Genomic DNA, 112,834 nt, shown 5'->3' on the forward strand with positions numbered 1-112,834 from the left:
TTAAGTGAATTGCCCAGAGTCACAAGGAGCTGCAGTGGGAATGGAACCCAGTTCCCCAGGGTCAAAGTCTGCTGTACTAACCACTAGGCTACTCCTCCACTAGCAATATTCCATCTAGAATCTCCAATAGTAGCAACAGAATCTCAACATTCCATGTAGAATCTCCAATAGGGAAAGGGCAATGGGACTTGATATACTGTCTTTCTGTGGTTTTGCAACTACATTCAAGACAGTTTACATGGTATATATAGGTACTTATTTGTACCTGGGGCAATAGAGGGTTAAGAGACTTACCTAGAGCCACAAAGAACTATAAGAAATGTTCCATTCAATGTGGAAACTCAAACGCGTGAAACCATTCTTCCCGAGGGAAACATTTCGCAACCTGATACAATCAATGGTACTAAGCCACGTAGACTACTGTAATGGAATTTATGCAGGATGCAAAGAACAAATTTTAAAGAAACTTCAGACAGCCCAAAACACAGCAGCCAGACTTATATTTGGAAAAACACGATTTGAAAGCGCAAAACTCCTCTGCCAAAAATTACATTGGCTCCCAATCAAAGAACATATTGCCTTCAAACTCTGTACTTTGGTCCATGAAATTATTTACAGCGAAGCTCCGGGATACATGACAGACCTTATTGACTTACCAACCAGAAAGACATCTAAATCAACACAAACATATCTAAATCTGCACTACCCAAGCTGCAAAGGACTCAAATACAAATCAACTTACGCATCCAGTTTTTCCTACATAAGCACACAACTGTGGAACGCATTACCAAAAGCCTTGAAAAACAATGTACGACCACCTAAACTTCCAGAAATTACTAAAGACTAACCTGTTTGAAAAGGCATACCCTACCGATCCAACCTAAATGTCTGATCTCTGCAACACAATAAAAGTAAAGTACGTTATGGACATAACACAACTCTTCCGATGACTGCTCCACATGAACTTTATATTACAGCAACATCACTTTGTATTTGTTCACACCGGAGTCTGCAAACGCTCCTCCGGTACTATGTAAGCCACATCGAGCCTGCAAATAGGTGGGGAAACGGATACAAATGCAACAAATAAATAAATAACAACTAATTAACAGCACTAATTGGAATTTACATGCGCATCTTTTTAGGCGTATTCTAAAAGAGGTGCATGTAAATTCTATCGTGCTTAGCAGAAAAGGGGTGTGGCCATGGGAGGAGTGTGGGCGTGTTGGGGCATTCCTCAAATTTGCACGTGTGGTTATAGAATTCGGGAGTTTAGAAAAAAGCACAAAGAGGTCCCAAGAATGGAACAAGTGTGCTTTATTCAAGACCCGACACGGGCCGTGTTTCAGCGTAACTAGCGCCTGCGTCAGGGTCAATTCTAAAAATAAAAATAACATAAGACATTAAAATAAATGAAAACTTTGCGTAGTGTACAATAAAATGTTTCTGTTCGAGTTATTATTACACACAATCTTATAATCTATTGGTGATCAATGATTTTCTTTATCTGGCTGTCAAAGAACAGCATTCTGCACATTTTATTGTACTATGCAAAGTTTTTATTTATTTTACTGTCTTACGTTATTGACCCCTGAGGCAGTTATACCCGTGTCAGGTCTTGAATAAGGCAAACCTGTTCCATTCACATCTAAATCAACACGAACGTACCTAAATCTGCACTACCCAAGCTGCAAAGGACTTAAATGCAAATCAACTTACGCATCCAGTTTTTCCTACATAAGCACACAACTGTGGAACGCATTACCGAAAGCCTTGAAAAACAACGTACGACCACGTAAACTTCCGGAAAACACTAAAAACCAACCTGTTTAAAAAGGCATACCCTACGGATCCAACTTAAATGCCTGATCTCTGCAACACAATAAAAGTAAAGTACGTTATGGACATAACACAACTCTTCCACTGACTGCTCCACATGAACTTGATCTTACCACAACATCACTTTGTATTTGTTCACACTGGAGTCTGCAAACGCACCTCCGGTACTATGTAAGCCACATTGAGCCTGCAAATAGGTGGGAAAATGTGGGATACAAATGTAACAAAGAAATAGATAAATAGTGGGAATTGAGCCCATGTTCCCCAGGATCAAAGTCCACTGCAGTAACCACTAGGCTACTCCTCCACTCCACTTTTAAGGCTAGATTCAGTAAATGAACTACAGGTGGGAAAATGTGGGATACAAATGCAACAAATAAATAAATAAATAACTAAATGCTGAGCACTATTCTATAAAAGAAACTGTGAGTTGGGTACCATTTATAACATAGCACGTAGCGCTGAGATCCGTGCCCAACTTTAGGTGCAAGGATTTACACTAACTGAAAGCTGGTGCAAATCCTCATGCATAAATGAGGTGCTGAATTCTATAATATTGCACGCATTCTCAGTGAATGCCCCGACCCACCCATGCCCCCTTTTCAGTTGCATGCTAAGGGGTCTTTTACTAAAGTGCGCTAGTGTTTTTAGCCCACGTGAAAAATCAACTGGTGCTAAACATTGAGACACATTCCTTTGGACATTTCAGCGTGTTGCGCCAGCTGATTTTTAGCGTGAGCTACAAACGCTAGCGCACCTTAGTAAAAAAAACCTTAAAAGATTTGCGCGTGCATTTTTATAGCATAGCGCTTAGCAAGATGCGCACACAAATCTTGCCACTTAGTGCCAATAATTGGTTGTCAGTACCCAATTATTGGCGCTAATTGGCTTGTTACTCAATCACATTGCACATGCAAATTGGGCGTGAGACCAAATTTGTGTGTACAATTTTGAGTGCCATGTATAGAACTCGTGGGATAATGTATATCGTGCTTTATTATGTGTGTTTATTTTCTAACTTGCTTAGAAGTGTCCTGATATATGAATAATTTGTTATTAATAACAAATATAATTGTAGAGGCCTCTAAAGTTCTGCTTTAGTGGTTAGCAGAGACATCTAGTGGCTGTACTAAAATACTGGGCCTTGACTTGTGAATACTCTCAAAGTTTATTTATTTAATACATTTATAACTTGCCTATCTAAACATGTAGGCAAGGTACAATAAAACACTCATAAACCACTCCCTACAAACAATACACAATCTTAAAAATTGCAAACTGTAAAAACTCAGAAACCACCTATTAGCCAAATGCCCTAGAAAACAGCCAGTTTTTAGCAATTTCTTGAACTGGGGAGCAGATGCCAACTGATGCATACCGTAGCTAATGGTAATGAATTCCCGAAACAAGGACCAGCAATAAAACAAATTCCACTACGAATTTCCTCCAAGTGTATCAGATGAAACCAGGGTCGTCAAGTCGCAGGAGGAGTGTGAAAGATTACAGGAGGACCTCGTGAGACTGGGGGATTGGGCGTCCAAGTGGCAGATGAAGTTCAGTGTTGACAAGTGCAAAGTGATGCATGTGGGTAAGAGGAACCCGAATTACAGCTATGTCATGCAAGGTTCCGCGTTAGGAGTTACGGACCTAGAAAGGGATCTGGGAGTCATCGTGGATAACACGTTAAAAACTTCTGCTCAATGTGCTGCGGCGGCTAAGAAAGCGCACAGAATGTTGAGTATTATTAGGAAAGGGATGGAAAACAAACACAAGGATGTTATAATGCTGTTGAATCGCTCCATGGTGCGACCGCACCTCGAATATTGTGTCCAATTCTGGTCGCTGCATCTCAAAAAAGATATAAAGGAATTGGAGAAGGTACAGAGAAGGGCGACGAAAATGATAAAAGGGATGGAACGACTTCCCTATGAGGAAAGGCTGAGAAGGTTAGGGCTCTTCAGCTTGGAGAAAAGGCGGCTGAGGGGTGATATGATAGAAGTCTATAAGATAATGAGCGGAGTAGAGCGGACTGATGTGAAGCATTTGTTTACACTTTCAAACAACAATAGAACCAGAGGACACAAGATGAAGCTAGACTATGGTAGATTTAAAACAAACAGGAGAAAGATTTTCTTTACTCAGCGTGTAGTTGGACTCTGGAACTCGTTGCCGGAGAATGTAGTGACAGCAGCTGGCCTTACGGAGTTTAAAGGGGGTTTGCACACATTCCTGAAGGAAAATACTCCTTATATGGTGCTTAGCCCCACCCAGTGCATCTCAGAATGCACTGGGCAGGGGCGGGGTGCTGCCATTTTGTTTTGGGTGGGCCCAGAGGCAGGAGGGAGAACCAGACAATTAGCATCGAGAGATTGTAGTGATCGTGACAATGTGCAAAGAACAGTATAGCTAGCTAGATAGGGAGGTAGGCCTAAGTGATAGGCCTTATGAGTTAGACAGGCAATTTTGAATCGAATGCCGAACTTTCGAAGCAAATGTAGGTGGAGAAGCAGTGGGGCAAGATGGTCATACTTTTGAGCCTGGCATAGAAGTCAAATTCCAGTATTTTGGAGAGTTTGCAGACATCTAAAAGTGAAATCACAAAAGCATGCATGAGAGTATGAAATAAGGGAAAATGTAAGTAACTACAAAGGTAGTGGAGCCATCGTAAAGCAAGAAAGCCAGACTGAATAACATTTGATAATTTGATTTTGAAAAGAGAGGTTGGAATCAATAATAATAAGCCCCTGCTTATGCCGGTCCCAATCTCAAAATAGTTGCCGGAACTTCCTGCAGCAGTCTTGCAAAACTGCCGTGGGAAGTCTCGGCAGCCATATTGACTGAGCAGTGGCACTGGGTAGGAACGAGTGGGTTCATTCCTGCCCTCAAAGAGGCCATTAGACTGCCAGGGTTTTTTAAAGTATGCCTGGGCCCGAGAGACCTGCCTTCTGCAGGGAGGGGGGCATGGGTGTGTCTTCTGCAAGGAGGGGAGGGCGGGGTGGGCATAACGGTTTTAGTTTCGGCTTTGCTGAAATCGAGTGGTGAGTTTTGGCTGCGGATTCAGTCTCTGTCGAAACCAAAACCACCAGTTTCTGTCTTTACAACATCCGTAAAATCCGCCCCTTTCTTTCCGAGCACTCTACCAAAACCCTCATCCACACTCTTGTCACCTCTCGTTTAGACTACTGCAATCTGCTTCTTGCAGGCCTCCCACTTAGTCACCTCTCCCCTCTCCAATCGGTTCAAAATTCTGCTGCCCGTCTCATCTTCCGCCAGGGTCGCTTTACTCATACTACCCCTCTCCTCAAGTCGCTTCACTGGCTCCCTATCCGTTTTTGCATCCTGTTCAAACTTCTTCTACTAACCTATAAATGTACTCACTCTGCTGCTCCCCAGTATCTCTCCACACTCTTCCTTCCCTACACCCTTTCCCGTGCACTCCGCTCCATGGATAAATCCTTCTTATCTGTTCCTTTCTCCACTACTGCCAACTCCAGACTTCGCGCCTTCTGTCTCGCTGCACCCTATGCCTGGAATAAACTTCCTGAGCCCCTACGTCTTGCCCCATCCTTGGCCACCTTTAAATCTAGACTGAAAGCCCACCTCTTTAACATTGCTTTTGACTCGTAACCACTCGCCTCCACCTACCCTCCTCTCCTCTTTCCTGTACACATTAATTGATTTGATTACTTTATTTTTTGTCTATTAGATTTTAAGCTCTTTGAGCAGGGACTGTCTTTCTTCTATGTTTGTGCAGAGCTGCGTACGCCTTGTAGCGCTATAGAAATGCTAAATAGTAGTAGTAGTAGTTCTGTCAGTCTCTAGAAAAAGTATTATTTGAAAAGTGTACCCGGAAAGTACAGCTATGAAAGAATGATTTGAACCAATTAAATATGATAACAACGCCAAGGCTAGACAAACAACATTGTAAGTGACGGCAGATAAAGACCTGAACAGTCCATCCAGTCTGCCCAACAGCCACATTCATTATCAATTCAAGATTAAATCAACAATTTATTTATTGCATTTGTATCCTCATTTTCCCACCTATTTGCAGGCTCAATGTGGCTTACAGAGTTTTGTTATGACATAATCATTCCAGGATATCAGATACAATTAGTAATATACAGAGATTAAGAAAGGGAAGAGAGAAGGAAGGTGTTGGGCAGGATAGTATAGATGGTGGATTTTAATAACTGGGTGGGTTGGTGAGGTAGTTTAGTAAGGCTATGGGTTCTCTTTGTAGGCCTTATTGAAGAGATGTGTCTTCAAAGATTTGCGAAAGTTAGTTATTTCGTCAATGGTTCTCAGGGCGGTAGGTAATGCATTCCACAACTGCGTGCTCATGTAAGAGAAGGTGGTGGCGTGTATCAGCTTGTATTTTAGTCCTTTACAGCTGGGGAAGTGCAGATTGAGAAATTTGCGGGATGATCTTATGGCGTTTCTGGGAGGTAGGTCCACGAGGTTTAGCATGTAGATTGTGGCGTCTGCGTGAATGATTTTGTGTACAATCGTGCAGATGTTGAACGCAACGCGTTCCTTGAGTGGGAGCCAGTGAAGCTTCTCTCTTAGAGGTTTTGCACTCTCATATTATTTCATATTATATACTTGATCATGGTCTTTCTTTGGTGTTTCTGGGACATAGACCGTAGAAGTCCTAATGTTCCAACTACTAGAGTTACTGTCAAAGTCCAGTCCAGCCTATCCGAATCCATCTTGTCACTTGTGGGACACAGACCGTAAAGTTCTGCCCAGCACTGTCCTCACGTTGAATGGACTATATAAGTAGCTATGGGTGGTGAGTGGGGTATGTGAAAGGATTGGCAGTGTTGTGTCAGGCAGGAAGTGCCCAGTCAATTCATAGATGAGTTAACGCCAAGTCAGTGATAAACGATTAAAAAAAAGATGAAGATACTGTTATTAAACACTGTGGAGGAAGCGGAGTGATACCTCCTTTTGAACACAAGATGGAGCTTTTCACCTCACAGAAATGGTTCTGAACAATGAATTAATTTAGTAGAGAAAGCAGTAACAATAGCATTATATTAGTCGTTAGATTTCACAGTGGCACAGTCCAAGGACAGATACAAAATATATATTACCAAATTTGTTTTATCATGCGTTAATAAATAGGCCTATACTAAAACAGAAAATGCACTTGACTATATTGTTGATAAAAAAAAACCATAGTATGGGATGATCATGGATTTTTTTAATCTAAATAAAATCAATTGTATAGGAAAAAATGGCATTATCACGGAAAATAAAGGGAAAATTCCTTTCAACCTTGGAACTGAAGGTCTGAGCTATGCTGCATAGCTAAGCCATGACAATGGATGTTTCAAACATCTTTTTTTTTTGTTACATTTGTACCCCGCACTTTCCCACTCATGGCAGGCTCAATGCGGCTTCCATGGGGCAATGGAGGGTTAAGTGACTTCCCCAGAGTCACAAGGAGCTGCCTGTGCCTGAAGTGGGAATTGAACTCAGTTCCTCAGTTCCCCAGGACCAAAGTCCACCACCCTAACCACTAGGCCACTCCTCCACTGTTGCTACTATTTGAGATTCTACATGGAATGTTGCTATTCCACTAGCAACATTCCATGTAGAAGTCGGCCCTTGCAGATCACCAATGTGGCCGCGCAGGCTTCTGCTTCTGTGAGTCTGACGTCCTGCACGTATGTGCAGGACGTCAGACTCACAGAAACAGAAGCCTGCGCAGCCTTCTACATGGAATGTTGCTAGTGGAATAGCAACATTCCATGTGGAATCTCAAATAGTAGCAACATTCCATGTAGAAGTCGGCCCTTGCAGATCATACGTGCAGGACGTCAGACTCACAGAAACAGAAGCCTGCGCAGCCTTCTACATGGAATGTTGCTTGTGGAACATTCCGTGTAAAATCTCCAATAGTAGCAACATTCCATGTAGAATCTCCAATAGTATCTATTTTATTTTTGTTACATTTGTACCCTGCACTTTCTCACTCATGGCAGGCTCAATGTGGCTTACATGGGGCAATAGAGGGTTAAGTGACTTGCCCAGAGTCACAAGGAGCTGCCTGTGCCTGAAGTGGGAATCGAACTCAGTTCCTCAGTTCCCCAGGACCAAAGTCCACCACCCTAACCACTAGGCCACTCCTCCACTGTTGGTGCTATTTGAGATTCTACATGGAATGTTGCTATTCCACTAGCAACATTCCATGTAGAAGTCAGCCCTTGCAGATCATACGTGCAGGACGTCAGACTCACAGAAACAGAACCCTGCGCAGCCTTCTACATGGAATGTTGCTTGTGGAACATTCCGTGTAAAATCTCCAATAGTAGCAACATTCCATGTAGAATCTCCAATAGTAGCAACAGAATCTCCAATAGTAGCAACATTCCATGTAGAATCTCCAATAGTATCTATTTTATTTTTGTTACATTTGTACCCTGCGCTTTCTCACTCATGGCAGGCTCAATGTGGCTTACATGGGGCAATAGAGGGTTAAGTGACTTGCCCAGAGTCACAAGGAGCTGCCTGTGCCTGAAGTGGGAATCGAACTCAGTTCCTCAGTTCCCCAGGACCAAAGTCCACCACCCTAACCACTAGGTCACTCCTCCACTTATGATAGCTTCTTCAGCAGACACTCACTGCACCTCAGTGAAGATGTGCAAAAATGTCATCCCAAAAGCAAATGTCAAAATCTACACTGAGCACTCATATCATATTGTAAGCCACACTGGGCCCGCAAAAAGGTGGGAAAATGTGGGATACAAATGCAATAAAATAAATAAATAAATAAGAACATAAGCATCGCCATGCTGGGACAGACCAAGGGTCCATGGAGCCCAGCACCCTGTCACCGACAGCGGCCAAAAGAACAAGCAATTTGTCCCGCCCATCCTAGAAATACTGTATTATTCCCTCGTCCATTCAATAACATTCTATGGCTTTTTCCTCCAGGAAGCCGTCCAACCCTTTTTTGAAGTCCGCTAAGTTAACCGCCTTAACCATCTTTTCCGGCAGCGAATTCCAGAGTTTAACTATGCATTGAGTGAAGAAAAATTTCCTTTGATTTGTTTTAAATTTACCACACTGCAGCTTCATCGCATGCCCCCTTGTCCTAGTATTTTTGGAAAGCGTAAACAGACGCTCTACATCGACCCGTTCCGTTCCACTCATTATCTTATAGACCTCTATCGTATCTCCCCACAGCTGCCTTTTCTCCAAGCTGAAGAGCCCCAGCCTCTTTAGCCTATCCTGATAGGAAAGCCGTCCCATCCCCCGTAACATCTTTGTCGCCCTTCTCTGCACTCAAGTCTGGATCCTGGAATTGCTTCTAATGAGTTTGACTTCTCCCACTGTTTGTGCTCTGCAGGATTCAGGAATGAATTTATCTGTCTGTTGCCAAAAAAAAAAAAGAAATCCATGAGTTTGGGGCAAGGGTGGGGGGTTTGCCATTTGCTCAATCCCACCCAGCTGTCAGGGCTGGTGCAAGGGTATTGGGCACTCTAGGCAAATCAACCTCATGCCTGCCTGTCTGACCCTTGCCATCCTCAGCTTTCTTGCTGATCTTTCTCAGGGCCTGTACTGCGACCATGTTCAAAACGCTCGGTCATGGGGTCACATGATGGCTGCAGCATAAGCGGACGCCCAAAAGCTCGGCTCGGCTCCCTCGTCCGATAAAACCCCTTTTTATGACACCCCCGCGGTGAATTTTTCAGCTTAAACCCCAGTCACTTGCGTTGGAAATCAGGGAGAATTGAATCGAGGTGAAGTGGTGGAGGAAGAGACCGAGAGAAGTCTGTTATGCCGATTAAAGTGGCCCGCATTGGTAAGGAGCAGGCCATGGGGAGTACACGCAAGATGGCAGCTCAACAGCAGGAACCCTTGACACCGCGAGCGGCTGACGACACTATCCAGCTATCCATGCAGCATATGTCGCAACTCTTAGATAACAAGCTTGCTAAACTGCATGCAGCCAATCATGAATTGAAGGATTCAGTGGCTGGTCAAGCAGCGCGCATACAACAAGTGGAGGAGCGTATCTCCGCCCAGGAGGACCGAGCGCAGGTGCTGGAGGAAAAGCTGGAAGTATTGGAAACGCCGCATGCACGACTGTTGGAGCGGGTGGAGGACCAGGAGAATCGAGGTAGACGAAACAACCTGCGTATTGTGGGACTACCGAAAGCTATAAAAGAATCTGACTTGTTGGAACCTCACGACAAAATGGCTACCAGAAGCGGTCGAGCTCCCCCAAGAAGCGGGCTCGGTTCACGTGGAGAGAGTGCACCAAGTGGGGGCCAGGAGAGTAGGGGTGTAGCTACAGGTGGGCCTGGGTGGGCCCAGGCCCACCCAATCTCAGCTCAGGCCCACCCAGTCTGTTTGACCCAACAATCGGTACCTGTCTCTCTGATCCGTGAATCGGTACCTGTCTTCTTGAGCACCAGTTAGGCTGCACAGCAGCATGCAGCCACGTGGAAGCCTCCAGCGCTGTGACAACAAGCAAAGAGAAGCCTTCCTGCCTGCTTTTTATATTGTTGCTGCAGTGTTCTGGAAATCGGTTACCAGGACCTGCTCTGCTATGCAGCTGTGTCTGCTGCTGCATGCTGCTAGCTGGAGCCTGCTGCCAGACCCGCGGCCCGTGCACAAAATGCCTGACCCCCCTCTCCCGGCCCACGCACACAGGGCCTGTCTCCCTCCTGTAGCCTGCGCACACAGCGCCTGGTCCTCCCGGCTCATGCACACAGCGCCTGTGTCCCCCTGCAGCCCAAGAAATCACACACCGCTTGTCTCGGTCCGCACGTACTCTGTATGTCCCCCTCCCCCCCCTGCAGCCCGTACACACTGGTCTGCCACAGCTCGGGTCTCCCCCATACCAGGCAGACACACAGAGCACCGAGTAGTGTGCTTCTAGAACCTGGACTCCCAAGTGCACAATCATCGGGGCAGTAGAATTCTATATGAAGCTCAAGACCAGGTAACAGAAATTTTTTTTTAGTATGTGTATTGCTGTTGGGTTGCTGGGTGGGGGTGAGCTCTGCACTGCACAGGTAAAACAAAAAAAATAAGTTTTATATTTAAATATTTTTTAAACCTGGGTAGTGCAAAGCCCACCCCCACCCAGCAACCCAACAGCAACCCAACAGCAATACACATGCTAAAAATTTTACACATACTAAAAATGCTGGTGGGTTTCTGGATGGGGGTGGGTTCTGTAGTACCCAGGATGTGTTTATAAAATAAAAAGGTTTTATATTTAATGCTGGTGTACATCAGGATGGGGGGAGAGAGAGATTGGGAAGGGCAGATGCCAGACTAGGGGGTATGGGTAGAGGGCAGGGCTGACGCCACTGGGAGGAGTGGGGGGGGGGGGGGTGTAGGGAAATGTAGGGCAGATTCCTGACTGGGGAGATAGAAAGGGAAGGGTATGGCTGATGCCAGGCTACAGGACAATTTCAAATTCTTGGTCTTTTATTCTGCAATTAATGATGGTTGATCTGTATGTGACTGAGGAGATTCTGCTGGCATGTGGTGTGCATGGGGATCTATATAAGTCTGACTCATCTGGCTTTTCAATGAGACATGTATTGCTATTGTGTATATTCACTGCTGTCTTTTTAAAGGTGCAGTTATTGGTGGTAAGATTTGAAACATAGGTTTTGAATATGTATGTGGTTTATGTTTTTTTTTTTTTTTTTTTTTTTTATTTTACTCACACCTTTTTCAGTAGTAGCTCAAGGTGAGTTACATTCAGGTACACTGGATATTTCTCTGTCCCAGGAGGGCTCTCAATCTAAGTTTGTACCTGAGGCAATGGAGGGTTAAGTGACTTGCCCAAGATCACAAGGAGCAGCAGCGGGATTTGAACCGGCCACCTCTGGATTTCAAGACCGGTGCTCTAACCACTAGGCCACTCCTCATGTTGATGTAGGACAGCTGTTGGCCAGACTGTATATTAAAAATCCATCATCAAGTGCATTATAAGACATTATTTAGGAGTATCCCAAGAAACAATACTCACACCTATACATACATAGTGCGCACCCACATTAGCTCTGGGCCCACCGAAAATGTCAGGTCTGGCTACGAAGGAAACCCGCCTATGTGCAATGCTTTCAGCATGCACTTTACAACTTGATCTGAACGTTTCCATGATTATCGGTCAATACTTACATTCCAAATTAATTGCTGGCAGAAGAACTGTCTTCTTACACAGTTAAACAGCATTTTATAGCTGCGTGTGCGTGAGTGGATGATTCTTCCGCGGTATCCAAAGAGCTTGTAATATAACTTTGAATTAGTATGCATGAGACAGTTTTACAGATATTAGAGATCCCATATATGCAAATCTATCTCATGAATATTCATTGTAGTTATCCTGAAAACTACTTAGGCATACCTCCGGTTCTTCGTTGAGAAAACACTGGCCTGACAGTTAGTTTCTGCAAATCAGTTGCTATTGTACATATGTGACAGGAATGAACCCCATGCCTGACTGTGCTGGATGCAGCTCGGTCCCTCAGATTTACTGCCAGGGCTCTTAACATGCTGGAAAGAGCTTCCTGCTGGAGCTCAAAGGGTGTAATATGAACAGGAAACATCTCAAGGTGCGCTTGGAAGTTCTTTTTAATCTAACATGAGATTACTCAAGAAAACAATTAACCTTCAGGACAAATGCTTCCATTAATCAGCAGACAGCAATCATATGCTTTTCTGATCTCTCTTGGCTTTTCGACTCACTGCTATCGTTATTGGCCACATTTAGATGAATGAGTTGGATGGCAGAGAGCCAGTCTATCTTTTCGTTTTATTAGGAGAGGTTATTCGGTGTTAATTAAAGGAAGCAGAAACTGTTGCATTAAGACAATCACTAAAACAGGCTCTACACGTAAAACAGGACGATCGACCTATTAACTTGGACAAACCCATCGGCATCTATCAACTGGTTTGTTCTTCCATTTGAACTTGTGGCCAAGTCTCACACCCATTACGTATGATATTGAGCCTTACATATTTTTGGGCCCAGCAGTTTCCTCCTGCTCTTTTGAGCTTCCAGCCCAGTCGGATACAGGGCCGGGATGCTGACACTGTATTATATCTATGTTATTTGAATGTTCCAATGCGTGCTTATTAGGTGTTTCATTGGTGTCATCTTGACATCATATTGTATCTGTGTTATTTGAATGTTCCAATGCGTGCTTATTAGGTGTTTCATTGGTGTCATCTTGACATCATATTGTATCTGTGTTATTTGAATGTTCCAATGCGTGCTTATTAGGTGTTTCATTGGTGTCATCTTGACATCATATTGTATCTGTGTTATTTGAATGTTCCAATGCGTGCTTATTAGGTGTTTCATTGGTGTCATCTTGACATCATATTGTATCTGTGTTATTTGAATGTTCTTCTGTGCTATTATGATATCATTTGGATGGTACTGACACTTATCATATTTCTGCTATATGATTGTTCTACATCGTTGTTAAATGTTTATATTTCTGATACTGTTTCATGCTAGTCGTATTACTAGGTTTCAATTTGCCTTCTCTATTTACCCCATTGATTGTATTTATGCTGATCATTTTACTATTGTTAAACTGTTAACAAAATTGTAAGTTTTATGTTAACCCATTAGTGCCCAACGTTCCCATATGGGATTTTATTACGGGAACATTGAGCACTAATGGGTTAAACTCTACCTGCTGCACACCGACTTGGGTGAATCGCTTCATAAAGCAGGGACTGTCTCTATGTTGGATGTTCAGCGTTGCGTGTGTCTGGTAGCGCTATACAAATGTTAATAATAATAATAATAATAATAAAGGTGTATAATAAATCCAAATAAATAAATAGTAAACTACCAAGGATTTAATGCCTCCTCTCAGTTTACCTAGAGCAGTCATTGCCCTGACAGTCCTTGGCACAGGCCCTTCTAGGATCTTAAAAACATGGCCACTAAATCTACTCACAAGGGATTAATTCTATAAAGGGGCCCCAGCTACGCATATAGACAACCAGAATATTTACCAAAAGCTAAGACTCCTCAGCAGGCAACTCGCTTCACATGAGCCTCAACTCATGGCTCACCTAGCCTCCTCACTGGGTCAAAATAACACTTTTGGGTTAACTTTTTATAACATACTATTTTTAATTAACATTTTAATGAAAAGTCTAAAATTGCAGACCGACCGACGTTGGCCATGTTTCGCTACTGCATTAGGGATGGTCCTGCAACGAACCAAAATTCAATAAAAACAGTGTACAGAATCATTTAATATCAAATTATACAAACGTTCCTCCATGCTACTCACCACGAAACGTGCTCACACCAGCTAGAATCTTCATAAAGCATGAACACATAGCGTGTGACGTAACATTTAAAAAAAACATTTTGACTTGGCGAGGAGGCTAGGTGAGCCATGAGTTGAAGCTCATGTGAAATGAGTTGCCTGCTGAGGAATCATTGCTTTTGGTTAAATGTTTTGGGCGTTCTTTGTAGATGTGTTGTTACCCCCGCCTGAAGATTTTGTTCCTAACTAATAATTGGAATGCTGCAAGGGACTGAATTATAAGCTAATGCATGCAACTACCTTCTCTTACTTGAGCACGCAGCTATGGAACGTACTGCCAACCGACCTGAAAACAATCAAAGAAACAATTAACTTTCTTAAAAATTTGAAAATGTATCTCTTCAACAGGGCCTACAAAGAAAACCCATAGCTTAACTACACCACAACGCCAGCCCACACCAGATCTGAAAGCCATCTTTCTATAACTATCGGCCCGGACCTTTTTTCTCACCCTTAATCTTTTTGCTCCACCAACTGTATCTGTTAACTTGGAATGGGCCATGCCATAACAAGTCTCTGTAAGCCACATTGAGCCTGCAAATAGGTGGGATAATGTGGGATACAAATGCAGTAAATAAATAAATAAAAAGCAACATTGGACCTTCAGGATGGATATAATTGACGTCCTTTTTTTTCTGAAAATGTTTATATTTGTATGCTGTTTGGGTCATTTTCACAATAAAAAGGACGTCAATTATATATCCACTAGTAAAAAAAGGCCCGTTTCTGACACAAATGAAACGGGCGCTAGCAAGGTTTTCCTCGGAGTGTGTATGTTTGGGAGAGTGTATGTGAGAGTGACTGTGTGAGAGACAGAGTGAAAGTGTGAGTGTGTGTGTGTGAGAGAGAGAGTGAGTCTGGGTGTGAGTGTGTTTGTGAGAGTGTGTGTGTGTGAGAATGAGAGTGTGTGCAAGTGTGTATGTGAGACACAGTGTGAGAGAGAGTGTGTGTGTGTGCGCGAGAGAGAGAGTGTGTGTGAGACACAGATTCTCTGTGAGAGTGAGTGTATGAGACCAAGCGAGTGTGTGAGTGACTGTGTGGCACATAGAGAGTGAATGTGATACAGTGTGAGACAGAGTGTGTGAGTGTGAGTCAGAAAGACATTGTATATGAGAGAGAGTGTGAGCCCTGCCCTCCCAATCCATGCCCATCTGTCCCCTGCCCCCTCCATTCATCCTTTTCCAGCAATTCCCCTCTCTCCCTGAGCCCTGCCCTCCCAATCCATGCCCATCCATGCTACTCTGTCACCTGCCTCCTCCATTCATCCCTATCCAGCAATTCCCCTCTCTCCCTGAGCCCTGCCCTGCAATCCATATCCATCCATGCCCATCTGTCCCCTCCATTCATCCCTATCCAGCAATTCCCCTCTCTCCCTGAGCTCTGCCCTCCCAATCCATGCCCATCCATGCTCCTCTGTCCCCTGCCCCCTCCATTCTTCCCTTTCCAGCAATTCCCCTCTCTCCCTGAGCCCTGCCCTCTCAATCCATGCCCATCCATGCTCCTATGTCCCCTGCCCCCTCCATTCATCCCTTTCCAGCAATTCCCCTCTCTCCCTGAGCCCTGCCCTCCCAATCCATGCCCATCCATGCTCCTCTGTCCCCTGCCCCCTCCATTCATCCTTTTCCAGCAATTCCTCTCTCTCCCTTCCATGTCCCCCCCCCCTCGCATCCATGCTCCTCTCTCTCCCATGTCCCAGCCTGGCCCGGCCTGTTCTCCCCCCCACTTCGCATCCATGCTGTCGTTTCTCCCCTGCCCTCCCGCTCCCATTGTTCAACTTTACTGCCCACCCTCTTCTCTCCCCCCAACATCTCTTTTTTTTTTTTCTTTTTAAATTTACCTCCGTGGCGGTTCCGGCAGCGCAGCGTCAGGGAAGGAGGCGGCGCTCCCGACGTCTAGCCTTCCCTTCGCTGTGTTCCGCCTTCTTCTGACGTCATCCTTTTTTCTGTTTCTCTTTATATTTGTGTGCTGTTTGACCCTCTCTGTTGTGACTTAATAATTGGAATGGCCAGAATTTTGTCATAAATTCATGTATGTGTGCTCCTATGCTTGTAAATGTCAATGATCTGGCTGCAGACTGTCCTATAACATGGCTCTTAAATCCAATGGCATGCGGTATGAACGGGGGCATGCACAAGGGTTGAGTCTAGGTGGCGGGTGGGCAGGGTGCACAGGTACAAAAACTTAGATTGTCAGCCCACTAGGACAGAGAAAATATTTGCACATAATAAATGTAAACGCTTTGGTTGCACCACAGGAAGGCGGTATATGAGTAAAGAGATAAAGGATCATGGATTTGATATACCGCCTTTCTGTGGTTTAACCAACGTGGTTTACATTTATTATATGCAGGTACATTTCTCTGTCACTAGTGGGTGCACAAGCTTGTACCTGGGGCAGTGGAGGGTTATCAATTCCATGATCCTTTACCTGGGTAAAGAGGAAAAGGAGAACCGAAAGAAATCTCACATAGAACGTAATCAGTAGATGAAAGTGGGGAGTTGGAGAAGTCTTGAGAAAGACCACGGGCACGAGATGTTCATCAATAATGCATAATTTTTACACCGCACTTTTGCCACAAGCACCTCGCAGTTTACAAAGGTCTTTCTAAAGACCAGTTCTACATTCATAAAAGCAATTTCTTGAGTTTACGATTCCAACAGTATCTATGACGCAACAATTTATGACCCCTGAGGCAGGCGCTTAGTGCCGAAACACGGTGCCATGTCGGGCCTTGCATGTATTTGCATGCATCAGCAATAAGGTGCTCTGATTATTGATGAACATCTCGTGTCCTTGGTCTTTCTCAAGCCTTCTCCAACTTCCCACTTTCGTCTACCTTTTACTTGTATAAATCATGGAATACTATAATTTACGTGCATTTTATAGCTTTTTAGGTGTGAGAAGTTCTATATATGGAATATGTGGTTGAGCCAAAAAATATAGGTGCATATTTGCTCTGCTATGTGCCCACTTTCCTTTGTACAATAGGTTCCAAATAGGCACCTATTTCTGGAATTGTCCTCTAGGGGTTGAATTCAGTAAATGGTGCCCAACATTACGTGACAGGCCTGCTTATTTTCGAAGGCGAAGGGTGCCCATCTTCTGACACAAATCGGGAGATGGGCGTCCTTCTCCTAAGGTCGCCAAAATCGGCATAATCGAAAGCCGATTTTGGCCGTCCTCAACTGCTTTCCGTCGCGGGGATGATCAAAGTTCAAGGGGGCGTGTCGGCAGTGTACCGAAGGCGGTACGGGAGCGTGGTTAACAGACGGGCATCCTCGGCCGATAATGGAAAAAAGGAGGGCGTCTCTGACGAGCACTTGGCTGACTTTACTTGGTCCATTTTTTTTTCAGGACCAAGCATCAAAAAGGTGCTCGAACTGACTAGATGACCACCGGAGGGAATTAGGGATGACCTTCCCTGACTTCCCCAGTGGTCACTAACCACCTCCCACCCTGAAAAAACAACTTCAAAATTTTTTTTCTTTTACAGTATGTCCTTTGCTGTGTCTCCATCCTTGGAATGGATGTTTCTGTGAGAAGGACAGCCATGCCTTTGACACCCTCTTTATTTATTTATTTTGGATCACATGTAGCAGCAGTGGGATTTGAACTGGTCACCTCTGGGTTGCAAGACCAGTGCTCTATCCACTTGGCCACTCCTCCAGTCCACTCTCTTGAAATTTGACCATCCCTGTGGTGGGGGGGGGGGGGGGGGGAGGAGGTATGTGGTTGCCAGCTAACTATAAGTGATAAACTTTTAAGAGTACAATAATCCTATCTGTACCCTTCAGTGGGAGAAAGGACAAGAACTGTATTTGAACCCTGCCACCCTCAGTAGCAGGACGTAGGAGTCTAAAGGAGTAAAGCCAAGCCCCCTCCCTGCCCATCTTCAAGTCTTTGCTTAAAGCCCATCTCTTCAAGGCTGCGTTCGGCACCTAACTCTTTCAGGAAATCCAGACTGTCCCAATTTGTCCGCCCCCATCAGACTCACTGTTCACGTGTCCTTTAGATTGTAAGCTCTTTGAGCAGGGACTGTCCTTCTGTGTTAAATTGTACAGCGCTGCGTAACCCTTGTAGCGCTTTAGAAATGTCAAGTAGTAGTAGTAGTAAAGCACTGCTGATATACAGACGTGAAGTACAGGGAAGACTTTGCTACATTTGAAGTTTATTTTTAATTATTTTTTAAAAAACATTTATAGCCCGCCAAAATCCTAAGCGGCTCACAAAATCAACATACCTAAGTAAAATAAAAATGTAGCACAACGCAGACCTTACAACAGTTCCCAAACACCCTCTGCAAAAACATGCTCCATATCCATTTCTGATCAACAGCCTCAACCACCTCCACTTCCACTTCCAAAAGCCTGTTCGAACAAGTAGGTTTTCAGTAATTTTGTAAAAAAAAAATCACTTTTATAATGTTTTCCTGTAGTGTCCTTATAATCAGCTTAAAATCCGCAGATGCACTGGGTATTCTCTTGTTACTTATTTTGCAAGTCTTTGAATCTGTGTTGGAGATTTTTTTTTTCCCCAGCAAATCGTAATCATCATATTTCTTCTTCAGGGCCTCAAGCTGGATTAGGTTCTCTTGCAGACATTCACGTGAGGACTTCTGCAAATGATTTTCAAACAAGGATTCCTCCAAAAGAAATTCAAGCCAAGACATTTGAGGTGGTGCGCAAGGCTGGCTACACGTTGCTGCCTCACGGTCAGCAGCTTCAACGCTCATTTTCCTTTTCTGTTCTTATGCTGATAGGAAACCCTTCGTTCACTTGCCTTCTGTATTCGAATGGATCCTCAGGAGCTTAGTCAAGATCGGGAGGCGGGGCTGGTGGTTGGGAGGCGGGGATAGGGCTGGGCAGACTTATACGGTCTGTGCCAGAGCCGGTGGTGGGAAGCGGGACTGGTGGTTGGGAGGCGGGGATAGTGCTGGACAGACTTGTACGGTCTGTGCCAGAGCCGGTGGTTGGGAGGCGGGGCTGGTGGTTGGGAGGCGGGGATAGTGCTGGGCAGACTTATACGGTCTGTGCCAGAGCCGGTGGTGGGAAGCCCACCCACCTCTTTAACATTGCTTTTGACTCGTAACCACTTGTAACCACTCGTCTCCACCTACCCTCCTCTCTTCCTTTCCGTTCACATTAATTGATTTGATTTGCTTACTTTATTTATTTTTTGTCTATTAGATTGTAAGCTCTTTGAGCAGGGACTGTCTTTCTTCTATGTTTGTGCAGCGCTGCGTACGCCTTGTAGCGCTATAGAAATGCTAAATAGTAGTAGTAGTAGTAGAAGCGGGACTGGTGGTTGGGAGGCAGGGATAGTGCTGGGCAGACTTGTACGGTCTGTGCCAGAGCCGGTGGTTGGGAGGCAGGGCTGGTGGTTGGGAGGTGAGGATAGTGCTGGGCAGACTTATACGGTCTGTGCCTGTGCCAGAGCCGGTGGTTGGGAGGCGGGGCTGGTGATTGGGAGGCGGGGATAGTGCTGGGCAGACTTATACGGTCTGTGCCAGAGCCGGTGGTGGGAAGCGGGACTGGTGGTTGGGAGGCGGGGCTGGTGGTTGGGAGGTGGGGATAGTGCTGGGCAGACTTATACGGTCTGTGCCCTGAAGAGCACAGGTACAAATCAAAGTAGGGTATACACAAAAAGTAGCACATATGAGTTATCTTGTTGGGCAGACTGGATGGACCGTGCAGGTCTTTTTCTGCCGTCATCTACTATGTTACTATGTTTAAGACTAACTTGCAACCCCTCTCTCAGCCATAGAGCTCTCGTACTGGGATGTTTAAATATAAGTATTTTCCAGCTCGGTAGAGGCTTCATTTCATTGCGCCAACAACAGTAGCATTTTCTTACAGTCTGCAGGGAAAACAAGACCTTCTACTACTTATCATTTCTGTAGCGCTACTAGACGTACGCAGGCTCATGCACTGCATGCTAGGCCTCCAACATCTCCGCACCCTGGTTTCGAAGACCAGAAACTGCCCAGTCCCTGTTCATCCAGCAACAAAACAGCTAAAATCATCCAGGCTTTCGAACCCAACAATTCCGGAGTATCATGTTTGCTACCTATGAAATACTTCTGGCACTGTTGAAATTATAAATGACTTTAAAAGACAAAAAGTAAATCTTAGTTCAGAACACCATCTTTGGAGTCGGCTGAGTTATTTCAGAGGAGAATTATTAAAAGTCTGAACTGCTTATTTGACCTTCTGGCACAAGACAGCCCCAGCCTTGGTCCCCAAATCAATATATTTGTTTATGTACCTGGTTCCCCCCTCCATGGGACAAGCATTAGACAGCCATCTATGCAGGGCACTTGAATATGAGGTTGTACAAACACAAAAGACAAAGTTTAACATTTAAAGTATAAACAACTTTTTACATTTTTATTTCTTAGGATTTATTTACCACCTTTTTGAAAGAATTCACTCAAGGCGGTGTACAGTAATTTATATCCCGCTTTAACCAAAGCAGGTTACAATCAAACATATATAATTTACACCATTACATACAAGACCACATCAGTCCACATTTCGAACCCTCATCTATACTTCCAGCAAGTCGAAGGAAATTTTTTGAATCCAGTGCGAAATAATCTCTCCAGAAAAGCCTTTACAAAGCAGTGAGTTTTCAAATATTTTTAAAACTGTTGGGACATTCCCACAAAGTCTCAAATGCCCTGTAAGCATATTCCACATAGCAGGTCCTGCAACTGAAAAAGTACATGTACAAGTCTCAACTAGGCGATATTTTGAAATTACCGAACGGCACAATTGTTTTGCTGTTTCAGATCGCAACGATCACTTTGGGTAATATATTTTCAGACTATTAAGAAAATTACACTGGTTCATTAGCAGCTGCCAGGCTGATATTTGGTAAATCACGCTTCGAAAGTGCTAAAGCCCTCCGAGAAAAGCTGCACTGGCTCCCAATCAAAGGACGGATCATCTTCAAAATCTGCACCTTTGTCCACAAAATTATCTACGGCACGGTCCCAGGATACATGACAGACCTCAGATCTACCAACCAGAAACAGAATCAGATCGTCACGATCATACCTAAACGTACATTACCCAAATTGCAAAGGACTTAAATACAAAACAACTTACGCATCCAGCTTCTCCTACGTAAGCGCACAACTATGGAATGGACTCCCAAAAGCTGTAAAAATAATCCACGACCACCTAAACTTCAGAAAACCAACCTCTTCAAAAAGGCTTACCCCACAGATCCAACGTAAATCCCCACACCCAGCAACACAGCACAACCAATGATCGTACTGGGCAATATACAATCTTCATTCCCTTCGACCTTCACGGTGCCTGACACACACCTACCTCACAACCTTCTATTTGTTATCAACTGACTGGCGAACGCCTTTATGGAATTATGTAAGCCATATTGAGCCTGCAAATAGGTGGGAAAATGTGGGGTACAAATTTAAGAAATTAAAAAAAAAACTAGGATCTACATAGCATTGTACTTTCTGTTTTCAGATGAGCTCTGCAGTCATTAAGGGAAACAAAGGGAGATTTAATGCTGAGAGTTGTCTGGAGTTCAGGGGCAGACTGACAGGGCAGTAAGGTCATTGGGATCTCCATCCACACACCACCACACCCCTGCACACTAGTGTGCCCTCCCCGCTCTTACCTTGAAGGACCCTGGTGATCTGAGGCCGAAAAGATTCCCACTTTGTCCTGCCTGCTGCCGCTGTGTTTTCACAATGGCTGCCGAGAGTTCCTGCAGTAGCCTAGCAGGTCTCAGCAGTCTTGCAAGACTACCACAAGGAAGTCTCAGCAGCCATTTTGAAAATGCAATAGCTACAGCCAGCTTAGCGGCAGCGGACAAGACAAAGCGGGAATATTTCCTGCCCTGGAAGAGACCATTAGACAACCAGGGTCCTTTAAGGTGGGAGGGGGGAGGGGAGCCTCTGGGCCCTCAGGTTGCCTGTATGGTCAGCCTGCCCCTGCTGGAGTTTATAGCTCCCCTTGAAACATGGCAAGATGTTATCATGTACCCGTACAGCAAATGAACACTGTTTGCTGTAGAGGGATTTACACAAGCAGAGAATGAAATAAGCGTAGCTGAAAATAAGAATTTAATAGAGAAAAATGACAAAAGGTGTGCAATTATCCAGTGTAAGCCCACAGGGGGTGCGCTCTCCAGTGTGCAATGGCCCTCTAGTGCCTCCTGTCCAGCCTCACCAGCCCTTTGCCTCAGGTAACCACCTTGAAACCAAACTTCTCTGTGACTGCGTTGACTCGGGCCTCTATGTTTGGGCCTCCCCTTTCCCTCAGGGTGACCTCTTCATTAACCTTCAGTCTGGGCCCGGCCTCCCCGTTGTATCTCCTGGTAACCGACCCACCTTACCAGTTCTTCTGGTGGGGGCCCCCTGGTCACCCTTCTCTGGAAGAGAGCACAGCTTCCTCTGCTTGCAAAAATATGCAAATTAGCTGGTTGCATGTAAATTCAGTTTATTAGAGCTTGGTTACAAATCTTTTGGGAACTTGGCTTTCCAACTCTTATTCTTGGATGGCGATTCACCCCCCTGAGCCCATTTACTGGGGGGACATCTGGGTCTCAGGGTATAACAGCCACCTCCCCTGGATAGGCCACACTTTATTCACCTTAACCTTACGGTCCTATCCTCCACCCCACGGCTGTTTGTTCTTTTTAAACTCTTCACAGTTCCAACCACAATATTTTGGGGACTTCTAACCCCAGGCTTTGCAGCCTGCTTTACCTCCTCGGACACACAGACCTTCCTCCTCAGCCCCAGGATACACAGTTCCGATCTCCAGGCTCCCATCTTCTCTCCTTCGGGCAAAACTCCTTCCTCTGCTGAGAGGAAGCTATTTATGAGGTGTCCAATAAACCTCCCCCACCTCTTGAGACCTCGCCCCTCTGGTTCCAGAAAGATCTGGCCTAGAAGTCTCTTCTCACTCCCCCAGCTATCTCTCTGGAGCTCCCCCTACTGGTCCATACATGCCAATACTCAGCTAGATCCCTGGAGCTCCCAGTTTCCCATGGGAGAGCGCCCTCTGGCGGCCTCCTCAAGTAAGGGCAGACACTGTGGTTTATCACACCAGCTACTCCATTCCCCACCCTCACCCACTGCAGCTTTCACCTATTATCTCCTGTTCGCTTTCCATGCTTCTCCCTTGCTTTCTTGAATTCTCACACAGTTTTCTTCCACTACGTAAGGTCGTTACCTCACTGGTTATGCTAAGGCTAAATTTTCCAAAACTTGCGTGGGCTACTATTTGATTTTTTTATGTGTGATATAAAAGTTAGAGGGTGCACTGCTGCTTTAACTGAATAACGACTAACAGCTAATTGTTGCACTAAAACCACAAGGTGAAATATTGCTTTGTCAAGTATTGGAACCAGCTGTTGTATCTTTGCAGTCTTCAGGAGCTGAAAACCACGTCTTTAAATATTAAAAACCCATTCCCATTGGGCTCCTCTGCTGGAGGTTGCAGCTATGAGCCTTATGCCAGAGCGTGTGCTTGCAAGGCCTTGCTGAGAAAATGCTCCAGATCTTAAAAAATAATCTTCCCAGTCCTGTGCCATCACTTCTCCTAACCTCCTTTGCACCTTCGCTGCCGCCTTGTTTCTTCCAATGATTTCATTAGCACAAACAGAATAGTAACTTATCTGGATTACAAGTCTTATGCAAACCCTCTTCATAGCCTTACTAGCTCACTTCCTCTGATTTTTTTTTTTTTTTGTACAGAGCTGATTTCATCTAATGTTGTTATTGGCACGATATTAAAAATCTACTCCTTTCTGCTTTGGGCTCAAAATTGACCAGCCACTATCTAAAAAAGTGGAGAAAAAAAAACCTCAGAGAGCACAGAGCTAGAAATACACAGCTGCAATCAGTAAATAGCTCATAATAATCATCGGTCAGGGGGAAAAAACTCCACTTCTCATTTTTAAGGCAATAAGGCAATCTCAAACTTGAAACAGGCAAAAACGTTCTTCCAGTCAACAATAAATACTACACAGCAGTCTTTGAATGAGTGTAAGAACCTACAGTACTCAGGTTTTTTTTTTACTAAGGCGCGCTCATGTTTTTAGCGCATGCTAAACGTTAGAGACACCAATGTATTCCTATGGGCGTCTCTAACGTTTAGCGCACACCTATTTTTAGCACACGCTCAAAACGTGAGCACACCTTAGTAAAGGACCCCCTTAGCTTCTTAAAGTAGATCATAGCTATAATAAAAGTGAATTTTAAAGATTGTTTTTCAACTCTGTCTTGACCGACCAGTGCACTCGGGGTCAGTATTGTTGATTAGAAGTAATTCTGTTTAAAAATGATTGTTTAACTTTGATTGTGTGAAAATAAGTTGGAATGCAGAAGATAAGACACACCTCTAATTAATTTGGTATGTGAAGAGGAGGATGGTGCTTGTTTTTGGAGCTCAGCCCGGCTACCTGGACTTGGAAAACATGTGACCACGTTCCCACAGTATGGCTTATTTACCTAATCAGAGAAGCATTCTGTAATTTTCCTTAGCTCTGAACATGAGCTCTAAGCCTTATAAAAAGGGGGCTTGTTGCAGCAGAGTTTTTGAGGCTCATCTGTGGGTAGATGTATCGCGCAGAGGACTTGTTCCTGGTCATAAGGACACCGGGATTTTGCTGCAATGGGCCTCCTAGCTGATGAGATAAGGGCTGAAATTCCTGACTAGTGATGTTGTATGTATAATATGTATATATCTGTCTTATAGCTTTCTTTTAGTTAGATGATTTAATCATTGTATATGTATATCTTAATCATTGTAGATTTTAGCACCTCTAATAAAGGTCTCATTTACTTAATATGAATCCAAAAGAATCCACAGTAATTATTGAGTAGTCTGTGTTAGTGAGACAGGGTGTAAATCCATAGCAGTACAATAGCCAGCTGTGAAAATCACTAAATCCCAACAGGAGATCCTGTTTCACCCGTAGGCATCATCAGGGGAAAAGACGCGCCGACTAGGAAGCTTGACAATCCACACTCAGAATGCAAGCGGAGGGGTGCGTGTCCAAGTCTCCCAATCAAAGGAAAGTCTTCCACTCAAGCGCAAAATTCAAACCTCTTGGGGAGCTTGTTTGCAGGAGAAATATCCACTGCTGCTCTCTTTGTCGCAGTCGATGGCGTATATCAGTGCGGCAATCTCCCATCTCAATCTGTTCTAAGACAATACAACGAAATGAAGAAAAATCATGGCCTTTATCCACAAAATGAGCTACTAAAGGTTCCATCAATTTACCGGCTGTTCTACATCATCGTAGGGCAGGCAGCTGTTTTTTTTATATAGCGGTTGGTCAATCTTGAGCCCAAAGCAGAAGGGATTAGATTTTATTTAATATTTGTTTTTTTCTGCTCTACCCTTGGAATTGTCTTCAAATTAAGTTATTAGCACGATCCCATTTCATTTTGTCAGGCTAGCTGATCCAGTGGCCAATGCAGAAAGCTACCTCAGGCCTAACCGCACGATTAGGCTAGCTGATCCAGTGGCCAATGCAGAAAGCTACCTCAGGCCTAACCGCACGATTACCATTGGTTGAACGTGAGCTGTACACACCAAGTAATGCAGAGAGGGATTGAGCAAGGGAGTTGACTCACGTGGCTACACTTTGCATTAAAATGAATGCTAATGACGTCTTGCAGAGAGGTAAACAGGGGCTCTTGATGCATGGATGCCACAAAAATTATTTCACCAGGTCCGGGGCAGTGTACAAGGGTTTGCAGAAAGGCTTTCACAATAGTTTTCGATATTTAACTGCCAGTTTGGTCTCTTTTTGCAAGTTTCAAAGGCAGACATAGTAACATAGTAGCATAGTAGATGACAGCAGAAAAAGACCTGCACAGTCCATCCAGTCTGCCCAACAAGATAAACTCATATGTGCTACTTTTTGGGTATACCTTACCTTGATTTGTATCTGCCATTTTCAGGGCACAGACAGTAGAAGTCTGACCAGCACTAGCCCCATCTCCCAACCACCAGCCCCGCCTCCCACCACCGGCTCCGCCACCCAATCTCGGCTAAGCTTCTGAGGATCCCTTCCTTCTGAACAGGATTCCTTTATGTTTATTCCACGCATGTTTGAATTCTGTTACCGTTTTAATCTCCACCACCTCCTGGAAAAGGTGCAGTGGAATTGGAAAAGGTGCAGCGAAGGGCGACTAAAATGATAGCGGGGATGGGACGACTTCCCTATGAAGAAAGACTAAGGAGGCTAGGGCTATACAGCTTGGAGAAGAGATGGCTGAGGGGAGACATGATAGAGGTATATAAAATAATGAGTGGAGTGGAACAGGTGGATGTGAAGCGTCTGTTCACGCTTTCCAAAAATACTAGGACTAGGGGACATGCGATGAAACTACAGTGTAGTAAATTTAAAACAAATCGGAGAAAATTTTTCTTCACCCAACGTGTAATTAAACTCTGGAATTCGTTGCCGGAGAAAGTGGTGAAGGCGGTTAGCTTAGCAGAGTTTAAAAAGGGGTTGGACGGTTTCCTAAAGGACAAGTCCATAAACCGCTACTAAACGGACTTGAAAAACTCCAAAATTCCAGGAATAACATGTATAGAATGTTTGTACATTTGGGAAGCTTGCCAGGTGCCCTTGGCCTGGATTGGCTGCTGTCGTGGACAGGATGCTGGGCTCGATGGACCCTTGGTCTTTTCCCAGTATGGCATTACTTATGTACTTACGTATGTACTTATCCACCACTCTGTCCGTGAAAAAATACTTCCTGACATTTTTCCTGAGTCTGCCCCCCTTCAATCTCATTTCATGTCCTCTCTTTCTACTGCCTTCCCATCAGGCATGCCACATGTGAGGCTCATATTTAGGTGTTAGAAGAACAGTTGCCAATGTGTGCTGACACTTTCAATTTTTGTTTGGACATGCGCACAAGAAGCCATATTTACCACAAATCATTTGTGTGCATGTTTCCACCATGCTCTCCCCCCATTAGCCATACGTTTTCCATGCATAAGATTTTTGTGCCATCAGCTCTTTGCCACGTGCTTCGATGTCTGTGCATGGCTCTACCACTAACACAGTAAATGATGGCAGGTAAAGACCTGCATGGTCTATCCAGTCTGCCCAACAAGGTGGCCAGAGTCATGCCTGCCACCCATGCTTAATCACTGGTTGTTAAGTCTCCACCCTATCAACCATATAGGCAGCCAAACCTGAGTCTTGGGTATAACCATGTATCATCCCCAAGTATTTCTGACAGTATTCAACTTTCCAGTCACGATGTCTTCCTCTCCCCCCCCCTACCCGAGCTGCTCAGCACCCTCACTTGCAGCACGTGACAATAAAGTGATCTACAACACTGGAGTTGCCGAAGATTTACCTGTCTTTTGCCATTTGTGGGACACAGACTGTAGAAGGTCTGTCCGGCATTGGTCTTGGTTTCCCCTATGCTGGATGTGGCGAATCTTCTTCAGTCTTTTGCCATTTGCGAGACACAGACCTTAAACGTTTGTCCAGCTTTGGCTTTAATTCCCATTACTCTTGCTCAACATAACAGCAAAATAGCTATGTTGTGGAGGAGGAGGAGGGAGGAGGAAGAAGAAGAGAGGAAGATGAAGGGAAAAGGATTAAAAAAGGGAGGGAATTTTTTTTGACGCTATCTCAGAACATGCCGCATCCATTTCAGGAATACATAAGGCACTATGGGCTTTGGAGGGGCCTAGGGATTTGGAAGTGGTTCGTCATCGCTAGGAACAAGACATGGGTTTGACTTTGGAATCTTGGGACGTGCTTTCATTAATCAAAGGTATACCGAGACTCACGAGCAATGCAAATTATAGAGAGTGTTACTTTCGAGTCTTGCATAGAGCCTACAGGTACAGATGGTTCGAGCGGGAGGATTGTCTTCTGCGCTGTGTCCCAAATGTAAACTATTAGATAATGACTCATAATAGGAAGTGTAATGCACCATCACTTACTTAATATTCGGAATATTTACTCCCTATACCAGGTTGTTTACTTTTATTATGTCATCCATGTTCTATATGTGATACCAGTTGAATGTTTTTCTCTTTTTACCTGATTGTTTATTATGTCATCCATGTTTTCTATATAATACCAATTGTATCTGTACTCTGGAATGGCGTAAGCCATGATGGAAAATTGTAAGCCACATTGAGCCTGCAACAAATAAATAAATAAAATCCTCTTTCTATTTAGACATCCCCTGTGTCTGTCTCACTATTTTGACTCTACCACCTCACTTGAACGGGTGTCCACTACACTCTCTGTGAAAAAGTATTTCCTGACGTTACTCTTAAGCCTTCCTTACTGCAAACCTCCGTTCATATCCTCTAGTTCTTCTGCTCCTATGTCTCTGGAAGAGGTTTGTTTGCATCTTAATACTGCAAACCTTTCTGCATCGGTTTCCCTGTTCTGATCTTATTCTTCATGCCACCCCCACCCCTTTGCATACAGGTGTTTGCAGTCCTGAAAGAAGAGGGATAAAACTAGAACTCGGTCAGCTTGTTCTGAAAAATGAAAACGGCTGCAGTAAGTAACCCCATGTGCTGGTGATGTGCTAATACAGTAGAGCAGTGCTTCCTATGTCATAAGTACGTAAGTAGCGCCATACTGGGAAAGACCAAAGGTCCATCAAGCCCAGCATCCTGTTTCCAACAGTGGCCAATCCAGGTCACAAGTGACTGGCAGAAACCCAAAGAGTAGCAAGATTTCATGTAGAACTGCAAAGAATAGCAAGATTCCGGAATCCTAAAGAGTAGCAAGATTCCATGTAGAACCCCAAAGAGTAGCAACGTTCCATTCAGAATCCCAAGTACATAACTACATAAGTATTGCCACACTGGGACAGACCAAAGGTCCATCAAGCCCAGCATCCTGTTTCCAACAGTGGCCAATCCAGGTCACAAGTGACTGGCAGAAACCCAAAGAGTAGCAAGATTTCATGTAGAACTGCAAAGAATAGCAAGATTCCGGAATCCTAAAGAGTAGCAAGATTCTATGTAGAACTGCAAAGAACAGCAAGATTCCAGAATCCTAAAGACTAACAAGATTCCATGTAGAACCCCAAAGAGTAGCAACGTTCCATTCAGAATCCCAAGTACATAACTACATAAGTATTGCCACACTGGGACAGACCAAAGGTCCATCAAGCCCAGCATCCTGTTTCCAACAGTGGCCAATCCAGGTCACAAGTGACTGGCAGAAACCCAAAGAGTAGCAAGATTTCATGTAGAACTGCAAAGAATAGCAAGATTCCGGAATCCTAAAGAGTAGCAAGATTCTATGTAGAACTGCAAAGAACAGCAAGATTCCGGAATCCTAAAGACTAACAAGATTCCATGTAGAACCCCAAAGAGTAGCAACGTTCCATTCAGAATCCCAAGTACATAACTACATAAGTATTGCCACACTGGGACAGACCAAAGGTCCATCAAGCCCAGCATCCTGTTTCCAACAGTGGCCAATCCAGGTCACAAGTGACTGGCAGAAACCCAAAGAGTAGCAAGATTTCATGTAGAACTGCAAAGAATAGCAAGATTCCGGAATCCTAAAGAGTAGCAAGATTCTATGTAGAACTGCAAAGAACAGCAAGATTCCGGAATCCTAAAGAGTAGCAAGATTCCATGTAGAACCCCAAAGAGTAGCAACGTTCCATTCAGAATCCCAAGTACATAACTACATAAGTATTGCCACACTGGGACAGACCAAAGGTCCATCAAGCCCAGCATCCTGTTTCCAACAGTGGCCAATCCAGGTCACAAGTGACTGGCAGAAACCCAAAGAGTAGCAAGATTTCATGTAGAACTGCAAAGAATAGCAAGATTCCGGAATCCTAAAGAGTAGCAAGATTCTATGTAGAACTGCAAAGAACAGCAAGATTCCGGAATCCTAAAGACTAACAAGATTCCATGTAGAACCCCAAAGAGTAGCAACGTTCCATTCAGAATCCCAAGTACATAACTACATAAGTATTGCCACACTGGGACAGACCAAAGGTCCATCAAGCCCAGCATCCTGTTTCCAACAGTGGCCAATCCAGGTCACAAGTGACTGGCAGAAACCCAAAGAGTAGCAAGATTTCATGTAGAACTGCAAAGAATAGCAAGATTCCGGAATCCTAAAGAGTAGCAAGATTCTATGTAGAACTGCAAAGAACAGCAAGATTCCGGAATCCTAAAGACTAACAAGATTCCATGTAGAACCCCAAAGAGTAGCAACGTTCCATTCAGAATCCCAAGTACATAACTACATAAGTATTGCCACACTGGGACAGACCAAAGGTCCATCAAGCCCAGCATCCTGTTTCCAACAGTGGCCAATCCAGGTCACAAGTGACTGGCAGAAACCCAAAGAGTAGCAACATTCCATGTAGAACTGCAAAGAATAGCAAGATTCCGGAATCCTAAAGAGTAGCAAGATTCTATGTAGAACTGCAAAGAACAACAAGATTCCGGAATCCTAAAGACTAACAAGATTCCATGTAGAACCCCAAAGAGTAGCAACGTTCCATTCAGAATCCCAAGTACATAACTACATAAGTATTGCCACACTGGGACAGACCAAAGGTCCATCAAGCCCAGCACCCTGTTTCCAACAGTGGCCAATCCAGATCACAAATACCTGGCAAGATCCCAAAAAAGTACAAAACGTGTCGGTCCTGAAGTACCCTTTGTCAGTCAGGTTTTCAGGATATCCACAATTAGTATGCACGAAAGAGATTTGCATATGATAGAGGCAGTATACGCATATCAATCTCATACATATTCATTGTGGATATCCTAAAAACCTGGCTGGCAAGGGGGTACTCCAGGACCGACTTGGGAAACACTGCAGTAGAGTCTTGCTTATCCAACCATTGCTTATCTGACATTCTGGCTTATTCGACATACCTAGGTGATGTCACAGTGTCATTAATGAGACGTGTGAGCATTTCTTTCTCTTTCTTGGCATCAAATTTGGTTAAAAGGCAGCAGTTCTAGGTAAGAATTTTGGGCAAATTAAGCTTGTAAACTGTTTTTACTGCGTCCTGTTGTGAAATATGCATTCAGTATGCCTCTCTTTTATCCCTCATCCACTTTTTCTGTATCGTCCAACTTTTTGATTGTCCAAACCAGTGTTTCCCAATTTGGTCCTGGAGTACCCCCTTGCCAGTCAGGTTTTCAGGATATCCACAATGAATACGCATGAGGTTGATTTGCATTTACTGCTTCCACTGTGTGCAGACCTCTACCATGCATATTCATTGTGGATATCCTGAAAACCTGCCTGGCAAGGGGGTACTCCAGAACCGACTTGGGAAACACTGATCCGTACCACCTGTTGTTCCTGTTTACTTTGCATAATCAAGACCCATTCTAAGAAACAAAAAATTAATAAAACCATGTTGGACAGGGGAATTGTGGGCAGGGCTAATCCAAGGAGTTGACAAGCAGGGCATCACCTGGAGCAGCAAGCCAGGTGGACACTAACGTTGCCATTCTATGTCGGTCTATGAGTCACGGTGTGAATGAGTCCAAAAAGGAATGGAGGTGTTAATGATAGAGGTCTATAAAATAATGAGTGGAGTGGAATGGGTAGACGTGAATCACTTGTTTACTCTTTCCAAAAATACTAGGACTAGGGGACATGCAATGAAGCTAGAAAGTAGTAAATTTAAAATGAATTGGAGAAAATTATTTCTTCACTCAACGTGCAATTAAACTCTGGAATTCTTTGCCAGAGAATGTAGTAAAATCGGTTAGCTTAGCGGGCTTTAAAAAAGGTTTGGATGGCTTCCTAAAGGAAAAGTCCATAGACCATTATTGAAATGGACTTGAGGAAAACCCACTGTTTGTTTCTAGGATAAGCAGCATAAAATGTATTGTACCTTTTTGGGATCTTGCCGGGTACTTGTGACCTGGATTGGCCACTGTTGGAGACAGGATGCTGGGCTTGATGGACCTTCGGTCTGTCCCAGTGTGGCAATACTTATGTACTTATGTGTTGAACGCAACCCTTGTCTAGGGCACCGTTATGTCCAACGTCTGTGCTGATTGGTGAAGGAATTCAGGGAAAGATGTTCTCAATATTCTTTCCAAAACACAGGGCAAAAGGAAGGAAAAGCAGTGGAGAAAATGTGTTTTTTTTTTCTCTCCATGCTGTCAATAGGACAGGAGGTGCTGTGATAAATGATAGCTTTGGTTATCAGCTGCTGTGCAAGGACATATTTAGAGAAGACTTATGGGTGTCTGGCAACATGAAGAGTAAGAATACACCAGTGGCGTAGGAAGGGGGGGGGGCGGTCCGCCCCGGGTGCACGCCGCTGGGGGGGTGTCGGCTCCGCGCTGGTGCACTGCCCTTTCTGCCCCGGAACAGGTTACTTCCTGTTCCGGGACAGAGAGAGCAGTGAACCAGCGCGGAGCCGACACACCCCAGCAACGTGCAGTAGTCGGGGCGGATCGGCCCTCCCGCCCGTCCCTCGCCGCAGGTATGCGCTCCGGGGGGGGGGGGGGGGGTGTGCGCTCCAGCGGGAGGAGGGTGCGCCGTGCTGCACCCAGGGGGGGGGGGGTGCGCAGCGGCGACCCGCCCCGGGTGTCAGCTCCCCTCGCTACGGCTCTGGAATACACTGTATTGCTTTCAGAAGAATTTTTGATTTATCCACAGAGAGGATGAGATTTGCTGACCTGAACTCTTTATTCCTGCAGATGTTTATTCACTTAAGAAAAAGATTTGCTACATGCACACGTGCTAGCCTCCGCCTTCTAGAATCGTCTTTTATTTCTCAGGACTTTTTAGTTACATGCTTCCTGGTTTACTAAGTGGTGCTAAGCAGTTAGTGCAGGATTTAGAGTGTGAAAATGACTCCTGCATGCTGGAAATAGCCAGAGCAATAAAAATTCCATGTTATAAGGCAGGGTCGTAGCCAGACTTCGGCGGGAGAGGGGGTCCAGAGCCCGAGGTGAGGGGGCACATTTTAGCCCATCCCAGCGCCACCGACCCCCCCCCCTTGCCATTTGTGATCCCCACCGCCACCACCACCACCACCACCACCACCACCAACTTTGACCCCCCTCCCGCCGCCAACCCTCCCCTGCCGGCGCCTACCTTTGCTGGCGGGGGACCCCAACCCCCACCAGCCGAGGTCCTCTTCTTCCGGCGCAAGGCTTCGTTCTGTTTCTGTGAGTCTGACGTCCTGCACGTTTCAAAAAACTATTACAGAATACATCCGATCTGCACCTAACTTAGGCGTGGTTAAGAGATGGGCGTCCTCGGCCGATAATGGAAAAAAAGAAGGGCGTCCCTGACGAGCATTTGGCCGACTTTACTTGGTCCAATTTTTTTCACGACCAAGCCTCAAAAAGGTGCCCGAACTGACCAGATGACCACCGGAGGGAATCGAAGATGACTTCCCCGTACTCCCCCAGTGGCCACCAACCCCCTCCCACCCGAAAAAAAAATTAAAAAACATTTTTTTCCAGCCTCAAATGTCATACCCAGCTCCATCACAGCAGTATGCAGGTCCATGGAGCAGTTTTTAATGGGTGCAGTGCACTTCAGGCAGGCAGACCCAGGCCCACCCCCCTTACCTATTGCACTTGTGGTGGTAAATGTGAGCCCTCCAAAACCCACCCGAAACCCACTGTACCCACATGTAGGTGCCCCCCCTTCACCCCTTAGGGCTATGGTAGTGGTGTACAGTTGGGGGGAGTGGGTTTTGGGGGGGGGGTTGGGGGGCTCAGGACCAAAGGTAAGGGAGCTATGCACCTGGGAGCAATTTGTGAAGTCCACTGCAGTGCCCCATAGGGTGCCTGGTTGGTATCCTGGCATGTGAGGGGGACCAGTGCACTACGAATGCTGGCTCCTCCCACGACCAAAGGGCTTGCATTTGGTCGTTTTTGAGATGGGCGTCCTCGGGTTCCATTATCGGCGAAAACTGAGGTTGTCCATCTCTAAGGTCGACCATCTCTAAGGTCGACTTAAATGTTGAGATTTGGGCGTCCCCGACCGTATTATTGGAACGAAAGACGGACGCCCATCTTGTTTCGATAATACGGGATGCCCCGCCCCTTTGCCTGGACATCCTCAGAGATGGGCGTCCCCGTTCAAAAATGCCCCTCTTAGTGTACTCTTACACGGGTCTTACCCGTGCGCTTAGGGCATTTTTACTGCAGCCATGAAAAACCTATTTTCTATTTTTTCAGTATATGGCTGTGCAGTAATCTTAGCATTAGCGTACAGCAATTTAAAAAAAATTACCGCAGGAGCACTTACTGACACCTGTTTCGGAGGCAGTAAGGGCTTCCGCATTAACCGTGCGCAAACCAATTGTTAAATGGTAAAGTAGATGCTCTAACTGGTTAGCACAGGAATGCTGACTGTGTCACATCCCCTCAAAAAATTAAGAAAACCTAAACGACGGTTCGCTTAGTGTGCGTAGATGACAGAATTCACCTGGAACTCTTTAGCATGTTCAATGTTAGGTCATTTTTGCTGCGTTAGGCAGGCAGTGGCGCCAAACACAGCTTAGTAAAAGGATGCCTTAGATTGCAAGCCCTCTGGGCAGGGGCGTAGCCAGACAACAGATTTTGGGTGGGCCTAGGCAAGAAGTGGGTGGGCACCAAGTGTTCTCTCCCCCTCCCCTCAACCACCACCATCTCAGCTGGTGAGAAAACGCTTCTTTCCATCTTGGCAGTTGCAGCAGGCATGTGCTGAAAACTGAGAATGCGCAGGTGCCAGTATCATGGAGATAAGTGTTTTCGTCACCATCAGGGGGAAGTCTTCAGCTGGTGGAGCTTGGGATCCCCACCATCTAACACTAAACGTGTGCTACTGTTGGGTGGGCCTGAGCCCTAAGTGGGTGGGCCTGAGCCCTAAGTGGGTGGGCCCCGCCCACCCAGGCCCACCTGTGGCTACGCCACTGCCTCTGGGGACAGGGAAAAATGCCTTATGTACCTGAATTTAACTTGTCTTGCGGTACAACTGAAATCTCCTCTCCTCTTTCCTTCCCTTAGGCCAGTGTTTCCCAAGTCCGTTCCTGGAGTAGCCCTTGCCAGTCAGGTTTTCAGGATATCCACAATGAATAGGCATGAACTTACTGAAGTCCGTACGGTTTTAAAAAAGCTTATTCTCCAGTTTCAACATAACTCTGTTCAACTTTTAGTCTTTTACACATTGTTGTTTTAAATGATATTTACTATCTTAATATCAACTGTATAATTGGACTTCATGCACTGTAGCCTGCCTACAGATTAGTGTATGCCACATTGAGCCTGCAATTAGTGGGAAAATGTGGGCTATAAATGTATTAAATAAATAAATGAACTTGATTTGCATTCACTGCCTCCATTATATGCAAATCTCTTTTATGCCTATTCATTGCGGATATCCTGAAAACCTGACTGGCAAGGGCTACTCCAGAACTGGACTTGGGGGAACGCTCCCCCTAGGCGGCCCGCTACAAAATTACCCTCCACACGGCTTTGGCTGTATGGGTGGCGCTGGCAGGTATCCGTAGGAAAACCCCGGCTCTGAGATCAGCCTTGGCAGGGAGCAGTCAGCGCATCTGGAGTTAATTCCAATTAGGCAGATAGTCTGCCAAACTCCTCCTCCTCCTCCTCCTCCTCCTCCTGCTCTTTCCCAAGGTAACTGGCTCATGCCCAGGCAGCCAGTCTTACAGAAAGAAAGGCATGCCAGCCAGCTGGAGAAGCTCTCGAATTCATATTCTGACAAGAGGCAGCCTTTGGGGTAAGAAGGATTTTTTTGTAGCTTGTTGCAAGCATGTCTGGCAGCCGGTTTATCAGCACTGCAAGTCACAGTGGGAGCGTGTTTCCTGCTGTGTGTCACACAGTCCCGTCCTGGTAACCTTAGGGACAATTTTGGATGTGCATTTTATGCTTAGTCTGACAGTTTCTGTGACTAGTAATAAAGTGTATGAATGAGATCACAGCTGGAGTTCTTGAAAGCTGAAACCACTGAGGTTTACTGTTGAGAATTGGATTATACAACACAGACTTTTCTGTGTAACAACATTAAATACGTTTTTTTTTTTCATTTTTAAAGATATCTGTGTAACGCATTTATTATAGGTAATAAATAAAGTAGCACATTCTTCAATGAAACAATCTTAATTCAGATGGTTTTCATGCAGCACATTTGAGGATCAGGCATGAATGTCATAGATTTTCTTACCAACTTCTGTCTGATGTATCTTAATAATTACAGGTGGACTGGCCTGTCCAAAATGACAGCACAGAAAGGAATGCATGCATGAAGGCTTACTGTCCCAGTCCCCTGCCACCAGTACACACGACATCTCAGCTACTGATCAAATACATCTGCTACATTGCACATATTTTTACTTACATAGAACTAGATTGTAAAAATGGAGCCCAAAAAATCAGTGCCAAAAAAATAGCTCAGCACTGTTTTATAAGCTGCTCTTAAAGTTAGGCGCGGTTTATAGAATAGCGATTAGCGCTGGGAACCACGACCACATTAAGGTGCAACCATTTATGCCAATGAAAACCTGGTGGTAATCCCCACATGTAAATTAGGCATGAATCCCCCAAATTCTATAACAACACGCATAAATTTTAGGATCGTCCAGACCCATCCATGCTCCTCCCATGGCCATGCCCCCTTTTCAGATCCATGCATTAGAATTTACGCACACCTCTTTATACTATACACCTAAAAGATTTATTTATTTATAGCATTTATATCCCACATTTTCCCACCCATGGGCAGGCTCAATGTGGCTTACAGTAATCTACAGAAATCATACATCAATTCTACAACAGTCAACGACACTGAAGTGAAAGAGACTAGAGAGTAATAGCAAAGGTGGGGAAATGCGGAAAGAGAAATTGAATTCAATAGGAAGAGATGGGGGGGCGGGTCTTGAGCATAAGCGTTTCCAAATAAGAAGGTCTTAAGATATTTTTTGAAGGTCGGATGATCAGGGGTAATTTTAACAAATTTAGGTAGACCATTCCACAGTTGTGCGCTAATATAGGAAAAGGTGGAGGCGTAGGTGGTTTTATACTTGAGGCCACTATAGATTGGGTAACGCAGATTTAAGTACAAGCGAGCTGATGCGCACGTAAATTCTAATTATTGCTAATTCATGCTGATAATTGCTTGTTATTGCCCAATTATCAGCACTGATTGGCTCTTTATTCAATTAAAATGTGTGTGCACATTGGACGTGCATCCGAATTTGCATGCACAACTCAAAGCGCCATATGTAGAATCCAGGGGATAGAGTCCACGTGATATTCCAAAGTGTGTTTTCCACAAGCACCTACACCAGATGAGTTGCGATGTACAAAGGTAGAAACTGTACCAGTTTCGTGCTCAGACCACTTCTTCCTTCATTTGAAATTATTACTCTCAAGACCAGCACAGAGATCTACTCCATCTTATATTCAGACTAGGGGTCTGCGAAAGATAGATCCTTCTACCCTGCCCCCTTTGTCAGAAAATTTTCCATTAAACTTTTTCGATTCATCGTTAGAGGAGCAGATTACTATTTGGAATCAGGTCCTTTCAACAGCTCTTGACAACATCGCTCCTATAAAAACACTTAAACTAAGGACGAAACATTCTCAGCCGTGGTACCACTCAGGCCTAAAATGATGTAAACAGCAGGTATGTAGAGCTGAACGATTATGGCGTAAGGGAAAGACAACCGAACTGAAAAATAAACGTAAGCAGTGTCAACGATATTTTATAGCGCAGGTAAGGATAGCAAAACCCACCTATTTTTCCAAACAAATACAGGCTGCTGCAAACTCGTCTAAACAGTTGTTTCTTGTTATGAAACATCCAACAACAAAACCAGGAATAAGTACAGGGATATTTATTTATTTATTTATCGCATTTATATCCCACATTATTCCCACCAATGGACAGGCTCAATGTGGCGTACAATAGTCTATTAAACAACATTAATACAAAATACAGGAATTAGCGTGAGAGAAGGGAAAGAGCTTCTCATTTCCCCCCCAAACCCACCTCCCCGCTCCCCCCATTTTCTATTTCTGTTGATGGCTCTCTCATTCTCCCTGTCTCCTCAGCTCGAAACCTTGGGGTCATCTTTGACTCTTCTCTCTCCTTCTCTGCTCATATCCAGCAGATCGCCAAGACCTGTCGTTTCTTTCTTTACAAAATCCATAAAATCCGCCCCTTTCTTTCCGAGCACTCTACCAAAACCCTCATCCACACCCTTGTCACCTCTTGTTTAGATTACTGCAATCTGCTTCTTGCTGGCCTCCCACTTAGTCACCTCTCCCCTCTCCAGTCGGTTCAAAACTCTGCTGCCCGTCTCGTCTTCCGCCAGGGTCGCTTTACTCATACTACCCCTCTCCTCAAGACCCTTCACTGGCTCCCTATCCGTTTTCGCATCCTGTTCAAACTTCTTCTACTAACCTATAAATGTACTCACTCCGCTGCTCCCCAGTATCTCTCCACACTCGTCCTTCCCTACACCCCTTCCCGTGCACTCCTCTCCATGGATAAATCCTTCTTATCTGTTCCCTTCTCCACTACTGCCAACTCCAGACTTTGCGCCTTCTGTCTCGCTGCACCCTACGCCTGGAATAAACTTCCTGAGCCCCTACGTCTTGCCCCATCCTTGGCCACCTTTAAATCTAGACTGAAAGCCCACCTCTTTAACATTGCTTTTGACTCGTAACCACTTGTAACCACTCGCCTCCACCTACCCTCCTCTTTTCCTTCCCATTCACATTAATTGATTTGATTTGCTTACTTTATTTATTTTTTGTCAATTAGATTGTAAGCTCTTTGAGCAGGGACTGTCTTTCTTCTATGTTTGTGCAGCGCTGCGTATGCCTTGTAGCGCTATAGAAATGCTAAATAGTAGTAGTAGTAGTAGTAGGGAGAGAGGGGAAGGTGACAGTTTGTCAATGTGGCTGCCGTGGCTCAGAGGGATGTAACACCAGGAGGGCCCACAGCATATGCTCTACCGAAAAGGAAGGTCTTGAGCCGCTTCTTAAAGGTCGGGTGATCTGGGGTGAATTTGACCACTTGGGGCAGTCCGTTCCAGGATTGAGTGCTAAGATAAAAAGAGGAAGCACAGACAGTCTTATATTTGAGGCCACTGAGAGCTGGATAGTGGAGATTGAGATACGTGCGAGCTGACTTGCGGGAGTTCCTGGGCGGCAAGTTAATGAGAGTGGATATATATGGAGATCATATATAGAGTCTGAAACTCTAGCAAAATTCTTTATTTCCAAAATTAATAAGTTAAGAGCTCATTTTCTTAAGATAACAGATGCAGAAGAGGTGTCCACTCCAACTTTGTCAGGATTATGGCACCTACTTGAGATTCCATCCCTAACATCATTCCAAAAAACGATATCACATCTTTCACCCACTTACCGTTTGCTAGATCCGATACCATCAAATTGGCTAAAGTTTCCCTCTTTAGAACTACTGACCCATCTATACTCAATTAAAACAAAAAGCCTTACAGATGGAGTAGGTCCCAAAAGCTCTTAAAGAGACCCTGGTAAAGCCAAATCTTAAGAAACCTTCATTGGATCCATACTCCCCAAGTAACTATCGTCCGGTTTCAAATCTTCCATTCTTATTCAAAATATTGGAAGCGGTTGTGCTTACACAGTTACAATCTTACGTAGAATCGAAAAACGTATTACACCCGAGACAATCAAGTTTTAGGAAAGGTCATAGTACAGAGACAGTTTTGACTTCCCTTTTAAGTGAAGTACATTCTAGACTGGAACAAGGTTACATCGCATTGATTATCTCACTTGATCTGTCCGCGGCGTTTAATGTAATAGATCATGGTTGGGAGGCGGGGATAGTGCTGGGCAGTCTTATACGGTCTGTGCCCTGAAGAGTACAGGTACAAATCAAGGTAGGATATACACAAAAAGTAGCACATATGAGTTTATCTTGTTGGGCAGACTGGATGGACCGTGCAGGTCTTTTTCTGCCGTCATCTACTATGTTACTATGATCTACTACTCAATCGTTTGAAGGAGACTGGTATCTCTGGCACAATCTAAAATTGGTTCTCATCTTTTCTCAGTAACTGTTCATTCAAAGTGGCACCTGTATTTAGGCATGGTATATAGAATACGCTTAGTTGATATCACAGCGCTTAAAACTACGCACATCCATTTACACCAAGAAAAACGTGGCGTAAATGCTGGCGCATAGACTTAGGCACTCAGGGCCATATTCTATAACAGTGCATGTAAGTTTTGGAATGCCCTCGAAATGCCCATTTCTCCACCCTTAACCATGACCCTTTTTGGCTGCGCACCTTAGAATTTAGGTGCAGTGCATTACAGAATACGCTTAATGAGTTGTGCACGTAAATTCTAATTATTGCCAATTAGTGCTCATTATTGCTCGTTAAGACCTGTGCTGATTAGCTTGTTAAGCCAGCTAAATTACACGCGTTGTTATGGGATACACTTGGATTACGGCACAGAATCCCTTATAGAATAGCACGGTGCGGATCCCATGCCTAACTTTTGGGCACTGCACTTACGCCCTGCTATAAGCAAATGTAAGTGCTGGCACCCAATTTAGGTGCGCTTTGGCAAATTCTATAAATCTCTGCGCAATTTTTGGAATGCCCCTGGCCACACCCCTTTTCAGATACATACAATTGAAGCTAGGCACACAATGCTTTGCCTAACAGAAGACTACGTCTACGAAAAAGGTGGAAACCTGGCTCTCTTTAACCAGGCCTTTAATGGAAGAAGTAAATGACACATGTTAATCCACTCGTGCCTTAGCTAAGATAATGTTCAAGCACCTTTCTGACCTCATTTACATATTTCTGTAAATTAGTCCGTTATTTTTTTACTCCTGTTACGCTATCTATATAGTCCTTCTTTGCTTACATGCTATGCTCAATATTAAAATGCTTCATTGTGTTTGCATTGTAATGGAGCATACTATGCCATACTTTATATTGTTGTTTGAATTTATGTATTTACTAGTGAAACAGGCCCGTTTCTGCCACAAATGAAATGGGCGCTAGCAAGGTTTTCCTTGGAGTGAGTATGTTTGAGAGAGAGAGAGAGAGAGAGAGAGAGTGTGTGTGAGAAAGTGTGTGTGAGAGATGGAGTGTGTGTGTGAGTGAGAGAGAGAATGAATAAGAGAGAGACAGAGTGTGTGTGTGTTTGTGTCAGAGAGAGAGTGCGTGAGAGACTGAGCGTATGTGTGTGTGAGAGTGAGTGTGTGAGAGAGAGAGAGAGTGTGAGCGAGAGTGTATGTGAGAGACAGAGAGTGAGTGTGTGTGTGTGGGGCTCCGAGTTCCATGACTCCCTCCTTTCCTCCCTCCCTCTCCTCCCATCCGAGTTCCAGGCCCCCCTTCCGTCTGAGATGCAGGCCCCCTCCCTCTCCTCCCTCTCTCCTCTGAGTTCTTGGCCCCCCCTTCCCTCCGAGTTCCATGCCCCCTCCGTCTCCTCCCCAGCGTGTTCCATGCCCCCCTTTCCTCGGAGTGTGTATGTTTGAGAGAGAGTATGTGGGTGAGAGATGGAGTGTGTATGTGAGAGAATGAGTGAGAGAGAGACAGAGTGTGTGTGTGTGTGTTTGAGTCAGAGAGAGAAAGTGTGTGAGAGACAGAGTGTGTGTGTGAGTCTGTGTGAGAGAGAGTGTATGTGAGAGACAGAGAGTGAGTGTGTGTGTGCGAGTGTGAGAAAGTGAAGCCTTCAAGCCTTGAAGCATTCGTGTGCTCTGTAAGGCTCCATCTCCTCAATTGACGACACGTAGTTCCGGAATGTTGCAGGAATGCTTCAAGGCTTGAAGGCTTCACTTTCTTGGCTTCAGAATGTTGGAGGTGCATTTTATTATATAGGATTTGTTGCATTTGTATCCCACATTTTCCCACCTATTTGCAGGCTCAATGTGGCTTACATAGTACCGTGATGGCGAGTGCCAATTCCGGTGTCAGAAATACAGAGTAGTAAATTGCGTTAAAGTTAATGAGGAGGGAGAATTAAGTTCTCTGTTCTGGTACAGGTTTCGTTGTGTTGCAGGGTTCAGGTGTTTAGGTTGGTATTTTTACTGCTGTAATTGTCTAGTGCTTCTGTTAGACTTATTCTTGTTCTACACTGCATTGAGTGAATTCCTTCAAAAAGGCGGTAAATAAATCCTAATCAATTTATAGAATAGCGTGCAGCGAGATGCATGCGCAAAGTTTAAAGACTGCCAATTAACATCAATAATTTGTTGTTCACACCCAATTATCGATAGTTCAGAGCTCATTAGCCAATTTATTTAAATGCGCATATCCAGTGTACTCACAAAGTTGGATGTGGAAATTTGGGCGCAATACCTATAATCCAGGGATTAATCACTAACACACAGCAAATTACATGTATTGGAGCAGAGGTAGAAATGTTAGACTAGCCTCTCTGGAGAGGTGGTAGAAGTTACCAATACAATGACGGAATTCAAGGGATGCAATAAACACAAGGAAGGGAGAGGACAAGAGACTGAGTAAGGTCTACAATGACATATTACAAGGGGTCCTAGGTAGCTTATGTGCCGGGTAAAATAGTGGAAACTATTATAAAGAATAAAATTACAGAACACATAAATAAACAGGGTTTAGTGGGACAGAGTCAGCATGGGTTCAGCTAAGGGAAGTCTTGCCTCACCAATTTGCTTAATTTCTTTGAAGGTGTGAATAAACATGTCGATAAAGGTGAGCCGGTTGATGTAGTGTATCTAGATTTTCAGAACGCTTTCGACAAAGTTCCTCATTACTCCTGAGAAAACTAAAGAGTCATTGGATAGGAGGCAATGTTCTGGTGTAGATTAGGAACTGATAATTATTGGACAGAAATCATTTCCCTCAATGGAGGAGGGTGACTAGTGGAGTGCCACAGGGATCAATACTGGGACCAGTGCTATTGAACATATTTTTAAATGATATGGAAATGAGAACGACGAGTGAGGTGACTAAATTTGCAGATGACACAAAACTATTCAAGGTTCTTAAAACACATGTGAATAGTGAATTGTGACCTTAGGAAACTGGAAGACTGGGCATCCAAATGGCAGATGAAATTTAATGTGGACAAATGCAAAGTGATGCACATTGGGAAGAATAATCCAAATCATAGTTACCTGATGCTAGGGTCTACCTTGGGGGTCAGCACCCAAGAAAAAGATCTAGGTGTTGTAGCTAATACACTAGGGAAATGGAACTTGATATACTGCCTTTCTGAGGTTTTTGCAACTACATTCAAAGCAGTTTACATATATTCACATACTTATTTTGTACCAGGGGCAATGGAGGGTTAAGTGACTTGCCCAGAGTCACAAGGAGCTGCAGTGGGAATTGAACTCAGTTCCCCTGGATCAAATTCCACTGCACTAACCACTAGGCTACTCCTCCACTCATTCCACCAATAAGAGCCAACCTCATCAGTGATGTCACAATGGCTTGATTGCCCAATACTTGGCTCACTTCTGATATTGTGATGTCATAAGGGAAATGGGCCTTGCTATACCGCCTTTCTGAGGTTTTTGCAGCTACATTCAAAGCAGTTTACATATATTCACGTACTTATTTTGTACCAGGGGCAATGGAGGGTTAAGTGACTTGCCCAGAGTCACAAGGAGCTGCAGTGGGAATTGAACTCAGTTCCTCAGGATCAAAGTCCACTGCACTAACCACTAGGCTACTCCTCCACTAGCTAATACACTGAAATCTTCTGCCCAGTGTGCACCAGTGGCCAAAAAAAAACCCAAAGAGGATGCTGGGAATTATTAGGAAAGGGATGGTAAATAAGACCGAGAATACTATAATGCCTCTGTATTGCTCAAGGTGCAATCTCACCTTGACTATTGTATTCATTTCTGGTCACTGTACCTCAAAAAAGATATAGCGGAATTAGAAAAAGTTCAAAGAAGAGCGACCAAAATGAAAAAGGGGGCTGGAACTCCGGACAACAGTTTCACTCCACTGTATACAAGCATGCAGTGCAGAAAAACCAGGGCTGGATGAGACTGACCAGTAGAAATGGAGCCAACTGGCACTCCTGGAATAGCATTAAGGCTGTTTCATCTCACCACACCTAAGGCAATTATGGCAAAAGGCAAAACACGCTAGGTGTGGTTAAAACACCGCACCCGCCTTTTGACAAGCTTTTGTCACAGCTTTCAGATCACCTTTACAATGTCTTTAGAGAGAATCAAAAGTGCAATGAAGGAAGCACAGCAGAAAAAAGCACAGCCCTAAGCATTGGTGTGAAGCAGGGGAGTAGCCAGACCTCGACAGGAGGGGGGTGGTGGTCAGATCCCAAGGTGGGAGGGGGCACATTTTGGCCCGCCTCCCTGCTGCCGCCCACCTGCCGCTACTTCTGCTCCCCCACTGCCTCCGCCGCCTCTCCCCCCACACTGCCACTGGAAGGTACCTTGGTTGGTGAGGGTACCAACTCCCGCCAGCTAAAGCATTTGTCCCACACTGGTCTCACGTTGCCTGGTGCCCTGTCCTGTTTTCAGTGCCATGATTTTAACCTAGTGCATCTATGGACATATACACAAAACTACTGAGATCATACTCCGCACGCCCTGGCTTAGGAGTGGGGTTTATTCCTGTCATGGTATGCGCAAAACTAACCCACTTAGAAAAATAGCCCCTGAAGACAAAACTACATCTCCCTGAATGCAATGGGGTAAAAACTGGAGTGTGTCTTAGCCTGCCTCTTATGACATGGAATTATCTGATCATCTACTACTACTACTTAACATTTCTAGAGCGCTACTAGGGTTACGCAGCGCTGTACAGTTTAACAAAGAAGGCCAGTCCCTGCTCAAAGGAGCTTACAATCTAAAGGACAAAATGTCAAGTTGGGGCAGTCAAGATTTCCTGAATAGAGGTGTAGTGGTTAGGTGCCAAAGGCGACACTGAAGAGGTGGGCTTTGAGCAAGGATTTGAAGATGGGCAGGGAGGGGGCCTGGCATATGGGCTCAGGGAGTTTGTTCCAAGCATGGGGTGAGGTGAAGCAGAAAGGGCGGAGCCTGGAGTTGGTGGAGGTGGAGAAGGGTACCGCAAGGAGGGATTTGTCTTGAGAGCGGAGGTTACGGGTAGGAACGTAAGGGGAGATGAGGGTAGAGAGGTAAGGAGGGGCTGCAGATCATCTCATGTGTACTGGCTGATTTTAGGTCTAGAGCTCTTAGTTCCGATCACAAGAGGCTGCAGATTTATCTGGGGAATGTCAAACTTGCAGCCTTCAGCGATCTGGGAGCAGCATCTCCTCCAGCTAAGGTAGGAGAAGAGGAGCCTGTTAACTTTTCTTGGCCTGTTGAAATCAAACGCTATCTGTAGACTGCACACGGCAGCCTTAGATAAGGAGAACTCAGCTTGAGATTCAGCAGTAATTTTCTATGAACAGGAATAAAGGTCATCAGATAAAAGCAAAAAAACAACAAAAATGACATTTTTGTGGACTAACTCAATACGTCTTTAATCAGTTTACCAGAGCTATCACTTTCTTCTGAGGTCAGGACGGAATTGGCAAAAAAGGACCTAAGGAAGGGGGTGTTACTTTTTGCAAGCTGTATTAAGTTAGTCCAATAAAAGGTATCACCTTATATTTTTATTTTTATTTGTTTGCCTTTATTTCTGTGCATTCAAGTGAACTAATAGAGCAACCATACTACTTTACAGGAATGGGGAATGTCTCATGTTAACCAAGTAGCTTGTATAATAAACACACTGTTCTTACATTACACCTTTAATGCACTCTACAACCAGAGAACACAATTACATCCATCCAGTAGCAATTACCGCTCATTTTGTCCACCTTGAAAGGATGAGTCAGCTATGCCCAGGTCTGAGCCTTGCACTGCCACAGAAAACAGCTCTCTCTCTCTCTTTCTCTGTACTTCCATCAACATATGTGGCTTTTTTATTGCACCGTCTCACCAGGCCCAATTCTCATCCTGCTTTTCAAGGCCAGATTACTGATGCACATAAATCAAAAAGAAGCAGCTGCTGACTCCCAGATAGAATGGAATATCTCTGCTTTTCTTCTATGGGCTATGGTTCAGATGTGAAACTGTGCGGTCACTGTGTCACGCTAGTCTCATGTGCCATGGTGTTCTAGCTCTGTATGTCTTTCCTTGCTAAGTAGTTAGAAACTGGTTTCCAGAATGCTGATCAGTGACAAAATAGCTGACTAGATTTAGGAACAATTTCAGCTGCCACCTACCTGGCTAGGTTGATAAATGTCTAGTGGTGAGCCAGCAATAAAACCAGCTGGAAGTTCCTTTAATTTGGGTGCTCTACATGGAATGAGCCTGTCATGAAATGCCCAGCCACCCACCTGGGGCTACCCCGCAGCCACTTAGAGGGTCTATGCCTAGCACAGCTCAGGTCTGCCTACACCTGCCTCTTGTGCTCTACACAAGCACCCTCCTCCCACCGACTGAGTCCCAACCGCCTCTGGGCTAGTCTCCCGCTCTCAAATTATCCCCAGTGATTCCTAGGTTACTGGGGCCACATTCCCAATGGTCCCACAGTTTCTAGAAAGCACCCACAGACCCAACATACAAACCACCAGGATTCTTAGTCAGTCCAGACAAGCAGAGGCAATAAACTAAAAATGTTTATTGTCATAAAAAATTAGAACAATGAAAAGAAAAAGGTGCAATCAGCAAACAGTAACTAGTAAATCAATATGGATCAATTATAAAACTATCTAAACATTTGTTTACTATCTAAATAGTACCTGGGGAGGGTACATATAGCTGCTTATGGGTTATCAAATTTAACTGTTCACAGGATCTCAGTGAAGAGATCCTTCTCTCTTCCCTTCCAATCTGAAACTGGAGAAAAAGTCAGTACATCCAAGCACCCTGCCTCCATGAATATGGGGGTAGAATATTCCTTGCCTGGTATCGGTAGATACCACTATATAATTTCTCACTTATAAATAGCACAAAGTCAATTCAAAGTTCATAAATAAAGCTGGATCTTGAAGCTTGGCAATTTCTTGCTTGTATCTGGTTTCTTTACTGTTCTGGCAACCTCTCTCTTGCAGTCTCGCAGGAGCTGAAATGAGAGACAGACAACACAAACAGCAAACAACATAAAAGAGAGAGAAAGAAAAGTCTTTGAATCTCCGGAGTGGACAACGGTCCATGGTGTCCTCATCTTATTGTGGTGTGGATCACTGGCTCAGTGATGGCTCTGCTGAAGAAATTCCTTGTCTTCCAGCGAAGTCTTGTGTTGAAGCTCCCAGGTGGTGCCAAGTTGTCATTGATGATCCATAGTTCTGTATCTCTGATGGCACTTTGGCGGTAGGTGCTCTTTCATTAGCTGGTTGATGAGATGAAGATGCAATGTTGGTGGAAGGAATGGCCATCTCTGGATGTATCTCTGCACCAGAGTCAGGATCTATAAGTTCAAAGGAGTTCCCTTTCACTGGAGATGTGTAGTCAGGTTTTAGAAGCAAGTCTGGTCCTGACAACCACATGGTTTCCATTACACGAGATGCTGGCAGAGCTCTGGTGGCACAGTCTGCTGGATTTTGGTCAGTTGGCACATCATGCCACTGTTCTGGTTATGTTGACTTTCGTATACACTCAACTCTGTTGCTGACATACACGTAAAATCACCTAGTTTGGTTATAAATGTAGCCCAAGATGAATTTATTGTCAGTATAGAATTTGACATTGTCTACTTGAATGCCCATTTCATTGAGTATCATTTCTTCTTTCTCTACTGATAACATTGCTCCACACAATTCTAAGCGTGGAATAGTATAATTGGTTTGTGGTGCTAACTTGGCTTTGCCAAAGATGGATCTCACATGAGATAGCCCACCTGTGTTTGTAGCTTTCAAGTAGGCCACTGCAGCTATGACCTTTTTAGAAGCGTCTGAGAAGATGCAGATTTCTTTGTGAGAGGCAGTACTGAGTGCTTCAGAGACATAAGCAGAGGTGTGCTGGTAAATGTTTAACAACAGACTCTCTCCCTGGTCCCCCTCTGCACCCCTGCCGGTCCCCCTCTGCGCCCCCCCCAAATTGCAGAGCTGGCTATAGCCGGGGAGAGAGCCTGTGGGGGGTGGCAATGCATTCCTCCAGGAAAAAAAAATTAAATGATCCCAGGTTCCAATCTAAGTCATGTTTAATGTGCGATAAAATGCCATAAATAAGTAAATAAATAAATATAAACTTTTAATGTTGAGCACCTGATTCTCAAAGTGAACATATTCCAAACACTATAATGAAAATAAAATGATTTTTTTTCTACCTTTGTTGTCTGGTGACTGTTTTTCTGATCATGCTGGCCCAGTGTCCGATTCTGCTGCTATCTGTCCTCTTAGCTCCGTTTCCAGGGCTTCCTTTCCATTTATTTCTTTACTTTCCTCCTTTCTTCTTCATTTCTGGCCCTCAGCTTCTGCCTATTTTCTTCATCCATGTGCAGTTTTTCTCCTCTCTTCCCTTTCCCCTCATCTCATCTCCTTCCTCACTCTTCCCTCCCCTCCATCCATGTCCAGCATTTCTTCTCTCTCCCCTCCTCTCCCCTGCCCTCCATCCACCCATGTCCAGCAGTGACCCTCCTCTCCCCTGCCCTGCATGCACCCATACCCAGTGACCCTCTCTCCCCTGCCCTCCATCCACCCATGTCCAGCAGTGACCCTCCTCTCCTCTGCTCTCCATCCACCCATGTCCAGCAGTGACCCTCCTCTCCCCTGCCCTACATGCACCCATACCCAGTGACCTTCCTCTCCTCTCCCCTGCCCTCCATCCACCCATGTCCAGCAGTGACCCTCCTCTCTTCTGCCCTCCATCCACCCATGTCCAGCAATGACCCTCCTCTCCTCTCCCCTGCCCTCCATCCACCCATGTCCAGCAGTGACCCTCCTCTCTTCTGCCCTCCATCCACCCATGTCCAGCAATGACCCTCCTCTCCTCTCCCCTGCCTGCCCTCCATCCACCCATGTCCAGCAGTGACCCTCCTCTCCTCTCCCTGCCCTGCATGCACCCATACCCAGTGACCCTCCTTTCCCCTGCCCTCCATCCACCCATGTCCAGCAATGACCCTCCTCTCCCCTGCCCTCCATCCACCCATGCCCAGCAGTGACCCTCCTCTCCTCTCCCCTGCCCTGCATGCATCCATACCCAGCGCGACCCTTAGTTCTCTCCCCTCCATCCACCCATGCCCAGTGACTCCCTTCTCTCCCCTGCCACCCCCTCCCAAGTTGTTCAGCGAATTCTCCTCCCTCCCTCCCTCCCTCCCTCTGGATCCGGTCCCTCACCGACTCCTTGTCCTTCTAATTCTTCGGGGCAGGCAGTCATGTCTGCCCGCTGCCAGTGCTGACTCTCCCCCGCTGCCGGTTCGCGCTTCAAAATGGCCACCGAGACTTCAGCAGAAGTCTTGCGAGGCCGCCTCTGGAAGTCTTGGCGGTCATTTTTAAAGCACGAATCGGCAGCGGGGGAGAGTCAGCACTGGCAGCGGGCAGACATGACTGCCTGCCCCGAAGAATTAGAAGGACAAGGAGTCGGTGAGGGACCGGATCCAGAGGGAGGGAGGGAGGGAGGTGAGCAACAGCCGGCTTGCGATTTTTAACAACCGGCTCGCAAGTCGGTAGAAAGTTTAACAACCGGCTCTTGCGAGCCGGTGCGAGCCGGCTCCAGCACACCACTGGATGTAAGTATGTGGGATGTGTAGTTGTTCAAGAGTCTTTAAAGAATCTTTCTATTTCTCCCATTCTTGTTGCATTTTTGGTGACAATGGAACATCCCACTCTTCAGTATTTTGGGAAAGTTCTCTCAGTAGGGATCTTCCTTGAATTGTGACTGGAGCCACAAACACCAGTGGATCGTACAAACTATTGACTGTGGACAAGATGCCTCTGCGTGTATATGGTTTCTCTTGGGTGGAGACTTGAAAGGTAAAAATGGCTCTCTTTAGATCCCAATGTAATCCAAGGCTTCTCTGAAGCGGAGAGGGAAAGTGCAGGGTACAAATGTAATTAAAAAATATTCATATTATATGGCTCATAGGGTGAGTCATATAATATTGTTATTGAGAATTTTATTTTAATAAAGGCTCTATATGGTTAGGATTTTTATGTTCAAAAAAGATAAAATGGGTAGTAATAATGATATTTATGAGATTTTTAAATATCTCGACAGGGTTTTGCACTAAATGTATTGAATCTGTGAATGTATTGTGCCAACCTATGTGGTTAAGTTCGCATCATTACTATTATTTTTATTTTTATATAATCTATTTTAATGATGATCTTTCTTATTAATTTATTGATTTTATGATATTTATTGTTTATAGACCCCTAATGAAGGTTTTTCTGAAAACTAGCCAGGTTGAGACCTGTTTCCTTTAAAGTTGACATTTGGATAAACTTGCTGTGTTTGTCCCGTTGCTGCTGGTTGTCTGTTCTGCTTCTGCATTAGACTGTCTCTTGTTTGTTTCTGCTATCCTCCATCCACGACAGTCAGGATTTAGAGCGATCCACAGCAGTGAGGGGCCCTTTTACTAAGTCGCGTAAGCATCTAGGTGCGCCCAACACATGCCAAAATGGACTTTCTGCCCGGTTACCATGTGACTCATAAGTACATAAGTAATGCCACACTGGGAAAAGACCAAGGGTCCATCGAGCCCAGCATCCTGTCCACGACAGCGGCCAATCCAGGCCAAGTGCACCTGGCGAGATTCCCAAACGTACAAACATTCTATACATGTTATTCCTGGAATTGTGGATTTTTCCCAAGTCCATTTAGTAGTGGTTTATGGACTTGTCCTTTAGGAAACCGTCTAACCCCTTTTAAAACTCTGCCAAGCTAACCGCCTTCACCATGTTCTCCGGCAACGAATTCCAGAGTTTAATTATGCGTTGGGTGAAGAAAACATTTCTCCGATTTGTTTTAAATTTACTAAACTGTAGTTTCATCGCATGCCCCCTAGTCCTAGTATTTTTGGGAAGCGTGAACAGACGCTTCACATCCACCTGTTCCACTCCACTCATTATTTTATATCCCTCTATCATGTCTCCCCTCAGCCGTCTCTTCTCCAAGTTGAATAGCCCTAGCCTCCTTAGTCTTTCTTCATAGGGAAGTCGTCCCATCCCCGCTATCATTTTAGTCGCCCTTCGCTACACCTTTTCCAATTCTTCTATATCTTTCTTGAGATGCGGCGACCAGAATTGAACACAATACTCAAGGTGCGGTCGCACCACGGAGCGATACAACGGCATTATAACATCCTCACACCTGTTTTCCATACCTTTCCTAATAATACCCAACATTCTATTCGCTTTCCTAGCCGCAGCAGCACACTGAGCAGAAGGTTTCAGTGTATTATCGATGACGACACCCAGATCCCTTTCTTGGTCCGTAACTCCTAACGTGGAACCTTGCATGACGTAGCTATAATTCGAGTTGCAGTAATTTCATTTTTGGCGCCTGTCCGATATGCGTGTCCGAAAATTATTTTCTGATGCGCTTATCCATCATGCACCAAGTGGCATTTGACGAATGTAGGTCATTACCGCCCGGTTACCGTGTGAGACTTTACCGCTAGGTCAATGGCTGTGGGTAAGACTCAAAATGGACGCGTCCATTTTCAGCAAAAAAAAAAAAAAAGGATTTTTTTACAGGCGAACTGAAAAATGGATTGGCACATGCCCAAAACCCGTGCCTACACTACCACAATCCATTTTTCAGCGCACCTTAGTAAAAGGAGTCCTGAAACAACAGTTGTAGCATTAACTAGGGAGTTACATTCCCTCCTTGATTTTGGCTCTGTCGTGTTACTGGTTTCTCTGGATCTATCCGCTGCCTTTGATTTCATCGATCATTCACTGCTCCTTTCACGGTTGCAATCTTTGGGTATTTCTGGTACTGTCCTGGCTTGGTTCTCCTCATACTTATACGACTGTACACAAAATCATTCACGCAGATGCCCCACTCTAAATGTTAAACCTAGTGGACTTACCGCCCAGAAATGCCAAAAGATCGGCCCGCAAATTCCTCAATCTGAACTTCCTCAGCTGTAAAGGAATGAAATACAAACAGGCTTATGCTACCACCTTTGCGTACAACAGCACACAGTCTTGGAACGCACTACCCATGGCCCTGAAAACCATGACCAATCTAACCAGCTTTCGCAAAGCTTTGAAAACACATCTCTTCAACAAAGCCTACAAAAGTCACCCTCAATGAAACAAATCATTCCTTAAACCACCCAAGTACACCAAAAAACACCTCTTGAGCTTGTTTGGAGGTTCTAGCAGGGGAGCGCAGCTACTGGTATACCCTTGACCGAAGAACGGTACTTCTTCTATCGGGAGGTCATCCTCTTCTACCGAGCACACAGCTTCGGGAGGGACGAACATGGAGTGGTGAGGGAGGAAGGGGACACCCGCCTAGCCAGCCAGATCAGCCGAATCAACCCTAGCGATCAATGGGGTGACAGATGTCGCAGCCAGATCACCCTCTCACACAACCTTACCTAACACCTTTCCATCTAAATCCTCTTTCACCTCTGCTTACGATCGATCGACTGCTTTTAAAGCATGTAACGACGTTATCATATCTACACTCTGTAAGCCACACTGAGCCTGCAAAAAGGTGGGAAAATGTGGGGTACAAATACAATAAATAAATAAATAAATAAATAAATATTCTCCTTGTGATTGATCTTTTTCTGTTAAAACTCATGAAGCTCCTTCTTCCTCTTACTCGCTTCCATTTGACGTTTCTCAGGTTTCCACCATTCACTGCTGGTCTTCTCACCTCTGGGCTCCCCCCCTCCCCACCTGTATTTGCAATTTAAAGGGAAAACATAGTTTCAGAGGCCGGTGTGTATTTTCACTGCCACCAGTAAATTAAAATTCATCTTAGTTAGCAGAGAAACACCAATTAATTAAACGTTCTTAAGCCTTTGACTTGCACATGAAAGAATTTGGCAAATTAAAACAGTTCCACATTAGGAGTCACTGCCTGGGGGAAAAAGATCTAGGTGTCATCGTTGATGATATGCTGAAACCCTCTGCTCAGTGTGTAGAAGCGGCTATGAAAGCAAATAGAATATTAAGAATTATTAGGAAACAAAAATGAGAATGTTATAATGCCTTTGTATTGCTCCATGGTGCAACCACACCTTGAATACTATATGTAATTCTGCTCACAGTAGCTCAGAAAAGATATCGCAGAGTTAGAAAAAGTATAGAGAAGGGTGATGAAAATATTAAAGGGGGTGGGGCGACTTCCCTATGAGGAAAGGCTAAAGTGGCTAGGGCTCTTCAACTTGGAGAAGAGACAGCTGAGGGGAGATATGATAGAGGTCTATAAAATAATGAGTGGAGTGGAAATGTGAATCGTTTGTTTACTCTTTCCAAAAATACTAAAACTAGGGGGCACGCCATGAAGCTACTGAGTAGCACATTTTAAACAAACCGGAGAAAATTTGTTTTTCACTCAGCGTGTAGTTAAACTCTGGAATTCGTTGCCAGAGAATGTGGTAAAAGCAGTTCGTTTAGCAGGGTTTAAAAAAGGGTTGGATAATTTCCTAAAAGAAAAGTCCATGAGCCATTATTGAGATGGACTTAGAAAAATCCACTGTTTGTGTCTAGGATAAGCAGCATAAAATATGTTTTACTGTTCTGGCCCCTGCTCTAGGAACTGTGGGCTAGGAAAAAGGTCAGAATTCTTTTACTCCGTTAGAGCAACTAATTGTTCCTGTATTGTATTGCTCAACAGGCAGAACCTTAGCTAGCTTTACAATGTTTTTAAAGATTGATCCCCTGGGAACAGTGAGTTTGGAGGGATGCCTAAACCAGCTTCCTTCACCTGGTGGCTGGCCATTATGCGTGTGACTTTAGCACAGTTTGAAGGTCTGCCAACTAGAAATAGACTCAGATCAGCACGATCATACCTAAACCTACACTACCCAAACTGCAAAGGGCTAAAATACAAAACAACTTGTGCATCTAGCTTCTCCTACATAAGCGCACAACTATGGAATGGACTCCCACATGCAGTGAAAACAATACATGACCACCTAAACTTCAGGAAATCATTGAAAACCCACCTCTTCAAAAAAGCTTATCCCACTGATTCAACATAAATCCCCACACCCTGCAACACAACATAATCAAAGATCGAACTTGACAATTTACAATCCTCTTTCCCCTCAACCCGTGATGCCTGATTCACCTCTATCTCATTTGACCACAACACAATCTTGTATTTGTTATCAACCGAAATGGCAAACGCCTTTACGGTACTTTGTAAGCCACATTGAGCCTGCAAATAGGTGGGAAAATGTGGGGTATAAATGTAACAAATAAATAAGGTGTGGGATCTACCTACAAATCAAGGGGCTGGTGGTTGGGAGGCGGGGCTAGTGCTGGGCAGACTTATACGGTCTGTGCCCTGAAAAAAACAGGTACAAATCAAGGTAAGGTATACACAAAAAGTAGCACATACTGTATGAGTTATCTTGTTGGGCAGACTGGATGGACCGTGCAGGTCTTTTTCTGCCGTCATCTACTATGTTACTATCCAGCTTATAATTGAAAAAGAAAAACGTCTATATTGCGACCCAAATCGGGAGATAGACATTTATCTCACAAAAACGAATAACGCGGTATAATCGAAAGCCGAATTTGGACGTTTTCAACTGCACTCCGTTGCGGATGCGGACAAAGTTGATGGGGGCGTGTCAGAGGTGTGGTAAAGGCGGAACTGGGGCGTGGTTATCGGGCGATCAGAGATGGGCGCCTTTCGCCGATAATGGAAGAAAAATATGCGTTTTTAGCGAGAATTTAGGGCACTTTTCCTGGACCCTGTTTTTCCATGAATAAGACCCCAAAAAGTGCCCTAAATGACCAGATGACCACTGGAAGGAATCGGGGATGACCTCCCCTGACTCCCCCAGTGGTCACAAACCCCCTCCCACCACAAAATATGCCGTTTCACAACTTTTTATTTTCACCCTCAAATGTCATACCCACCTCCCTGGCAGCAGTATGCAGGTCCCTGGAGCAGTTGTTAGGGGGGGGGTGTAGTGGACTTCAGGCAGGTGGACCCAGGCCCACCCCCCCCCCCCACATGTTACACTTGTGCTGGTAACTGGGAGCCCTCCAAACCGCCCCCCAAACCCACTGTACCCACATGTAGGTGCCCCCCTTCACCCCTTAGGGCTATAGTAATGGTGTAGACTTGTGGGCGGTGGGTTTTGAGGGGGATTTGGGGGGCTCAACACCCAAGGGAAGGGTGCTATGCACCTGGGAGCTCTTTTACCTTTTTTTTTGTTTTTGTAAAAGTGCCCCCTAGGGTGCCCGGTTGGTGTCCTGGCATGTGAGGGGGACCAGTGCACTACGACTCCTGGCCCCTCCCACGAACAAATGCCTTGGATTTGTTTGTTTTTGAGCTGGGCGCTTTCATTTTCCATTATCACTGAAAAACAAAAACGCCCAGCTCACAAATTGTCGAATAAAACATGGACGTCTATTTTTTTCGAAAATACGGTTCGGTCCGCCCCTTCACGGACCCGTTCTCGGAGATAAACGCCCATGGAGATAGACGTTTTCGTTCGATTATGCCCCTCTATGTTACCTCTAAAATGGTATCTTTCTTGTAGACTAGCCCTTTGTAGCCATACCTTCACAGAAATATATGTGGTCAGAATCCGAGCAAGTCTCTGCGAGCTGAGCATGAGCAGAAAGGATGACAACTGCTGCTAAAGGGACTGGTAATGGAAAAAAAATGTTAAGAGCCTCATAAATCAAATGCATATGACGTCTATTGGAGAGTTTTATCATTTTTTATTAAGCCCTGGAATTCCACTCAGACTGTCAGTCCAGTGGCGTCTGTCTTCAAATGCTCTCAAAGGGCCTTCATTGTCTTAATTAAAAAAAAAAGAGCAACTTTAGAGAAATTGAGACAGAGAGCACTGGGGAATGAATTTAATTAATGGGAGACCAGCACTGGAATTTCTCTGTTGCATGTGCTCGAATCGTTCTGACATCCCTGAAACAAAAAGTTTGCATTGCACAGAGCAAATATGAGAAGCACAGCGGTACAGAAAATTGATCCCGTAAAGGCGTAGCTTGAAGCAGAACGCCTTCATTCTAAGCAATCTGCTTGTCAAACAGCTCAGAAGGGAAAAGCTGATGTGAATGTATTTCAAAGTGGTTAGGGTGGTGGACTTTGGTCCTGGGGAACTGAGGAACTGAGTTTGATTCCCACTTCAGGCACAGGCAGCTCCTTGTGACTCTGGGCAAGTCACTTAACCCTCCATTGCCCCATGTAAGCTGCATTGAGCCTGCCATGAGTAGGAAAGCGCAGGGTACAAATGTAACAAAAATAAAATAGATACTATTGGAGATTCTACATGGAATGTTGCTACTATTGCAGATTCTACATGGAATGTTGCTATTCCACTAGCAACATTCCATGTAGAAGGCTGCGCAGGCTTCTGTTTCTGTGAGCCTGACGTCCTGGACGTCAGACTCGCAGAAGCCTGCACGACCACATTGGTGATCTGCAAGGGCCAACTTCTACATGGAATGTTGCTAGTGGAATAGCAACATTCCATGTAGAATCTCAAATAGTAGCAACAGTGGAAGAGTGGCCTAGTGGTTAGGGTGGTGGATTCTGGTCCTGAGGAACTGAGTTCGATTCCCACTTCAGGCACAGGCAGCTCCTTGTGACTCTGGGCAAGTCACTTAACCCTCCACTGCCCTATGTAAGCCGCATCGAGCCTGCCATGAGTGGGAATGCACGGTGTACAAATGTAATAATAATAAAAAAAAAACTCAGAGGTTCCCATTCGGTCTTTGTGCAAAGCACCAAAACAAAGGTTTACATATAGAAATATATGTGTACACTCTTTCCCCTTACACCATATCTTTATTGGAAGTTAAGGGAATGATTTTATAAGGCGCCACCTAGCTTCAGATGCTAAGATTGCATGCAAATGACGGTATTTTAATCATTTATGTACACTCTGTCTTTATTGCTACCAGTGCTGGTAACCCACTGCAAGTTTGAAGGACTGGGGGGGGGGGGGGGGGGGGGGGGGGAGGGTGCATGAAGAGATGATAGACCCATGGGAGGTGGGGAGATGGAAGAGGGGGCGAGAGTCGAGAGACTGGAATCAGGGAGGGGGGAAAGAGAAGGGGGAACATTGTGGATCTGGAAGGGGGAATGGAGTGAATAGAGAGAGAGAGAGAGACCCAGGAAGGTGGGAGAGGGGGAGAGATGTTAGACCAATAGAGGGAGGGAGTGACAAATGCTGTACTGTTGAGGGGCAGTGGAAAGAGAGGAAGAGATGTTGGCCTTGGAGTGGGCAATGTGGGAGGAAGGAAAGGAAGAGGAGAGAAGCTGGGCATGTGGGCAGGGACACAAAGGTGCAGTGCATGGAGGAAGCATAGGGACAGGGACACAGAGAGACAATGTTGGACACGTGGAAGGATCAAAATACTGAGGGGAGATACTGGACAGAGCAAGATAGGGACACAGAATGGAAATGCTGTATATGAGGGATGGATAGGGATATTAAAAGGGCAGATGATGAAATGGGGGGGATGATAGGGAAACAGATGGAAGATTCTGGACAGGATAGATAGGGATGTAGAGGGAAGATAGATGGTGGACATAGAGAGAGAAGAAATGTTAAATGGACAAGAGATCTTGGAAAGAGAGTGAAGACACAACAGAGAAAAGCAGAAAAGAGACACGGCGGCCAAAGCAAATGGAAAATTAAAATGTTCGGACAACAAAGGTAGAAAAAGTATTTTATTTTGAATTTTGTTGGAATATGTCAGCAGCTTTCAAAGCTCAAGGCTTCAGTAGGTAAGGAAACTCTATGTGTGAGATCCTCTTTGGAGATAATACCATATTTTGCTATTCTGCTAACAAAGCAGTTAGCTTAGCAGGGTTTAAAAAAGATTGGGATAATTTCCTAAAAGAAAAGTCCATAAGTCATTATTAAGATGGACTTGGGAAAATTTACTGCTTATTTCTAGGATAAGCAGCATAAAATCTGTTTTACTGTTCTGGGATCGTTCCAAGTACTTGTGACCTGAATTGGCCACTGTTGGAAGCAGGATGCTGGTCCTGAAGGACCTTTGGTCTCTCCCAGTATGGCAACGCTTATGTTCTTAATAACACAGCATCTTCTCCTGCTGGAAACCAGTTCATTTCCATAAGAAGCATGATCTAAGTCCCAGGATAATTTCAAAGCCAGAATTCCTAGACTTCGGATATTAGACCATTGCTATTCATTTATACAATCAGGAAAGTTAGAGACAAGGCTTAAAGCTAGAGTAAGTAGTAATTCAGTTTAATGATTTGGCTTTTTTTTTTTTTTTTTTAGAACTGACTGGTAACTTTTCAAGTGACATCTACCCTGTGAACAGGATTCCAGCTGGTATCTTTAGGAAGAGCCCCGTGCTCGAATGGAAGCTTTGAAAAATCCATGATCACATAGCAAAGCACTTTTTACAGCGGAGAAACCAGAGAACATTCTTTTCCTGCATGAAGGAAGAGACAGTTTTGGCAGAAATGTATCAGATCAGGGCCTGGAATGCGCCTGTCTCATGGATGAGGATACAGCCTAAATAAATAACAGAGGGGCTGCTTGTCTGATTGCGCAAAAAAAGAGCAGGAATTAGCCAGAACGGCTGTTTGTTTCATCAACATTCTTGGTCACTGTGAAGAAAACCCTTTTGGAGATTTCAGCACAGAAAAAAAATCATTTTCACTGGTAAAGAGAGAAAAGAAGGCCGGAGTGGAAAAGACAGAGAACTGGCAGCGATGCAAAGCAGTTTGACACCCATCGGAACCCTGTGGGCCATCCTGTCCCTGCTCATAGCAGCTGTGACCTGCACCAGTTACTTCATGCCCTGCTGGCTCTTCGGCACCCAGCTGGGCAAACCGGTCTCCTTCAGTACTTTCCGGAGGTGTACATATCCGGCCCAGACCGAAGAGAGGAGCGTTGTGATGGTGGAAGAGTGTGGCAGATATGCCAGCTTCAGCGCCATCCCCAGTCTGTCCTGGCAGATCTGTACTGTGGTGACCGGGACGGGATGTGCTCTGCTCCTGCTGGTGGCGCTGGCGGCAACCTTGGGATGTTGTATGAAGGATCTTATTTCCAGGATGACGGGGCGTTTCGTGGGGGCAGCACAGTTTGTTGGAGGTAAAGCACATTTGAGCAGGTTGCGAATTAGGAAAACCAGAGCCTGGTGCCATCCGCACTCAGGGAGCGCGCTGAAATCCTTCAACATACACCTTGCGGTACGCTACGGCATTTGCAAATTGCTCTGGGCTAAGAAAGGTTCCAGGGCCTTTGCTTTTGATAAAACTTGATTTTTTTATGCTATGTCTCAGAGTTTTAATATGGTTAGAGCATGCTGTGATGCCCGTAGGCACTGTGAAGCAGCTGGGCCTCTGGTAGGTCCTTGATGGTGAGCCTCTTTTACTAAACCATGCTAGCGATTCCTGGCGTGGCAAATGCTTCACAGCCCAGTGGCGTAGCTAGGTGGGGCCACGGGGGGCTGGGACTTCCCAAATTTCATCTGGACCCCTGGTTTTGCTGGCGGGGGTCCCCAACCCCCTCCAGCTGAAGCCTTGTCCAGTGCCGGTCTGGGTTGCCGCCTCATTCCCTGACCTGCTCTCTGTTTCTCCTGGAAGTAAAGGAGCGTGCAGGACGTCAGGAGGAAGAGAGAGGAGGGTAGGGAGCGCAGCGGTGCCCCAGACTGGTGCTGGACAAGGCTTCAGCTGGCGGGGGTTGGGGACTCCCGCCAGCCAAGGTATTTGTTGCTGTGGGGTGCGGCAGGGCAGCGGGGGAAGCGATGAGGTGGTGGTGGGGGGCAGCGGCGGGGTGGCAGACTAAAATGTACCCCCTCACCTTGGGCTCTGGCCCCCTCCCACCACGAGGTCTGGCTACGCACCTGCCACAACTCAGTGGGGTGGCAGACTAAAATGTACCCCCTCACCTTGGGCTCTGGCCCCTCCCACCACGAGGTCTGGCTACGCACCTGCCACAACCCATTCATTTTGAATGGGCTGCCTCGCATTTGCTGTGCAGGCATCAGTAGCAGGTCTAAGTGTCAAGTGTACAGCGCTGCGTACGTCTAGTAGCGCTATAGAAATGATAAGTAGTATTAGTAGTAATGAAAATCATTTGACTGCACGTTCAAGGGCTGAAGCAAAATAAATATTCTGAAAACGACTTTTGCAATCAGATTGCCCTCACAAGACCTTAGGATGTGAGTTCACTGTATTTTTGTGCAATTTTAAATGATGTGCTGTATTTTACAAATTGTGTGTTTGTTGTAAGCTGCTTTGGGCAAGTCTTTGGGACTGATACAATAGAAGATGTAACACTGAGGGGCAGTGGCATTCCTGGGGGGGCTGGCACCCGGGGCGGATCGCCAATACGCCCCGCCCCCTGGGTGCAGCGCCCCCCCCCGATGCAGCGTGGACCCCCCCCGGCGAAAGGACACCCCCACGAAGGAACCCCTCCCCTGCCGGGTGCACGCCGCTGGGGGGTGCCGCGCGCGCCTGTTCTCCGTTGTTTCATGCTTCTACTCTGCCCCGGAACAGGAAGTAACCTGTTCCGGAGCAGAGAAGAAGCATGGAACAACGGAGGACAGGTGTGCACCTGGGGCGGACCGCACCCACCGCCCCCCCCTAGGAACGCCACTGCTGAGGGGTCCTTTTACTAAGTTGCGGGAAAAAGAGCCCTGTGGTAGCGACAGGGGCAGTTTTTCTCGTACGTCAGGCCCTTTTTACTGCAGCAGTTAAAAAGCCCCCCCCCCCACCCCCAAAAAATGGCCATGTGGCAAGATAACTCTTACTGTGTGGCCGTGCAGCGGGGACCACTTAACCACTACCCATTGAGGTGGCGGTAAAGGCTCCCACGGTAACCTAGCAGTAACTGGGCAGTGTGTGGCGATGCTTGATTACCATGGGGTTAGTGCTACGCTAGAAAATGGCGCGCTGGAACCGCAACTACCGCCAGTGGCCACATTGGGCTGGCAGTAGTTCTGATTTAGCATGCGGTAAGCCCTCTTTGGGGCCAGTGGCTAAAGGAGCGGTCTCCCCGTCCAGTGGCAGTAGGAAGCACCTTCATAAAACGCCATCTCCTGCTGCCGTGGGGCATGGGATCAGCAGTAGCAGGAGATGGTGCTTTACGAAGACGCTTCCTGTTGTTGCTAGATCGGAGGCCACTCATCGGGTAGATCAAGATTTCTTGGTGGGAAATGACCCGTGAAAGTGGGAGACTTGGCAGGTCTGCCACCAGGGATTGCTTTTGTAGGGTTGGGGGCAGGGGCGTAGCCAGACCTCGGCGGGAGGGGGGCCAGAGCCTGAGGTGGGGGGCACTGTTTAGCCGCACCCCTGCCACTTTGGAAACCCCCCTGCCGCCGCAACCGCAAACCCCCCCGCCGCTTGCCCGCCCCCCCCGCCACCAGATCAGGTACCTTGTATGCTGGCGGGGGTCCCCAATCCCCACCAGCCGAAGAGTCTTCTTCAGCGCCGGTTGACTCCGGCACCTTCGTTGTATGATCATCTGTTTCTGACGCCTTACGTCCTGCACAGGGCTACATGCACGGTGCAGGATGTAAGGCGCCAGAAACAGATGATCAGACAACAAAGGTGCCGGAGTCGACCGGCGCTGAAGAAGTCTCTTCGGCTGGCGGGGTTTGGTGACCCCCGCCAGCAAACAAGGTACCTGATGCGGGGGGGGGGGGGGGTTTGGGGGGGGGGGGGGGGGGGGGGGGTCAAATGTAGAGGTGGCCAGGGCGTAATCTGTGGGGGCCCATGCCTCCGTGGCCCCACGTAGCTATGCCCCTGGTTGGGGTGTCTGGGGGACCACTTGGGTGACCTAAGAAAAAAATGCAGCACTTCACCTCAGATAATTCTCTGATCCTGTGCTGCATTTCCACACCAGCCTGAGCTGATGTAAATTCAGTGCTGGAAGGAGAGTAAAAAAAAAAAAACTGCACCAGATTCTAGTGCAATTTTTAAAATCAGAAGCAATTTTTTATTCAGTGATTTGCATGTATTTTGGATGCCCTGACTGTATTACCCTTTATCATAGTGGATTTATGCTAATTTTCCTGCGCTAATATGTCTTCCCGCATCAGATAATATTATTGCAGGAAACTCAGGAGTAAATCACTGTGCTAAAGGATAGGCACAGGCTACGGCATCAGCCCCTATGCCCCAGGGCTGCCGAGAGGGGGGGACAGGGGGAACAAAATTCCCACCCGCCACCGCCACCGGGCCCCCTCCACCCAAACCCCCGCCAGCAGAAGTGCTGTCTTCTGATTCGTCTCCGGCATGCGCGGCCCACACAGACGCGCTCCTCTCAGCTGATCTTCGCTGTACGCTGCAGGGCTTCTGTGCGTCTGACATCCTGCACGTGCAGAGTACAGCGAAGATCAGCTGAGAGGAGCGCGTCTGTGTGGGCCGCACACGCCGGAGTCAGAAGACAGCACTTCTGCTGGCGGAGGTTCGGGTGGAAGGGGTCTGGCCCGGTGGCGGAGGCGGGTAGGACTGTGGCGCCGGGCCCCCCTCAGGGGGGGGGCGGCGACAACCTGGGGGTGGAGGTGGCAGTGGAGGCGGGGCCAGGGCCCCAGGGGCGGCCTTGTCCCGGGCCCGACCCAGTCTCTCGGTGGCCCTGCTCTGGCCTTGATGTAGCAGGACCACACAGCAGATCACAATAGCCGTGAGCAAGGTAGGTATATGTGAGGCTTTATTGCATCAAAAGGCGATACTCTGCCCAATGTGGCCACGTTTTGCCTGGACAAAGCTGTGTCTGGGGCAGAAACTGTTAACCAGATACATTAATAAGTATCAAATAACCAAAGAAAAGTTAAAATAACAATGGTAGAACATAATGAACATATAAAATATAAAAAATGCATCATAAAACATCAACAATCCTATAGAATAATTTGCACCTCCAACGTTTTACGTCTGGATGCCTGGGTTCGTAACATCAATTCCCATTGGTCCGCCCTCGCGTCAAAACGTAATGACGTCAGAGGGCGGAACAATGAGAGGGAAGGGAACACTGGAGGCGAGCTGACGTCAGGAGGGATGTTATGAATGGAAGCCAGTGCCAGCCAGCCAGCCTGCGCTGCTCGCCCTCTTCTCCCAGCCCTTTGCCTGCTCCTCACTTTCCTGCGTGCCGCCCAGAATTTAAAAGTTCTTACCTTGGGGTCCGGTGGCAGCAGTGAAAGGCAAGCAGGCTCGGCACTTCAGCCTGCCTTCCCTTCTCTCTCAGCTCTGCCTCTGGTCCTGCCCTTGTGGAAACAGGAAATGAGGGCGGGACCAGAGGCAGAGCTAAGAGAGAAGGGAAGGCAGGCTGAAGCGCCATGCCTGCTCATCTTTCACTGCTGCCACCGGACCCTGAGGTAAGAACTTTTGAATTTTGGGCGGCACGCAGGAAGGTGAGGAGCAGGCAAAGGACTGGGAGAAGAGGGCGGGCAGCGCAGGTCGGGCTAGCACTTGGAGGAGAGGGAAGGAGGGAGGGAGGAGGGCCTTGAACTCGGAGGAGAGGGAGGCCTGGAACTCGGAGGACAGAGAGGGAGGGAGGGAGGGGGGCCTGAAACTTTGAGGAGAGCGAGGGAGGGGGGGCCTGGAACTTGGAGGAGAGGGAGGGGGACCTGGAACAGATGAGAGGGGGGAGGGAGGAGGCCAGGCTGGAACTCGGAGGGAGGGGGAGGGAGGGAGGGGGCCTGGGAGGAGAAGAAGGGAGGGAGGGGAGCCTGGAACTTGGAGGAGAGAGAGGGGGGCCTGGAACTTGGAGGAGAAAGAGGGAGGGAGGGGGCCTGGAACTCGGAGGAGAGAGAGAGAGGGAGGGAGGGGGACCTGGAACTCAGAGGAGAGGGAAGGTGACCTGGAACTTGGATGAGAGGAAGAGAGGGGGGAGGGAGGGGGCCAGGCTGGAACTCAGGGGGAGGGAGAGGGGGAGGGAGGGAGGGGGCCTGGAACTCAGAGGAGAGGGGGGTCTGGAACTCTGAGAAAAGGGAGGGAGGGGGGGCCTGGAACTTGGAGGAGGAAGAGGGAGGGGGCCTGGAACTCGGAGGACAGGGGGACCTGGAACTCGGAGGAGAAGGAGGGAGGGAGGGGGGCCTGGAACTTGGAGGAGGGAGAGGGAGGGAGGCCTGGAACTCGGAGGACAGGGGGGCCTGGAATTCGGAGGACAGGGGGGAGGGAGGGGGCCAGGCTGGAACTCGGAGGATAACCTTGCTAGCGCCCGTTTCATTTGTATGAGAAACGGGCCTTTTTTTTACTAGTGTGTAATAAAACGTAAATAATGTGACATAAAATATCAACTCATAAAATCCTATTAACAAAAAGTCATAATACAATGATCATAAGGATGCATTTATGCAGTTCAGAATCAATGTACGTTTCCCATCTTAGGCAAGAGTCCCTTTCATGCATATCATTTTTTTCGCTCTGCATAATTTTAAACTTCTGTATTGTTCACCTTTTTATTCCTTTAGAATTGCCTTTATTTGTTGTTTCTAGGGGGAAGCGCTTCTTTGGTTTCCCTTCTAGGAAGTCATTAATCCACCACTGCTTGGATTTCGCTGCATGGAGTGGCAAAACGCTGTTGTATTTGCTCAGTTCATGAGTATATCTGGTTTTTGACAGATCATTCATGTGCCTGGTAAACAGTCCTCAGTTTTTGCCCCTGACACAGCCTTGGCCAGGCAAAACGTGGCCATGTGGGGCACAGTACTCTCTTTTGATGCAATAAAGTCTCTCATATATCTACCTTGTTCACCATTACTGTGATGTGCTGCGTTTTTCTGCTGGTTCATATACTGTATATCACTGCCACTCATTGTTCCTGTTTGATGCAGCAGGGGCAGCAGACTGTCATTTTGTTTGGGGGGAGGATGCTCTACTTTCAAATCCGTATGTGGTTAAGTCATCCGTGGCTACCCTAGAATAGCCACGGATGACTTAACCACACATTGAACAAACCTTTGTGAAAATAATTACTTCTATTTTTGTTGTTTTTTACCAATTATTTAAACTTTTGTTTATTTAAACTTTTTCTCAAAGGTACCCTCAGCAAAAAACACTATTTTCTTTAATTTTATAAACGTTCTATTCAAGTAGTGCTACAACTCACAATACAAACAAATCAAAAAAACGTAACTTATCTTGCAACGTTTTATCAGCATTCTCATTAAGTCCTTGCTTCGCTCGTTCAAGGTACCATGACCACTACTGGGTCTCCGACTGCCTTCCCCTGAAAACGCCCGACTCCGCGGGTTAAAACAACCTTTCCTCAGGGACTTGGGTTAAAGCCGTCTCCTCTTGACCGAACAATGTGTACGACATTCATAGTGTTCACTATTGCAGCTTATAAAGGCGCCCTTCGTGAGGCAGGAACCGGAAATCATTCTCATGACGTCACTACGTAATGACAAGAATGTTTTTATGTGTTTAAATGTTATACAACACTGTTTATATACTAATGGTACACATACAAACTCGTATTCATGGTATTGTTGAAAAATATACTTTTGCCCAAACAACACACAGGACTTGAAAAACAGGACTTGAAAATCCGGTAAATAATGCCCCACCAGGCTACAGTGTCAAATACTGTTCCACCTAAAGTAGCCTAATTATTGCATAAACATTGGCAAGTTCTCACATTTCACCCCACCTTTACGCAACATCTGTGTATTGCATATACATGAGGACGCAATTTGAAAGATAATTTGGTTCATACTTCTTTTATTCAGTATAACCAACGGAGCAAGGAAGGTCAACATAAACCTTGTGGGGAGTGTCAGTTCTGCTCCCAAACCTAGTGTCATACAACAGTGGACGCTCTTTGGGACACAGCGTATTTACACACTGAGTCATTTTACTACATGTCAATCATCATTTAGTGGAGGAGTGGCCTAGTGGTTAGGGTGGTGGACTTTGGTCCTGGGGAACTGAAGAACTGAGTTCGATTCCCACTTCAGGCACAGGCAGCTCCTTGTGACTCTGGGCAAGTCACTTAACCCTCCATTGCCCCATGTAAGCCATATTGAGCCTGCCATGAGTGGGAAAGCGCAGGGTGGAAATGTAACAAAAATAAAATAGATACTATTGGAGATTCTACATGGAATGTTGCTACTATTGGAGATTCTACATGGAATGTTGCTATTCCACTAGCAACATTCCATGTAGAAGGCTGCGCAGGCTTCTGTTTCTGTGAGTCTGACGTCCTGCACGTATGTGCAGGACGTCAGACTCATAGAAGCAGAGGCCTGGGCGGCCACATTGGTGATCTGCAAGGGCCGACTTCTACATGGAATTGCTAGTGGAATAGCAACATTCCATGTAGAATCTCCAATCGTAGCAACATTCCATGTAGAATCTCCAATAGAGATTCTACCGCAGGGGTGTTCCCGGCGGTAATTGGCATGCGCTGACTGATCACCACATGTAGAATCTCAAATAGTAGCAACAGTGGAGGAGTGGCCCAGTGGTTAGGGTGGTGGACTTTGGTCCTGAGGAACTGAGTTCGATTCCTGGCACAGGCAGGTCCTTGTGACTCTGGGTAAGTCACTTAACCCTCCATTGCCCCATGTAAGCCGCATTGAGCCTGCCATGAGTGGGAAAGCGTGGGGTACAAATGTAATAAAAATAAAATCATTTGTGGTACATATAATTCAATGTCCGTGCCACATGTACTATGTAGGGCGTGCTATAAGAAAGAACAAGATTATTTGAGACTGTAGCCTGATAGTAGCATCGCTGCCCTGGTGGAAGGGAAGTAAGAAGCCAAATAACGGTGGAGGGAAGGAAAATTATGGTTCCCCCGTTCCAATTCCTATGTGCAGTAAGCGCTCTGATAGAACATTTTGCTAAGCTTCAGTGCATAGTGTTCTTTTTTCATTTATAAAGGTTTTACAGAATCAAACAAAGAGTGACAATCTTTGCTCAGTAATATGAAGCGGCTATCATGAGCACAGTCAAAACAATAATTTTATTTATTTATTTATTTTATTGCATTTGTATCCCACATTTTCCCACCTCTTTGCAGGCTCAATGTGGCTTACAATACATCATGAATAGTGAGAATACATGAGAAAGTATACATTTAGTATTAACGAAAGGATTTTGGGTAACATGATAATGATAAAACATGGTAGTATTTTAACAAGCAAACAAAGTAAGAGATATTTAAGAAATACATATGAATTTTAAAGAAAATGTACATTTAATAATAGTAGAAGATCTTGGGTAACATAATAATGAAAAAACATGAAAGTAGCTTGGCAAGCAAATATTGTAGGGGCGATTCTGGCTGTGTGTACAGGAATTCATAGTTGTTGATCATTGTTGTACGCTTTGTTGAAGAGGTGGGTCTTCAGTAGACGTCGGAAGTTGGTTTGTTCACAGGTCGTTTTTAGGTTTCGCGGTAGCGCATTCCAGAATTGTGTGCTCAGGTAGGAAAAGGTTGACGCATGGGTGAGCGGATCGCAGAACTCCTAAAGAAGATGATAACTCTAATTTGATCAGGAAATAAAGAAACAAGAAGTGTACAGTGTCCTAATTCACACGCACCAATGTGATAATATGTAGGCATTTGCTGCGTCATGAGCAGATATAACTCCCTTCCTGTCAGTGCATTAATGAAGACTGGCTCACACACTCCAGTGCTGTCGTTCCTTTTCAACCCAAAGAGCTCACAACAAGCTGAAAATGTGACACAACAATGCTATGTTTCCCTAAAAGTGAACTCAAGCACCTGTTTATGGGAGTCTGAGTGGGAGGAGAAGTGATAAAGTCTGTCTCAGTAGGGCGACAGGAATCTGGGCGTCCAGATGACGTTGTAGAAAAGGATCACTCCACAATGTCATCGGCAAAGCATTGGGGTACCCAGATGGAAGCAGCATTGTCCCCAAATATGAAAAGCTAGAAGAATGATTTAACATGCGGCAATTAAAATTGAATACAAAAAAAGCGCAAAGTGAGTTGGGGAGTAGAAACCCAAGGGAGCTGTAAGTCCTAGGAGGTGAGAGGCTGATATGCACAGATGGGAAGAGGGACCTTGAGGTGATGGTGTCCGATGACCTTAAAGTGAAAAACCAGTGTGACAAAGTGGTGGCCGTAGCCAGAAGGATGCTAGGTTGCATCGAGAGAGGAGCAACCAGCAGAAGAAAGGAGGGGTTGATGTTCCTGTACAAATCTGGAGTATCGTGTTCAGATTTGGAGGCTCTATCTTGCTAAGGATGTGAGAAGACTAGAAGCGGTCCAGAGGAAGGCGTCAAAAATGATATAGGGCCTGCACCATAAGACATATCAGAAGAGACTGGAAGACCTGAATATGTATAGCCTAGAGGAAAGGGACAGGGGAGATATGATACAGACATTTAAATACTTGAAAGGTATTAATATAGGAACAAATCTCTTCCAGAGAAGGGGAAATGGTAAAACTAGAGGACATGAGCTGAGGTTGCGGGGTGGTAGACTTAGGAGTAATGTCAGGAAATTCTTTTTCACGGAGAGGGTGGTCGATGGCTGGAACGCCCTCCCGAGGGAGGTGGTAGACACAAAAACAATGACGGAATTAAAAAAGTCGTGGGATGAACACAAAGGAACTCTATTTAGAAAATAGATGGTAACATAGTAGATGACGGCAGAAAAAGACCTGCACGGTCCATCCAGTCTGCCCAACAAGATAAATTCATATGTGCTATTTTTTATTTGTACCTGTCCTCTTCAGGTAAATAGATGGTAGAAAACAAAAAAATGGCTGCAGGGGGTGGATGTGTGAGTGACACTTGGACGGCTACTCCAGATGTGAAGAACTAAGGCCGGTGCCAGGCAGACTTTGTAGGTCTGTGTCCATATAGGGCAATCCAGTTTAGGATAAGCTGGAAAGGGCTTCAATGGCAACTTCAGTAGCTGGAACCGAGGACAGTGCTGGGCAGACTTTTACGATCTGGGTCCCCGCAAATGACAAAATGGATTTGGATAGGCTGGAGCGCCGTTCACAGCCGCTGCATTGATTTTCTCTCCTCTCATGCCATCCTCGATCCGCTTCAATCCGGCTTTCGCCCCCTACACTCAACAGAAACGGCACTATCTAAAGTCTGCAATGACCTATTCCTCGCCAAATCCAAAGGTCACTACTCCATCCTCATCCTCCTCGACCTCTCCGCCGCTTTTGACACTGTCAATCACAACCTACTTCTTGACACTCTGTCCTCCCTTGGGTTCCAGGGCTCTGTCCTCTCCTGGTTCTCCTCTTATCTCTCCCATCGTACCTTCAGAGTACACTCTCATGGTTCGTCCTCCTCCCCTATCCCGCTCTCTGTTGGAGTTCCTCAGGGATCTGTCCTTGGGCCCCTTCTTTTTTCAATCTACACCTCTTCCTTAGGCTCCCTGATCTCTTCTCATGGTTTCCACTATCATCTTTATGCTGACGACACCCAGCTTTATCTCTCCACACCAGAAATCACTGCGGATACCCAGGCCAAAGTCTCGGCCTGCTTATCCGACATTGCTGCCTGGATGTCCAACCGCCACCTGAAACTGAATATGTCTAAGACTGAACTTATTGTTTTCCCACCCAAACCCACTTCCCCTCTCCCTTCACTCTCTATCTCAGTTGATAACACCCTCATCGTCCCCGTCTCATCTGCCCGCAACTTCGGTGTCATCTTCGACTCCTCCCTCTCCTTTTCTGCGCATATCCAGCAGATAGCCAAGACCTGTCGCTTCTTCCTCTATAACATTAGCAAAATTCGCCCCTTCCTCTCCAAGCACACCACCCGAACTCTCATCCACTCTCTCATTAACTCTCGCCTTGACTACTGCAACCTACTCCTGACCGGCCTCCCACGTAGCCATCTATCCCCCCTTCAGTCCATCCAGAACTCTGCCGCACGTCTTATCTTCTGCCTTAACCGATATACTCATATCACCCCTCTCCTCAAGTCACTCCACTGGCTCCCAATCAGATACCGCATACAGTTCAAGCTTCTCTTACTCACCTACAAATGCACTCGATCTGCGGCCCCTCCTTACCTCTCTACCCTCATCTCCCCTTATGTCCCTACCCGTAACCTCCGCTCTCAAGACAAATCCCTCCTTTCAGTACCCTTCTCCACCACCTCCAACTCCAGGCTCCGCCCCTTCTGTCTCGCCTCACCCCATGCCTGGAACAAACTCCCTGAGCCCATACGCCGTGCCCCCTCCCTACCCATCTTCAAATCAATGCTCAAAGCCCACCTCTTCAATGTCACCTTTGGCACCTAATCACTACACCTCTTCTCAGGAAATCTTAACTACCCCAACTTGACATTTTGTCCTTTAGATTGTAAGCTCTTCCGAGCAGGGACCGTCCTTAATTGTTAATTTGTACAGCGCTGCTTAACCCTAGTAGCGCTCTAGAAATGTTAAGTAGTAGTAGTAGTAGAGTGAGCTTTGACGGCAACTCCAGTAGGTGGAACATAAGGACACAGCCGGGCGGACTTCTACCGCCAAAGAAAGGCTCATGATAAAGTATATAATATCACAGTCACTGTTGATTTAATCATGAATTGATAATGAGTGTGACTGTTGGGCAGACTGGATGGACTGTTCAGGTCTTTATATGTCGTCATTTACTGTGCTACTATGTAATTTATATGTGTATCTATCCAAGGTGAATAGATCTAAACTGGACAGATGAAACTGACCATTTTGGCTTTTATCTGCCATCATTTGCCATATTACGATGTGGCTCAGAGGTCTCCTTTAAGGGAAGGGAAGGAACCAGAACCAATCTTCAGCATTTTACTGCCAGGATGTCTTTCAGAGCTAGAATTTATTAGGGACTGGATTATAATTATGCAGTCAACTTGTCACTTCAAATATATGGGCGAGATGTAATCTCCTTCCCTCCAGCTGTCAGATTTTCTCTTCCTGTTCAAACCCACCTCTAAAAGCTCATTGTCTCTTCTGCACCTTTGAACATCACTCTCAAAGCTCTCGAATCTATCCATTATGCCACCGTAGCTGTGAGCAGAATTTGGAATTTTCTTTTCCTTTTTGTCTTCTGTGCCCCCTCTAATTTGTATCCGCTATTGACATTATCAGAGCTATTCCTCGGATTCTATAGAGTGTGGCTTAAGTTGCGCATATTCTGGATTTACGCGTGCAACTTAATTAGTTAACAAGCCAATCAGCGCTGACAATTGCCAATTAACAAGCAATTATTGGCACTAATTGGCATTAATTAGACTTTTATGCACACAACAGTCTAAGCGTATTCTATAATGGGATGCATGTCAATTCTAAGTTGCATGGTTGAAAGGGGGCATGTCCATTGGCGTGTTGTGGGCGTTTCTAAAATCTATGCGTGTTGTTATAAGATGCACGCCTAATTTAGGCATCAGTATTTACACCAGCTTTACTTCACGTAACTGTATGCAATTAAATTTAGTCATGCGGACGGGCACCCAGCCTATTCTATAAACAGCACGGAAATTTAGGCTTATTTTATAAAGTATTCCTAAATTTAATCGTGCCTAGGTGTATTTAGATTCAGCACCGATTTTTTAGGCGTGACACATGGAGGTGTGGCCTAGTGGTTAGGGTGGTGGACTTTGGTCTTGGGGAACTGAGGAACTGAGTTCAATTCCCACTTCAGGCACAGGCAGCTCCTTGTGACTCTGGGCAAGTCACTTAACCCTCCACTGCCCCATGTAAGCCACATTGAGCCTGCCATGAGTGGGAAAGCGCAGGGTACAAATGTAACAAAAATAAAATAGATACTATTGCATTCTACATGGAATGTTGCTATTCCACTAGCAACATTCCATGTAGAAGGCAGCGCAGGCTTCTGTTTCTGTGAGTCTGACGTCCTGCACGTACAGACTCACAGAAGCAGAAGCCTGCGCGGCCACATTGGTGATCTGCAAGGGCCGACTTCTACATGGAATGTTGCTAGTGGAATAGCAACATTCCATGTAGAATCTCAAATAGTAGCAACAGTGGAGGAGTGGCCTAGGGTGGTGGACTTTGGTCATGGGGAACTGAGTTCAATTCCCACTTCAGGCACAGGCAGCTCGTTGTGACTCTGGGCAAGTAACTTAACCCTCCATTGCCCCATGTAAGCCACATTGAGCCTGCCATGAGTGGGAAAGCACAGGATACAAATGTAACTAAAAAAAAAATCTAGTCCTGTTTTTATTCCCATTCCTTTCCTAATAATTCCTAACATTCTATTTGCTTTCTTAGCCGCCGCCGCCGCACACTGAGCAAAGGGTTTCAACGTATCATCAACAATGACACCTAGATCCCTTTTCTGGTCGGTGACTCCTAACGTGGAACCTTGCATCACGTAGCTATAGTCCAAGTTCTTCTCCCACATGCATCACTTTGCACTTGCTCATATTAAAAGTCATGTTCCATTTGGATGCCCAGTCTCCCAGTCTCCTAAGGTCCTCTTGTAATTTTTCACAAATCCACAGTAGAAATGAATAAGGTCTCAACACTGTATGCCTGTCTAAAACCAAACTGATAAGAATCCAGCACGTCATTACCCTCCACAAAGTCTTCAAGCTGTTTCAAAACCACTTTTTCAATAATTTTACCCCCAAAAAAAGAATAACAGAAACGGAATGACAGTTACCTAACTCCTTTCTTTCCAGCCCTACCTTTTTCAACAGAGGCTTCATAGTAGCTTGCTTACACAATTTAGGGAACATTCCCTTTCTCAAAGATACATTAACCAGCCATCGTACTGCTGGTACAATCTCTTGTGACAAGAAACCCCAAATTCCTGAAGGACAGGGGTCAGACAAAGATTGCATCGGTGTGACAGAACAAATTATTGCTTCAACTTCCTTATCTCCCACAAAAACAAACTTTGGAAGATCATTCAGTTTAAACAAAGCTTGAGAGATGATGAATGCCAAATAGCCAAACTGAAATGACCGCTGAAATATTGTCAACGTTTAGGTACCCCAATGGAATTGTCTTGCAGACTCTCTACTGCAGAAAGCCCTGTGAGAAAGACTCTTTTTCTCTCTCTCTCTCTCTCTGCATCTGGCAGTAATTGACCCCCATCCATCCAGATTTATAAGTCCCAAAGCTCAAAACATCCACTGCAAATCACTTCATGCAAAAGAATTTCTGTCATCCAATGCTCATGGTAACTTTATTGTAACTAGGTCTTGCCTTTTAAAAATGGGCAATCTGTGTTGGACTGCTGGATGAGGGACCACTGATAATCATTTACCAAAAGCTTTCTCTACCCCTGTACGGATACACAAGACAGCAATGATACAGCTTCCTGTTTGTCCCTTGATCACTGCTGGACAATCTTTGCACTGACTCCACTAAGCAGCCACAACAATACCTCCGAGCCATGATCTTGACTCGGTTCCTTCTCTCTAACCCACTTGCACTTAACAAAGATCTGACAGAGCAATTCAGCTAAGTGGGCGAGTGTCAGTTGCCAGCACAGTTAATCAATTCCAGACTACAGGACCTGGGATGTTTAACTCAGTTGTAAAATTTCCAGAAGCTTAATTTAATGTCACTATACTGACAGAGATTGTCTATGCATCTCTATCTTTCCTGTTGCTCATTCTACCTCGGCAATAAATACACGACTGAACATCTGTGGAAATAAATCCAAGGCAGGACCTGCCTCCATAAGATTCAGTAGTTTGTGTGAGCTCATTTTTATGGTCAGATAAATATTTTTCTTTTTACCCAGAAATTTTCTGATGATCCTTTGGGTCTCTAGCTCAGTTGGAACCAGTTCTCCATCCTCTGCTACCCAGGAGTTCTTCCACTTTTTATATCCTCTCCATAAAATACACAGGGCTCCTTTTTCAAAGCTGTGCTACCAGGGGCGTAGCCAGACCTCGGCGGGAGGGGGGGGCCAGAGCTCGAAGTGGGGGGCACTGTTTAGCCACCTCCCCCTACTGCCGACCCCCCTGCCACTTTGGACCACCGCTGCAACTGCAACACCCCGCCCCACCCCACTGCTGCATCAGGTACCTTGCTTGCTGGCAGGGGTCCCCAATCCCCGCCAGCCGAAGAGTCTTCTTCAGCGCCGGTCGACTCCGGCGCCTTCGTTGTGGGATCATGTTTCTGATGCCTTACATCCTGCATGGGGCTACATGCATGGTGCAGGACGTAAGGCGTAAGAAAAAGATGATCCCACAACGAAGGCGCCAGAGTCAACTGGCGCTGAAGAAAACTCTTTGGCTGGCGGGGATTGGGGACCCCTGCCAGCAAACAAGGTACCTGATGTGGCGGCGGGGTGGGGTCAAATGTAGAGGGGGCCAGGGCGTAATCTGTGGGGGCCCATGCCTCCGTGGCCCCATGTAGTTACGCCCCTGTGTGCTACCGATTAGGGCGCTCTGAATGCGAAGAAGCCCATGAGAATAGAATGGCCTTCTTTGCATTCAGCACGCCACTAATCGATAGCACAGCTTTGTAAAAGGATCATATAGTCTAGTCCCTGCTGTGACCATCAGGGGTCAAACCTTCTTCCAGAACTCTATAATCATGAATTGTAAATTTGGCCATTAGGTGTCACCCTTGAGCAATGACCAGAGCTCCCTCCCCCACCCCACTTGTGATTGATAGGTACCCTAGACTCAAATCATGTTTTAAAGTCTACAATACACCTATATTATCATTTCAGACTAATGCACAAAGAGAACCTCACAAAAGGATGTCCTGCATGCAGGACTTCTGGAAACACATGCTTTTACTTTTCACCCAATGCCTTTAGTGCAAGACTACTGTAATGATAGATGCCAAACAGCAATAATCTGTCACATGATAGGGCAACTATACTTTGGACTAGTCCAGGGGTTCCCAAACCAGCCCTCGAGACACACCTAGCAATTCAGGTTTTCATGATATCCACAATGAATATACATACTAACAAACCAGGTTTTAAATTTTCTTAATTATCGGTTAATTTTAATGAATCACTGTATTATAACCTAAACTTACACATACAAATTAAAACATTACCATTATACCACAAAGCATAACTTTATTCAATTTAAATACCTACTTAATTAATGGAGATTAAACACACCACTGGAGTAAAGTATTTAACAACTCTGGCACTCTAAAGATTTTTTTACATATCCTATAAATTTATACAACATACTCATGGTCAATTGACTTATCTTTTTGTTGTCCTTCCAAATAAAGAGATGTTTGTATATTCACACGTATAATCCAAAAACGAGTGTCAGTAATATGTCCGTTGATAAATAAAGGAAATTTTCCAATATCCTCTTGAAAAGTCAGTGTCCTTAGAAACCAATGATTCCACACCGAACCAGATCTTCTATCAAGTTCTTCTTACTCCAGTGTTAGAATCTCACACTCATCCACAATTATCCACAGATCTCAACACAGGCCGTGTTTCATTACACCTTCTTCAGGAGATCCTACATATAAATATACAACATCACTACACTTAACCTAAATACCCAAACATATTATAAAACATGTATTCTTAAATTTCTTACCAGCCACATTTCGACACCAAGCACAAAAACAGGAACTTCCGTCCTGATGATATCCAACAGCATGTCAGATTGAATGATCTAACTTTATGTGGAACTCCTATTCTTATACGGACATTAGTAATGCCCAATCAACTTCCTTATTAAGACCATATGGGTGAACCGTCCTCCAATTAAAGATATATCGCTGTTCCCTACGGATAAGTTCTCTTTCTACGTTGCCATACCCTTCTTGCAGACAATTAATGACCACAAACCTCAAATCGTTAACTGAATGATTACATGCAAGCCAATGGCTAACTAAAGGAGTATCTCTTTTCTGTAATTGAATATTACTCAAATGTTGAGCAATACGTAATTTAATCTTCCTAGTGGTTTCCCCTATATACCATAGCTGACAAGGGCAGCATATGGCATAAACCACATTATAGGAACTGCAATCTGTATAAGATCGCAACTCAAAATACCTATTCAATGAATGCACCCATATTCGAGTTGTACATAATGCAAATTTACAATATACACAAGATTTACAGTTAGTATGTCCCCCCACAACTTGATGATTATTTATTTGATAAAACTTTTTCTTCGATAGAATTTCACCTATATTTTTATCTCTACCACAAGCAAACCTAGGTTTAATCTGCAAACTTTGATGAAGAGATAACACCGACCAGTGTTTAAGAATAATATTTTGTATATCTCGTGTTTGCTTGTAATACGGGAGAATACAGTTAACCTGAGGGGTAGGTTCATTCACAGAGGATGCCCCACTGTTCAACCAGCATCTTTGTGCATATTTAGCTCTTTTATGAGCTGTCTTAATCGCATACTGCGGGTAACCCCGTTTTTGAAATCTATCTGCCATGGAAATTGCTTGTCGATTAAATTCCACGGGGCTAGAGCAAAGCCGTTTAATTCTAAAAAACTGACCTATCGGGATACTTTCTTTCAATTTCCTCGGATGATGACTATTGAAATGAAGAATAGCATTTTTATCTGTATTTTTCCTAAATACACCTGTGGTGAATTGACCATCCACAATCTGTATGTCTATATCCAAAAACTGCACTTTTAACCCTTTAGATTGTACCACAAATCGAATATTAGTATCACATTCATTTAAATATTTCACAAAATATGCTATTCTTCATTTCAATAGTCATCATCCGAGGAAATTGAAAGAAAGTATCCCGATAGGTCAGTTTTTTAGAATTAAACGGCTTTGCTCTAGCCCCGTGGAATTTAATCGACAAGCAATTTCCATGGCAGATAGATTTCAAAAACGGGGTTACCCGCAGTATGCGATTAAGACAGCTCATAAAAGAGCTAAATATGCACAAAGATGCTGGTTGAACAGTGGGGCATCCTCTGTGAATGAACCTACCCCTCAGGTTAACTGTATTCTCCCGTATTACAAGCAAACACGAGATATACAAAATATTATTCTTAAACACTGGTCGGTGTTATCTCTTCATCAAAGTTTGCAGATTAAACCTAGGTTTGCTTGTGGTAGAGATAAAAATATAGGTGAAATTCTATCGAAGAAAAAGTTTTATCAAATAAATAATCATCAAGTTGTGGGGGGACATACTAACTGTAAATCTTGTGTATATTGTAAATTTGCATTATGTACAACTCGAATATGGGTGCATTCATTGAATAGGTATTTTGAGTTGCGATCTTATACAGATTGCAGTTCCTATAATGTGGTTTATGCCATATGCTGCCCTTGTCAGCTATGGTATATAGGGGAAACCACTAGGAAGATTAAATTACGTATTGCTCAACATTTGAGTAATATTCGATTACAGAAAAGAGATACTCCTTTAGTTAGCCATTGGCTTGCATGTAATCATTCAGTTAACGATTTGAGGTTTGTGGTCATTAATTGTCTGCAAGAAGGGTATGGCAACGTAGAAAGAGAACTTATCCGTAGGGAACAGCGATATATCTTTAATTGGAGGACGGTTCACCCATATGGTCTTAATAAGGAAGTTGATTGGGCATTACTAATGTCCGTATAAGAATAGGAGTTCCACATAAAGTTAGATCATTCAATCTGACATGCTGTTGGATATCATCAGGACGGAAGTTCCTGTTTTTGTGCTTGGTGTCGAAATGTGGCTGGTAAGAAATTTAAGAATACATGTTTTATAATATGTTTGGGTATTTAGGTTAAGTGTAGTGATGTTGTATATTTATATGTAGGATCTCCTGAAGAAGGTGTAATGAAACACGGCCTGTGTTGAGATCTGTGGATAATTGTGGATGAGTGTGAGATTCTAACACTGGAGTAAGAAGAACTTGATAGAAGATCTGGTTCGGTGTGGAATCATTGGTTTCTAAGGACACTGACTTTTCAAGAGGATATTGGGAAATTTCCTTTATTTATCAACGGACATATTACTGACACTCGTTTTTGGATTATACGTGTGAATATACAAACATCTCTTTATTTGGAAGGACAACAAAAAGATAAGTCAATTGACCATGAGTATGTTGTATAAATTTATAGGATATGTAAAAAAATCTTTAGAGTGCCAGAGTTGTTAAATACTTTACTCCAGTGGTGTGTTTAATCTCCATTAATTAAGTAGGTATTTAAATTGAATAAAGTTATGCTTTGTGGTATAATGGTAATGTTTTAATTTGGATGTGTAAGTTTAGGTTATAATACAGTGATTCAATGAATATACGTGAGATAAATTTGCATACAATGGAGGTAGGGCATGCAAATTTTTATCTCTTGCATATTCATTGTGGATATCATGAAAACCTGACTGGCCTGGTGTGTCCCAAGGACTGAGCTGAGAACTCCTGGACTAGGACTTAGCATACTGCCTAATCTGAGATTGTTAGCACTGTGTGCGTAGATTAATTTATTTATTTAGATGTAGATTTAGCTCACACCTTTTTCAGTAGTAGCTCAAGGTGAGTTACATTCAGGTACTCTGGATACTTCTCTGTCCCAGGAGGGATCACAATCTAAGTTTGTACCTGAGGCAATGGAGGGTTAAGAGACTTGCCCAAGATCACAAGGAGCAGCAGCGGGATTTCAAGACCGGTGCTCTAACCACTAGGTCACTCCTCCACTCCACTCCACTACTCTTGAAAGTTCCCTACCACAGACAGATTCACCCAGGGGCCCTTTTACTAAGCCGCATGAGGCGTCTATGCACGCTGAACGAATGCTAAATTGGAGTTACCGCCCGGTTATCGTGTTGCCCTTGTAGTAATTTCAATTTTGGTGTGTGTCTACTACGTGCGTCTGAAAAATAATATTTTTATTTTCTGGCGCGCGGAACGGATGTGCGCCAAGTAGCATTTGACACATGTATGTCATTACTGCCCAGATTCTTTACCGCTAGGTCAATGGCTGGTGGTAAGGTCTCAGACCCAAAATGGACACGCAGCAATTTTGATTTTGCCACACGTCCATTTTTGGCAAAAAAAAAGAGGCCTTTTTTTACAGGCGTGCTAAAAAATGGATCGGAGCGCGCCCAAAACCCATGCCTACGCTACCGCAAGCCATTTTCAGCGCCCCTTTGTAAAAGGACCCCCCAAAATACCTGTGCCCTTTTATTTACCTCCGGCAGTTCTCAAACACAAATATGTGGCTGGAGTAATCTGAGTCTTGGTGCTGCCAAAATCGATGAGTACATTTTGGCAGAAATGCTTCTAAGCCCTGAATTTGGACAAGCTGAGCCATTAGTTCTTATGTTGGCTCTTTCACAAGTCAAAAGCTCATAAATGGTTTCTCAAAATCTCCCGACTCTATGAGATGTTACTTACTTACAGGGCTCAGTATTCCCAAAGCCCACTTGATTTTGGTCCTTATAGAAAACAGCATTCCAGTTCGGAAGAGCTTCACATCCCTGATTTATGTACATTCTAGTCAAGATTACTTTCCGAAACAGTTGTCGGGTGCATCTTAATAAGAGAAAGCCAGTGCCAGCTGAATACCAATTTCCAGCGGGAGCCCTCTGTCCTAATACTGGGATGTTGCTATCCATACATAACAGGCTTCAGATCTTTCACAACTATTATATTCAAATAGCTTTATCATAAATTATATACCAAAATTCTCAATAAATTGTGTTACATAATAAAACTCATCACTCATACCACTTATACTCACCCAACCACACATCATTCCACATCATACCATAATATAAAATGTGCATTAAGATCTTAATCATACAAACAGTACAATCAAATGGTACGGATTCCAATGGAGGTAAGGAGAAAGCAGTCTAAATACTTACCACAATGTTCTTCTTATATTCAAAATAGAGATCTCAGTTGATCAAATGATCCTCAAGGTGTAACAGAAACTGTTCTCTCAGGCTGAGAAATTCTTCATCCTGGAATAAGAGCTGGCTCCTCATACAGATGTTTGCCGTTTCAATTGCAGAATATCAGCTTTTTTTATTGTGTCGTGGTGATTTTCAGGCAATGGTCTTCATAGAAGGGCCCTTTTACTAAGCTGTGTAGTTGTTTACACTCGCCCAACGCGCATCAATTCAGGGTTACTGCCTGTCTATCGCTTGGCCCGGGTGGTAATTTTGATTTTCACGTGTGTCCTCTACGTGTGTCGGTAGATAACAAATACAGGTTGTATAGTGGTCGAATGAGGTAGGTGTGTGTCAGACACCTTGAAGGTCAAAAGGGGATGAAGATTGTACATTGTCCATTACGATCATTGGTTGTGCTGCGTTGCTGGGTGTTGGGAGTTAAGTTGGATCGGGTGGGTAAGCCTTTTTGAAGAGATTGGTTTTCAGTGATTTTCTGAAGTTTAGATGGTCATAGATTGTTTTTACAGCTTTTGGGAGTCTACAGCTTTTGATTTAACTGTCTGGAAATGGCTCCTAGCTGATTAAATCACTTGTTCAGGGCTAACTACTAATTTTCAGCAGCACTTAACAAGTTAATACCCCTGAAAATGTCTGGTTAGTGCTGAACTGAAAACCAACTATTTTGGGGGAGTTCTGGGGGCAAAGTCAGCAAAAGTTAAGTGCCAAGATTCAGCATTTAACCGACCAGCGTACCACATAAAAGTCAGTCTTATCTTTATGCAGTAACCCATAGTCAGTTAAGTGCTGAATATTGCATTTAACTGGCTATGTGTTAGCCGGCTCCATAAACCTGGAAATTTAATACCAGGTACCAGCGTTGAATTTCTGGGTTTAATGTCGGTGGCTAAATATCGGGCCCAACCAAGAAACAAAAAGCAGGGAGGAAAGTCCTCACGCAAAACAACAGCAATGAAAACAAAAAAGTGAGGACAAGTTGAGGAGGAAATCCAAAAAAATATAACTTTATTGGTGATCAAATAACGACCCGACACGGCCGTGTTTCGGCATCAAAGCCTGCATCAGGGGTCAAATAATCTTCTTGGGTTGTCGCTTGATAAAAAACCAAAGAAAATATAGCATAGGAACTTCCTTGAAATGCGAGAATTGTGAAGTCAATTATGGGTTGCCTATACGGCAATACACAGAAATGACGTCAATAGTACAATTGACATCATTTCAAGGAAGTTCCTATGCTATATTTTCTTTGGTTTTTTTATCAAGCGACAACCAAAGAAGATTTATTTGACCCCTGATGCAGGCTTTGATGCCAAAACACGGCCATGTCAGGTCGTTATTTGATCACCAATAAAGTTATATTTTTTGGGATTTCCTCCTCAACTTGTCCTCACTTTTTTGTTTTCATAAATATCGGGCCCTACATGTATACTTTTTTAGATCGATGAAACCTTGCCCCTTTGAAGTCTCTGCATCCTGGGGAGCCACGCGTGTAAACAGCGGCTTTCTGAAATCACCATTTCTGTGTACGTGCAATCTCTATGGGCAGATCCCCCTGTTTCCGTATGTAGATGAGCTCCTTTGTTTGAGTGGACTGAAAGTAAAATCTTTCTGAGTTGAGAACCACAGGAGCTGCACCTGTCCTCCTAAAGCAGCTTCCGACACTTCTACACATGCTCAGTTCAGTGCATAAACTGAGCGTGCACGAGAGTGCCACCGGCAGCTGGACCATCTTGCCGGCTTCCTTACTGCTTCAGAAGTACTGGCGCAGCTCTGGCTGGTAGGCGTGGGCATCCCTGCCAGCCATGTATCCAATGCCATAATTTTGAAGGGGGCCTGAGTTCAAGTGGGAGGGGCTGCCCTTAAAATACCTCCTTTCAGTTTTGCCCACAGGCCTTCTGCGTCTCCTATTCAACTACCCTCCCATCATAACAGCATTCATTTAGTCTACGATCCTCACCTTTGAATGAACCATCTCTACCTGTGATCTAATACTGAACCATGCAATCTGATGATCACTGGATACGATACTATACTACATTAAGGCTTATATTCCGCTTATTTCGAACACAATTCTAAGTGGATTACAATAAGATGACCTCTTCATGCAAGGGAAGAACAACAGTTTATAAATTGTACACAATAAAAATTACATTAAATTACCACAATCAAGGCCTAGTAAACAAGTTAAAGTTTTATGTAAATGATAATAAGACGGTAATGGCAGATTGTTCCAAATTCTTGTCCCATAAAACGGAAAGGATGATGCCAATAGAATCTTATATTTATCACCCTTCACTGATGGGTAATTAAGCTTCAGTTTTTGAGAATTCCTAGATGGTAACCAATTATTTGGCAAGATTAGGAGCTCGGTCAAGCCTTCAGAATTCAAACCAAAAATGGCCTTACAGATCAAACAAGCAATCTTAAACTCAACTCCCGATGATCACCCCATTACAATATCAGAAACACTCTTCCCATTTAGAAGCACCAGGTACAGTATCGTCCCTCCCAAATGGATTCTGTTGTCAGTTGCTGGAACAGTTCTCACTATAGAGAATACAGGATCTTCCTGTTTCTAGATGACAAGACACCATAGCTGGGACGTCCAAATCAGCATCTACAGAGTGAGAACTTCAGGTTATGAGCAAAGTCAAGCTTCACACAGTTAGAGCTTTATCAGCTACAGATTTCAAGAGATGTCATCACATATTTAAAAATAACAAACACTTGATTAACAAGGAAGGAACCCTATGGAGAATATACTGTCCAACGAAGTATGGAAGGGATCTAGGTCAACCAAACACACGTGGGACTCTCAATATATTTTTATACCTCTTACATCATCTATTCATTATGATTTAATTTATAATGTTATTCCTTTTTTATTATGTACTTTTTTAATTATGTTTTTATTTATCTTTTATATATGTAGATACTTTGACTCCTGAGGCAGGCATATTATTGCCGAAACACGGGACCATGTCGAGTCCATTGTATCTGGTTTTTGACCATAAAGACATTCACTTATTCTACCTCTGGAGTCCCACATGTGTTTGGTTGACCTACGTCCCTTCCTTTTTTCATTGGACAGTAAAAAATAACAAAACCATCTAGCGATAGCACCTCCTCTTTAGTTAAATCTCAATTTTTTTCTGTCTGTTCTGGAGGCCTGTAGATCACATCAGGATAAACAGATGTTCTATTCTTTCTTTCCAAATTAACCCATAGTGCCTCTTCCTTTCCTCATGTGCCTTCAGTTCAATTTCTTTAATACTTTTTTTTTATATATAGTGCCACTCTTTCTCCCTTTCTTCCTACTCAGTTTTTCTTGAATAGATTGCAGCCCAGTGTAACCTTATCATGATCATGGTTCTCCCAGTAAACTAAACAAAATCCAAAGAACAATTCCACTAATCAAGCAACGCTTGAAAACCAAACAAGTGGAACTAAAGTCACCTATGAAAAAATTGCAAAAGCAATCACCAAAATTACTTTCTCAATGTTCTTAACTATAAGTATGTTTTCTTCTTATTTTACTTCTTTGTGATAGTTTTTATTTAATTTTTGATACAACAATATAAATGCTATAAGGAGGAAAAAAGCCTCAGCAGTCACAAGCTTATGCTGTGGAAACAATATCACATAAGCACATAAGCACCGCCACGCTGGAAAAAGACCAAAGGTCCATCAAGCCCAGCACTCTGTCTCTGACAGCGGCCAATCCAGGCCCCAAGAACCTGGAAAAACCCCCAAATTTAATAATGATCAATGGACTTTTCCTTCAAGAATCTGTCCAGACCCCCTTTAAACTCAGCAAGGCCAGTTGCCGTCACTACCTTCTCCGGCAATGAGTTCCAGAGTCTAACTACGCGCTGAGTAAAGAAAAACTTTCTCCGATTTGTTTTAAACCTACCACATTCTAATTTCATCTTGTGTCCCCTGGTTCTATTATTGTTAGAAAGCATAAGCAAATGCTTCACATCTGTCTGCTCTACCCCATTATTTTGTAGACCTCTATCGTATCACCCACCAGCTGCCTTTTCTCCAGGTTAAGGAGTCCTAGCAGTCTTAACCTCTCCTCATAGGGTAGTCGTCCCATCCCTTTTATCATTTTTGTTGCCCTTCTCTGCACCTTCTCCAATTCCTTTATCAAGTCACTATGACAGAAATACCACAGCAGCCCGTTGACTAAGACCAATCATTGGCAAAAACCTCCCAAGAACATTCCATTACTGTCATGATGGTGATGTTTCCTTGTCTGTGCTCACCTCGCCCTCTGGTGGCCAGAACCAGTGGCTGCTATGGACTGTCACACATTCCAGACTTCAGCCCAGTCCAGTCCGGATCTTCTGGGCTGCCAGACTTCCTTTTCTTGTTTGTGCCTGAACAGCACCCGTAGCTGCCTTGTGATTCCTGCAGCTTGAACTTCAGCTGCTGGCGGGCTTTATTAACGACCTGGAAACTTCTGTGTTGGCCTTTGCATCGTCTAAGGTCCCTGGTATGTTGGTGTGCTCTGTGCACTTCTGCCTAGTCCTGTTTCTTGTCTGAGCTCCTTGTCTGGTTCTAGTTAGTCTGTGTGTAGTTTAGCTTTGGTTTCATTGCTTATTCCTAGTCTTGTTTCTGGTCTGTATTCCTTGTCTAGTTCTTGGTTGTCTGTGTTTCTTAGTGGCTGCTTGGCAGCTTTCAGTCCTGACTCTCACCTGTCTGTGTTTCATTCTTAGTGGCTGCTTGGCAGCTTTCAGTCCTGACTCTTACCTGTCTGAGTTTCTTCCTAGTGGCTGCTTGGCAGCTTTTAGTCCTGACTCTGTTGTGTGTATCCTGTTGGCATCCAGTTCCTGCCCAGTCCAGTAAGTCCGGCCTGCTGGCCACCTGCACTCAGGGGCTCAACTCCTGAGGAATGGCAGTCAAGTGCTGGTGAAGTCTAGCTGTTCCTGCTCTGCCTGTTCCAGCTTGTTTGCCTCAGCTGCAACTCCAGTCCAGGGTTCCAGTCCTGTTCTGCCTTGTCTCTGGTTTGGGGTGGTTTTGCCTGCCACTGCCACTGCCGCTCCTCGGCAGTGGTCCAAGGGCTCACAAACCCAGTGATTCCGTGAGAAGCCTAACAATTACAAAAACGTTGTGGGGGTATTTGCAAATTTCTCTCATATATTTTGAAAACTTGCTTATAACTTTCTGCTCATTCTTGACAATATGCTGGCAGCAAACTCTGAAAATCCTGTGCAACACAAATACAGCAGCTTTCAGCCTTAGGCTTGCTTAAATGTTCCATATGTGAAGGCTGATATAGCAGCACTTAGCTTTTAAGCTTGCTCCATCTCGGACCCGATCCCAGTAAACTGCAAGACGAGCAACGTAACAAATATAACTTTTTCCAAAATAACAGGCAAAGCACTTGAACACCTCAGCTTATACTGAGCTCCTTCAAATCTATGGCATTGTGTCTTGACTTATATTTCTTAAATATGTGCTGACATCTCTTGAAAGCTAAATCTAATCAAGCGTAAAATGATAAAGCTCTAACTGTGTGAAGCTTGTGTTTGCTCCTGACCTCAAGGTCTCACTTTGTAGATTTCACTTTTATGCATCAGTTCAAACTCACATCAATGTGAAGTGTGAAGGTGACTGTATGACTTGATTTAAACTCAGTTTGCTTGGGCAGAGGCAGTGACATGACTGGCAAACGAGGACACCCAAGCCCTAAGCTCTTTTCTGGCACAACGCTGTTTAAAAGAAGAACTGGGTTAGGGTGGGGCTTTTCACTTGTCTCCCATGACCCAGCTGGGACTTAGGAATTGTGTTTTCCATTCAATCTCCATTTCAGTAAAAATGAGAAGAGTTAAACTCGAGCTCCTAAGTCCAAGTGAAGGGAGCGAAGGTAGTATGATGGAGGGCAGGTAACTGGCCTCTTTCCCCCTCCCCCACAGCTAATTTACCCAGCTTTGACATCTGAAAACTGCCTTTGCAACTAAGGTTCGGTCTGGTAGCTTAAAGGCCTTTGACATGCATTGCAGACCATCCTCGGTTTGAGTTCTGGGTCAAAGCCTCTGCACTCTGGCTCAGTCGGGTCACTGTGATTGTTAACAGTGACACCTTGTGGCCAAATTTAGGCCCATCTTACAGGAGTCTGGAAGGAGCAATGGTGGATAGCTCCCAGGGTTTAGGACCACTGTTGCATTGAACAGACTAGGAATGGTGGGCGAGTGGTTGGACCCATTAAAAATAGGGAGATAATTCCAACATTGAGAGGGGCTTATGGTACCAGCATCTGGCTCTAACTAAGCTGAATACAAATGAGAAAAGGGAAATGGGACTTGATATACCGCCTTTCTGAGGTTTTTGAAACTACATTCAAAGCGGTTTATATATAGTCAGGTACTTATTTTGTACCAGGGGCAATGGAGGGTTGAGTGACTTGCCCAGAGTCACAAGGAGCTGCAGTGGGAATTGAACTCAGTTCCCCAGGATCAAAGTCCACTGCACTAACCACTAGGCTACTCCTCCAAGTGTAACTACGATGCTAAAAAGTTAATTTCCATTATATTTACTAGAAATGTGCATTCATTTGTAATGACATGGGAGGACCCAAAATTCTGGGTTTCTCCCCTTTCAAGAATAGTGCCTGCTATTTTTATGAGGTGATTCTTAGTGCTTAGTAATGAAGATGCCCTGTTGCTTCACTTGGTATTTTATTTTTTGTTACATTTGTACCCTGTGCTTTCCCACTCATGGCAGGCTTAATGCGGCTTACATGGGGCAATGGAGGGTTAAGTGATTTGCCCAGAGTCACAAGGAGCTGCCTGTGCTGGGAATTGAACTCAGTTCCTCAGGACCAAAGTCCACCACCCTAACCACTAGGCCACTCCTCCACCTACTGACGTGCTTAAGGGGCACCTCTTGAAGGACAGTGTGTCTATAATACACTGTGGGGCTCTTTTAAACGCCGCACGCTGCTCGGTTACCACCGGGTTAGCGAGAAAGCCCTTTCTGCCACCCGGTAAGTGCGCCCTCCCCTGAAATGTCTATGCAGCAAGTGGTTCACTTACCGCACAGCCATTTCTTTTCCAGCAAAAGGGCAGCCTTTTACCCGCTGCAGTAAAACGGGGCCTCAACGCATGTGAAAAACACGAGCTGACACTAGCACAATTGCCCTGAAACAAAAATGAAAAACAAAGCAACGCATCCCATCCTGAAAACAACAAAGGAAACAAAACTAAAACAAACCCGATGCTCACAAGTCATCGTTAAATACCACGTGCGTCTATATCGCATGTACAACGTGCGGCGACGTCAGACTCCGAACTGGATTCAATCAACAGCGTTACTTACAGCATGGCCATGGAGGAGTCGGACGAAGAAGAAATATGAAGACTTTGGGTCGGCTGGCGGGGGCTGGGGTCCCCCGCCAGTGGAAGAAATATTTTTAAAGGCAGGAGTAAGTGGACCTCGGCTGGCGGGGGTTGGGATCCCCTGCCAGCAAAGGTAAGCAGCGGGGGAGGGTTGACGGCGGGAGGGGGGCCAGGGCGACATCTGCAGGGGCCCAGGCCCCTGTGGCCCCATGCAGATACGCCCCTGCTTAGTACAAGAACAGTACTGGGCAGACTTCTACGGTCTGTGCCCTGACAAAGGCAAGGACAAATCAAACTCGGGTATAAAGTATCACATACCATGTAAAATGAGTTTATCTTGGGCAGACTGGATGGACCATACAGGTCTTTATCTGCCATCGTTTACTATGTTACTATGTAAAGCGTCAATGTTATATGCATGCCCAGGGAAAAAAGGTGACAATTGCGTCATAGAGTTCCATGACTGTAGCAGTGATGTTAAGTGCAGGACACACATAGAAATATAATACACGCTCATAGCACATATACATGTGGGACACCCCCACCCCACACATATAGTACATGCACATGGAACATTTCACACACACTTGCAGATTCTATTAACAGATGTTCCATGACAACTTTTTCACACTACTATGACATGCAGAACAGACACATTTAAGAGAACCACATGGCACATTTAACACACATGTGCAATTGTATTAAAAAATGCAAGCAGACTGCTCCACCAAGAAGTCACCAGCATGCAACGACACCTCCAGACCTGCCAGAACATCTTGAACGTTAAAGGTAGGTGCTCCTTTCTGTGCATTGCACGGAAACGTCTGTGCATTGCACAAAATGCTCATTTTAATACTAAATGAGCTCGTTATAATACATTTGCATAGGATTACTGGTAGCTGCTACTGTGAACGATAAAAATGATGCAGAACCTCTTTGTGCTTTAGATGCTGAATAACATGTGCGCTATACTGGCTACAAGTGGTTAAATCAAACGTTGCAAGCAATCCTACCTTTATGCAGTGACACTTAAGTGGTTAAGTGCTCACTATCGCACTTAAGTGCAAAAGAGATAGCTGGTCGCATAAACCTGGATATTCAAGGCCCGATGCCCAGAGATGATCCGGCATTGAATATTTGGGGCATAAAGCTGGCAGTGGCTACAGAAACGCTGACTGCCGGTCGTTGAAGATCTATCCCAACATTTCTTTGCCTGCAGACTGCTTATAAATGCTGAACTTTTTGCCTCCCTGCAAATGCAGCCCACGGTACTTAGGAATGCAACTGTATGTTAATTTTCTTTTGGTTCAACTCTGCCCTTTTCATTCTTCCTGTTCTCTTTGTAGGATTGTTGGTGAGTTCAGGTTGTGCACTGTATCCTTTAGGCTGGAACAGCCCGGAAATACAGCAGACATGTGGGAATACATCTAAACAATTCCAGTTAGGTAAGTGGGTCTTTGAGATTCTGCATGGAATGTTGCTACTCTTTGTGATTCTATGCACGGAATCTTGTCACTCTTTAGGATTCCAGAATCTTGCTATTCCTTGGGGTTCTACATGGAATGTTGCTACTCTTTGAGATTCTGCATGGAATCTTGTCACTCTTTAGGATTCCGGAATCTTGCTATTCTTTGAGATTCTACATGGAATGTTGCTACTCTTTGAGATTCTGTCAGGTACTTGTGACCTGGAGTGGCCTCTGGTGGAAGCATGATACTGACTATTCCTATGTTCTTATCTTCTTAAGGGCCCATTTTTCTATCTGTACCACTAGTTCAGTTAGAGCATGGTCCTCTCTGCTTCCTAAGCTGACCATTTTATGAGAGTTCTACCACTGTAGTGGGTATCTAGGGGAGGTAAAGAAACCATACAAAGCGCATTTCCTGTAAGTGCTTTATAAACCAGAGTGCAGATTTTGAAAGCAATGCGTTCTTTGATTGGGAGCCGGTGTAGTTTTTCACGGAGGGGTTTTGCGCTTCCAAATCGTGTTTTTCCGAATTGTGGCTGCAGGCCCTGAATATTGACCCTAATTCAGCATTTTAAAAAAATGCTAAGCAATTTCTCCAGATATGGATGCCTTATCTTCAGATTCTAAGCCCAAGGGGTCAGAGTTTACTTATTAATGCTTGTTGATTTTGGATGTGGAGTGGGGGGGGGGGGGGGGGTTCCACCTCCTCTCTGCCCCGTAGTAAGCTGCTTTTCCTAGTGTACAAAGGTAATCGCGTAATCTGTGGGCTGCCAAACAGTTCTGGATTACTGGTACTGTTGTATTTCCTTGAATTAACACGGATAGTAACAGGAAGGTTCCTGAGACTTTGGAAATTGAGTGGTACAGGGGTTAGGATGGAGGGGATGAGAAGGGGCGGGGTGGGATGGGGGGGGGAAAGGGCGGTTTACAAGCTGAATGGTTCATGCATAGTATCTTATTGTTTGTAAATTGGCAATATTGAGTATGTTGTGTGTTGTGTTGCTTAACTTTGAGTTATCAATAAAATTACTTTAAACTTAAAAAAAAAAATGCTAAGCACCATCACCTGAATATTGACTGGTGAGTCACTAAGCTTTCTTTTCCCCATGCAAACAGAATGGGAAAACAGTAACAGTCAATCGGGGTGTAATGGAGCTGTGGCAGATCTCTGTGCCCCTCTCTTGAACCTTGATGGGTAGAAAAGGTGCAAGAGGTCTTGGCTGATGGCTTCTGAGTTTTGGGGCTGGTTCCTAGATTGAAAGGAAACTTTTTTTCAAGACAAGCCGCACGCCATTCATGGGATTGTGGAACCATCAGTGGTGGAAAGAGGATAAGACAGCGTTTTTCAACCAGTGTACCATGATGCATTGGTGTGCCGCGGTTGGTCTGTAGGTGTAACGCGGGAGTTGAGGATCATTTATTAGTAGGGCCAGCTTAATTTGTGCTGAAATGGAGCGTACCTTTTAAAAGTTTCCTGGTCTCTAGCAGTCGGTGTCAGCGAGCAGCGCTTGCGCCAACCCTGGAGCCTTCTCTCTGTCGTAACTTCCTGCTTCCACATAAATAAGAAGTTACGTCAGAGAGAAGGCTCTGGGGTTGGCATGAACAGCCTGTATGAATCACTGCTCACTGCCCCTGGAGACAAGAAAACTTTTAAAAGGTAGATGTGTGTGGGAGGGGGTCAGAGACGAGGGAAAATGCCTGATCGTTGGCTGGAGAGGGAAGAGGAGGGAGAGATACTGGACTATTTGTGAGGACGGGGAGGGGAGGGGAGGGGAGGGGAGGGGAGGAGAAGGTAAATGCTGGACTATTTGGTGGGAGGAGAAGGTTAAATGCTGGACCACATGTGGGGCTGTGCCTTAACAATTCTAGCACCATGTAAGTTTGCCATGAGACTAAAAAGATTGAAAATCTCGGAGATGATGGATAGAGATGGGAATTTAGCTCTAACCAGTCCTTATGTAGAGCTATAAAAACAAACCAGAAAAAGACCAAATAAACTCATTCACTGATAACCTTAAGGCAGAATTTTCCAAGCTGTGGGTTGGGACCTCAAATGGGATCACAACCTGCTTTAGGGGTTATAACTTGGGTGGGCTGTTCATAATTGCATCATTATGCTATACCTTTCGGGGGGGGGGGGCAGCATTACACAATTTTATTTGTGTACGATTGACAAGCACTGCTTTACAGGCTTAAATGTAACAAAATTAGCAGGGTAGTGGGTACGGTATGCAAGATGCTTTGAAATGTAGAAGAGAATGGGTGGTGGACTTTGGTCCTGGGGAACTGAGGAACTGAGTTCTATTCCCACTTCAGGCACGGGCAGCTCCTTGTGACTCTGGGCAAGTCACTTAACCCTCCATTGCCCCATGTAAGTCGCATTGAGCCTGCCATGAGTGGGAAAGCGCAGGGTACAAATGTAACAAAAATAAAATAGATACTATTGGAGATTCTACATGGAATGTTGCTACTATTGGACATTCTACATGGAATGTTGCTATTCCACTAGCAACATTCCATGTAAAAGCCTGCGCGGCCACATTGGTGATCTGCAAGGGGTGACTTCTACATGGAATGTTGCTAGTGGAATAGCAACATTCCATGTAGAATCTCAAATAGTAGCAACAGTGGAGGAGTGGACTTTGGTCCTGAGGAACTGAGTTCAATTCCCACTTCAGGCACAGGCAGCTCCTTGTGACTCTGGGCAAGTCACTTAACCCTCTATTGACCCATGTAAGCCGCATTGAGCCTGCCATGAGTGGGAAAGCGCAGGGTACAAATGTAACAAAAAAAAAAAGAATGTGATTTTTATCACTTTGATGCTTAATGGGTGCTTTGGTTTAGCAAGGTCAGGGGCAGATTTTGTTCACATCTTTCAAGGGCTACAGGCTTTTTGTGATAAATCAGCAGTGCAGTAACTACAGTTTCACACTGAGATGTTGAAACCAGCTGATTGTCAAGTGAATGAATCTCTTTAATGTCTCATTGCATTATGCATCTGGCGTTGGGTTATTAAGTATTACGATCTGTTCAGGACACCACTTTGGTGAAGAGCATAATTTCCTTTTGTGTATTCACATCTATCCTGGCCTGTATTCACTTTAGAGATGTTTCATAGCAGCACATGTAGAAAATCAAATCAGGGACCATTTGTTTATAAAGTCCTACAATCTTTATTCAAGGGAGGGGGCTGGTGTTTGGGGACAGGGTTGAGGACTGGAGGTGGGGTTTCAACATGGAGGGTGTTGAAAGAATGGGCCACTGGGGAGTGTCGGGAGGGGGATTAGAGAATGGGCCACTGGGGGATGTTGGGGGGATTGAACAATGGGTGTGGGGAGGTGTGGAGAGTGCTGCTGTGGTACTTTTTATGACAGAAGTTGTACTAGACTGCTGATAGCACAGCTTCACCTCAGGGCCGCCGAGAGACTGAACCAGGCCAGGAATAGGGCTGCAGCTGCTGGGCTGCCCCCCCCCCCCCTCAGATCACTGCTACAATTGAAATACCTTGTTGGCTGGTGGGGATCCCGAGGCCCCGTCAGCAGAAGACGTCTTCCTCCAGCTCTGCTCTTCTGCCCATTGCCTGCCCCTGCTTTTTCTATCAGGGCATGCTCGGTTTCAAAACTGAGCATGTGGGCCTGAGAGGAAAAGCAGTCGCTCAGCTGGGCAGAAGAGCAGCACTGGACTTGCTCCTCTGGGTCCTCCCCAGCTGCCAAGGGGAGCCTGGTCGCACCAGAGTTTTCTGTCTCCTGCTCCTGTTGGGACGCGATCACTCAGGTCCCGTCAGGAGCAGGAGAGAGAGAGAGAGACCCCGGTGGGCCTGGGGAATTTTGCCCTCCCCCCCCCCTGTTCAGCGACCCTGAATCACTTACCATTTCATCTTCAGGTAGTGGTAACTGCAGCCACGTTATCAGCAGGTGTGACAACTAGCCAGGGGTAGACTGACCATTTGGGCAACTGGGCAGTGCTCGAGGCCCCAGAGGCTCTGTCTGGTTGTCCACCACCGCCGCAGCACATTGCAACCCTTCCAGGTCCTACTTTGAAGGGCCTGGTGGTCTAGTGGCTTCTGCAGGGCCAGGATAAAATTCCACTCTTTCCTGCCCACTGCTGCTACTCTGCATGGCGGTGCTGGCACTGCCATGTTTTAAAAATGGCTGCCGAGACTTCCGTGGTACTTCTTGGCAGCAATTTAGAAAAACATGGCAGCGCGCCAGACTTCGGCGGGAGGGGGGTCCAGAGCCAAATCTACGGTGGCCCAGGCCACTGTGTCGTGCACAGTAGCGATAGCAGGCAGGAAAGAGTGGGGTTCTTTCCTGCCACTGAAGAAGCCACTAGACCACCAGGCTATTGAAGGTAGGACCGGGGAGAGTGGTGGGGTGCAGGAGGGGGCAGCGCCACAGCAATGGAATGACAGGCAGTGGCCTGGGGGGGGGGAGCCCAATCACCTTCATTGCCCGGGGGACCCCTACCAATGTCAGTCTGCCCCTGCAGCTAACATGTGAAAATGATCCTCATGTGTCAGCTGTCAGAATAGGCCATTCCTCTGTATTATCCCAGTCATGTCCACTCACTGCCCATTTCCACACTGAGCAGCTAGTGGGAGTTTTCCCCCTTGGTGGCTGTTTTAACGCACATTAGATGTTAATATGGATCCACACTAATGGTTAACGTGTGGCAAAACCTGCACTAACTGCTTATCAAAGCTTAGAAAAATGTATAGCCTTCTATTTTCGTGTCTCTAAAGCACTCAAAAAGCTTGTTGAAAAGAACGGGGCTCTTAGCCCCTCTGGAGCTGTCCCCATTGCAGCTCATATGAAATACATTTGTGTCTCTGCATGTCCTTTGGGGGAAACATGATAGTTAGCATCATACGACTGAACTGAGTGCCCTCCATTAGACTGACCTAAGAAAAGGTTTCCCAAAACCACATGGGACTTCTTAAAAAATGCAAACATTAGTTCCGCTCTCTGCCCAGAATTTGTTGAAAGTCAGAAAGTCATTTTTATAGGTCAAAGAATTTCTAACGGCTAGAAGCTCTTGGACTCATGCAAAAATTACTACTACTACTACTACTATTTAGCATTTCTATAGCGCTGCAAGGCGTACGCAGCGCTGCACAAACATAGAAGAAAGACAGTCCCTGCTCAAAGAGCTTACAATCTAATAGACAAAAAAATAAAATAAGCAAATCAAATCAATTAATGTGTACAGGAAGGAGGAGAGGAGGGTAGGTGGAGGCGAGTGGTTACGAGTCAAAAGCAATGTTAAAGAGGTGGGCTTTCAGTCTAGATTTAAAGGTGGCCAAGGATGGGGCAAGATGTAGGGGCTCAGGAAGTTTATTCCAGGTGTAGGGTGCAGCGAGACAGAAGGCGTGAAGTCTGGAGTTGGCAGTAGTGGAGAAGGGAACAGATAAGAAGGATTTATCCATGGAGCGGAGTGCACGGGAAGGGGTGTAGGGAAGGACGAGTGTGGAGAGATACTGGGGAGCAGCAGAGTGAGTACATTTATAGGTTAGTAGAAGAAGTTTGAACAGGATGCGAAAACGGATAGGGAGCCAGTGAAGCGACTTGAGGAGAGGGGTAGTATGAGTAAAGCGACCCTGGCGGAAGACGAGACAGGCAGCAGAGTTTTGAACCGATTGGAGAGGAGAGAGGTGACTAAGTGGGAGGCCAGCAAGAAGCAGATTGCAGTAGTCTAAACGAGAGGTGACAAGGGTGTAGATGAGGGTTTTGGTAGAGTGCTCAGAAAGAAAGGGGCGGATTTTACAGATGTTGTAAAGAAAGAAACGACAGGTCTTGGCGGTCTGCTGGATATGAGCAGAGAAGGAGAGAGAAGAGTCAAAGATAACCCCAAGGTTTCGAGCTGAGGAGACAGGGAGAATGAGAGAGCCATCAACAGAAATAGAAAACGGGGGGAGTGGGGAGGTGGGTTTGGGGGGAAAAAATGTGAAAACGTTGCAAGATAAGGAATTGCGATCTACCGGCGAAATCACAGAACTGGAAGATTAGCTGTATTTCAGAGGCCTCTACTGTGATAAATAGCTATTTAACCATGTAGAATGAACCCGGTTGAGAACTATCCTTGAAAAATGTATATAAAATTATACACGGCTTCCATCTGCGACAATCCTATTTTCCCCCCGGGCCATGGTGTTGGTGTTTCTTCATGATGGATGCGCAAAGGGGTAGTTTACCTCCTTCAAGTACTCACAGAGGAGGGGCTAATGAAATCTTTTGAAGTCTTACAACATGAATCCACATTGTTACCCACGGATTATTTTGCATGTCACCAGCTTCATCATTATATACATTCTTTGCAGTGGACAGACCTAACGTAGGACGTACAGGAGACTCTGGCAGAGGCACTGACTTTGGGATCCCAATTACGGGCTTCTCTGGCTTTTCACCACAGATTTACTACTGCTACTACTACTATTTAGCATTTCTATAGCGCTACAAGACGTACGCAGTGCTGCACAAACATAGAAGAAAGACAGTCCCTGCTCAAAGAGCTTACAATCTAATAGACAAAAAATAAATAAAGTAATCCACGGAGGAGGTGGATTATCATCGTCCAACGTCCAAATGGTCAGAGGACCTTCACATGTCACTATTGGCTGACCATCTGAGAGCATTTTTACAAGATACCCAGAGACATGTGGTCCATGTTTGATATAGAGAAATTCTATATAGGGTTGCACTAAGACTCTTTTTATCAACTCACAGGGCCAGGGGAGCTGGAATAACGAGAGGCTCCTGTCTTGTCCCAAATGTTCGGCTGATGCTGCTCTCTTGGGCCATGTGTTTTGGAACTGTCCCACCACGGAAGCCTTTTGGACTCGCTTAACACTCTTTATAGAGAGAGCAGTGGATAGGTGGAATGCCCTCCCACGAGAGGTGGTGGAGACGAAAACAGTAATGGAATTCAAACATGCATGGGATAAACACAAAGGAATCCTGTTTAGAAGGAATAGATCTACAAAATCTTAGCAGAGATTGGGTGTCAACCCCGGTAATTGGGAAGCAAAACCAGTGCTGGGCAGACTTCTACAGTCTGTGCCCTGAGAAAGGCAAGGACAAATCAAACTTGGGTATAAATATAAAGTATCACATACCATATAAAATGAGCTTATCTTGTTGGGCAGACTGGATGGACCGTACAGGTCTTTATCTGCTGTCATTTACTATGTTACTATGTTTTTATTCACCAATTATTGTCCTGTCAGGTATCATGCAACCCTAGCTTGCTGTTGGGAGTTCTGTGGCTGCTACTCATGCCTCAACTGGATTTAAATACTTTGGGACCCTTTTACTAAGCAGCAGTGAGCCCACCGTGGGCTTACCGTGCGGCAATCCGAAACTACTGCCGGCCCATCGCGGGCGCTGGCAGTAGTTCTAATCCCGCGCGTAGCATTAATGGAACCAGTGGAAATATTTGAAAGATATTTTCAAAGAGGGTTATGTGGTGGTAATCAGGCAGTGCCGTGCGCTGCCCGGTTACTGCTGGGTTAACGCAGGAGCCTTTACCACCACCTCAGTTCACCCACACTAGGGGATCGAGCAACGGAAGGTATTGTGTTATGTCCATGTCGTGTTTTAGTGATTTTGTGTTTCTGTGGCCGGGCGTTTATGTTGCTTCTGTAGGGTAGGCTTTTCTAAAAAGATGAGTTTTTTTACCCTGAATATTCTGGACCGTGTTGGAGTTAAGGATTTTTCTCATTCTACAGGACGCCACTTTCAAACAGTTTGGGAACCTTTTTGGATCACTCTCACACCGAGAGCTCGCAGTTGTCTTTTGAATATATACCTCCCTGTTTACTAAGCTGCACTAGCAGCTGCCATGCGCTAATGCCGACGCAGCCCATTCATTTTAGCGTGGCTTAGGTAATAGGGGGGATAGTTTTGTCGTAGTGTTCTATGCATTCAGGTTATCAGGGATGGGGGGTGGTTTACACTTTATCACTTTGTAATTTAAGGCAGCAAATGCCGTGGTTGTCTTTTCAGTGCCCTGTTTTTCTTTTGCTAGCCAATAAAAATTATTTAAACATACACAGCTTCCTTAGTGCCTCTGCTTTTAGTGTGGGAATAGGAGGAGCTCCTGTGGGAAGAAAGACAGAGTCCAAGCGTTTGCTTCCCCCAACACCACCGCCCACACCAGCAACAGGCGCAAAGTAGGAACATGCTCTAGTCTGGGGAAACTGTATAAAGGCTTTTTGATGATCAAATGCTGTTGCCCACACACATAAAAGGCCTCTTATTCAATTACCTAAGCTGGTTTAAATGCACATGGCTACATTTTAGCAGCAACTTTCATGTTTTGCTGCTAGTATATTATAACATTTCACTAAATGGAGGAGTGGCCTAGTGGTTAGGGTGGTGGACTTTGGTCCTGGGGAACTGAGGAACTGAGTTTGATTCCCACTTCAGGCACAGGCAGCTCCTTGTGACTCTGGGCAAGTCACTTAACCCTCCATTGCCCCATGTAAGCCGCATTGAGCCTGCCATGAGTGGGAAAGTGCAGGGTACAAATGTAACAAAAATAAAATAGATACTATTGGAGATTCTACATGGAATGTTGCTACTATTGGAGATTCTACATGGAATGTTGCTACTCCACTAGCAACATTCCATGTAGAAGGCTGCGCAGGCTTCTGTTTCTGTGAGTCTGACATCCTACACGTACGTGCAGGACGTCAGACTCACAGAAGCAGAAGCCTGCGTGGCCACATTGGTGATCTGCAAGGGCCGACTTCTACATGGAATGTTGCTAGTGGAATAGCAACATTCCATGTAGAATCTCCAATAGTAGCAACAGTGGAGGAGTGGCCTAGAGGTTAGGGTGGTGGACTTTGGTCCTGAGGAACTGAGTTTGATTCCCACTTCAGGCACAGGCAGCTCCTTGTGACTCTGGGCAAGTCACTTAACCCTCCATTGCCCCATGTAAGCCGCATTGAGCCTGCCATGAGTGGGACAGTGCGGAGTACAAATGTAACAAAAAAAAAAAGTATGGCATAGTATACTACTTACAATGTCAATGCAATATGTAATAAAACATTTTAATAGCAAGTGTAGGGTATAAGCAAAGATGGAACATGTAGGTAGGTAAGAGAGTAAGAGGAGTTAGAAAGTAAGGTCATGCACTAGCCAGAATTGTAAGAACCAGATAGTCAATGCTGGGCACCGGAAATGGCCAGGCATTGAATATCCGGGTTGAACGCCAGCAGCGGGCAGTCAAAGCAGTGACCACTGCTAGCTGAATATTTTGTTTTTGGGGGGGGAGGGTTGTTTTTTACAACGGACAAATTCACTTGTTTATTATTGATCTCTGCCTTTTAATAATACTCTTTGATTTTTTGATTATTATACTCTTATTGTGATTATTACTCTTATTTTAAGTAGACACTGGACACTTCATGTATGTTTTCACATTTGAGCGGGTATGAACATGGGACTAAATTCTGTACATGGTGCTGAAAAATCATTCCTTAAAAAAAAAAAATGAACACTACACGTTATTTTATAAATGGCTGTTTATAGATTAGCATCGGGGGCAAAGATTTACATCATCTAAAACCTGGTGTAATCCTCACGCCTAAGTTAGGCGCAGATCTGCCTAATTCTGTAACACTGCGTGCAAATTCCAGGAACGTCCCGACCCGCCCATACACCTCCATTGGCCATGGCCCCCTTTTTGGATCCGAGCATAAAAAGTCATGCACGCAGGCTTTATAGAATAGCGACTAAAAGATGCGCATGTACATTTTAATTATTGCCAATTGCTGTTGATCATTAGCTCCCGATTACTGGTGCTAATTTAGCACCATATATAGAATTAGGGGAATTTATTTATTTATTTATTTGTTTCATTTGTAGCCCACATTTTCCCACCTATTTGAAGGCTCAATGTGGCTTACATAATACCGTGATGGCGTTCACCAATTCCAGAATGAGAAATACAGTGGTAATTGCATTAAGGATCATAAGTGATAGAGTACATTGGTTAGTCTAGGAGGAAGGGTTAAGTATTGTCCAGTTCTTGTATGAGTTTCATTGTGTTGTGGGGTTCCGGTGTTTAGGTTGAGTCGTTATGGTATGCCTTTTCAAACAGATTGTTTTTTTAATGACGTGCTCTGTCTCCTTTTTTCTCTGGGAAGCTGGAATGCATATTACTGCACTGAGGGTTAATCTCTCCTCTCTCTCCTTCTCTCTTGGAAGCTGGACTGGGTGTTACAGCACTAGGGATTAATCTGATTTCCCATTTCTCTCTTTCTAGGAGCTTGTAAACTGGGTTGGGCGTATTACAGCACTGGAGGAGGAGCTGCCGCCGCCATGCTGATCTGCACCTGGCTGTCTTGTTTTGCAGGAAAAAATACCAAATCCTCCATCTACTGAGCAGCGGCGAACCACGGGAGATTCTAGGCTGTGTCAGCACATGGGTGTTTTCGGCTGGAGGACATCCGTTCTTTCTCTGACCTCAACCTCAGTGACCTCTGCTGTCCCTTTCGTGTATTACCACTTTTGCCTGCTGCTCATGCTACTCTGTGGGGCTTCTCTCTATCCACTGTTCCCACCTGGCTCTCATCAGGGAGCCACTGCACACCATTCTGACTATTTTCACTTCTCCACCACTATATTTCACTTCTCCAGCACCGCCAACTCCAGGCTCCGCCCTTTCTGCCTCGCCTCACCCTATGCTTGGAATAAACTCCCTGAGCCCATACGTCAAGCCCCCTCCCTGCCCATCTTCCTTGCTCAAAGCCCACCTCTTTGATGTCGCCTTTGGCACATAACCATTACACCTCCATTGAGGAAATCTAGACTACCTCAACTTGACATTTCGTCCTTTAGATTGTAAGCTCCTTTGAGCAGGGACTGTCCTTCTTTGTTAAACTGTACAGTGCTGCGTAACCCTAGTAGCGCTATAGAAATGTTAAGTAGTAGTAGTAGTACTTTTCTGCAGATGTTTAGATGTACGGGTTTTCCCAAGCTTATTTACGGATACACTTGAGAATTATGACAGTGTTCAGGTGCTATCTTCTTTCATTAGGAATCGTGTAATAAACATAGACACAGAAAGGGCAAAGACCTCAAGTCAAACTAGATGTTAGGATCCCCACCTGACCCAGATCATCCTAGACAGGTTGATTCACTTCAGGTTTGTCCACTTCATCAAGGTCAGCTTTGGTGAACACTGGGAGTGGGATTCTCTGTGGTTGGTGGGGTGAGGTGTCCTCCCCTAGAATGTGGTAGCGCCTGCAGTACCATGTGTGACTGTACAGGTCCACACACCCTAAACTTTGATTACATTAGTTTGTAGGCCTGTCTTTCATAGAAGTGTCTTTGCTTGTCAGGATTGACCTGGGGCAAGTTACCATAGTAAATGACGGCAGATAAAGACCTGTATGGTCCATCCAGTCTGCCCAACAAGCGGCCAGAGTTGTACCATGTGCGACTGTACAGGTCACACACCCTAAACTGGGCTTTGATTACATCAGTTCGTAGGCCTGTCTTTCATAGAAACATGACGGCAGATAAAGGCCATATGACCCATCCAGTCTGCCCATCCTCTGTAACCCTTAATTCTTCCTGTTCCTAAGTGATCCCACATGCTTATCCCATGCCTTTTTAAGTACTGAAACAGTCCTTGACTCCACCACCTCCACCAGGAGGCCATTCCATGCCTCCACCACCCTTTCTGTGAAATAATACTTCCTTAGGTTACTCCTAAGCCTATTCCCTCTTAACTTTGTCATATGCCCCCTCATTCCAGAGCTCTCCTTCATTTGGAAAAGGCTCTCTTCCTGTACATAAATGCCCTTGAGATATTTAAACGTTTCTATCATGTCTCCTCTCTTCCAGCGTATACATGTTGAGGTTCATAAGCTTGTCTCTATAATTTTTGCATTCAAGACCGCTTACTAATTTCATAGCCGCACTCTGGACCGACTCCATCCTGTTTATATCTTTCCGTAGGTGCGGTCTCCAGAACTGCACGCAGTACTCCAAATGGGGCTTCACCAGAGGCTTATACAACGGCACTATCACCTCCTGTTTCCTGCTGGTCATGCCTCTCTTTATGCACCCAAGCATCCTTCTGGCTTTGGCCATCGCTTTTTCTACCTGTTTGAAAGCTTAAAGGTCATCAGACACAATCACCCCCAAGTCCCGCTCTTCCTTCGCAAACTGAAGCACTTCACCCCCTATACTGTACCGTTCCCTCGGATTTTTGCGACCCAAGTGCATGACCCTGCATTTTTTGGGATTAAACCTTAGTTGCCAAATATCGGTCCATTCCTCTAGCTTCGCTAGGTCCTTCCTCGTGTCATTCACACCCTCCAGGGTGTCCACCCTGTTGCAGAGTTTAGAAGTGTCTTTGTTTGTCAGGATTGACCTGGGGCAAGTTACCATAGTAAACGAACCCACATAAAGACCTGTATGGTCCATCCAGTCTGCCCAACAAGCGGCCAGAGTTGTACCTGCCACTCTGAGCAGGCTATATCTCTCTATATCCAGTTTAAAGCAAAAAGGCCATTTAATTGGACTTTGATTTCATCCTCTGTCTAACAGCTCAAAATACTGTTCCTCGTTTTATATGTAGATCTTCTCCCTTCGCCAAAGCCACTCCTCTTTTATATGAGCTACGTTGGTTACCAATAAGAGAGAGAACATCTTTCAAATTACGTGTTTTCATTCATCAAATTCTGCTTGGTCAAGCCCCATCATGCATGAATAATCTTATTGAATTACCCCCTCGTAATGCTGTTTCATCATCTGGAGAATATCTTGTCTTACATTTCCCTATCTGTAAGAGTGTGATATATAAAACAATTCACTCTGCTAATTTCTCCTATCAAGGCACCAACATTTGGAATTCTTTCCCTGAATTAATCAGGTTTACAGACTATTACCTAACTTTTAGAAGTCTTCTAAAAACACATTTCTTCCGTCTGACCTTTCTGAACACAAAGAACTCTATTTGAATTTTCCCATACCCTTTTCTTTCCGATCTAGTCCTGCCTAATTATACTCTCACCTTTCCACCCTTAATTATTTGTTTGTCCTTGAGATAGTCTAAATCCCTGGTTACTTACTGCACATGTATTCATTTGGTTCTTGAACTTATTGTAATTTGTGTTATATTCTGTACATTATTACGTTTTATTCACTTTATTGTTTGTTTGTAAGCCACATTGAACTTGAGTCTATTTCGGGCTAATGTGGGGTATAAATGTCATGAATAAAATAAATAAATAAATATAGGAATCCTCTGTGTCCATCCCAACCATTTTTGAATTTCATCATTATTTTTGCCCCCCACCACCTCTCCCTGGAAGGGTACAAGAAGGCCCTGCAGATGCTGATCAAAGCCTAAGCTAGACATCATATCCATGAATTCTTTGCCTGGGAACGAGTTGCACTGTTGGCCAGAAACCTTTTCAATTGCACATGTAAATTTGGGCACACCCCTAATTTGCATGCACAATTTAATTTGAATAATAAACCAATCGGGCCGATAACTGGGTGCTAATAATCAGCACTAGTTTGCATTAATTGAAATTTACATGAGCATTTTTAGTCGTGGGCATCTATGCTTAAATTTTACATGCGGCTCCAAAAGGAGGGCGGGCCGTGGAGGGTCATGAGCGGATCAGGGGTGTTCCTATAATTTATGCACACTGTTATAGAAAAAGGGATCCAGGGTGATCTGGGAAATCACAGACCGGTAAGCCTGACGTCAGTGCTGGGTAAAATACTGGAAACTATTATAAAGAATAAAATTATTGAACACATACTGTAAACAAACATGGTTTAATAGGACAGAGTCAGCATTGGGTTCAGCCAAGGGAAGTCTTGCCTCACCAATTTGCTTAATTTCTTTGAAGGCGTGAATAAACATGTGGATAATGGTGAGCCGGTTGATGTAGTATATCTAGATTTTCATAAAACATTTGACAAAGAGGGGCATTTTGAAAGGGATGTCCAAGTTGCGATTTGGATGTCCTTGCAAAACGGCGAAATCCAGGGGTGGGAAAACCCGTATTTTCGAAACAAGATGGACATCCAACTTTCATTTAGAAAATACTGTCAGAGACGTCCAAATCCTTAAATTTGGACTTCCCTAGATTTGGTCGTCCCTAGACATGGATGTTTCTGACTTTAGGCGATTTTCGAAACCAAAGACGTCCATGTCAAAAATGTCCTAATGCAAGCCGTTTGAGCATGGGAGGAGCCAGCATTTGTAGTGCACTGGTCCTCCTCACATGCCAGGACACCAACTGGGCACCCTAGGGGGCACTGCAGTGGACTTCATAAAATGCTCCCAGGTATATAGCTCCCTTACCTTGTGTGCTGAGCCCCCCAACCCCCCCAAAACCCCTACCCACACTGTACACCACTACCATAGCCCTTAGGGGTGAAGGGGGGCACCTAGATGTGGGTACAGTGGGTTTGTGGTGGGTTTTGGAGGGCTTGCTGTTTCCTCCACAAATGTAACAGGTAGGGGGGTATGGGCCTGGGTCCGCCTGTCTGAAGTGCACTGCAGTACCACTAAAACTGCTCCTGGGACCTGCGTGCGCTGTCATGGACCTGGGTATGACATCTGAGGCTGGCACGACATATTTTAAAGATGTTTTTTGAGGGTGGGAGGGGGGTAAGTTACCACTGGGGTAGTAACAGGAGGTCATCCCTGATTCTCTCCGGTGGTCATCTGGTCATTTCTGGCACCTTTTTGTGCCTTAGTCGTAAGAAAAACAGGTCCGGGTGAAAACGTCCAAGTGTTCGTCAGGGACGTCCTTGTTTTTTTCAATTATGGGTCAAGGATGTCCAAGTGTTAGGCACGCCCAAGTCCCGCCTTCGCTACGCCTCTGACATGCCTCCTTGAACTTTGGCTGTCCTTGCGATGGAGTGCAGTTGGAGACGTCCTAAATTGGGTTTCGATGATACCGATTTGGACGTCCCTGGGAGAAGGACGTCCATCTTCCGATTTATGTCGAAAGATGGACGTCCTTCTCTTTTGAAAATGAGCCCAAATGTCACTCATGAGAGACTCCAGAGAAAATTAAAGAGTCATGTGATAGGAGGCAATGTTCTGTTATAAATTAGGAATTGGTTGATGGATAGAAAATGGAGGGTAGGGTTAAATGGCCAATTCTCTCAGTGGAGGAGGGTGAATAATGAGTGACCCAGGGATTTGTAGTGGGACCAGTTCTATTTAATATATTTATTCATGCTCTGGAAATGGGAATGACAAGTGAGGTGATTAAATTTGCAGATGAAACAAAACTATTCAAAGTTGTTAAAATACATGTGGGTTGTGAAAAATTGCAGGAAGACCTTAGGAAGTTGGAAGACTGGGCATCCAAATGGCAGATTTAATGTGAGCAAGTGCAAAGTGATGCACATTGGGAGGAATAATCCAGATCATAGTTATCTGACGCTAGGTTCCACCCTAGGAGTTATCACCCATGAAAAAGATCTAGGTGTCATCATGGACAATATACTGAAATCTTCTGCCCAGCGTGTGGCAGTGGCCAAAAAAAGCAAACAGAATGCCAAGAATTATTAGGAAAGGGATAGAAAATAAGACAAAGAATAATTATAATGTCTCTGTATCACTCCATGGTGCGATCACAGCTTGAGTATTGTGTGGAATTCTGGATGACTTTTCTTAAAAAAAGATAGAGCAGAATTAGAAAAGGTTCAAAGAAGGTCAACCAAAATGATTAAGGGGATGGATGTTCTCTCATATGAGGAAAAGCTTAAGAGGTTAGGACTCTTCAGCTTGAGAAAGAGATGTCTGAAGGGGGATATAATTGTGGGTCTACAAAATACAAAGACTAGGGGACACTCAAGGAAGTTACATGGTACTACTTTTAAAACGAACAGGAGGAAATATTTTTCACTCAACAAATAGTTAAACTCTGGAACTCATTGCCAGAGGATGTGGTATCAGTGGTTAGTGCACCTGGATTTTAAAAAGGTTTGGACAAACTCTTGGAGGAAAAGTCCATTATTGAGATGGACATGCGGAAAGCCACTGCTTGTCCTGGGATTAGTAGCATGGAACGTTGCTACTATTTGGGTTTCTGCCAGGTACTTGTGACCTGAATGGGGGCCACTGTTGGAAGCAGGATACTGGGCTAGATTGACTATTGGTCTGACCCAGTATGGCTATTTTTATGACTCAAATTCAGGCAGAAGTTTCTGTTTGCAGTAGGACGTTTTTGGGTTATTTGGAAAAATCTATTTCCAGACACCATGCATATTTAGAAGGTGAATTTTTGAAAGCTCTCATTTTAATAGTATTATTGTGACTTCCTTCAATAAGCTGACACAGGGTTCTGACCTTTGACCTCACGACACATGTACACACTGAGGTGGCTTCACAGGAAATGGACATCACCTTGCACAGTCCTGTGTAGTTCTCCAATGTTGCACTAGTAATCAATATTATTACCGAAGGACAGCAGCCCTCGTACTGTTAGTCCAGCTGGCTGACACAGCGGCCCCCTGCTGTGCTCTCTGTCCAGATGGCTCTGCCTACACAGCAGATTCTTGAGAGCATAGCTAATGCAGATTCTGCTGTACCCCTGAGGGGCAAATCAAAGCTTTACTACTACTACTACTTAACATTTCTAAAGCGCTACCAGGGTTACGCAGCGCTGTACAATCTAACAAAGAAGGACAGTCCCTGCTCAAAGGAGCTTACAATCTAAAGGACAAAAAAGTGCAGTCAATCAAATTGGGCAGTCTAGATTTCCTGAATAGATGAATAATGGTTAGGTGCCGAAGGCAACATTGAAGAGGTGGGCTTTGAGCAAGGATTTGAAGATGGGCAGGGAGGGGGCTTGGCGTATGGGCTCAGGGAGTTTATTCCAAGCATAGGGTGAGGCGAGGCAGAAAGGGCGGAGTCTGGAGTTGGCGGTGGTGGAAGAAGGTACTGAGAGGAGGGATTTGTCCTGTGAGCGGAGGTTACAGGTAGAAGCGTAAGGGGAGATGAGGGTAGAGCATTACACAGGCAAGACCCTGGATGTTGCAAAGAATCAGAACTGCTGAGTTCAATACGGGCACATGTAACATGAGCACAGCTGAGCTTGGCTCTCGGACCAATGCATTCACTCACTTTCCATGGCCGCGATGAACCTCATTGCTCACAAGATTAAATCCATTCCTGTTTACTGGACATAAGATAGTTTGTGGACAAGTTCCAAACTGAATTGCAAAGTCACTGTGAGAGGACAGAGCAGTGCATAATTGATGTTTTTCCATGGGCTTTTTTGAATCCTTTGAGTCAGTGCATCAATCTCATTTGAGATACATGGACACAGTTCAGAAATGCTACTGTCATACAAAGAGAGAAGAAATCCACCGAGAGACGGAGAACTCAAAACGCCCACGGTAATACAACAGTACAACAACAACAAAAGTGGGAGAGTGACCAAGGATACCAAAGACTGGAAGATGTACGTAGATAAAGGAGTTTATTGAAGCATGGAGACTCGACACAACGTTGTGTTTCGGCCCGTTTAGATTTTTGATATAGCCGTCACGTTCGAAACATAATTAAATTTCATTTTATATGGTATTTTAAGCAATGATATTAATAATTACATTGTCATTTTTTATTCGCAATTACCACAATTATAATTAAATTTAGGTAATGTTTTCTCAACACATTTATATACATTTATTATTTGTTTTAATATATACCTCTATATTACAGAACGCCTCAATACTACTCCCTTTCTGCAATTTCTCTTCACCCGTATTAGTTCACCACACTTCAATCTCCCAACCACATGATAAAATGTTTATCTCCCTATGTTCTCTTGATATTGTTCTAACGCCTTATCCTTTTCCCATTGTAAACATGCCCACTGGTTTCTACGCACCTACCGCTTTTTCGTGGACCTTGCCTTTGTCTTCCCTAACTCCTCACCATGTAACCCTTTAATCGTACTGTAACACACTGTATTTCCATTCATTCCACAACGTATTGTAAGACACACTGAGCCAGCCAATAGGTGGGAAAATGTGGGATTACAAATGCAATAAATAAAATAAATAATATGTATGTGTGTGATCTATATGTATATTATTTTGCATTTTGATTGTTTTGACCATACCTTTTTATAGACTCCTGATGCAGGCCTAACGGCCGACAACACAACGTTGTGGTGAGTCTCATGCTTCAATAAACTCCTTTATCTACATACATCTTCCAGTCTTGGTATACTTGGTCGCTCTCCCACTTCTTTTGTTGGACTGCCATACAAAGAAGCATGTTTCTTGACCCTAGTGGACAACAGAGTGTAGTGCAGCACTTTCCACAAAATGTGATGTGTTTGCTGAAGCCACTGAATGGCGCACCTAGAGATCGCTCTGAAATCCAAGCATATTCTATAACAACACACATAACTTAATTTGGCTTAACAAGCTAATCAGCATTGATTACAGCTCTTAACAATGACGACTATTAATTGGCAATAATTAGAATTTACGTGCACAACTCTCTAAGCGCATATTGTAATGTAGTGCGCCTAAATTCTAACGCAAACAGGCAAATGGGTGGAAGGTTATTGGGCGGGCGGAAATGGGCATTTCACGGGCAATCTGAAATTTATGCATGTAGTCATAGAATATGGCCACTGCGCCTAAATCTGCCGGCAGGTATTATGTCATGTTTTATTGGCGTAAATGGAGGTGTGTAGATATAGGTGCTGATATATCGACTAAGCGTGTTCTATATACCGCACCTAAATCTAGGCGCCGCTTATTGAATACGCTTAGTCGGCATTGATTTCCGCGCTGATTTTTTTAGGCGCCATATATAGAATCTCCCCTAAAGTGTATGGTGGAAATCAAATATCACACAGCCATGTGGTGGTAAATGACATTATGTCTAAACTTGGGAGTGGTAGCGCTGTTTCATGTGACAGGAACAGTCCTTTGCGTGGTGTTAGCACACCTCAGTTGCAAACATGTCCTGACTCGTCCACTTTTACATAGTAACATAGTAGATGACGGCAGAAAAAAGACCTGCACGGTCCATCCAGTCTGCCCAACAAGACAACTCATGGTGCTACTTTTTGTGAATACCCTACTTTGATTTGTACCTGTCCTCTTTCAGGGCACAGACCGTATAAGTCTGCCCAGCACTATCCCCGCCTCCCAACCACCAGCCCCGCCTCCCAACCACTGGCTCTGGCACAGACCGTATAAGTCTGCCCAGCACTATCCCCCGCCTCCCAACCACCAGTCCCGCCTCCCACCACCGGCTCTGGCACAGACCGTATAAGTCTGCCCAGCACTATCCCTGCCTCCCACCACCGGCTCTGGCACAGACTTCTCTATACTTCTGAATGAAAAAATATATGGGCAGGAAATGATGTCCCTCACAAGTACAAATATGCATAACACAATAAAAACAATTTCAATACAGCTCTGCCACATCAAAAGCTCTGTTCGTTCCCAGACTTGAAGGCTGTCCGGATTATGAGCTCAAAATATCTCGCAATAAGACAGAACACATAGAGGCAGCCCAGTGACAATGCTGCATAGAGCTTTGTGGAGGACCTGGGTTCAGTTCTTGAGCTGTCTTCCTTTCCCAGTCCACATGAGGCTGTGGGTACTCCAGAGGCAGCATTCACAGTTTCTGGCAGGAAGGAGTTTCACCCCATTGTTCAATCATGGCATTAATGAGTCAAAGTTTGGTCCACATCAGCCAGGTTCTGGGGGAGCTTTGGATTTGGGCTCTGGTGTCACTAGGATAACTTGGCTGAGGTGTGTGGGTGTGCGTGTGTGTGTGTGTGGGTGGGGGGTGTATATACAGAGTCAATGACAGGTTTCTGACTAGCATGAGCAAGTTCCAAATTTGGCATCCCCTATCACCAGTGGTGATAAGGATGAGCCAAGTAAACACAGAAGAACAAACCTCTATAAATAATGTGAACCAAAAACACACAGTGGAAAAGACATTTCAGTATTCAGTGCTTGTACCTTTAAAAGATGAAAGTGTATCCTTGGACTACAAATCCATGCAATTTTGTAGTTCTCTCTGATGGCGGCTCCTTCAGAGCATATGTACAGTCCCTGTGGTTTATGGGAGTTGTCCCATTGGTTGCTTGCCTTCTAGCATGCTGGGCTTGTAGTGCTCCTTCCAGTGTTGCCAGGGCTGTGGGTTTCCCGCACAATTGGGCAGCTTCCCGCAACCCACTGCGGCGGTTTTCCATGCCGCTTGTGGGTTGCGGTTTTTTGGGTGGCTTTCAGTTGGCCAGGCGTTTTTTTTTTGTTGCCAGAGTGCGGTTTTTCAGCCTGTGGGGGGTGGGACTAATGATGTCGGCGAGGCGGGGGGTTAGTGACGGTGGGGGTTGATGTCGGAGGCGAGGTGTGCGGTTTTAGGCTGGTTTGGAGCTGGTTTTGGGGGCGGAAAATTATTAAATCTGCAACACTTGCTCCATTCCTTTGCTCTCTCCCCTAAGAGCATGGTAGAAGCAGCCTCTGACTTAGCAAGCTGTGCAAGCCTCCAAAAACCACTGTAATTCCATCAAGTCTTTGTTACCCTCTACAATAAGCCTTTACTATTAAGCCTCTACATCTATTACCCACAACCTACTATTGCACAGCATTATCTTTCAGCGTGTGCTGAAATTTCTCTTCCAGTTCCCCTGAGTCAAGGGCACACTTGTTGAGAGTGGTAGCAGAGGCTATAATACCTTTCAAGCAACAAAACTGTACGTTATTTTCTCCTTGTTCAAAACATTAAAGAAGATGCTTCAGAACTGAGACTCTGTCCTGGTATGTTGAATGCTTATAGTATTCTGGGAGTGAAATAGCAGAACCATGATAAGGCTTGCCTAAGATTTCACAGTAAAAAGGTTCTGTGGATTCTTAGTACAGGACCTCCTGGATTCATAGTTCTAGACAGAGTGCCAGTGTAGAGCTGCATAAAGCAATTAACTAAGCCAGGTGCTGTGCACAGAGTAAGGAGCTGTGTACCCTTCCCCCATCTTTGCTATAGCAAACAAAAGTATCTATCCCCCCCCCCCCCCAGCGGTTCCAACAAACTAGCAACTTTGGAATAGAGCTACGGTTTGCAGCTATACAGTGAAAAAAAGAGGGTGTATTTCTGCCAGGTAATTGCAAACATGGCCCAGTCAAAAGAAGACAATGAGATCACTGAATTGAGTGAACAAAAACTACAGGCTGAATTATACAATCTAGGAGTAGCACAAGCCAGCCATGGTACTGAGAAAGGCTCTGAAAAATCCAAAAGAACACATAAGCTTACAGACAGGGTGCCAGGTAGAAATTTTGTTTCCAGCCCCATCCAGGCCAGAAACCAGCCCAAAACCCGCCCAAAACAAAACCCCGCCCCTGACACCCCCACCCCCGCGTCACCGGCCCCGCCCCCGCCGTCACCCGGGCCCCGCCTCCCACGTCATCGGGCCCGCCCTCCCCGTCATCAGCCCCGCCTCCCACGTCATCGGGCCCCGCCTCCCTGTCATCAGCCCGCCTCCCGTTCATCGGCCCTGCCTCCCACGTCATCGACCCCGCCTCCCACGTCATCGGCCCCCGCCCAAAACGTCACTAACACCCCGCCCAAAAAACGTCCATACCCCGCCCCCCAGCGGCCGAAAAAAAAATCAAAAAGCCGCCCAAAAAGCCGCCCGGAAGCCCAAAAAACCGCCCCAAAAAACCGCAACCCGCGAGGGCAAAACTTCCCCGCGGCGGGTCACGGAAAAACGCCCAATTGGGCGGTTTTAAAACCGCCCACCTGGCAACACTGCTTACAGAGAAAGCCAGAGAGCAGTATGAAGCAGAGGCAGACAAATACCTCCTTCTTTTGGACAAGCTCTGGTTTAAAGTAGAGAAAGAAATGTTTGATGTTTCAAAGAACAGCAGAACCGATGGCCTCCATACTGAGCAGCTGCAAGTAGCCTATAACCAATACCAGCAAAAGTCACAGGAGTATTATCAATTTCTAAGCAGGGTACAAAAGATAGTTTGGCACAGAAAGAGAGACAGCAAGCCACTGACCTCGTATGCCAGGTCATGGTGACAGAGGCAATTAAAGGCACAGAACATCACATACCTCCTGCAGAGGAGAATGAGTCCCGACATTCTGGAAGCTCTAAGTTCAGTACTAGAACTCCTAGATATTCCAGGTCACTAAAATCACACAGGACAAGTCATTCCAGCAGGTCCGCTATGGGCTGTTTTGCTCTTAAATTGAAAATAGAGTCAGAAGCTGCCACATCAAAGATTCTTTATAGTAAACAAGAAGCAGATATAGAACTCGAGAAACTTTCATCTGAAGAAGGAAAGAAAGCAATGGCGGAGGCTGCTGCTGCTAAACGTAAGAAGGCAGAGTTAGACATTGCCTTGAAGATGCTCTAGCAAGAAAAAGAAGTGACTGCCATTGATGCTCAAGTCAACATACTTGAAGCAGCCACAAAGCAAGATGACGGGGATAGCTAACTTAGCTACATTATGGCAGAAGATTCTGCCCAGTGAATTAAGCCTACGTGATGGTCCATACCCTAGTGAACAAAAGTACACAGTTACAGTCTGACTCAGAAGAGCCATCAGATTCTGAGCAAGCAAGTTTCTCCACACCAGAGTTTAGCTCTCCCGAAAGAAGCAAGCCTAAGGTAAAGTACGCCATGGAGATGCACTGCCACCCAGTGATCCACACGCTCATATGTATACGGATACATTAACATTGGCCCTCGCTCCAGGAAAGCGCACCAAGGAATATACTTCATTTGAACTGCAGACTCTGGCACCACCCTGGAACTGGGATTAGATAAAAGTTGAGCAGTTACACCCAGCAAAACACCCTGTGATTAAGCAAAAGCCACCTGACCAGCCACACTCCATGCCTGACTCCAGACAAACCCCCCAAAACATCCAGCCATGGTACCTACTGCCAGCATGCTAGAAACTTCAGATAGAGAAGATCTAGCAACATACATGGCTCACAAAAAGATGGTGAGCATGGGGCTTACCCAGTTCAATGACTGTGCCGAAAATATAGAAGGTGGAAATCTAACTTTAAAGATGCCACAGCAATTATGAAACTCGTGCCAGTGCAAGAGATGAACCTGATGACAAAGCAGCTAGAAACTGAGTCAGCCAATTGTGTAAAGAGATTACCGGATACATATTTATTTATTATTTATTTATTTATTTTATTTACATCAATTTATATACCGTATCTTATTGCTACTGCAAGACAGAACGATTTACAATTTATAAAATAAAAGAAACAATACAATATACAGGTTGGACAAACATTAGAACTCCAATCATTACAGGAAAGCACAGCAAAACCACAAACTAGCTACATAAGATGAAAACAGTATAACTCATGATTTAGTATACAGGAGAGCACCACAAATACAGGTATCTGCATGACCCATCAAGAGGTTTGAAAGAAAGTGAAAGAGACGACCAGCGCTATGGTAGCCCAGAAGCTATCCAACAGGCACTGATGAAAAGAATAAGGAGTACCCAAAGGTGACAAATACAGATAATAACAAGTTACAAGAATTAAGAGATGTCCTCCAGGAATTGGAATAACTCAAAGTGAATTCGAACTTTCCCAGCCTGTACTACTTGGATACAGCTTGGGGCATAAATGAGATTATATCAAATCTGCTGTACCAAATGAGAGAAAAGGTCATCAATAGGTGTAAAGTATAAAGATCACCAAGAGAAGTTTCCTCTCTTCATTGTCTTTATGAAGTTCATATAAGATTTGGCAAAGAGGAGAAATGATCCCAGCTTCATGTTTGATGTACCTTAATGGGCAAGCAGACTACTTACTGAATGAACGGCCGGTCAAGAATTATGGCAAAACAGCAGGAAACTTATAGCTGTACTCATGACAGATGTGTCACCCACAGCAACCCCACTATCTGATCGTTCATCTACTACAGAGAAAGCAGAAGATCCAGACCGACAGTGTCCAATACATAAGAAATCCTTGAGAGAATGTAAAGATCATACTA

The 112,834-nt window shown here is 45.0% G+C and overlaps 2 protein-coding genes across 2 annotated transcripts in view; both read left to right on the plus strand.

Annotated features, from left to right (window-relative positions):
- The first annotated feature begins 35,838 nt into the window (after positions 1 to 35,838).
- Positions 35,839 to 99,542, plus strand: LOC115474842 (LHFPL tetraspan subfamily member 1 protein-like). The gene is made up of 4 exons (XM_030210528.1): positions 35,839 to 35,909; positions 58,537 to 59,358; positions 88,703 to 88,801; positions 99,094 to 99,542. Exons 2-4 carry the CDS (start codon positions 58,977 to 58,979, stop codon positions 99,210 to 99,212), a joined length of 600 nt encoding a protein of 199 aa, XP_030066388.1. The 5' UTR covers positions 35,839 to 35,909; positions 58,537 to 58,976; the 3' UTR covers positions 99,213 to 99,542.
- An 11,807-nt stretch (positions 99,543 to 111,349) lies between these two features.
- Positions 111,350 to 112,834, plus strand: part of LOC115474375 (phosphoglycerate kinase-like) — a 29,122-nt gene continuing 27,637 nt past the window's right edge. Inside the window, exon 1 of the mRNA XM_030209821.1 lies at positions 111,350 to 111,472. Coding sequence (XP_030065681.1) covers positions 111,350 to 111,472 — 123 coding nt within the window. The remainder of the gene's footprint in view (positions 111,473 to 112,834) is intronic.

Source organism: Microcaecilia unicolor, chromosome 7, assembly GCF_901765095.1.
Source record: "Microcaecilia unicolor chromosome 7, aMicUni1.1, whole genome shotgun sequence".
NCBI classification, from domain to species: domain Eukaryota; kingdom Metazoa; phylum Chordata; class Amphibia; order Gymnophiona; family Siphonopidae; genus Microcaecilia; species Microcaecilia unicolor.

Coding starts and splice junctions, on each gene's coding strand:
- LOC115474842 (XM_030210528.1), top strand. CDS start 58,977: ATGCAAAGCAGTTTGACACCCATCGGAACCCTGTGGGCCATCCTGTCC. Junction 59,359..88,702: donor GGCAGCACAGTTTGTTGGAG/GTAAAGCACATT, acceptor TTCTCTTTGTAG/GATTGTTGGTGAGTTCAGGT. Junction 88,802..99,093: donor ATCTAAACAATTCCAGTTAG/GTAAGTGGGTCT, acceptor CTCTCTTTCTAG/GAGCTTGTAAACTGGGTTGG.